We start from the raw sequence: 107,909 nt of genomic DNA on the forward strand, positions 1-107,909 counted from the left end.
GAAACTACCGGGCTTGTCACTGTGCACCAGCAGCCTCTTCATTCCATAACGCTTCCTCCTCTTTGTGACGTGTGCGATGACGAGACGGATGACGAGACGGATGACGAGGATATGTGATCTCCACCATGTGCGAGTCAAAAAGCAGCATGTGTGAATTGACCAGCCAAAATGAGCGAGGACGTCTGCGGAGCATTTAACGAGAAACGGCGCGAGCAGACGAAAGAATTATCAAGCTTTAGAAATTCTTCTCGTGGCTGAAGGTGCAGCATTAACTTAAGAATATCTTTTCTTCATTTGTTTATTGATCCTCTTAACTTTTTGCTCCGTCTAAGTTGCTTTCTCCCCTTCCCTGTTTTAGTCGTTGTTAATAATTGAAAAAAGAGGAAGGAAGGGCCCATGTGCAAGAAAGTCTTAGTCTTCTTCCCCTCATTATTGCCTGCACATGCATGCACGGAAGGACAGAAATTTGGTTTACGTCGGTGCTAATAGGACATCATACCACCCGTGGTGGCGGCGTGGTGGTTAAGCTTCGGTTCCTTTCAGGAGAGGTCTGAATTTGAATCCCTACGTCGTCTGTTTTGTTAGAAAGCAACCCACGACTTACCCCGAGCAGAAAGGGTGGTGATGACTTTCCTGCTCCTCCAGAATTTACTCCGCCGCTAAGCGACGCACGGAGATTCCTTGAATACCAAAAAAAAAAAAAAAAGATAGGACATCAAAAGACGAGAGGCGCGCCAAGTTATTTCGATGGCCGAGAGAAGAGAGTGTTCTTCTCGAGGGTTTTTTTTATTATTATTGTAATTATATCCAAGTGTTTTAACCAGCTTAAATTCTTGTGAATAGAATTTGTTTAATTCCTTAAATGGGATTTCTGGTATCAGAGCCTAGAGACACTCAGAGATGCCAGGATGGAAACGTTTCTAACCTAGCCAAGCTGCATTTCTTGAAGGATCCTACCAGGCTGGAGAAGAAGAGGGATTTTAGAAAGCCATGGAGAGATTTTAACAAAGCACACACTTTACTTCAGGGGACTCTGCCCAAAACATTACACCATCTTTGCCTTATATAGGCAATAAGAGGTCACAAAGACACACAGGGACCAAGCTCACGGGTCCGGGAACAACAGGGGCACCGAAAGGGAATTATTCGCACACTATGAATGCGCAGAATCGTACTGTGAACAGACATTCCCTAGCCTAGTGCTACAAGAAAAGTGAACAAAGTGATTTGCTATAGTGAAAATGTACGGACTTAACGGTCTGCGTCCGTCACGAGCATTGTAGCTACACACCGAGTCATCCGAGCTGCCTCCTAGGAGATGTGCTTCATACTTCTTCAAGGGCTTCAAGGTCTTCTGGTGAGAGGATCTGGTTCAATCTTCGTGATGAGGACGCTTGTTCATGAGCCCAATGTGATGCTTCTTCTTCAGCCCAGTTTGTATTTTCATCTTCCTGAAGGTTAGGAATTCTCGGCTGGGGCCAATTGGATGGCTCTGCATAGAAAGATGTGTCCATGCTTTGGAATTGTTCGTAGGGATCTTGGGACAGAGGTCCTCCAAAGCGTGCATAGGGGTCCTGAGTGGACTGGACGATGTCATCTTCGCTTGTCATTTCAGGCTCTTGGGACGATGAGGCTTGTCTGTATTGTTCGAGTGCTTCCTTAACTTCTGGTGCTAGGTCATAATGATACCACGTAGTGAGTGCATTATTCCATATTTCTTCGGGAATGGTCTTGTTTTCCTGGCACAGGATTCTTTGGAGTCCTCGATATTCACTTTCAGAGTCGAAATGGATCTAGGATAAGATCTGTAAATCCGAGCTTCTCGATTGTTCAAGCTAGGTTTATAGGATGTGGTTCCTATTTCTAGTGGTGCATCGAGAATACTGTCATTATTTCGCAGAAATTCCAAGGACGTCGAAAAACAGGATGGTGTGGACTTCGAGGTTTGGCGTTGTCGATCTCAGTTCTCTTTCTAAGTCCCGTTTCCAACATGTAGGAGGGTAGAACCAATTTAGAAATTCTAAAAGATTTCTATCACATTCCTTTCAACGTTTCTTCCGAGCAGAATATCCTTGTGAGGTTAGCAACGAATCTTCTAAGGTTGGGATTTCAAAGCTATCGATACTTATTGGTTAAGTACCATAATAACATTTTGAGCTGTTCAGGAAATCATCTTCCTTCCGCATAAGAGGATGAATGAATGGATAATTAATATTTAACCCGAAAGGATAAAGAATCGAACCTCCATTGAATCGAATAGGTCTCGTGTGGCATTGCCACATGAGGTTCTCCGGTGTTCTCAAAGAAGGCAGCTGCTTCGATTTGCTGAATAATCTCCTGGGGATATTTCCAGCTCTGCGAATCTTTGATGTTCTCAATCTTGTATTTTACTCCATGGTTGAGCATGTGGAAAGCAAGCCGTTTGATGTACATGTTGATCTCGGCTGGTGCCTTTGGCCTTGATAAGAAGTCAAAAGTACATTCTTCTTTCCAGAATATGCTTTGTTTCAAAGGAGTATTTTGAAAACCATTCAGCCCATCTAAGCAGCTTGGGAATTTGGAATCTGTTTTTGTTTAAACTTGGTCATCGAGGAAAGATACCATGTCTAATTCCACCGAAGTGGTGGCCGATGAGATGAAATTCAAATTTTTTGATTCCATTTTTTACGCTAGGATTTCTTTGAAAGTGGAGTGGTAATGCATTTCAGCTTGAGAAAACTTCCCACTTTTATGGGCACATAGGAGTCTCTTACCATCAATTTCTTCAAAAGAACAGCCGCCCAATATTCATCACTCGGCGCGCTTTGAGAATTCTCTTTCTGATGGTATTTGTAATGGTGGGAGATTCTACATAATCTCTTTGAGTTCAGCAACCGCTTTAGTCTCGAGCTTTTCCCAGGTGGGAATTTTTCTTTAGCATGGATTGCAAAGGAATCAGAAGCTTTGCGATATTTGGGACAAACACCCTGAGATAGTTAATTATCCCAAGGAATTGCTGGACTTGCTTTGTTGTGAAGTTATCCTGAGGAAACTTCAGTAATTCTTGGGCGATATGTGACCGGGTAGTATGTTCCTTTGTTAAGGTGCATACCAAGAAATTCACTTTCCGTCTGGGCAATATTCATTTTTCTTTGCGAAAGCATAATGCCATGCTTTCTTACGATTTCGCAAACCGCTCAAGGAGTTGGCAAAGACTGCTCATCAAGACCGTAGAGCAATATCGTCAATGTATACAAATTTGCACTTGCTAGAATTGGTTGGAAGATGCGGCACATGGCCTTTTGGAAAAGGGATGGTGCTACCTTTAGACCGAAAGGAAGAACTTTCCATTGGAAGTGCTGATTTGGAATACAGAATCCTGTTTTGGATCTGTCTTCAGGATGGATACCCAATTGCCAAAATCCGGCTTTGAGATCGAATTTGGAATAGATGTGGGCCTTGGTTAGACCACTAAAGAGTGAGTCTCTAGATGGTAAAGGGAACTTATCATCTTGGAGGAAAAGATTGAGAGGTTGATAGTTGATCACTAATCTCATTTTTCCTCTGTTTTGCTCGGCTCGCTTATTGACATAAAAGGCTTCACAAGCCCATTGTGAGTCGAAACTTCAATAAGGCCTTGTTGCAAAAGTTCCGAGCATTCCTTTGAGCTAAAACCAAATGTTCTGGTTTCATTCCCATGTGGCTCGCCTTGGTTGGATTTATGTCTTCATTTTTTTTTTAAAGGAAGACGAACAAAGAACTCGGGTTTTTCCATAAAGGATGAGAGCACTTTTGGGCAAATTCTGCATGGGATTCTCGAACAAGATTCTAACAACTTCTGCATAATCGGATCTAGCGTACTCATTTCAATGGAAAACAGCCTCCGAATATTAACAAACTCGAGAGAATTGATCTTTATATCTAAGACCTTTTCCGGAATGATGCGAAGTTGAGAGATTTGAGTCATGATGTCCCACCCAATTATCGATCTTTATTGGGAAGATTGGATCCAAAAATTTTGCAGTTATGGAACACTCATGGGAAGAACTGGACAAAGGACAGAGTGGTTCGACATTTGTGGAGAAAGTATCTCCCGACGCAGAATTGAAGTATCGTATGTAAGGAGTCTAGAATTCTTCAGTAGAACTTTTGTGTCTAGAATGGAACAACTTGCTCCCGTGTCAATAAGAGCAATGACGTTGATAGGTTTGGCAAACTTTGAGGTGAGGATTTTAACAGGGAAATGGGGACAAGAGTATGGCTTGAGAATATGTCGATTTGGCTCAAGATGTGGGAGATATGTGAAAAATATCTTCCGATTCTCCGAGTCGACTCGTGTCACTAGAAGTTTGGTAAAAAGGAATGGCACAAAGAGTTTGTTCATTGGTTCATCATCGCCAGAGAATAAGGATTCAATATCATCATTTTCAAGTGAAAACCCAGTTTCATTCTCTATTAGATGAATCTGACCTTTTTTTCGCCTGAGGACAATTTTTGGCAAAATGCCCTTTTTTGTTGCAGATGTAGCAACGACTTGACTTCTTATGGCCTGTGCGATCCTTTCTTTTGCGTAGGTATCTCCATTTCTTCTTTTTCCGGAAATGCTTGGAGCCATGCTTGGATTTTTTAATTGAGTATTTCTTGTAGTGCTTTTTCTTCCGGGAATACTGGCCACAAGTACCATCACAATCTTGTTTGGAACATTTGATCTTTAACTTCTGAGGGGAACAAGCTGCTTCAAGACGCTTGTCATCCTGTGATGTATGTTCGGACCATCCGACGCTTTTAAGCATAATTCTTCAAGACATAGATGGACTTCTTGCTGAATTTCTCCTGCAGGAACGTCTTGTATTCTTCTTTGCTTTCCGAAGAAAGATCTTTCAACCATCCGTGATAGCTCTTTGGGGATAGAAGTAAGGAAGACATGCTTTAAATTTGGATCTCGCTCCAATTTGGTAAAAGAGCTGAAGCATTAGTCGATAATGCTTATCAAGATGCTTTTTCCAAGGGAGCAGCATCTTCTTTCGAAAAATTCTCTTCTTTTTAGCTCTTTGAGATCTCCTGGGGTTCCCACAAAGACATGATATAAATAAATAAGGGCATGGCTGAAATTTGGTGACATTAGGAACGTGATTTGGTCTTGTTCCGTGAGTGACCGCCACCAGAATTTAAGACTCCTTCGTGAATCTTGTAACAAAGTTGTAAAGGACATCATTCATATCATGGTTGGTAATGGATTGTGTACTCAACCAAGTATGAAACTCTTCAAGTCTTTCTAGCCATTTTGGGTAAGGAATATCATCAATGGAGAAGAATTGTTTTGATGCCATAGACACATGTCCTGGTGGAATCGTTTCGTGGGATTACTTGTCCGTCCAAATTCGGATCAGCATAGTTTGATTCCATTTCATAGTCATAGTCCTGGAGGAGTGTCTCCCATAAATATTTGTGAGGTTGGTGGAACAATAGGGGAGAGTCATGGTGGTATGATCTCGAGAAGGATGGAAAAGAGGAAAGGGATGATGAGTCTGATGTAGTAGAAGAAGTTTGCTTGGCTAGCATAATCTGTTTTTCCGGGATAACGAATCAGCTCAGCCGTTGGATATTAGGATCAGTTTCTTGCTTACCCAAATCCTTCAAAAGGATTCTAGTGGATTTGATAACATCATCCGGTCTGGTTTGTCTCTTATGACAATTGAGCTTGATTCGTCTTTTGTTTCCTTTTTCCTTCGTGGGGCTTTGAGACGATTTCGTATTTCGCCATATCTGGTTCTCTTCCTGGAGGTATCTTCCGGAATATTGGCAAAAACAGATATTTGCGGTGGGGCAGTACGTACCCGCCCGAACAGAGGTGCTAGTGGATCAAAAGGTCTAAACCTTCCTTCTTCAAGAATCTGAATTTGCTTCTTGAGCTTCTCTATCTCTCGGTTTTGGACTTTCAAGATAGTGGTACCCAAGATGTTGTCCTGATTCCAAGGCATGAAGCCTTTTCTGGAACTCAGAAAGTATCTTCTTGGTACTCTCATCATATCGTCGGAGGTCTTGTTGTACGTTTCCGATTTTGGAATCAATAGCCTTGAAGGCATTGTTCTGTGCTAACAGAGTCTCTGATTGCCAATTTATGACGGCCTCAAGAAGAAAAGGTTTTTTTCTGTCTCCCATGTTCATCCACACGGTGGGAGTAGGAACTTTAGGAACATGGCGGTATCTCGCCATGAGGGTCAATAAACTCTTCCGTAGCAGGAACGAGAGTTTTGATCCTTCCTTGACAAGGGAGGAAAATCAGCTTGGAACATGGCTATTGAAGAAGTGGATGGTGCTTCCGATGGAACTTCAAGCGGGTAGGAATGTTTCTTAGCCCACTTAAGGATTGGCTTATAGAATGGAGAGAGAACTTGTTTTTTCCGAGGAGGAGATGGAGGTGGTGTTTTTGGTGGATCTGGTAAAGCTTGAGATATAGTACTGGGCTCTGGTGATGGAGGTGGTGCATAAGAAACCATGAATTGGTATTTATCACATTCACCAAGAGTATCAACGGAGGAATCTCCGTCCAAGTACCTTTGGAAAATTTTATCTTTTGGCCTTTTCCGTTGAGGTGGGGGTCTTTCAAAAGGATTTACCTCGTCGAGGGATTTTGTGCAGTAAGAGCACTGACAAAAAGGATCCCAAAAACAATGACCATAATTGTCTTTATAGTAATGAACAGGATGTCCATTACCATCAAAATGCTTGACATGCTTTTTTGGATCCTCGGCTCAAATAGACTGAGGGACACATGGTTCAATCATAAAGAGGGTTTGGAAGATAGAAGGACTTTCTTCTTTTCCTTGCCAAATTTGATGGAAACAGCTTCCATCTTTTTTCTTACGAACTCGAGTCCGTAGACTGGAAAGGTTTGTTATGCTGATGTAGCTTTTCGTAGTTGGTAATCCAAGTCTCGGAAGGAGCTTGGCCAACGTATCCTTTGGAATTTGTCTAGGAACATGGATACAGGATGCCTGATCATTCTGCATGGAGATGAACAAGGCGTCTTCATTACCATTGTTGAAGTTGAGGTCAAGTGCATGGTTCTGCACTCTATAAACCATCTGGTAATGTAGTGTTGCAGCTACAGAGTCAGCAGTTTGAGGGGCTCCAGTAAGTTGGACTTGGACTTTCATAAAAGAAAGTAACTGAGGATCCGAAAGAGCGATGTTGAAATTGGGATATAGTGTGACAAAGACTGTTCCTGCATTCAAAGTAGTTTGAACAGTACCGATGCAAGCATGCTGGTATTGCAAAGACCTGGTGTCTAGTAATGCTACTCTTGCCACCACTGGCAAACCTTTTCGACCGTGGAAAGTCAGAGCAAGACGTACAGCTCCATAATGGACATGAGTGTATCCTTGTTGAGCCCATTGTCTGGGAAATTCTGAGGGATCCGAGAGTAACAAAGTATTCCTTCTCAGTGGCAGGGATAGGATGCTGATCGAATTTTGAGGACTGGACGTACTCTTTTACTTGCTTTGGGGTTTGGTGAATAAGCTGAGGGATTAAATACTATAAGTTATTTGGATGTAATTTGGGATTAAAAAATACTGAGAGTGTGTTTGAATGCTCGAGTGATTGTCATCTTTGGTGTACACTTGTTTTTATAGTAAAACTTTGTATTACTCTCTCCATGGACATAGGTTTCAATATTCGGACTGAATTATATAATTTCAGTGTCCAATTCCCTTTTCTTCTTTTTGACTAATTTTATCCGATTCGTTTGTGTATATTTCGCAACAAGTTAATTATTATGGCTTGAGAACGATGCTAGTAAAGACAGATGTAGGAAAGGAATGTATCAATGAACCCTTGCGCAGCTCAACTTTGACTCATTCTTTCTTGATAATTTCATCATCGGCCGGTCTCTTGTCACGTACTCTCTACCGACCGTACTATTTGTTACTAAGACATGTTATTTTGGCACAAAATGGAATTGAGACCAGCCATAAATGGTTTCAAAACAAGTCGATTGAGCCTCATCTTCTATTGGCTAGAGTTCAAAAGATTGCAAGATGTAAGGCGTCACTCTACCAAAAGTGTAGGCCTTCCCAGGAAAATGTTTTATTGGCTATTGTATGGAGGCTTCCTTTTTCCATCTTCTTCCATAATTAGTCTCTTTGAAATGCTAGGTAATTTCCCTAAACTTATGTACCTCATCTGATAAATAACATTCACATATTTACACAAAATAAAAATAAAAAGACATGTTATTCCATTCAAGAATGAGAAATGATTGGTGATAATCTTTAATTTACTGTGAAAATAACCGTCTATTTTAAATTACAAAAAACAATAATAAATCATTATAAATTGTTGTGGGACCCACTTCTTCAAGAATTTGTGGCTTACAATAAGTCATTATTATTATAGTAGTCCAAAACTATTGTGTTAATAAAGCCATTTAGGAATTACTCTTGTATGAACAAAATTCGTTTAAATGAAAATTCCAAATTTTAAATTTGTGGTTTTTAAAGTGGAAATAGTATTGATATGCAAGTGCAAACCTATGTTTTCTATGCTTATCCCAAGTATCAATCCCTTAATGGAAGACGATTACACCCATTTAAAGTCCATTATAATCCCTCATTCAAGTGATGTGAAATAAAATTTTCATCCATATAACATTGTTCTCTAACTTAACGACATACACCTAAAAAATTCCTAACACTGGTCAATCGCTCCAATCCATGTGGATTACCGTATAAGATATTCTCCATATTTACTGGATGGGTCTTTACTTATGAAACACTCGAGAAAACCTCTTCCGTTTAATGTGGGACTAATGATGTCATAAAACTCCCCAATTAAAGTACGGACACTGACAAAAAAAAGTACGGACAAAAATCATATTGAAGAATGCCCTTGAAGCCGAAGAGTGAGGAGCCACATACGTGAAAGAAATGTCGGACATGAAGGTTGTGTGATCGTGATCTAGAAAAGATAAACTAACATATGAAATATCACTACCCAAATACAAAAACAATTTAAAGTTGATACTCAAGCAATCTGGAATAACATTTTGCCTTCTCTCCCCCCCGCCGCCCCCTCTCTCAATATGTACATGTATGTATGAATGTTTGCATGTACTCACGTACATATACATATACATATATATATATATATATATATATTATTGTGCAACTTTCTCATTCTATTGTTCTTTTCTCTCTTTTTTTGTCTTTGTTACTTGAGAAATTGTATTTTCGAGAAAATTTTCTTTTTTTACACAATTTCATTATTGAAAAATTGTTATGTCGATAATCATGGCTACATGATTTGTCAATTTAGTCATAAACATTTTAATATTTTGCCAATTTAGTCTTAAATCTTTCGATGATGTATGTATGATAGTTTTAGGACTAAATTAGCATAATGGCCACCACATAATAGGTTTAGGAATTTTTGGATAATAATGCCTGAACTTTCTCTAGAGATCGTCCACCATGATGTTGAAGGTAGTGGATATCCATTCCATAGATATGCATTAGATTGGGACGAGTCAGTTGGAGTATGAACATCAAATGGTGGATATGCACGAGTTCATACTTAATTCAACCTTTTACTTTCTCTGTCAATCAAAAGAGAACACATTTGTCCCTTACCCTCGAGAATCTCTTAATTTTCTAGGAAGAAAGAACATTAAGCAGTCCAAGGATGTGAAAGCATGTGTGCCAAACTTGATAATGTGCGTCGGACTTGATAACGTGGTCTTTGTCCTTTGAGAAAGTGACGTAGGAAAATTGCTTGTCTTCTTGTTTTGTCAGTTAAAAAAAAAAGGTCGGAAAATTGATTTTAGAGCATCTACGGCAATGCGTGTCGAATTCAGTGAGACATTAGATTTGTGCCGGATCCACATAATTAAAAGCACCCTCTCCATGCAACAAATTTTCCTCGGTCTATGCATATTCTCCATCAGATTTTAATGAATCGCACACCATTAAATCAACTTTCAAGATGAAAAATACAACCTAATAATTCTAAAGGTATAATTTACCATGACATATTAATAGTAGTCACTACTGATTAAGAACTTATCAACAATCTAAATATACACATTATAAAGATTATCATTATATTAATGAAATCTACTGAACTTTTGGACAGTTAATAAAATTAATTGAATGGTATCAATTAATGTATATGTGCAACTACCAATCTTATAGGTGCAATTATCAACAATGTTATATAAAAATCTACCAATTTTTTATCGTCTTGAAGTCATAACATACTATGTCGATGAATAATTCATCAGCATAAATCGATATCAAGGGCTCTTGGTCCCACATTGCCCCGGTATGATCTTACGAGCATGCTTGTTTGCATTTAAATAACAGTAAAAAGAATCTTTTCCCTTTACTTTCCGTCCAAAATTCATAAGATTATTTAAATTTCAAAGAATTATGCAAAAAATTATATGTGAGCCTACGTATTAACATTTTTTTGTTTCGTAATTGCATAAAATCATTTCATACTCCAAAAAAAATCACTGGGGTGAAGTTACTAGGAAGTATTTGTTTGCAAATTCTCCAACCCCGTCATGAATGATCAAACTTTTGACGAGGCAAGGATAAAAATTTAGTTTGGTATCTGAGAATAAATGGAGCTAAAAAATATGGCCTATGGATTTGGGCACTGAGGGTCGGAGATTCCCCCACGTAGGTTAATAGATGTTCTCAATTATGAATTAATTATATTGATGGTTGTAGGTTTATGAGTAAATCAACAAGGTTTGAAATCTAAAAAGAAAAAGTACAACTTTTCAAAACAACGTATGTGTCCTAGGTTTCAAGATTCGGGCTAAAGTCGTTAGTCTTTGTCTATTCGATTATTGTATGCCTCTATTTCTTTAAATTATTCAAACGATGATACAGTTGCATTCTTTACCAGATTCCATGCACGACAAATCTTCCATTCTTTTCAACAATAAATCTATATGTAAGAGGGAAAAAGGGAAGACAAAAGAAGAAAAAGAATATTTTGTCCTCTATATGGACAAAACTTATGGAGCAAACTTAACTTACAAATTTTATATTCTTCCTACAAATATTAATTTTATGACAGCTAATCTTGTCTAGTTTGGGCTATGATAATCAACAAACGAGGAAAAAAAGAAGAGGAAGATAAAGATGGATTCCTAGATTGTGAAAGCCTGCAAGCCACTTGCTTTAGGGGGAGACACTACGGACGTGCCTTTTTGCTTTTGGAGCGTCCCACTTATAATTAGACCCGTTAAACGGGTGGGTCGGATTGGGTTGGGTTTGGGTCGGGTCATAAATGGTCCGACCCAAATCGACCCATTTTAACCCGTTTATTGTAATGCAAAAATTTTGAACCATACCCAATCCGACCCATATCCAACCCATACCCGATCCATTTAACAAAACTTAATTTATTACATATATATATATATATATATATATATATTTTAAAATGGTATTGCTAAAATAATTTTATACAACACAAATTTAATGGATAATTTTTACAATTTTTAAAATAATTATTTTAAAAAATCGAAATTTAATTATTTTTTATTTTTTTAAAAATAAATTATTTTTTAGTTTTTATTTTTTTAAATACATTTTTAATTATTTTTATTTTTTAAATATAACTTTTCTTTTTCTTTTTCTTTTTTTCTTCTTCTTCTTCTTTGACCGGCCACCAACCACGACAACGGCCGGCAGCCGGCCACAGGTGAGCCTCAATGTCACGCCCCGATCCTCAAGCACGCACACATCCTTCTACCTAGTCGATTTTATAATGCGATATCCCAAGACAATGTATCGCCAACCCTTTCTTTTATTAAGCACATGCGTAAAGTTATAAATCCCCAGGCAGTAAATCGATGGGATAAAAAAGCAGGGCCATATTTTTCATATTGAAACTTATAACCAAACTTTTATACAAAACACAAGCCAGAGTACTTCACAACTATTCATAACTTTTTACTCTAACTCTATTCACATCAAAATGGAGTTCACAAAAGAAGATGGAATCTCAGTCCCTCCGGATCGTACTCAAGATCCCTCTCGGTATTATCTTCTTCATTTTAAAATCCTTCTCCTCAGGTTTCACCTCAAAGTTCTCCTCCTCAGATTCCTCCTCCTCAGCTCCTCATCGGGATCCTGAAATGTTGTCCAACAACCGGGATGAGACTATGTCTCAGCGAGTTCTACCCCACTAAGACTCAATTAGGAAACGAATACACTACTCAGTTGCTTAAGAACAGCACGAGTCAGAGGACTTACCTTGGCCTCAGATCCCATCTGCACATTAGCACAGATTAAATAGACACCCAAGCAATCATATCACAGATCGAAGCATCGGTCAAATCGACCTAGTCAATTACATGTCATCACAACCCACTCACGGTCATTTCCATTCAATTAGTCAATTCACAATATCATATCAAAGCAATGATCAATCGACTTAATCGATTACATGTCAGTTGGACCATTTCCCGGATCATTCTAGTCATTGCTATACAATCTCAACTGATAAAACCAATCATCGAGCCACGTGTATTCTCCTATGCAATATTTCTTATCACCGAGCCACGTGCATTCTCCAAGGTAATACATTAATTTACCGAGCCACATGCATTCTCTGAGGTGATGTAGAACCTACATTGATCCACTATACAAAATGCCCATTCTCCAAGATGACGTACTTGGTCATCGAGCTAGCATACTTCTCACATATTCCCTTTCATTTCCACAATTTCCACTAAAATTGGTAGTCTACCACCATGCCTCTACCACTGACAATCAACCCTCAATTGTCCAACGGTCAATTACTCAAATCAATTCAATTTGGGAATAATCCCCTAAAATCCACAATTTATTTAATTTAACACAACGTAGAACTCAATTAAATAAACGGACTGCACCATGACAATCAGCATGAAATTTTGGTCGCCAATTATCTCAGCATTAATTTCTGAAAAATAATTAATTAATTAATTAATTTCGAAAATTAATAATAAATATTAAAAAAATCAATTTAGCTCAAAATAAAGCCCAATTAAATAAACGGACTTCACCATGATCATTAGCATAAAATTCCAGTCACTGGCCATGCCATTGAATTTTCGGAAAATAATTAATTAATTAATTTAATTCCGAAAAATAATATTTAAATACCAAAATTTCCGCTTAGGCCCGAATTGTCAAATTGAAGCCTGATAAAGGGTTGGAAAAATCCCGAGCTACCCTCAATAAATAGTAGACCATGTCTACTTGCTAAATACACATTCAATTTGTCTAATTTGCATCACAATTAACTAATAAACACTAATCTAACCACTTAAACCTAATTAAATAAAACTAAACAACCATTAAGTATAATTAGTCCACTAAGCAAGGATTAGTGAGATTACTCACCAGAATCGCGCACAAATCGGACTAATCCGACGGGGACAGCGCGAGAAACAATGAACCCCAAAGCGGGACTTGGGTTCGAAGCCCGGAAACGGCCCAAAAGTGGGCTCAAAGGGGCTGGAAACCCACTCGTGGGTTCACTAGTTTTGGATGGCCGGAGCTAGTCCGGTGGCCAAAACGGCGAGGCGAGGCCGGCAAAGGGCGAGGGAAGCTCCGGCGGGTCTGAACGATGGCCGAGATGGTCGGGCAACCGCCGCCAGGGCTGAACAGGGGCTAGGCAGGGCGACCGAGCCGGACGACGCCGGGAGGCGTGAGGAGAGGGACGGACGACAGCTCGGTGGGGCGGCGCACGCGGCTGCTGCTCCGGCTTCCGTTTCTGCTGTCTTCGCTTCAGCTTCTGCTTCTGTTTCTGTTCGTTGGTTTGCACGGGCAGAGTGAGTATCGATCTCGAGAGAGAGAGAAGAAGAATATAAGAGTTTGACTAGTCGAAAAGAAAGAGAGAGAGAGAGAGAAGGCAAAGTGGAAAACGGCAAGTCACCGGGGGGGGGTTTCTCGCACGAGAGGGAGGGGAGAGGAGAGAAGAGAGGGAAAAAGAAAGGGAGAGAGAGAAAGAGAAAAATAAAAGAAAATAATAAAAATAATAAGATATTTATTTATTCTTATTAACATTATTATTTTCCATTTCTCTTTCACTTTTTAATTTCTTCCGGTCTTCAATTTTTCCTCTGATAATTTCTTTCTTGAAATTTCATACTCGTCAATAATTTGACGGACGATGAGACAGGATCCTAAAAAGGAATTGTGACACGCTCAAATATTCGATTCCCGAAACTAAATTAAATTTCATGGTTAGAATCAATTAAACGTGATTTTAGCCCAATCCAACTAATTAGGTAGCTTTTAGGGATTTTACCGCGGATACATCCCTTAACGGCTTCACCCAATAGGTTAGTTAACTCGTGAGTGATCAACTCAGAGAAAAAGGATCATAAGTACGTCGACGAAATGCCCATTTCATTTTATCAAAACGGGATTGAATTTCGGATGTCACACTCGAGCTCGCTCGGCTCGCCAACGTCGGGCGAGGCCTCGCCTTGCCGATCTAGCGAGCTCGAGGCTCGTCGACGTCAAGCGAGGCCTCCGCCTTGCCGGATCTGGTGAGCTCGAGGCTCGCCGACATCGGGCGAGCCTCAAGCCTCAAGCTCGCCAGCATCAGGCGAGCCTCAACTCTCGCCAGATCTAGCGAGCCTTGAGCTTGCCGACGTCGGGCGAGCTCGAGCGGGCATCGGCGGCCTCACTAAATCCGACGAGCTCGAGGCTCGCCCGGCCGGTCGCTGGAAGAAGAAAGAGAAAAAAAAAGAAAGAAAAATAAAAAATAATTATAATTTCGGTTTTAAAAAATTATAAAGTTAAAGAGAGATTGTGAGGTTTTGGTTTTGGGTGAAAATAAATGGGTTGATAAATGGGTCTTAAATGGGTGTAGAACTGACCCATTTAAGATCCATATATCCCACTCTCTTTAATTTTAAAACCCATTATAAGTGCTTTAGAAAATAAGGCTTGACCCATTTAAACATAAATGGGTCCATAAATGGATCAATAACCCATTTTATCACCCCTACTTATAATAACTCCAATTTGGCTTTGGCTTATATCATCCGCTTGACTGGGAAGGTTTTTTTTGTTTTCCATTTCTTTGGCTAAAGCACACTTTTTGGTGAACTTTTGTTACGAGTTCATGCTTAATCCACCATTAGTGGATAGATCAAGTAGTGAAAAGCCGGTATCCATATTCGGTCAAATCCGTCACTCATGGGTGTTGTTACGCCACTTTCCGTTGCTACTTTCGCAAAGGCAATACCACCATTAGATTCACCGGCCTAAAAAAAGTCCCGACCACAAAATTTCATTGTCGTCTGTCGCCACACGCGTCCTCACACTCCGCCACAAGCCGCCACGTCCCGGATTTAGAGAATATTGATCATTAGGACTAGAGAACAATATTGTTAAAAAAGACTACGAAAAGAATGAATTAATAAACATATGCATAGCAAGTAGTCTTTCGCTCATTCTTCTTGCACTCACCCTGAGAGAGAGAGAGAAAGAGAGATGGGTGCCAGAAACTCTTGACAAAGTTTGCATTCCCACTCTGTTAAGACTATTATATTTTTGTTTCTTCTTTCTTTGGTTGTTGATCAAGTGATGAATTTAGAGGAAATTAGTTATGAAGCTAGGGAACGAAATTAATTATAAAAAACTAAGGGAAGGAAAGTAACGAGACTTGATCGGTTTGAATTAACATGGAGAAGATTGTCCAAAGAGTCCTAAATCTATTACACTTTTGCCAATTTAATCATAAATCTTTCAATATTGCCAATTAAGTTCTAAACTTTTTGACAATTTGCCAATTGAGTCCATCCAGCTAATTTATACCAGAAAATGCTTACGTGAATATCCAGTTACAGCCGGCCGTCCTACATGGCCGGACCAATGCTAACGTGGACGCCAGACTTAAAAAATGGTGACTTTGTTTTGCTTAAAATTCCCCCAAATAAGAACCCTCAAAACCCAGTGTTGGCTCTAACCCTAATTTGCTCACCCACTCCAAAAATTAGAACCCCATAGCACTTGACTCCGAAAGTTTGCTCGACAACGGTGGACAACACTCGACGACAGCCATCAATGGCGCTCAACGATGCTAGGGAGGAACAGGGGATTTCCACAAGAAACTTCCGAGGAGACCCAATTCGACGCGAAGACTCAATCAAGACCCACTTCGTTCTCAAGATTCCATAGCAAACTTGATATTTTGTGGTCCCGATTTTCTCACACTGTCAACACTTAGCGAGCATGACAAAAAGGTATGTTTTGCGGTCCCGAATTAAATGTGTGAAGTACAATATGTTCAACTCATGGTGTCGGAGAGAAATATTTTTCAATGTTTTTTTATACTAGAGAGAGAAAACGATGGTGGGCGTTTAAGGTTGATTGGTTGTTGAATGTGAAAGGCTTCACATGACCAGTGCCTATGGGAACAAGGAAAGTACATGCGAATGGGAATTTTACAAAAACTTCCATTAGCTACCTCGCAAAAGGAGATGACTTTCTCGAATCCTTGTGGATGTAAACGAAAAAAGTGCATGTGAAATTTAAGTGAATGTGAATGATGCCTTGACGAGCAAATTCAAGAATTGTTTTAGAGTGATAAAAACTTGGTTGGTTGAATTGTGGTGGATCACAAACTTAGTTAATCATCGAAACATGCCTCCTTCATCGAGACATTCATAGGGTTTGATTTCATGAAATTTAGGAGCGAATATACAATTTTTATTTTGTTCTAATGTTGTAGTGGAAATTCAAAATTTGTTGAAGGTCCATTACGAGTATACTTTAGTTTGAAACTCCTTCTATCATTCGTACTAAAATATATGCTAAATTAAGTTTGAACCATCCAATTAAAACATATGCTAAATTAAGTTTGAGGCATAAGAGTGAAGCATAAGTTTGGGAGTAGAAATCAAGTGAGACATAAGAGTATCTCTCACTTTCTATGCAACCAGAGGAGGATCTAGAACCAATTACTTGATTACACTAATTGATCAATTAGTGCCCTTCTAGGACCTAAGGTAATCTAGAGTGATTTTAAACTCATTCACTAACATATGACGTGATCATGCGGGTATGCAAATATTAATAAGATACCCAATGATCAAAGTAGTAAATAAATTGCAAGAAAATGAATGGTACTTACCTCAAAGTAACATATGTATTGCAAGCTTAATTAGAAAAGATACATATTCAACTTATATATGATTTCTAATCAAAACACAATTTCAACCAAGTATTTTCAAGTTTCGCGACCTCCCTTCTTCTTTCTCGACACCCAATTACGCGCGGATGCCTACGGAGGCTAATGGCTCGCTAAGTGTGTTAGGTTTAGCCTAGACTCTCCTAAGCTCACGAATTCACAACTTATAGTCTGAGTTTTGACATGTATGTTAAATAGGAATTTTCATTAATCAATTTGTGGTGGATCAATTAGAAACCCAAACGAAATATTGGGAGAAATATTTCACTCTTGCATAATTAGGAAATTAGGATTTGGAACTTGATTATACTAGTTAATTATTAATGCATTTCCAGTATATAATCTTGTTTAAACCCTAAGGTTCTAATCTTGTTTAAACCCTAAGGCTTTTTGGATTTTCAAGGATTTTTCCATGCATATGTGGAGAAAAACATATCTTTGGTCTTTTTCTATTTTTTAACATAAAAAGTATTTTTCGGATTTTTTTTTTTTTGAAAATATATAAATCATTTGAATTTTTCTGATTTTTTGGGAAAATGTAAAATATTTTTGGATTTTTCTGATTTTTGAAAAATGAATTATTTTTATTATTAAAATATTTTTATATAATAATATATTATTAAAACCAAACCGAGTCGGATTCCTGCGTCCGATCCGGTCGAAGACGGCCCGGGCGCGTGGCCCAGACCTCGGGTTGGGCTGGCTTCCGCCAATGGGCCCAATCCAGCCGTGACCCTTAGCCATGAAGGAAATGAAAGATGAGGCCCAGCCCGCGAGTTAGGCCGAGAGCACAAGCCCAGCCCCTCTGCGGTTCAACGGCCGCGACGAACGACTTTGCCTGTCCTCGGCCCGCCGTCCGACTCCACCGACACCACACCGACCTACCCTGACCGACGACCCGACCTCGTCCAGCCTGCCAACGTCACCGACCATTGTCGCCGATCACTAAAGCTCCAGCCGCGACCACCAGTTCTCTCGGGCAAATCATCGAACCGCTTGGAGTTCGTTGGCTAAAAAGGGAACAAATCGAACCAATCGAGGCTCGAAATCACGTTGGGCTTCGAGGTGAGTAACCAGAGCCGACCGAAGCAGCCTGACAGAGCACAGTCGGAGCCGGAGATCGCGCGAGGTGGACGGCAAACAGCTTCGACGTGGTATATGCGAAACGAGGCGAGAATAGGGCCCTGCTTACCGAATCCAGATGCGGGTGGCGACGAGAACGACGCGAGCAGATGGCGTCATCGGTGGTGGAGCAGCGGAGGCGTCGGGCCAGGCGACCGGTGCTACACTCGGCGAGGGGGCTCACACTCGTGGCCCTCTCTCTCTCTCTCAGATCGAGAACCGAACCTCTCCACCCTCTCTCTAGAGTCAGATCTCGCTCACTCTCGACTCTGATCTCACTCGCCCTCAGGCTCTCCCCTGATGTCTCCTAGGGGAAATCCTTTAAGCTCGCTGCCTCCATCCTCTCTCCTTGTCCCTTTCCGGCCTTCCCCCGACGCCCTATTTATAGGCGAGGGGGGCCGGTCGACGGAGGCTTTGGCCGGCAGTCTTTAGTGCGCCGACCGACCTCCCCTCGTCGGCTGAACCGGTGTCAGCTCCCACCTTTTCCACGGAGGCCTGCTCGGTAATGATGGCGCGTTCCCTCAGCCACGAGAAAATATTCAGTGGTTCGCAACTGCCACGTCATCGTCCTACGTGGCGCGCGTAAATCTAGGTGGCTCCACTAAAATGTGGACACGTATCCGGTGACTTGGAGTGACTTGAAAAATAAAAAAAGTCGCTAGGTGCGGCTTATTTTCTCCTCTCTCTTCCGTCAGCCGACTGAAAAGGTCTGAGAAGACGCAATAATTAATGCTCGAATATAAGTTGCCGCTTAAAACTCTCTCTCCTCTTTTCAATTTTCAAGCCTTTCTTGGCCTTATCCTTCGTCGAGAAGAGAAACGATGACGCCTTCTCTCTATTTTCTCCAGCACGTCCATTCGCTTCCGCCTCCGCCTCCGTCTCTGCCTCCGCCTCCCCTCCCCTCCCCCTCCCTTCACCCAAAGCCACCGCCGGTCGCTGCTGTTGCTCAGATCTGCCTCTGGCACGTCGCCTCCTCCAAGAGCCCCGCTCGGTCGCAGCTGCTGGGTCCCGAGCCCCCTTCTCCTCCGCCGTCGCCTTTGGAACCTCATCGCGCCGATTTTTGGGAACCCTAGCGATGTTTACTATATGGCCGCACCATCTCTCTTAGCCTTGGCAAGTTCTGGGCCTCTGTCCGATTGCGTCCCTCCGACGAGCTCGTCATCACACCTCACCCCGTCCACGATCTCATCATCTGGGAACATTTCGGGTACCGGCGGCTGACGGCGTTGTTTGGGTGTTCTTCTTCCTCAACCGAGCTACAGAAAACCTCGAACATCGCAGTCGGTGAGGTCGAAGATCCGTCTTCGTCGAGTTCACTGCACCCAGAGTCCCTATAGAATTTGGATAGAAGAAGATGTCGACCGTGTACGTGTTGCAGCCGCGGACAAAGGGGAAGGTTCGTCTCCATGTGTTCGATCTGAGTTTTTGTTCGATTCTTCTGGAATGACGCTGAGAAGTTGTGGTTTGTGGATTTCTATTTTAGTGTGATTACCTCATAAATCTAGCTGCATTTTACTTTTTCGCGATCTGTTTTTTTTTTTTTTTTTTTTTTATTCTCTTCCTCATGCTTTGTTTTTGGAAATGTGGTTGGAAGTTGCGCTCTGATGAGTTGATGATTAATGTGAAAGCAACATTAAGATGAGCGACCAGGTTCCTTCTGCATTCGATTCCAATCTCCGATTTGCGTTTCTGCGCCTTCGCTACGTGGAAATGGCTGCCAAGGCTGAGCCAATTGCTCACCTGCCTGCAAAAATTAAGACGAGTGAATTGTGAATTGGGTCGAGATTGCTTATTCAATGCTCAAGAATGGATGGAGGAGTAGCTTCTTAGGGATTGGGTTTGTGTTCTATGGGTGATGTTTAGAGAGCCGTGGCGCAAAATGACAATGCTTAAGAAACTCTTGCATTCCGATTTATTTATTATCCAAAGATTATGAAGTTTTTAACGTATCTTCGGAGTGCACTCGCATTGAAAAGATGGTTAGATCTTTCATTTGGTCTGTGCTAAAGATAGATTCTGTTGTGAGAAGAGGAAATTTCGAATTGTTTTGTCAATTTGGTCTTTCGGCAACGAGAATATTGAAGGAGGGTGAAGTCATGTAGACTCGATCTCGTCAATATATTTGTCCTACTTAATCAAAAAAAAATTGGCTCTTTGCTTGTAATACTGAGGTTGCACAATAAGCTGGTCGAGCCCGTTGTCTACTCACAGTTAGGCTTTCAATGTAAAATACCTTTTCCACTTTGTTCTTGTTCGAATCTGGTGGTTGCCTTAGCTGGTGGATAAGATTGTATGACAATGGCTGTGGTGATGTATGTGATTATGTCCAACAAGTTTCAGTTTCTTCTATTACGTGGTCCGCATAAGCTGCCTGGTTCTTTTTTTACCCTGATTTCTGCTTTCTACTCGCAGTTCGAAATGGCAATCCTACTGGCTCCAACACAGGTCCCTTCTCTCTCTCTCTCTCCCTCTCTCTCTCTTTTTTTTGTTTTTTTAGCTCCAGCTTTATTTATATTTGTTGTGTCATAGCGAAATGGATGTTCTGCTTTTGTTGGCATTCTTCTTGTTCAATGTCATGGTGTAATTCATGCATTGGAGGAACATGTTCTGTTCTTTAGTTGAGCTCAGTGAATAAATTGAGTCACTTGATTGGTTTCCTCATCAGTGTATCAGAGGTAACACCCCAAATCATTTTCTGCTTCGGTACTAGTTTTATTGATGACATAGACTTGATAGATTGAATAAAAGATGTGGTGTTTTTGTGGACTCTTGATACGTGTACCCGCAGTGATTGAACTATAACTGGATGAGTTTACAAGATTCCTTATATGCCTTGTTTACATATTTTTCTGGTGGCCGTTTGATGCGAAACTGCTAATATGGCCAAATCTGACTAAATGTGGAAAGTCCAATTTTCAATGAGAATTGGATGCTTCTGCAGTGTGGCTTTATTCACGATTGTCCTTCTTTGGCATGTAGTTAATATTTCTGCAAAGAATTGTTTCACTTGGAAGTTTTTTATATGTGAATCCTTGTTATCTTGTAGGTGAATCCAATCAAGTATAACAGCATTTATTCATGTTTCACTACTCTATTGAGAGAGAAAGGCCCTTCTGCCTTATGGAGAGGTTGGGCTACCAAGTTCTTTGGATATGGTGCTCAAGGTGGGTGCAGATGGTCTCTACGAGTACTTCAAACAGGTTTACTCTGATGCCTTGGTCGGCAGCAACAGGAGCTTGATTTTTTTTTCTCAGCAGTGCTTCTGTGGAAGCATTTGCAAATGTGGCACTTTGCCCTTTTGAAGCCATTAAAATTCGGGTTCAAGTACAGTCCCACTTTGCATAAGGTTTGGTAGATGGCTTCCCTAAAGTGTATGCATCAAAAGGGCCTTCTAGGGTAATTTTTTGTGGCCTTAGTATGTTTGCTTGTGTTAGAGGTAGGAGGGACATTCTATTGCTTTTCTTGCTTTCAGATTTTACAGAGGACTTCTACCGCTTTGGTGTCAAAATCTTCCATGTAATCTTTTCATTCCTTCTTAGGCTATAGAGTTAGTCAGCTATCTCTTATTGAATATTGCATCTAAAATATGCTTAGATGAACGGAAGCTGTTCTATGGGAGAGCAGACCATTCTCTTTCTAAGTGATGTTAAAAACTTAATCCCCAATTTTGTTAGGAGGGAGAGCTGGTCTATAGGTGGTTGGTTTCACCCGCCTGGATCACTAAACCGCATAAAATGAAGGTTCTGTTCCAATCTGTCAACAATTATGGAATAGTTCTTTCTGATTTAATTCTCATAAACTTCAACATTTAACTATTCTCTGCACAATGACAAGTTGATGGTGTCTTGCAGGCCAACTAGTGGTGAAGTCTCAGCTGATCCACAGAGAGAGAATATAAAAGCCTGAGCTATGCCCAAACGATCGCACCGTTTTTCAGAGAGTGAGGTGGTGTCCACATCAAATAAGGAAATTACAGCCTTTTCGGCGTTCGATATGGTGGAATGTTACAATCATTGCAACTACTAAACAATTCCAAAAGACCATGAGATATGATGGCTGCCTTTTACGCCATTACATCTTGTGGTTTATAGCTCTAGTTCTAGATTTTTGCTCGACCATTGTTCTTGCTTTTAGCTCAAGGGAGTTTCTCTCCATCATGAATGACGAATTCTTGTTCTTGGCAACAATATATGGCTACTTGATAACTTCCAGGCGTCATGCTGCATATCTAGATTTTCATTTACTTGTAGGACGTACTTGCTCTCTGCGGAGACATGGAGCTTGGAGAGTTCTTTAAGGTTTACCTGGATTTTCATATACTTAGGAAAGTACCAAATATATTTTACTTCTAACCCAATGAGTACCAAATAGATTTTCATATTTTACTTGCTCTCTGCAGAAATAGAATCGACATTAGTTAATTTTCAGTTAGTTTTGTAAATCAGAACAATCTCGAATTTTTAATTCTTGTTAGAAAGAATATGGTGGTTCTTAATTCTCTCTCTTTTGTATTGTTGGAAGATAACTTGAAAATTTGTTATTCAAAAATCAAAAGGCTATGTTCAAGTTCTTTTTGGTCCTCAACTATAGAGTATCCGTGTCATACAAAATACACTGCTTGGAATTGGCATGATAATGTGGGTGAGAAGACCAAGCATTGTTCAACTCCAACAAGATGTTGGTTTATTTAATTATAAGTCTATTCATTTGGTCCTTTAAGCTCTCAATTCATCTGGTTAAATCTCATTACTAGTCTCCACCTTCAACCCGTTCCTTCCTTCGATTGGTCATCATAGTAAAACTCAATTTCGCTAGGTTTTTTTCTGTGCCTGGAGAGATAAAATCTGCACTCTCTAGTCTCAGAGTCCTGCAGTCTCAGAGTCCCGATACCTTGGATTAATATAAATCTATAAGAAATGATGCACAAACCAGATAAGCTATATGCCTGTTTTCCCTTTTGTCCTGCTGAAAGCCTGGCAGTTTTAACAATGGCTTTTGATGGTCGCTAGTACTGCTCATTATGCAAAAAAGTCATCACACTACAACCAGAAAACGAACTCTTATCGACATAAAAAATTTGTGATATTTGGACGATACAATACATATGATACGAGCTTTTAATCTCATACGGAAGAACCTTCTAAAAGCTTGGGCTCTAAAGTGTGGTCCTGTACACTGCTAAAATGAACAAATGAAATGACAGATTCACAAAAAAATTGACACCCAGGGGAGGTATAATATCTACGCATAGAAGTAGCTAAATGAATCTGCAGCATTTGCCGTGTCTCTGCAGAGTATTGATCAAGCTTCAGTCACAGAGCGAGGGGGCTCAAGATCTTTTTCTTTAAGGGCATTTCCTAGTAATCGCTGCATCTGTGAAGCAAATGTATTGTCCAATATCTGTAGTGTAGAAAGGAAAGTAAGAACATCGTAATAATGTCGAATAGCCCTTTCTTTAGAACACAGACAGAGTACATCATAGACATGTGATATGTACTAGACATTTGTTTGAGCAATTACACAGAAATTAAGAAAAAGTCTATGTTTTGTACTCAGTGAAAATTTTCCAGCCAGTTGTAAACTCAGCATCTGCACTCTTTCACAGATCTCAACCTCTCCATCTTCTTCCTTTGTTTCTTCCAGCATCCTTTTCAACCGTATACTACGGTTTTCTTGTATCTATACAAAAGCCTTAGTTTAGTATCTAATTGGAGCTTAAAGATTCTCAAATCAATTGTAGCCCTTCTAAAATTTTTGTCCTTCCGGATTTTACTTGTAATTAAATATGTAAGTAGAAAAGCTTGGAGCAGCAAACTTAGTGGAACCAAAAAATAGCTTCATCACGTTTAACAGTTTAAAGTTCTTTCCTCTGGATGTTATCTAGGCCAAGTCAAAGTTGATAGATACGAGAGTTCTTTGGATGACTTGACGTGTATCTCCTCAACTACTTCCATCTTCAGGGAAAGTAAGAGCCACTTACATTGCTGACAAGCTTTCCAACTATTGCTTGCAAGTAGTTCTTGTATTTTGTTCTCAGTAGAACTGTGATTCCATTCATTTGTTCTCCAAACAGTGACTTCTTATCTTCAGTCATGGGTAAATAGGATGCCCGACACTTCAACATGTCCCCTCTACAGTGTAGAACATCTAGTATTCTCTTTAAGGTGTTCAGGAATATCCCAAGCTGAAAAAAGAACAACATTCCAATCTCTCAGCCTAGTAGTGAAAGTAATCCCTTCCATCAGAAAAACTTGATTTAACAGTGACTACTACGTATATCTTGTATGCTTTTAAAAGTACTTGCCTGGCTGGGAACACAATATACTGCTGTTGACTGCTGTCTTGTCAGCTTCTAAACTTGCATATTCAACCTCTTTGGGATGCTGTCTTTAACGGAGTCAAGATGTCATTATATTGCTTCTCCAGTGCTTTTATAATTGCCCGCTCCATGTCTGCCATGGCCTTTAATGAAGTCAAAGAAACATCAGTTGATATGATGATCACGAGGTAGCATGCAAGTTGTTATTGCATTTTTATTTAGCTGAGATTTGCATTCATACCTGAGACTTGCTCTCAACTCCAGGACAGAAACAGTGCTTACATTTTCCAGAATGAGTACTGTGGCCAATGATTGATCACTACTCATACTTGGTAAGAGTAGTGGTTAATCATGCAAAATGGCAAACAATGCCACAATAGATGAAACAAAAACAAAGCATATTAAAAGCACAACCGTATATGCCGAAAGTTTCCCGTGTCCACATATCAATAACTAAATCCTTCAAAATAACATGATTATGCCCCAAAAGTTTCTTGCGCCCACATATTAAATGGGCACGCAGCTGGAGCTGCATGCTTCCTTGGCGCAGCTTCAATACCTGCATTACCGTCAGCTCCATAAATTAGCAAATACACCAAAAGAATTCCATCACCAAGCGCAAAAAATAACATTAACTCCAAGGACAATCAAATAAGAGCAAAACTCATTACCTTCTCTGAAACCACTCTTGAACCTGCGAGGTTCAGTTTTTCTTCAACAACTCTGCTGGTTGTTGTCCAGAGACGAAAAAATTTTACTCCTTCAGAGTTGAAATGTTGTCCATCTTTATTTGTTCTATGGAGCCCACATGGTCAGCACAATATATATAGATAAGTTAGTCGTATGACTAACGAGAAGAATAGCAAGTTGAACAACACCTTATAATAGAAAAATATAGAACTTGTTGACAGGAGCATGCACTACATTCTAATGACAAAATTCCCGACCGAAATTCGAGCTATTTATCCTTAAGAAAGAAAAATGGAAAAAATGAGTAGTTTACCCTCAATGACTTGTTTCCCTCCAACCCTTTAGCCAAAGCATTGGCCCCTAGTGCGCCACCATAGTTGTGGCTGAAAATACATCATCCATCAAAATCTTCAATGAAGCAAAACTAAAGCACGCCACTAGAAGCATATCAAAGATATGCCAACCATGGAAATGCAAGTTCACACATGCGAACCAAACTCAGGTGCATCTTTGTAGTAGAGACTAAGATTTGTTGATAAACTTAAACTAATGCAAATGAGACAACAAGAAATTTCAAAATGGATAGGTACAATTTTTTGGGGACCATCATTGGAAAGTTAACTTACTTTAGATGTAAATTTTGTATGGTATTATTCTTGAGCAATGCTCCTGCAAGACTTGTAAATCCCTAACACTAGCGAATAAATGAACAGTCGATAAACAGAATAGTCTAGCAAACTTTTGGTTCCTAACAAATAACAACTGGCTAAAAATCTTAGATGATAAAGTAAATGCATATAGAATAATCAATCATATTTTTGTTGAGTTCAAGAACTCGCAAGGTTGAGTTTTTCTTTCAACAACTCTGCAATAGTCTTAGCTCCCTCCACAAAAAAAGTATGAGGACATCTCCAACCTGTCACTATTTGGAAGGCTTAAACTTCATCCACAATTCAGTGCTTGGTAAACATGTTGCAGTCAAGACAAAAAATACCTCATCCCCAAATCAGTACTATTCAGTAGGAGCTTCTGGATAGCAGTATTATTCACCAATACATCGCATGGACTCTATCAACAAGAACATGTCACTAAAGAGCTGCTTCAAAAACAAGAAATTTCAAATCATAAGAGGCAAAGAAACACATGTACTAGAGCGCCGATGTGAACAACCGTGTTGTTATTTGCAAAAATAAGTGATAATCGAATAATGGAAACACTAAAAATTGATCCATCAGGCATGGTTTAACATTAAAACACACCAAAGTCGACAACTCTCATCAGGACATCTGAAAGATATACTGGTGGCTTACTCAAATTACATTATTGTAACCCGAACTCTCTGCCAGAAAAAATAATCCTTTACACAACCTCTTGACAATAGAAGGTGCAACGCCAAACCATAAACAACCACGTTCTAATCGGTTCCAATTAGGAAAAGCTTCTCATCATAGTCTAAAATCACCCCTACTCTCTTCCTCACAGCAAATCAACAATAACGTTAAAACTTTCATACCAAAAGTCACGACCACAAATACTCCGGCAGGAACGGCAAAGGACGCGACCTGCTTCACAGGAGCAACAACAGCCAGCAAAGAACTCTTCCCCTCGGCCTCCCGATAAGCTCTCCTGACTCCGGCTGGAATTAGAAGCCGAAGCAGCCAGTATCACCAAGCCTCCATACCTGAAAAATCTCCGTTTATTCCACGACAGAGGCCCCGTCCGCGCACGCAAAGCGCCGTGCGCGCGCAATAGCGGGAGCACAGCACGCTAAAGAACCCAAGCTCCGGCCCACGGCTTCGACCCGCAGCGTTAACTGCAGATGCCGCCAAACAATGAATCCGATAGGCGAGAGAGATGGAGGAAGTGGAGGCCATGGACATGTAGCCCGATTTACGTGTGCATCGAAGAGGTGCCCATCTTCATCTGCGTCGATAGGTCGAGGGGTGTTTCCGAATTTTCCCTGGATTTCTTGAATGATAGAGCCAAGGTCAGAGCCTCGTGTAATGGCTTGCTCTGTTGCTCAGCTTCAATGGGTGTGTGAAGTTTCCTAGTTTTCTTGTACCTGGATTGGAAAAGAACCAGAGAACAGCCGTACACACGATCAAGACCGGAGGTAGCGAGCTTGTTGCGCGTTTCCTCCTTCCTCATCATTTCCGATGCTGGGTCATATGCGGGCAGCTCGAAGACGCTCTTGTTGATGTTCCGACTGCTGGAAATGGCAAGATGCTGCAGAGAGAAGGGGGATAGAAGAGCGGCGGGATAGACGCCACCAGGTTCCCCAGAGATCAGCGCGAGCGCGGGTGGGAGAGAGGAGTGAGCTGACAAATCGTAGCCGCCGATGAGACTCCGGAGGTGACGGCGGAGGCAAAGGGCGCTCGAGACCCAGCAGCTGCAACCCAGCGGGGGTCTTCAGGGAGGCGACGTGCCAGAGGCAGATCTGAGCAGCACCTGCGGCCGACGGGGGCTTTGGGGAAGGGGGATCGGCGGGGGAGGCGGAGGTGGAGGTGGAGACAGTCGGGCGTGCCGGAGAAAGAGAGAGAAGGTATCTGCGTTTTTTCTGCTCGACTCGAGGAAGGAGAAGGCAAAAGGCACTCGAAAATTGAAAAGGAGAGAGGTTTTTGAGCGGCAACAGCATTAATTAATGCTTCTGCTGAGTCTCTTTTCAGCCGCAGCAGAGGAGAGAGAAAAATAAATCCTCCGACTTTTGACTTCTCTATTTTCCAGCTGGTCTAAATCCAAGGACACGCGTCGACCTGTTAGTGGAGCCATCTAGACTTGCGCGCGCCACGTAGGACGGTGACGTGGTGATTGGCAACCACTGAATATTTTCTCCTCAGCCACCGGCCAATCCTGTTCTGCCATCGTAGGGCGCGCGTGAGTGGCAGAGGAAGGAGAAGGAAGAAGAAAGAAGGGGGGCCGGGCCAAAGGGAATTGGCCTTGGGCCCGCGTGGAAAAGAAGGAGAAGAACAAGGGGCTGGGTGCGGAAGCCCAGCCCTTGTCCTGTGCGACCCCCTTTTTTTTTCTTTTTATAAGTATTAATTTTTAAACATTAATTTATCCGAAAATAGGGAAAATAAAAATAGAATATAAAACCTAATGGAAACTAAGACCTAGGCGATGCGAAAAATATTTTTGTTATGGTCAAATTGATCTCTAATTTTCTATGCAAATTAATCCTAAATACTTAGTCAAAATTTAGGTATCAACAGTTTTGCAATATAAGCTTACTCTAAATGCAATGAAGTTGAAAAATGATAATATTCAACTATGCATCCTAATTCTAATGACTAGCAATGATGAATATGCATTTTATCCAAGCATGACATACAATTTTATGAACCTAATTCTAAGAAAAGGGAACTTAGTTTATCCTAAAGCAATATTTTTGTATTTTAATTAGAAAATTCGAAATAAAGAAGTTACTTAATTTAAATGTGCGTTCTAATCTAAAATAGGCAATATTACTAGCAAAAATCAAATCAAATTCTATCTACTTTTAGAGATTTTGTTTTTACAAAAACAATCAAACAATGGATAAATATTGGATTAGATAATGCAATCCACAAAGATTATCTTATTTAAATTTAGAAAAAAAAAAACCAAATTATGATAATCAAGTGGTTATGAATATCAATGGAAGATTATCCGTTAGATTTGAAAATGGGTAAATCGACAGTCATATCCAAATTAGAAAGAAAATTTCCTTGGTGTGGTATCTTAGGATGCATTATCTAATAGAATGTCTAGCGGAATATATCAAATCTATTAAATATGAGAATCATACCTAATTCGAGAATTTACTTTTCAAATTTGAATGCAACACAATTAGACTAGGATCGCAACCGGGCTAGCCGCCAGGTCAATGAGCCCGGCACAGCCAAGAACTCGACTAAGGACCTGCAAAACAGAGACAAGACGCCTCGGGTCAGGACTGGACCGGACCGGACCGGACTGGACTGGTGCTGTCGTCGACCGGGGGTAGTGTGGCCGCGGCCTTGAAACGCTGGGAACCAGCTGGAGCTGCTCGCTGGAAGTTGCGACAGGAAGCTGCTGGACGTTAGGGATGCCGAGCACGTGTTGGGCAGAAGCAACTTCGGAAAGGACACCGGATCTGCAAACGCTGCCCGATCAACTTGAACTCGCTAATTGTTGGATATCTCGCCGGAGATGCTAGGTGGCTCGCCCTGCTGCAAACGCTGACCAGAAGACCACGTAGATCTGCTGGTGCAGTTATTGAACACTTGAGCACTCCTTGACGATTGTCGTGGGATTGGTAGCTTTGGCCACAACGAGGAGCAGCAACACCGTCGTGAGTTCACCCGGAAGGGAGCAACGTGTTGCTGGAGGTATCACGGCGAGGCCACCTTGTCGTCGGGGGTGGGGGAGGCGTGGCAATGGGTCACCGTCTCATGGCGACACGAACGGCCGCAAGCGAGCTGAAGCTCCGCTGCAGGGTGGCCGCGGGTGACGTCGCGAGAGGCTCGGCCACTCACGCGTCGTTTATCTGCACGTGCTCTGAGAATTGTAATTTTTGCCGAACTCTAAATTATGAGGCATAATATGCTATTAATAATGTAAACGTAAGTTCAACCATGGGCTTATTTTAGCCTTTATCAAGATAATGGGCTGAATTAGGCTCAAGACCTATTATAAATTAATTCCCACAGGCTGAAATTTAATTAAATTAAGCTCAATTTGGCCAGTCTTTCCCAAGTAATTTTCGGTCCCTAATCCCCCCGTGCTGGCCGTGGATCTCAATTGTGTCACTTTTGAGAAAGAATTCGTCGACCTCTAATTTGTGAGGCATGATGTTCTATTTGAAATGCAAACCATGGTTAATTTCAATATTATGGGCTTAACTTAAGCCTTATTAAAGTGATGGACTTAGATAACCTAAGGCCAATCCTAATTGGACTCCTAGTGGGCTGAATTGTGCTTAAATTAAGCCAATTAAGGCCCCTCTACCCTATGAATTTTAGCCACTACTTCCCCTAGGCTTAGCCGAATTTTGGTCCCCCGTGGGCAATGCAATTAATGAAAAATATAACCAAAAATTGAATGCACCTAAAATTATATATTATGTAATTTAATTATAATATTTTTGTTTAGGCATTAAAAATCAATCTCTAATTTTCTATATAATAAATGAATAAGCAGATTGTGAAATTTAGATATCAGCATTCTTCATATTTATGAATGGATCTTTACTCATAAAATATTCGATAAAAACATTCCCGTTTGACATGGGACTTATGATGTGATCAAACTCTCTCAATTAATGTACAGTGTTGGCACCTAATTTAAATTTAGTTTTTTTAGAAATTAAAAATAGAGCATTTGGTTCTGGAGAGAAATTTTGAATATTTCTTTTGAATAATAAAACATTTTATTGTTGAACAGATCTCCTCATTTCGAATTCAAAAGAATTCAACAGTCAGAGAGAAGAGGGCTTCGGTTTGTGGGAGAGGTAAAGAGGAAAAAGTCAAAGAAAAAGTGGCAGAGGTGATGTGACATTTACTGTTCACCATTTTCTTCCCACTGCCGGCTTAGCTTCTACCCTTCCTCTACCGGTTTTGGTTCTGCTCCGCCCTCTTCCGTGACGGCCGGCTCCGAGAGCCCGTCGCGCCTACCGCACCTCCACCCAGTGCCGGCAGCTGAGCCGCCAACCACCGCCGCTCCTCCAGCCGTCCGCCACACTCAGCGAGCACCTGCGCCACCCAACTCCGCCTACTTCTGCTCTGTCTCGCCGGAGCCAAGCCCGAGTTAGATCTGCTTGCCGTCTCCGACCCTGACGCCTGCTCCGCCTCACCGTGCGACGCCCGCAACCGACCCGCGACGACCCGACGTTTGCTCCTGCTTCCGGTCCGCTGCTTCCCTCTACCGAGACCGGACCTGAGCCAGATCTGCCCAACGTCTGCACTACACCGGCTCCGAGCTTCCCTGACGACCTCTGCTCTGTTCGTGATCCGCCCAGCCCCTCGCCGACGCTTGCTGAAGCCGCGTCGCTCCCGACTACAGCAGACTTTCACCCGACGCCCCGCTTCACTTGCAACGCCCATAGCAGCCGCTCACTGAACCGCCCGCCCTCTGCTGCTCCTGCACCAGCAACAGTTGCTGCTTTGCCGTTGCTGGTTCGGGCTTGTTGCCTCTCACCAGAGCTCCGACGACCGCGACACCTGCCCTCCGCTGTGCCTGCACCTTAGCCGCTCGCCACCACTGTTTTCCGGAGATCCTTTGATGGTTCCTGTTGCCAGAGTTACCGTCCAATTTTGTGTCAACTCGGTGGTTTCGTTAACCGGTTTTTATCACTTTTGTTACTGGACGAACCAATGTTGCTGTGAGTTTGACGTGGCTGATCTGATATTGTTTCTCTCCCGTCGTTCACACTCGGCCAAATTACACCCCCACGTCGAGACGTGATTTTTCCTTGGGGCTGTTCTCTATTTTCTCTTTGTGCAGGTGTTGTTTTTAGCAACAAAAAGCCGTGCCCTTGACTAGGTAATTCCTTTAGGCTAAATTCAGTTCAAATGTTCTGTTTCATAGTTTTTTATTCTAACTTGATTTGTTTTGATTTATTTTTATCATTATCCGATTAATGAATTTGTCATATTAAGTCATAATAATTAAAAATATTGAGCCGCGAGATGTCGGGTTAGATTTTTGATTATTTGGACTTTTCATGGAAAATTCATGAATTGCTTTGCATCATTGAGATAATATGTCATTGATTTACCTCGATATTAATTTTCTATAGGATATATATTTTGGTGCGTTATCGTTATTTGTTCATCACATATCATGCATCATATGTCATATCTAGGATTTAGGTATTTAGGTCCATAAACATTTCATGTTTAAAGCAATGCATTTTAATTTTTTAAGATTCATATAGAATTAGGATAATTTTCCTTTAATAAAGCTGTTGACACCTAAATTTTGGCGACCCGCTTAGTCATTTATTGCATTAAAAAATTAGAGGTTAATTTTATTCCGGAAAAAGTAGTTAATTGCATAGCATATAGTTTTAGGTGCATTTGTTTCTTAATTTGCATTTACATTGGGTCGGTGACAAATGGGTTTGATTTAGTAGTTCTAAGCTTTAATTTGGCGAGGTCGGACTAAGCCCACGAAGCAAGTAAATTGGCCCGAGCCCGTTTTCTTTTAATGACAAGAATTACCTAAATTGAGATTTGAAATAATATTACGGTGGATTCTTGGAATTTAAAAAATCGGGTTGCAATCTTATCTTTAGGTGATAAAATCAGGAGATGTGGAAAATAAAAGAAAAGTGATATTGCGTGCGAAAAGAAATCTTCGCGGATGCTGATTTGAAAAGGAAAATAAAACCCTAATCTTCAGCCTATAAAAAGGTTTTCGCGGAGGGTTTCGGAGAGAGGCCACTCACAATAGAATACACGGCCATTAGGGGGCTTCTTTCTTCGCTTTGTGGGAGGGGTTTTCTTTCTTTTTTTCATATTCAAAGGTCAATAGTCAAAAGACGGAGGGCCACAGAATCGATACAAACGACCACATTGAGGGGAGCGCAATAGAGAGAACAGGGAAGAAAAAGGTTGCTCGACCTTGAAGCCGACGCCCGTAGCCCACCATCCTCAGCCGTTGTTCCTCCGTTGATCGCTACTACTTCACGTCCAAACCGGCACTCACGCAACCCGACGCCACGAGCAGCCACGACGCTACCGCCAATCTTTGACCGAGTACACCGGGAGTCCCTTCGGCGTTCTGTTCTTGAATCCAGTCAGAGACTCGACGAATTCCAGCCACTACGCCTTTGGTCAAGTTCGCCTTTGTTTTGCAGGTCTTCTTCGACAGATTCGCCTACAAGGCAAACTTGAAGAGAGGGAACGCGTGCCTCCACTTCTCTGCAGCACCCAGGCATAAATCCATGCATGAAGAGAGAAAAGAAAAATCAGGGCATAGATGTTCCCAGTAAAAGAAGGGCGGTCAACTTTGAGGGGAATTGATTGTGTTTCACAAAATTGAAGATGTTGCAGTAGCTCCTCACGTCATCGCACTTCCAACAAGCTTGTATCTTTATTGTCATGATCGACTTTTCCATGGCGGGTGTTCAGCAAGGTTCCAGCCACGACTAGCCTTAGTCGTGCCTCATCAAGCAGCTGCAGGATTTCTCAAGGGACACCAATAACCCCATCGAGAATTCCATCCTCAGGTCACGCGTTCAAGTTCCAATCGATGCTGATCTCGGAGCCTTACCAAGTTACTACCTTGGTCTCTCCACCGCAACGTTTTCTTAAGTCAACGTTTGTCCAGCAGCTTCCGCGGTGATTGATTGCTTTTGCAGGCGAAACGATTACGCGGTATCCAATTCTCGGCTTTGCCTCGCATCGTCCCGCAAAGATTCCTCGACGAGCGGCCACGCAACCGTCCAGCACTTGCTGATTTTTGTACCACTATTGAGCCCGTCCCCAGATCGAGCCGGACGAATGAGTTTTTGTTTTGTTTTGTAGGTAATTGGTCAGCCCCTTGCTGTGCCGAATTCGCTGACCCGTTTGGCGAGCCTAAAGTTCACGATCAAAAGAATTACTAGAATCTCGATTGAATAATTCCAAGCGGTGAATTTATCTTCTTTCTTTTTTTGCATGTTGTCTAGATTGGACAATAACACGTGTGATTCTTTGTGATTTTACTTCATGCATGCAAAAGAATCTTCTTTGGCCAGATGAGCGCGAGCAGCTTGGGCGAGTGGCGATGTGCAAATCTCAGTGAAGAAAAATAGCCACACTATCTTTGGCCGCCATCCTCGCAACGTCATTATAGGCCATGCCATGAGCAGCCGCGAAAGTCCAGCCATGCCTTGCTGTCCTAGTCCGTGAGCCATCCATCGTCGCCACCAACCATACCACCGTGAAGCATCGTCGCCATGCATATAACGCTTGCCGCCGTTCACCGTCAAGGAGCCGGTTGCGATCCCGGTCCAATTGTGCTTGGTCCAAATTTGGAAAGAATATCTTTGAATTAGGTAAGACTCTTGATCAATTTGATTTTCATATATCTCGTTGCGTAATTCGTAATATCGCAATCTTTCTTTGAATGTTTGATCAATATTGCCATATCCAAGAGATCTCTTGATCTCTCGAATTAGGAAATTTTCCTAATTTTACAACGTGCATACGATTGATGGTCCGATTTCACGCTCGAAATACGACTCGCAATCGCACGGAAAATCGCCAATCCGATCTCACGCTCGAGATACGATTCGCGATTTCATTTGAAATTGGCCAATCCGATCTCATGCGCGAGATACGATACGTCAATTTATTTCCCAAAATTAAATGGACATGGATGATATCTTGCTTGATTTGGTGCTGCGCTGTTTTTGATGCATTTATTTGTTCGCTCCCGTAAAAGGAAAAAATAGAAAAAAAAACATTTGAGTTAGATTAGGTTCATGTTAGAATTACTTATTTTAGGATTATTTTGCATGTTTAGAATAGGAAATTTATTTATTTCAACTTCCTTAAATAAAAATCCAAAAAGATGCATTCATTTAAGATGTCAGTTTTATATTAGGATAGATTGCATGCTTATTAAGAAAATAAAAAAATCATGTGCACGTCATATAGCGTTAGGGTCACGAAATGCACGTCATTTAGTGATTGTTGCTAGGTTCATTTAATTAGAAATTGCCCGTCATTAGAATTAAGTCATTAGGTTAATTTAGATTGCACAGTTAATCATTGCATTTCTTTAGAAATTATTTTACTCATGTCATACAACTTAGGTCATATTGCCATGTCATATCATCTTAGATTAGTAGCATGCATTGCATGATTATCATTAAATAAGTGAAAACAAAAAAGAGAAATTGCATGTTAATTAGAAATCATATTTAGGATTGTTGATGTGAATTCTAAACTAACAACGCAGATGCTTTCGTTGCTACGAGGTAAGTCCTGCAATTTATTCATTGCTTTCTTGGGTGTTAAATTAGTGGTTTGTGCACCTACATGGTCACCTCACATGTTAAGGAATTAAAATCAATTCAAGTTGCTTGCCAAACAATTTTTTTCAAAATAAAAGATAAAGGTACCGAAAGGGCATTAGAGAAATCTAGTGTAACCAAGTCCCCGTACCCATAATCTCTGATTCGTATGAGTAAAGTAAATCTCCCATTACTTTACTTGGGTTTCTAATCGACCCACCAAAAATATATTAGTGGCGACTCCTAATTGAAAATCAATTGCATGTTAAGAACTCGAATCTAAGTCGCGAATTGGTATGGGCTTAAGAGAGCCCGAGTTAAGTTTAGGCTTAACAATCCATTAGCCAAACCCTAGGTGGTTCACACTCCCAAAAAATTGGTCGCGACAAAAACAAAGACAAAAAAGAACAAAAAATGTTATTTAGGTTATATAGATTTCATAATATGCACACCATATAATCTCATTTATGTCATCATTGTTTAGTGTAGGTTGCATATATGTAATAACAAAATTATTAAAAAATCATAAAAGAACATGCATATAAAATTACCACGTCATACATATCATATAGCACATGCATATTTAGAGTTATGTAAATTAGATTGCACACATATTGTAATGATTTAAATTATGTCACATGAATTGCATCTCATATGTCATTAAGGTAAAACTCATGCATATCAAATTTAGATTAAGATTGCATATAATTAACATTCTTTTTAAAAAGAAAAAGAAAAATTAGGTGTCATGTCATTTAGAAATCATGTTTAAGGCATGCATTTTGATTAGCATTTTCGTAAGTTTTTCTTTAGAGAGTGGACCTTAATCAATTTGTAGTTTATAATTTCTTACAATTTATCACTTCAGTTGATTGAATGTTATTTCATTGATTGTGCACCCGCATGACCACCATTTGCATGTTAGTAGCTTAAGTTAAAACTAATCAACATTGCCTGCAAAATATTTTTGAAATTAAAATAAAAATGTACCGAAAGGGCGTTAGACTAATCTAGCGTAACCATGTCCCAAGACCTACTGAATCTTTGGTTCGCAAAAGTAAAGTATTCTCCCATACTTTACTTGGGTTTCTAACTAACCCTCATTGGTTAGTGGCGACTCCAAATTGAGTATAATTGCATGTTTAAATAAATTAATTTCTTAACATCAAGTCGCAATTTGTAGGACTTGGGAAGGTCAATGCCAAGTCTTTGGACTTAGTAATCCATTAACCTTCTTTAAGTAATTCACCTTCGGGAAAGTCGCGACAGCTTGGCGACTCCGCTGGGGAGAGTTAAAACTCATAGTGGACATAGGCCTGTTTCTTTTTTCTTTTTTTTTAAATATTTTGTTTGGCAGCATGGAAACAAGGTACGCTCTTAACATGAAGTGTTAAATGTTTTTACATAAAGGAGTTATAAGGGGAGTAGTGCTTGTTGACTCTTTGTTTTGTAGGAAGGTGTTAGGATTGAATGTTTTTCTTATATATTAAAGTGTTGCTTGCATTATAAATTGTTGTGCATGATTTTCAAATTGTTTTAGCACTACACATTACACACACAACCTGCCGTCGGACCTGGACCGCATTTAAGGATTCTAGGATGGTGTTGAGAAATGGATCAACCTTGAACGCGAGACCGCGATGTAGAGGTTGCCTTTCTCAACCCTGAAATTTTCTTTGGCGTCAAAACGTTTATCCTTGTTCATGAAAGTGCGTGACCATGGGATTTTCTTTTGACTGAGCCAAAGTTAAGAGGAACCGACATTTGTACGCGAGACTGCGACTAGTCGGCCCATCCTCTTAGCTTTAACTTGCTAAGCCTTGTAATTTAGGTGTTAAGCCTCACATCTCATGCGCCTATCTATGTGGTTGCCATTTTTTCCTTTGTGAAGTAAGTATTCTTACCTTATATTATGCAATCTATTTATTTTATCACACTTTCTTTTGGTCCATGACAAAAGGCCAATAGTAGGTCTTAATCTATCTCTGAGTTGGTTCGATAAAACAAGAAGCTTCGAAAGACTGTGATCTCCCAATTGTATATGGAAAAGAGTCGCTAGATTTAGGATTTTAATTCTGGTTTTAGGGTGTTATTCCAATTTCTTAGATTGATGTTTTAGGAATTTAGTTTCCTAGGGAGTTATTTTAACGTTTTAAGTTGATGTCTTTGGAATTTGATTTCACTTAATAAAATAAACGATTGACCGTTGTCATGGATCAATCTCATGTGTTATCATGCTTACTGTATTTTTTTTTTTTTACATTGATAGGTAACAATACAGCTCACCCAAGATCGCCAATCCGTACCCGTTCTAGAGCAACAATGGCTGATAACACCGAACAAACGCGTGTTGCTGAACAAGCTCGCATTGCTGCCCTCGAATTGGAGATGAAGTAAGTCCTGAATGTTCTTGAGCAACTATCTAAACAAATCGATTCTCTCCCAGCAAACACTGCCCCATCAGCTCCACAAGTTGAAGTGGTGTTACCACAACATACTCCCATGGCTGATCCAAGAGATAAAGGCAAGAATACGATCGCAGTTGGGCCATCTACCTCTAATGATCCCTCCAAGGTTAAAATTACTGACGCGCCTCAAATTGTTGTCGATGAGGAGATACAAGTGATACAGTCAGCTATACCGAAGACTGAGTAAGAAAAACGCTTGGCGAAAATTGAGGAGAAACTTAAGCAGCTGCAGGGTGCATTTAGCCAAGACCCAACTGATTTGTCCCATTATGCGAAGATCAAGATACCAAAGAAGTTCAAAATGCCAGATTTTGAAAAGTATGATGGCACCTCTTGCCCGAAAATCCATTTGCAGACTTATGTGGTTAGGATGACCCCATATGTTGATAACATACCCTTGATGATTTAGCAATTTTAAGCAAGCCTGACAGGACCGGCACTACAGTGGTACATTATGAAGAAAATTAATCTCCTAGAGACTTTGGAGGATTTGACATATGCCTTCTTCAAACAATATAAGTATAATATTGATGTCACCCCATCTCGAGAAGATTTACTTCGCACTAAGAAGAAGATGACGGAATTTTTCAAGGCATATGTCACGAGATGGAGGACCGTAACTGCTCAGATTACTCCGGAGCCGACAGAAAATGAGCTGATGGATTTGTTCATGAAGACACTCCCGCCTGAATATCGAAATAATGCTGGGATCGACTGCCGAGTCGTTCAATCAGCTAATCCCTGTCGACGAGCGAATTGAAGTAGCATTGCGTGATGGATGGGCGTCTAATCAAACCAGCTCGTATGGGAGAGTCTCAACCAAGAAGGATAAGGAACCTATGGTGGAGGTTAATGCAGCTTATGTTTAATCACATCGCCCTACCCCGAACACCCATCAGGGAGGAGCACAACCATTTTTTGGCGAGCAGAAAAACTCTTACAGGTGTCAATTTACGCCACTTCCTAAGCCCTTGTCCAAGATCTTGCCGACCCTTTAGAAGAAAGGATTACTTGCTGAGGAGCCTAAGCGATCTAATCCCGAGCGTTTCCCCAACTATGATCCGTCCAAGACATGTGCTTATCATATGGGGGAGGCAGGGCATCTGGTTGACGATTGTTATACGCTGCAACACAAAATCCAAAATCTTTTGGATGCCAAGGTTGTCTCATTCGGCGATGCACAGCCGAACATCCAGAATAACCCACTCCCTGACCACCCAAAAGCTGTGAATGTCATTTTCAGTTTTGATACTAAGCCCACCATGTTTCAGATGATGCATGAGAAAGCAGAAGTGATGGACACCTTGGGGCAACCAAGTGGCAAATTCGATTACTATGTAAAGTATTCGGCTCCTCCCGGCTCCTCCCAGCTCCTACTTCAACCCACGGGATATCATCCCAGATGGATGGGGTGGCATAGATGATTCCGCACCTCCAAAGATTGAGAGCTCTGATGACACACTCGAAGGAATGACTGAATTGTTTGAAGATAATTTAGTGTTTGCCATCAACAAAGATCGAGAGTAGGAGAATTTTAATTATTTGCACACTCCTCGGCGCAGGAGTCTTTATCGCTTTCCGTATTTGCATATTTTCATTTTCAATTCTAGGATTTTCCTCATTTCAATAATGTAATTTGTTTTTCATTCAATAAAATACATGGAGAATTTTCGTGTTTTAAGGGTATGTTGAAGTACACTAAATTAGCCCTGTGATGAAATCCTACTCAAAAGAAAATGGCAATGAGCTAATTCTGAAGGCTGGGCTTCTTCATGTTCCCTTGAAATTTTTTTTCAAAATAAAATAATTTTCCAGCATGCATCTAATTTACCCTGTTTGTTTCATTTAATTATCTGCTTTATGTTTCAGGTGCAGCCCTGCACACATTTAAGGAACCTCTATGAGCTCCCTTACAAAGAGAGGGGCAAGACACAGACACTTAACAGCTTTGACTTTATGATAGAGCATGGCCTTTTTATCATTTCAGAATGTTTTCACATGATGTGTAATTCACCAATTCCACTTGAAATTTATCAAAATGGATAATTCAATGAAGGATGTTGAGTTACTTGAACATGCTAAATGATGCTAAATGAAGCGTGAAAGACAAGCCTTATCCCATACACAGTCCCTTGTCTATACATTGTGAGGTGAGTATGGAAACATTTTGTGTTTCAAGGTGAAGAGTTTTCTTGCAAGAAGTACGACAACTAAAATGACGAGGGGCAGTTCATTTCTCTATTGGTGAACCCTTGTTTAACCCTTCTTTGAGCCTAAATACTTGAAGAATTTCTTTCATACTACCCCTGTCAAGGACCACCTCACATCGGGGCAAATGGAGGTAAGTCGACATTGAAGGAGAGTGAATCTGGATAGAAATTTTCTTGCTCTCACTTGCATCAATCTTCAAGTTGTGCTATTACATTGAATTCATGTGGTAATTTAAGTACCTTAGGATGATGAAGAGCATTTCTTTCTCAATCTTCAAGCTTATTTAGGTCCATAAACATTTCATGTTTGAAGCAATGCATTTTAATTTTTTAAGATTCATAAGGAATTAGGATAATTTTCCTTTAATAAAACAAAGACAAAAAAGAACAAAAAATGTTATTTAGGTTATATAGATTTCATAATATGCACACCATATAATCTCATTTATGTCATCATTGTTTAGTGTAGGTTGCATATATGTAATAAAAAAAATTATTAAAAAATCATAAAAGAACATGCATATAGAATTACCACGTCATACATATCATATAGCACATGCATATTTAGAGTTATGTAAATTAGATTGCACACATATTGTAATGATTTAAATTATGTCACATGAATTGCATCTCATATGTCATTAAGGTAAAACTCATGCATATCAAATTTAGATTAAGATTGCATATAATTAACATTCTTTTTTAAAAAGAAAAAGAAAAATTAGGTGTCATGTCATTTAGAAATCATGTTTAAGGCATGCATTTTGATTAACATTTTCGTAAGTTTTTCTTTAGAGAGTGGACCTTAATCAATTTGTAGTTTATAATTTCTTACAATTTATCACTTCAGTTGATTGAATGTTATTTCATTGATTGTGCATCCGCATGACCACCATTTGCATGTTAGTAGCTTAAGTTAAAATTAATCAACATTGCCTGCAAAATATTTTTGAAATTAAAATAAAAACGTACTGAAAGGGCGTTAGACTAATCTAGCGTAACCATGTCCCCAGACCTACTGAATCTCTGGTTCGCAAAAGTAAAGTATTCTCCCACACTTTACTTGGGTTTCTAACCAACCCTCATTGGTTAGTGGCGGCTCCAAATTGAGTATAATTGCATGTTTAAATAGATTAATTTCTTAACATCAAGTCGCAATTGGTAAGACTTGAGGAGGGTCCGTGCCAAGTCTTTGGACTTAGTAATCTATTAACCTTCTTTAAGTAATTCACTTTCAGGAAGGTCGCAACATAGGGACAAAAACCATAATGAAAAATGGGCTTGAAACTGAAGAATGAGGAGCCACATATGTGAAAGAAATGTGGGGCATGAAGGTCGTGAAATCGTAATCTAGAAAAGATAAACTAACAGATGAAATATCACTACCCATATAATATATATTCTTTTTTTCTTGTTCTTTTTTTTGTATTGTTACTTACGAAATTGTATTTTTGAGTAACTTTTTTTTTTTTTACAAAATATCATTATTGAAATGTTGTCATGTCAGTAATCATGGCTGCATGATTAATATGTTAAAGATGAAATTTGCATGATTCCACAAGATAAAAAGGCGAAAAAAACTTCATTATACATATTGTTGTAACGATCTTGAACTTCTAAGGAAATTATTCAAAAAGTCTTAAATCTATTGTATGGAGGTCAATTCAGTCATAGATCTTTCAATTATGCTAATTTAGTCTTAAATATTTTGATACTTTGCCAATTTAGTCATAAACATTTTGATGATTTGCCGATATAGTCCTTCTGCTAAATATTTGTATAAAAAGTTTATGACTAAACTGGCAAATTTTCGAAAGATTTAGGACAAAGTAGACACAAAGAAATTTTTAGGACTAAATTGGTAAATCATCAACAAATTTAGAACTAAATTGACACAATAATTATCACACAATAGGTTTAGAGCTTTTTGAACCATTATCCGTAACCTTCTCTAGATAACGTCCATCATGATGTTGCAAGTAGTGGATATGCAATGCATTGGAACATGACGTCGGGCTCTGAACATCAAATAGTGGATATGCGCGAGTTCAAACTTAATTTAACCTTTTTTACTTTCTCAATAAAAAGAGAACTCATAGGTGCTTTAACCTCGAGAATCATCTCTCATTTGATTAGGAAGAAAGAAGATTAAGCAGTCCAAGCATGTGCATCAACTTGATAATGTGGCCTTTGTCATTGGAGAAAGAGGCATAGGGAAATTGCTTGCCTTCTTGTTTTGTAATTTGCGCCCAAAAAAAAAAAGGCCGGAAAATTGATTTAGATCATCTACGGCAATGCGTGTCAAATTAAGTGAGGCGTTAGATATGTGTTGGATGCGCATAATTGAAAGCGCGCTCTCCATGCATCAAATTTTCCTCGTCTATGCATAATATCCATTAAATTTCAATGAATCACACTCCATTAAATCAACTTTCATGGTGAAAAGCACAACCTAATAATTTGAAAGGTATAATTTACCACGACGTATAAATAGTAGTTAGTATTGATCAAGAACTTATCAGCCATCTAAATTTATACATTATAAAGATTATCATCATATTAATGAAATTTACCGAACTTTTGGGATAGTTACTAAATTTTTTCGATTGCATCAACTAATGTATATGTGCAATTACCAATGTTATATAGAAATCTACCGATCTTTTATAATCTCGAAGTCATAATATACAATGTCGATGAGCATAAATCGAAATCAATGGCTATTGGTCCCGCACAATATTTACAAACGTGAAACTTACTACCCCGATGTGAACTTACGGTCATGTCGCAATAAGGTGAACTATAAGGTACTAACTTTGTTTGAACTTTTTTCAACTCAGTTTCAGAAGCATGCATGCTTGTTTGGATCAAACTTTTAACGGGGACAGGGATATAAACCTAGTTTGGTATCCGAAAATCAATGGCGTTAAAAGACATGGCCTATGGATCTGGGCACGGATGGTCGGAGATTCCCGCACATGGGTCAATAGATGTCCTCATTATGAATTAATTATCTCGATGGTTGTAGGTCTCGAGTAAATCAACCGGGTTTGAAATTTGAAAAAGATTAGAAAAAAACACACGCACTCAACTTGCCAAAGCAATGTATGCGTCCTAGGTTTCGAGATTCGGGCTAAAATTGTTAGTCATTATTCAAATGATGATACACTTGCATTCTTTACCAGATTCCATGCACAACGAATCTTCCAATTTTTTTTTAACAATAAGTCTATATAAAAAGAGGAAAAAAGGTGAGACAGAAGAAGAAAAATAATATTTTTCCCTCTGTATGGACAAAGCTAATCTTATCTAGTTTGGATTATAAGAAGCCACTTGCCTTGGGGGACGGGGGAGGGACGTGCCTTTTTGGAGCGTGCCGCTTATAATTACTCCACTTGACAGGGAAGGTTTTTTTTCTCCCCCCATTTCATTGGCTAAAGCACACTTGTTGGTAAACTTTTATCGCGAGTTCATACTTAATCCACAAGTTGTTAAACCAAATCAAGTCTGATCTATCTTAAGTTCATACTTAATCCTCTACTAGTGGATAGATCAAATAGCAAAAGGCCAGTACCCGTGTTTGGTCAAACCTGCCGCTCTTGAGTGCCGTTATGTCACTTTATATTGCTTCTTTCACAAAACTGACACCACCATTAGATTCACCGGTCTCAAAAGAGTAAGACCCTGAAATTTCACGGCAATGGTGCTAAACCTGCACTCTCATTCATCTCCTGCTTCGTGCAAAAACAAAGCAGTTTATCATCTCCTGCCTTTTAGGAAGTAAGGGCAACTATCTCCGGTGAACAAATAGGCTCTTTTCGCTCTCTACAATTGGGTTTCAACTTGGCTATGAACCAGCTTATAGAAGGATTCCTTAGACTACAAGACCTTGAAATTTCATTGTCATACTCACTCTCACTCTGCCACATCTTGGACTTACTGACCCCGACAACAATCAGTGCTATTCCGACACTTTGGGATTATCAACATGAAATGCCATAAATTATAACATATAACTAAAAACTGTACCAAGCAACCTTAAAGCGACGACCTTCACTTTCAACGATGAATGTACGACATATATAATTAGCGTGAGAACACATATTATGCCAAGATAACCAACAGTCAAAAGACAATCTATAGTTCAAGAAAAACACGTGGTCCGACCTCAACTAAGACAGTGAGCCGATTAATACTCTTCCAAACATATCCTCGATAAATTTAAGTGGTGAAAGAGTAGTTGGTGGGTCGGGTCAAATCTAACTGAAGTTCTCCGGGTGGATCGAATACGAACTCTTCCTTGACATATTATTTTCGACTTCCTTCCAAGCCGTTGAAATGTCGTTACGCGAATACGGTACGGTCACGTGAAGTGGAAGTCCAATTGAATACAAGTCTTCTCTCACCGCCTTTTCTCTTCCGCTCTCCTCGTTCCCTGCTTCATTTTTACGTGCCATGTACTTGCATCTAGGCCAAAACAAAGCCCAGAAAAAGAATAATTACAATAATAAAGCACGTGCCATATTTTCCTTCCCCCTCTACCTATATGAAAACCACTAGACCAGCTCTCCGAAACCCCACCATACCCAAGTCTCATTAACCATTGTCTAAAGCAATAGTTGTCTACACCATTCTTTTTTTCAAGAACACACCAGAAACGATCATCGCCACCATCATCATGTCGAATCCACAGCTTCTTCAATCCCCATCTGCCTCCCCATCCTTGGTCCCATTAAGCAAGCCACCTAGCCAAGGCAACGGTGGGATCACAGTTTTACCAGTATAGTCTGCGCCTATGCTCCAAAAGAACCCCAGAGGCGCTGAAGCAGGTCTTGCATCAAGTAAGATTGAAGCGGTTGCCAGCCCGAGCGCCATGGAGAACCCATTGTCAGTTAAAGCGGTAGTGACCGTGAAACCCAGCACTAGTGGCTTGTTATCGAAAATGGGGATAAGTGGAGGGCTCGATAAGATTACTGATCTGGTGGGGAAAACGCTCCTCTTGGAGCTTGTTAGTACAGAGCTTGACCCCAGTAAGTACTGAGCATTTCGTTTTAAACTTGAATACAACTTGTAACAAAAAGCAGGGGGAGAAATAGGATGACTTTGATGGAAACGTAGTCTTCTACTTTTTGAAAATTTTGCGATGTTCACAATTTGACTTTTATTTGAAGTGAAACATTCGAAGTTTTTCAAGGTCAAAAATAGCCATATTATACGAATTTGTACCAAAATTTTAAAACTAAATGCCTATTATTAGGTTTGGAGAAAAAGTTACAGAAGTACAGAAGTTGTTATTGACTTGCAATAAACAAGGATGTTTGATAGTTTTACTTATCAACCATTCCCTAAATAAATTCTCCATGTACGTAGGTTTAAGTTAGAGATCATGATCTTTGCCAGAAAAAGATATTTGCAAGTACTGCAAAGGATATATGTACAAAATGCAAAATAAAATTGACAACTGCATGGTTTTTGCCCATATTTATCATATTTGAATATAGTCCTGAACTTCATTTACAGAGACGGGACGAGAGAAGGGGACAATCAAAGGGTACGCGTACAAGAAGGGCCACAACAAGGACGAGGTGACGTACGAGTGCGAGTTCGAAGTTGGAGAGGAGTTCGGGGAGGTCGGGGCGATCTTCGTGGAGAATGAGCACCACAAGGAGATGTACCTCAAGGACATCGTCCTCAATGGATTCGTGGGCGGTCCTCTTAACATCACATGCATCTCATGGGTTCACTCCAAGTACGATAACCCACAAAAGAGGGTTTTCTTCACCAATAAGGTTAGATCATAAAGATAGCTACGTAGCTTCCTATCTCGGGTTTTTCTCATCGAGACCTTCTAGGATTATAACTCGAACATATAGTGTATATATGTGTGTGTTACTTGGAAATTAGGGTTTTTGGACACATATGTATTTTATTTTATTTTTTACGTATTTTATTTTATTTTTACACTTGAAGGCACTTGAAAGGAGAGAATAATTAAAATAAAATGTAAAATATTTATTAATAAATAAATAAAAAACCGTAGAGTCTTCTTCACTCAGTTAGTTATGTATCACGAAATGCAAGTTTTCTCGAGGACAAACATAGTACCGCTTCTAGTTCTAGGTATGAATTTTGAGGACTACCTAGATAGATTTAATTTGGGGCTTGATGGCTTTTGCTGCGCACTATTGCGAGGCAGTGCTATTTACCGACGGAAACGCCGAGCGGGCTAAGGAGACCGAGAGAGGAGGAGCTGGCAATCCTGCGAGGGAACGGCCAAGGCGAGAGAAAATCGTATGAGAGGATATACGATTACGATGTGTACAATGACCTCGGGAATCCGGACAGCGACGCGGAGAAGAAGAGGCCCGTGCTCGGTGGCAAAGAGCTTCCATACCCTAGACGATGCCGGACTGGGCGCCCTCAGTGCGAGACCGGTGAGTCGAGAAATTATTTGTTACCAAAAAAAAATAGATTATTGAATTAATTTCTTTCTTAGCGGGAGATGCCCTCCAAAATTAAGTCCAAAGGTAGAGTGCATAGAAAAAAGACCATGAAAACGAGAGGGCATAAAAATTGGAAGAGATATTTGTAAAGTATAAGAGTAGAAAGGGGATCGTATAAAATCAGCCATATCCAGGCATAAAATTGTATAGCAATTGGGAAATGGAACGTCTGTATCTTTCTCTCGTAAAATTGTAGTCACAGAAACATCAGCCATTCATAATTTCGTATCCTTTTTGCATGCTTTTTGTATATATCATCATATTCTTATTACAAGCTCAGTATCATGTTAAACATGCACATATACTATCATGTAGATCCACAATCGGAATTGAGAAGCGGGAGCATATACGTGCCTCGAGACGAACAGTTCTCGACGATAAAGCAAATGACATTCTCGGCGAAGACGGTATACTCGGTAGTGCATGCGCTGGTGCCGTCGCTAGAGACGGCAATGGTCGACGCAGACCTGGGGTTCCCCTACTTCAGCGCCATCGACAAGCTCTTCAACGAAGGCGTCAACTTGCCCCCATTGCAGAAGCAAGGGTTCCTCAAGGACCTCTTCCCTCGGCTCGTCAAAACCGTCACCGATGCCTACCAAGCTGTCCTCCGCTTCGAAACCCCTGAAACCATGAACCGTAAATAAATTACTAGTCAATCACAGGACAAAACTTTATGTATTATTTATGATGTATGGCGGAGATATTTATACATCTCCAAGATTTCTTATCTATAATGATTAGCCCTATTGTTGCATCCTGCAGGAAACAGATTCTTTTGGTTTACTGACGAAGAATTTTCTCGCCAAACCCTAGCAGGAATTAACCCTATGCAATCCAGTTGATCACGGTAATTAATTATATGTATCAATACACATTTCAACTATTTAATTTCCTAAGACACAATTAATATAGTTCGGTGATGGTTAATTTCCCTTGAAGACATTACTTGATATCACCATGTTGGGTACATCCTTTCCATATATAAGTGGTATTAAAATGTGTACTCAGGAATGGCCTTTGAGGAGCGATCTCGACCCTAAAATCTATGGATCGCTCGAATCGGCCATCACGACAGACATCATCGAAAGGGAAATCAAAGGTTTCATGACAGTCGACGAGGTACACGGATACTCCATCGATGAAGTATCACCTAATACAACCTATCTGCACTCTAGGTTTAGGTGATACTTCATCGAAAGGGAAATCAAACATGCAAATTGTACCCCAATTAATGAAATTTGACCTGAACCCGACCTTTCCGGTTTGGTTCAATTTGATTTTGTGCAGGCCATAAAGCAAAGGAAGCTGTTCATGCTGGATTACCACGACCTGTTCCTACCGTACGTGAACAAAGTGAGGCAACTCAAGGGGACAACCCTATACGGGTCGAGGACGCTCTTCTTCTTGACCCCAGACGAGACATTGAAACTCCTTGCAATCGAGCTCACGCGGCCGCCGACCGACGACGGGAAACCACAATGGAAGCAGGTGTTCACCCCGTCGTGCCACTCCACTGGCATGTGGCTTTGGCGGCTCGCCAAGGCCCATGTCCTTGCCCACGACTCTGGATACCACCAACTCGTCAGCCACTGGTAACAAAAAGCCGATCATTACGTTCGACGAACAAAAAAATCATAGATTAGTTACATTGAAGTATAATAATAACGAAGTAGGCCAATGACTTCTCAACAAGAGAGAAGAATATATTTTTAAAAATTATCCATGATAAGTAGGATATATATGCACATATATATGCACTGTGAGATCTGAGTGTGTAGGTAATTTCTTAATTGTTCCTTACAATGAAATGATTTGCATGAAAAACATGATATTATTTCAAGACGTATCTATTTCCATAAATGCTATTTTGTAATTGACATTTATCAAATTTCGACTGTAACAGGTTACGGACTCATTGTGTCACGGAACCATACATAATAGCAGCGAACCGGCAGTTGAGCGCAATGCACCCGATCTACAAGTTGTTGCACCCGCACTTCCGGTACACGATGGAGATCAATGCTCTGGCTCGTGAGTATCTCGTCAACGGCGATGGCATCATCGAGAGCTCCTTCTCTCCCGGCAAGTACTCCATGGAGCTCTGCGCCGTCGCCTATGACAAGCTGTGGCAATTCGACTCGCAAGGCTTGCCCAATGACCTGATTAGCAGGTATTGCGCATCGGCCGCATACCTCCTTTTACCTATTTTTAACGCATGGAGTGTTTAGAGCAAATTTAGTTTGATAGAACTGAATCTTTACTCGTGCCATCGCTTTTCTAATCGTGTCGATTCGTGCCAGGGGGTTGGCAGTGGAGGACCCGACGGCACCGCATGGCCTCAAGCTAGCGATCGAGGACTACCCCTTCGCCAACGACGGCCTCCTCTTGTGGGACGCCATTAAGGAGTGGGTCACCGACTACGTCAATCACTACTACCCCGACCCGAGCCACATTGCGTCGGACAAGGAGCTCCAATCCTGGTGGACCGAGATCCGGACCGTCGGCCACGGCGACAAGAAAGACTCCCCAGGGTGGCCCGACCTCAAGACCCCATCCGACCTCATCCACATTATCACCACCATAGTCTGGGTCGCCTCTGGCCACCACGCTGCCGTCAACTTCGGCCAGTACACCTACGGCGGCTACTTCCCGAACCGGCCCACCATCGCCAGAACCAAGATGCCCGTCGCGGACCCGACAGAAGAAGAGCTCAAGATCTTCTGGAACAAGCCCGAGGTCACGCTCCTCACGTGCTTCCCATCGCCGATACAGGCGACCAAGGTGATGGCAATCCTCGACGTGTTGTCGAACCACTCGCCGGATGAGGAGTACCTAGGACAAGATCCAGAACCAGCGTGGAAGGAGGAGCCGGCGATAAACGCGGCCTTCAAGAGGTTCCATGGGAGGCTGAAGGAGCTTGACGGCGTCATCGATGCCAGGAACAACGACCAAAGGTTTAAGAATCGGAACGGAGCTGGGATCGTGCCGTATGAGCTCTTGAAGCCTTTCTCCGAGCCCGGTGTGACCGGCAAGGGAGTTCCATACAGCATTTCCATTTGAGAAAATGACATGTCGCTAAGGTGGGGATGGTGTTTGCTGATAGAAACACCTTTCTTTTTTATTTTGTAGAATAAGAGGAGCGTGGTGTATGCCGATGATAATGTGATCATCCTAATCTATGGACAACATCTTTTTCTTTTAATGTCATGATCTAATTCGTCGTGTTGCCAATATCTATAGAATTATGATTAAATGATTAATTTCAGTTTTAGTCCTCTATTAATTGCCAAAAAAATTAAAATTAAAAAGTGAGGATATACACAAAAGGTTATCTTCAGTACATCTATGTTGTTCATAAATACCATATTCCACTACCGTTACATCCTAATGCAGAATTCAATAACTTGGGTAAATGGTCAGTTCAATAGATTTGCTAAACATGCTTCTCAGCCACAAGTGAGACGAGGACCAAACCAACAGCAATTCCAATTAATCGACTTCAACGGCTAATTGATCTTCTCAACAATTATCCAATGGCTAGTTTAGAAATTGATCCTCTTGAAAAATGTCCAACAGGAAGATTGGATGTGGAGGAGTATTAAGATGAAGTCAAGGCACCAAAGAAAGTAGGGGATTCACATTTTATATTTGTCTTCTGAGAGCTTTCAAATTGTAATATTTTGAGAAGTATTGACAGTGCTATAATTTGTACTTCGGTATGAGATAACAAGATCTATTAGCTTGGGTATAAATAAAATTAGCATCGAGGAAAAGTGCCTAAGTATAAGTAGCACATTCAACTGTTACTTCAAATAGATTTATAGTGGAATACAAACAATAGGCTATTAGTATAAAAGAATGGACATAAACTTACAACAAGCTGAATTACTATAATCTCCATGTGCATTGTTCTCTATCTCTCCGTTCAAATTCACCCGTTGCCTGATATAAGCATTACACCATATTGCTTAATATAAAGCAGCTTGTGCTTATATCTTGATTGTCATAATTCCGAAAATATTTGTCGAGTTTCTTCAAATCACCCCCTTCTATAGGTGCTACTGTTAGTTAATGTCACACGTAAGTCTGGCTAACATGTGCCGTTAGATCAAGCCGATTGCACGTGGGGCTAATCTCGTCGTGAAGTAGGCTCATATACTTCAAATCATGTGGCATAGTCGATATTAACATAGAAAATATTTACAATTTTTCGACAACCTAGGTGAGGGCGACCTTTGCTAGCCATCCTTGAGGCCTGGCGATGGTCAGTGGAGGGAAAAAGGAAAAAAAATAAAAATAAAATTCAGAAAAATAAAATAATTGTAGAAGCTATCTACATTGACGTTGGCCATATCACATAGGATGGCCAGCACTGACTAGACCATCACATCAACCATTTTCAATCAAAATTAGCTAATAATTAAATTGGAAAATTATTGATAGATTTAAGACTAAATTGGTATAATTAAAATGTTTAAAACTAAATTGATAAATTCTTGAAACAATTAAGGACTAAATTTGCCAAATTGAAAGGTAGAATTAAATTGGCATGAGCGCAATAAATTTAGGACTTTTTTGGTGATTTTCTCCTCAAATCAGACAAGTCGTCTATAACCCACCCTTCCATTTTTACATTTAGAATTCTCAAGCCTAAACATTTCTTCTCTCATCTCTCTTGAACCCTTACTCACTTAAGTATCGTAAGGCCCTATTGAGTAAAATCCTAGCGAACTTCCTTGTTTTGGGTGCGCAAAGATCCAACCGAAAGGGAGATCAATCTAGTTTCAAGCCGACATATGTATTGAAAATATCCCTCCGACTATGGAGGGCTACGAAATCCTCTTCTTCTTCTTCTTTTTGGCTAGAATTCTTAAAAACAATTAGTATAACGTAAATCTATAACTCGTGTTCTTTCTCTTTATTTCAGATAAAGTGAGAATATAGCATTTTTAGCTCAAGGCTTGAGTAGGCCGTGTTTATTGAGAAAGCTTTTGAACCAAGTGGCGGAGAGCTTTGGGTATCTTCTGAGCCCATTCTTGTAATCCACGTAGTTGATGCCGAACCGGACGGTGTACCCGTCGGTCCACTCAAAATTGTCTAGCAACGACCATGCAAAATACCCTTTCACGTTCACACCATCCCTATATAACAAAGAACCAAAAAATCACGTCAAGAAAATAGGAGATTTCATGCGGAGGCAGAATTCTATTGTTCTATGCTGAAAAAGCAAAAAAAGAAAAAAAAATCTATAGATTTTGTTGTTGTGCCAGTAAATCCCGATTGGTGTTAATAAGTGTCAACAAATTGTTGGTGAACAAATGACCTCTGACTCTTGTTGGTAATTCACCAACGCCTTTATGAAAATTGCCATTTTTTGTATAATTAGTAAGTTAGCAACTTTTATATTGACTTAAACAACTTTTATTTGCATAATTTGTTAATGCTTTGACACTTTGAATTAACGAAATCCAATATGAAATTTTTTGCCTAAATTAAAGTGACTTACCAACTTTTATCTAGCCAAATTACCAACTAATTTTTTTTTACCAACTCCAAAAGTGTAATTATCTTTTAAGATTTGAACTATTCCATTACTTTACCACTTTCATTTACCTTGATTAAAAGTGATTACACTTTCTAACTTTTTTCATAGATTACCAACCTAAATTAGCGTACTCGCCAACTTCTTCCCTGAATTTACCATCCAATATCGAGATAATTATCAATTCTCATTTGAGTTACTTATCGATGTTTATTGGGTTATTCAACTCCAACCTTGCTAACCACTGGGATTTATCCCAATGGCCACCCTTTCCACATGAGAAGAGAGAGATGGGGAGTTCAAATCCTCACCTTCTTGGAGATGTTGAGGTGAGTACAATTTAGTTTCAGGTATGGATTTTGACTCCCATGCTTTGTAAGGAGGCAAACTTAAAAGTTTTAGAGTTAGAATAGAGCAGGACCGACCAAAAAAAAAAAAAAAAAAATCCAACCTTGCTTATTATTTGCTAACATTTTATTTTCATTCATTAGCAATGCACTAACTTACCAACTTTATTTAGAAATTACCAAAATAACAATCAACTTATCTATTGTTCCTCCATTAAGTTTTCTACTAGTTTTAAGTTACCAACTTTATTGACTAGCTTGGATCATAGTGACATATCAAGAAGTTCTAATAAACTCTTGTTTGAATTAATTACAGGCATTTATGTGGCTTTTTTCAAAAAAAAAAAATTAGCAAGTTAGACACTCAGCAACTCTTTTTGAAAATTACCGGCTTGGAAAAAAAAATCATTTTTTTCAGAAATGGGAGAGTAGAATCGTCTATGAGAGAGAGAGAGAGAGATACGCACTTGATTGCTCTTAAGACATAGGAAAGATGACGATAATAATAATCTATTCTCATGTTGTCGACTAGCTGTTGCTCAAGAGGCAGCGTTTCATTATTGAACTCATCAATGCCTGCACGCATGCAAAAGAATATCAAACATGCGAAAATATCTAAATAAGAATCTTATCGGACTAAAGAGACATGCATGATAAATTTTAAAAATTCATAATAGATTTCCCTTTTATTACAAGGAATCCAAGTAACTTGTTTGAATGGCATATACGAAAATATTTGAAACTAGCAAACTATATAGATCTGCTACATAATAGATAAAAGCATTTACAAAAATAATAACAAGATTATATATGTGCATTACTCTTAGGGTGGCTATTTCCACAACTTTTTTCTAACTAAATGTACATTTTATGGGTCGTTTTTTTCCTTTTTGAAGGAAGGAGTAAATTATTCTCTTCAAAAGGAATTGAAGTAAAACAAGATAAGAAAGTAGCAATTCACGAATGATAATTACCTGAAAATTATATTGTTAGATATCAAAACATGCCATTCACCATTAAAAAAAAAAGTAAAAAATACATGCTTAACTGAAGTTGAAGATTAATTTGGTCAGTCAACTTAAAAAGCATGTGTTTTAGTCAAAATGGTGTGGAAATAGCCACACCCCTTAACTTTGTATCCTGTTTGTGAAAATGTTACCATTTTCCGTGATGTAAATGAGAGGGTCGCTGTATTTCTTCTTCACGTACAGCAAAAGACTTCGTATTCCTTTGGGATACACGTATAACCAATTCGAGGCAGCCTGTCCATTCCATTAAAAGAAGTATCAGATTTATTCACCTCTAGTTTCAAGTATATGGATTTCATCAACTAGAAAATAAACTATTAAAAAAAAAATTGGCCCTTAATATCGCTTGCAAGTTACACAGCTAAACCAGTGGATGCTCATTTTCATGTCATGAAGTACATAGCAAAAAATAGGGAAATTCCTACTACAACGGACGCTCACCTTTGGACCAATCGGGATGCCATTCCTCTCAGCTACAACAAATAAGACTAACTCATAAGGTGAAGAAAGAAGAAATTGTTCATTAAACTTAATCAATGATCGATAATGGAACTCGTTGAAATTAATTACAATTGTAATCTTACTTGTAAGGTTGGCACGGGAATCTGTTAAGTAGCTCGGACTCGGGCCCATCAAGTGCGGAGAGTCGGCGATGTAGTTTGCAGTGTAATAGTTCAATCCGAGAAAATCGATCGAGCCTTTCAACATGGCCGATTGCTCCGGCGAGAACTTGGGAAGTCTCTCTCCAACAAGAGAGCGCATCGAATGTGGATAGTCTCCATGAGTTAAAGGATCCATGTACCTGGTGAACCAATTAACAGAAGAGTTAATTTCTGCTTTACATACTATTCATGAATCACGATGCATCTAAAGAATCTATGTAATTAGCCCATGAAAATAACTTTCGATTCTTGAAATTGATTTAAGGACATTTCCTTAGCTCAGTCTATTTACTAAACAGATGGTGATTGATCGTACTAATTCAATTAACTCCCTGCCTTATCCCGAAATGCATTATTTTTTTCATCGTACTAATCAGAATTTAGATTTTTTATTTGCGGATTAGGAAAAGAGTGCCATTTGGGTATAATTAGGGCCCATAATGGAAGCTTAATGACCCTCAGAAAAAAGAGAGAAAAAAACTGGGGACGAAGCATCTAGATATAAATAAAACCACTACTAATCGATTTGAACAATCATAAATATTGGAAAAGTGAACAAATATAAAAAATTCAAAAAAGGGCACACTTACCATCCAAGCATGAAATCCAGGGCTCTTGATGTAGCATTTTTGTCGCGTTTGGCATCTGAGTAAGGCACCATCCATTGAGACACTAGCGTTATCCCTATCTTCCCCTTTTGCGATTCCTGCGTATATCCAACTTTTTCGATTATAACATTTCTTGGTAAGGATGTACAAAAACAAAGTTAGATAATTTTCTAGAAATTAACTGACCAAATTTTAGATAGCTATCGATAAATTCTTTTATGACAAGAAAACTCATTATTAGTAGGCACATTAGCAAATTTAGTTATCTCACGTGTTTCTCTATCAAAATGAAGATGTTATTCAAATAATAATCACGCCGTGTACGTTATATAATCAAGTTCCAAAAAACTCGGTTCACAAGTAAATCAACAAACGGTCATTTGATATTGAAGCACAACTCACACACGAAGCATCACGTGAAGAATTCATCCGTAGACATCCAAATTTGCAGCAACATGTGTACATAATTACTCAAAATTGATAGATTATAAGATAAATTTTAGAAACGATGCATATGAACGATAGGGACAGACAATGGAAACGCGACAACAAGACACGATCCTTAACCCTAAAGCAACAACTACATATATGTTAAAAGGGTTTTTGACCGCTCACCTGATACTTGTGCCTATACAACTTCACAGCCGTGGCATGAGCAAGAAGCTGGTTATGAGACACCAAATATGGCTCAACCCCAGAATCACCGCCCGTGCAATTCATCCTTTGCCACTCGGAGCATCGACCAGGTGCGGTAAGTCCAATGGCGTAGCCTCCCACACTATAACTGAATGGCTCATTCAGTGTTATCCAATGCTTCACTCTATCCCCAAACTCCTTAAAGCACACACCCACATAATCTTGGAAGTCATCCCTAATTTCAAATATCAAATTAACCCAAGTACTCGTACCTCTGAAAGATTTATCCAGTTATGTGCAATAGTAATATTATGTAACATGTTAATATGGTATCATTCAAAACTAATCAATTGCTCGTCTTACAATCTATGCCTTTGTTATCGAATGTAATGAATTAAAAAGAAAAACCAATTGCATCATACTATCACATTAACACGTTGCATGACATAGACATAATCCAATCTAATTTGAGCAACTCACACGATGCGAGGACTCAAGAAACCACCGTACTCGTCTTCCAAGGTTTGGGGAAGGTCCCAGTGGAATAACGTCACAAAGGGTTGAATTCCTACATCAACATCAGAAGTTAACCATCCTAAGATCAAATAGGTGTGTGAAATTAACTTGAGAGATAATATAGGAGATCAAGCAAATACCTTGTGCTAGTAACTCATTAATAAGGTTGTTGTAGTAGTTGATACCTTCCATGTTCACACCCCCACTCATTTTTCCTTCTGAAAGTTGCCTCAATGACATTTTAGTGAGTATACCATTTACATTGTCTTATTAACTTGGGAAACAAATGATAATGTAATCCAAAGCCATCCAGATGGCTATCGCATTTTACAATAATTTTTAAAACGTCATTGATGGGTCCATTAATTTACACGAGAGAGCAAATTGAACATAAATAAAAATTGAAAGGGATAAAAGTTAATCCAGCTTACTTGGTAAAATTCTAGACCACGAGATGGAGAATCTGTAAGCATCTAAGCCCATTCCCTTCATGATTCCAACGTCTTCCTGCATCACGCTAATTTTTACAATCAATAAAACATAATTAATTGCCCTTAATAACCCTTTTTTGCTCTTACATTTGAATTGATGTGACAAGAAAAAAAGGGGCATTCCTTTTACAAGTAACATTTAGTCAAATTAGAAATTAGTGCAAAAAAGAGTGACCTTGTACCGGTGGTACGAGTCAACCGCAACATCTCCATTGCTTCCATCTGCTATTTTGCCTGCCATTTTTTATACCAAACAATATAGATTGGATAAGAGAAAGAATGTGATGTAAAAGATTGATACACAGATCTTTCTTCTTCTTTTTTGTCAATTGTTTACTTAGCAGAAGTCTATTATAGATGAGGCAATGTAAGCACGAGATGTGTTATTCCCCACAAATTATAGACTTTAATCAAATCATATCTATTGTTCATTGTGATCTCAAATATCCCACAACTTTCCAAAAGAGTTTTGATTTATTTGCAAAAAGGCGAAGAAATCGATTTCTCATTCCACGCCATTTGATTCAAGAAAGAAAGAATGAACTAATGCCCCATTTAAGTATCTCAATTGAACTACTGATAAATGGAATTTTACATAGAAATAGTATTCTTTCTTATTTCAATGATCCTCGAAAGAGAAGAAAGAGTTCCGGAATTGCTAAATTATGTTGCATTTGGTGTTAGTATTTATAAGCCGACGCTAGAATTGTAAAATACTACATTTCTTGTGATTTGGGAATATTTATAATCTCTTACGGACTAGAATTGAATATATATCAAGAAAACATAGCAAGATGGAATGAAAATCATTTATGCTAATTATGTCCCAATTGGTGCCACTTGCCTAAAACAACAAACCATGCTACTTATTTTCGAAAATTATAATGAGAAGTCGCATGAATATCGAAATCTTATACACACGATGCAGATTAAGGCACAATCAGAATGTAGAGATTTTATGACACCATTCCTAATTTATAGTCTCTAGCATTAATCTCGTATATAAGATTACAGGCCCATGCCTGTCCTAATTGTTAACTTATCTGCATTAGTATCTCAAATATGTATGTGTGTGTGCGTGTGTGTGTGTGTGTGTGTGTGTATGTATATAGATGTGTGTGTGTGTGCGTGTGTGTGTGTGTGTGTGTATGTATATACATGTGTGTGTGTGCGTGTGTGTGTGTGTTTGGGTAAGTCAGTATATAATTATTAAAATGTCATGGTCCATACAATTTTTGTCAACATGAAAGGGAAGACATCGACGTGCGTACGGCGAGGCCGCGAGGGGACTCAAATGGTTCAGCATTTCTCAACACCTTATCCTAACACCTTGTATATTTTGATCCAATCCATTATAAAACAAGACATGTGGGGACAAACCCAACCACAGTTCTATGGAATTTAAATTCGGACACAAGATAAGATTTTCTAATAAAAAAACAATTGCCTTGCCGTAAAAATCGATGTCTATAAATTTTAATCCTTGTTAATTGGACAATTATATTGCACACATGAAAAAAGAGATCTGACAATATTTATCAGTGATAAAATGCATCACTGTTTGTATGTGTGGAGGGGAGGATATTAATGTAAGCCAGCTCACAAGAAAATAAATTAAAAAAGAAATGCAAATATAAATACATAAACACACGATCGGTTTTATTTTCTTGTTATTGAAATAGTAATTTGTTTATTAACAACCCAAAAAAAAAAACACTTATTCCCCAGGAAAAATAAAGAAAAGTGGTCCTTTCTATGGTTGTTGAGAGAAGATATCATTATGCACAAAATAGATACCAAGTTGCAAAACGTCCAAAAAGATCATTATAAAGGAATATATATTGTTTTATCTCTCTCTCTCTCTCTCTCCACATTGATAATTAATTCATCCAGAAAGGATGGTTCACCTAAGACTGCTGTCTGCATTGAAACTGAAGAGCGCACATCCTCCACCACCAAGAAAAGAAGGGGGAGAAATCAACAGAAAAATTTCCAGACCAAAAGAAAGACTCCCACCAACTCATTTCACTTTCTCCTCCTCCTCAAGAACGAGAGAGATGGAAATAAAAAATAAAAATAAAATAAAAATAAAAAAACTCTTCACAATTCGTTCACGACGATATCAAGGTCTAAACTCGTTCATGATACCAACAATTTCCTAATATGTACGATTAGTTCTGTTCACCATGTCATTCATATAAAAAATAACTCACTAGACGAGGGTATCGAATGTTGAGAGAGAGAGAGAGAGAGAGAGAGAGAGTCACCCGGATATTTGTGAGTGTAAGTGTCCCATATACTTGGCCCTCTACCACCTTCATTTGCCGCACCTTCATACTGAACAAGAACCAGAGGCCGAGCAAGAGCATCAAAAAATCACCGCCAAAGTCGGATTTTTCACCTCTCCCCTCAGGGAGAAGAAATTTGGGATGTAAAGGAATGGTATGTAAATGAGCTGAACCTGATAAGAGGCTGAGGCAGTGCCGAAGAGGAAACCAGCTGGGAAGCTGCTTCTGTTGAGCAAAGCAGTGTCGTACATGGGTGTTGCAGTAGCTCCGCTCTTGATAAGTGAGCTCAACACCACCAGCACCACGAAGCTTGTTAGGAGCATATGCCCTTGAAAACCCATTATAGCTTTCTTTTGTTCAAGCTTGCTTTGTGTCCGTTTACGTACATGTGTCTGAGAGAGAGAGAGAGAGAGAGAGCTGGGCTCTAAGGGGACGCACCAACCCTATTCTCATGTCCTTACATTGATATAGGACTGCCTATTTTCTCAAGACTGAGTCTCGTGAATCAAAGTCCCCAATTAATATCATTTAAGAGGAATTTTTTTCATGTGTATAAAGAGATGCTCATTTATTATCGTCAAAATCACACTTAATTTCATGAAAATTGAATGTTCTTTCTGGGGAAAAATACACCGCCTGTAACTAGGTTAAGCCTTAATTAAATATCTTCAGTCATGTTTTGACAACTAATCAGCCAAATTTTAAATATTAAGGATCCGATCAAACGAACATGAAAATGCTTAGAATTTATATTACATTTATCTAAAACTAGTTAAAACGATTAGACCATTTTTTATCTGTTTTTCACTAGATGAATTACATCAACTCTCCTTTGGCTGCTCTTGGTACCTCCCTTTTCAATTCCTGCGTACGATGTACCCAAGTCTTGGTCTTTTCTTTTACTCTGCGTACGATGTACCCAAGTCACGGTCCTTTTTTTTTTCTTTTTTCTTTTTTTTTCTTTTTTTTGTTACCTTGGTAGTATTCCTTTTCAAAACCGGAAATCATCGACCTTAATGCTGACGAAGCTGCACTTGGAAGCACAATATCCGCCGGAAGAAAAGATTCCCTAGGTCAAGATACAGACTTTCTCCGGTTGTCTTATATGAAGACGGCAGTAGATTAGAGTTGAATGGAAAGGAGCCAAAAAGACGGCGATGTTATCATATGCGTGAGGACCAGAGCGAGTCACGAAGGCGAAGTTTCAATTAATATTCATGGCATATGCCTTTGGTCCTTACAACTTGTCCTCCTCTGGACGGCAATGAAGTCCAATGCATCAACTCAGCCACGAACACATGCATGCGTTCTCGGGCAGAAAGGTTAGGGAAAACAAAGGGACGACGATGGGTCCGATTGGCCCGGGTTTCCTTGAACGTGGTGAGTAGTTCGGGCAGTACATAATACCCGACTTGAGGGCACCGACCCCTTAAAAATAAGAAGAGAAATGTGATACGAATCGTTATCTTATGGAACAAAAAATAATGATATTATTGCATTTTTTCTTTCTGCATTTGAATAAGTTTAGCGCTTTAGCATAGGTAAGGTAATAACTCTACCTCGGTTGGCACGTACCTCACCCAAAAGATTTTTGAGTTTAGAATTTGTTTTGATGTGGTCCCTCAAAAGATAACGTTCGATTTGACCACCAAGAAATCCAGGCCAAGCCAGAACACATTTTCTTTTCTTTTTTTAAACTTTTTCAATGTCGTGCTAGGCAATATATCTTTAGTCAGATATTTAATAAGTCGTGTCTCTAACCTCGTTAAACAAGCCATATCTTCCATATCGAAAGTAAGGGACTCGAGACAATTTAATCTCTTAATACTGAACCAAAAAATCATAACAAGCAAGGATTGAATCCAATATCTATGTTTTTTGAGATGCAAAGTTTCAATTGCCTTAATGGCTCGACTAATTTCTTGCAATAACAGTGTAACCTAATTTTTACCTACATGCTATGTCATTTGGATGAATAGCGTTTGAGTGTACATACATAATTGCGACGATTAAAGAATAGAAGGGAAAGGAAAAAAATGTCGCATAGCATTGAGCAAACGGAATTTGTAAAAACTCAAGTAAATATTTCTTTTTTTCCTCAAACTTCTTCCCCTTGCTGACTCAAGTTAGCCTTTTCTACTTGCTTTGTTGACTCATTTCTGTTCTTACTTTGTTTCTTTGGTCTCAAGGACATTTTAAGAATTTGAAAGTCCAAGATTTTTCTTTATGAGAAACGCCTCTGCTTCGCTCTTCAATGCAGGTCCTCTTTTAAGGCAAAGATTATTTAAATTGAACAGAATTAGCATGATTTCAGTCACTATGCATTCTCCAATTTATGAAAAACCCATTGCATAGCAAAGTGTATAAACACCAACTATATTACAAGATGCACATCTAACACCGCAAGAATAACAGGCATTAGGAAAATGGATCTTATCAAGGTCTGACAAAATACACAACCATATTTCACATGTTATGTCAGTAGATCGAGCTTACTATGCTTATCCATTTAGAAAAAGAGCTTATCGCACATAAAGTACAGGTAACCCACGTGTTGTGGTATAATGAACGGTTTTATCCATTCTACTTCAACGCTAAATATTAAGTTATCAGAAGATAAAATGTACATCTTGAGGAGCTTGAGAGCTTCAACAAGATTAAGTCAGTCACACGGAGCCTGAATGAGATCATAGACAACCAAAAGAATATGAACAAGCCAATTTAATTTACTTCCCATTGCTGGTGCCGAAAAAGTTCCAGGGATGATTAAATTCCAGGATAAAGTTTTTCCTTAACTTCTAGGTGGCATACTTGGCCGGTCAAACCCCACGCTTAGCTGGTTTTAGCACAAATGGATTGGCTCAAAATAATAGGTGTAAGTAATGGTAGTTGGAACCTTCAGCAGAAAATATGAGCATGATGATGCAGATGACAGCAATAGTAGACCAAAATGCTATGAGTTGAGATGAGAAGGTTCTAATGAATCTTACTTTGCTTGTACCTTAAGAATAATATTACACTCCTACCACAGTTCAAAGTACTGTCTTGGATGCAATTGAACAACAGAGAAAACATTAAAATTGGCAGATTCATCAGCTGAAATGTTAGCCTGACTTTCCAATCCGAGAAGCGGCAGACTAACTATGAATACTTTGCATAGAAAAAGAGCAACTTGTTTAGCTAGTCAAAAAATGCAAAGTTTTGAGCGACACATTGTGTATGTAATGGAACAATGAGTTCCTGCATGTAATATATTAAGCAAATCAATGTACACTAACCACTGATTGTGAACTTTAATGACAGATCATAAAAAAGAAAAGTACAACAAGTTGAGAGGGAATGGAACTAAAGCGGTGGCAGTCAGAACAACCATCACAAAGAATTTGTAGTCAGAAGTGGAAGGATTAAGGTAGATAAAACCTGGCAACTCTCAAAGAGAGCATCTGACGTAGTACCCGAGCACAAGAGAGATCGGGCATCAAAAACTACAATATCCGCAATGAGAAATCTCTGTTCACATGTTCTCCCAAAGTTCACTAACATTAAGACCGGGAAGACTAATAACTGAGCAAATAAGAAACATGAGTTTATCCAACTAGTTATGGAGCAAGAGCATCTCCCCTTTCTAGAATTTGGACATATTGGATGGGACATGGATAAGAAAAATTAGATGCGTCCAATATAGTTATGTTATATAAGAAGTGCTTGAGCAGTACCAAGCTGAACTACAAAAATCAACAGAACTAGACATAGAATACGTCAATGCACCATTGTCAAAGCAAAAGCTATAACACATTAGCAATTATCCTGACAACAATTACTAGACACGGGCGAAGGTTCCAATTTAAAAAGGCAAATCTCCCAAGACTTACTTCCAGTAGTATAGGGTAATCACAGATGCAGTATTTGAAAACCTTCATGAGACTGCTCAAGTAAGCAAATAGAAGATTATCAGAACCATATGTCAAAGACCCATAAGTCTGATTACGATTGTCCTATTCCAAGGCCACCAGATCGCCCCAACATAAAGAAGAAAAATTTTCATAATACGATCATAGAGGACAAAGGTTGGGAAAAATGTTAAATGGCATTAACAGAAATAACATGTCCAGGATAATTAGTTTCATAAGCACTTACCAAAATCAAATAGGATCAAAGATGCGGAATCACCAACGAGCAAAACAGAAAATAAAAGAGAACATGAAATAAAATTCCCTTAAGGCCTCACTTCCTATTTCATTTTTCACCAGGTACTGGAAAGAGGAGGATGCATCAAACGCCACATGCAGGTTCATTTGCATTCGACACCCGCTTCAGCAGCCCGACGAGGCTTGCTTTTCCTTCTGCTGCCATTGTGCCGAAACCCATTGGACTTGGCTGAGTCCTCCACATTTGATCTGGCTCCGACACCATTTTCCTCTTTCGTGATATCTGATTTCTCTTTTGACAGCGAAGTTCGTCTCCTCTTCTTCCCATTCTCTGCTGCAACAGGACTTGTTGTTCCCTTACTTACAATACTGTCTTTTCCATTCTCTCCATCTTCCCCATCTACTTTTTTAACATCTTCCTCATCAACTTCATCTTTGAAAAGCTTTTGTGGCCTTCCCCTTCTCTTCTGTGCTGGAATTTTCTCTTCCTCACCACTTCCAGGATCCTCATGACTGCTAGAAGCTGATCTCTTTCCCTTTCCTCTGCCTCTACCCATAATTCAAAGACTCCAATCAAGGAATTTCATGGGGACACAGGATGTTTCTGCCAGACAAAAAGCTTAACCACATTAAAGTCAAATCAAGAATATGAGGATATTTCTTCTGAGGCCTTCGCCCACATTGCAGATTCATATCACTGCTTTGGATGATCGAATTTACCATAAACTACGACCACAGAAGGCATTCACTTCCTACCAGAGTTACTGAGTGTGGCAATAAGATCTTCATTTAGAGTTAGATAAACAAGCACTGCACCGTTATTTCACAAAAATCTTCAGTTAAATTTTATGGTGTGATTAGATGATTCAAGTGTGTATTTGCCTTCTCAGCTCATTGATACCACCAAGCCCAATTAATCCTATTAGCAATCAAATAAAAGCATAGAGAAAAGAATTGCAAAGGCAACACACCACCGTACAAAATCAACGCTAAACTAGAATGTTCATTCTAGATCCATAAGATAGGCAGCCTCATCACTCAAACAAACATCCACGGAAATCATCTTCGATTCAAGGAACTCGATGCTTAAGGAAATTCTCAAACTCAATTAAGCAAGTGCCCATAAATGAAAAATACGGCTAAGGGCAAAGCAAGAAAGAAATTGAACTCTTTAAAACAAGAAACAAAAGTCAAAACAAGACATGCAACTGAAGATCCACAAGAGGGCAGATTCGCTCCATAACAGCAAAGCTAATGCAGCTGAAGAATCCTCCAAAATCAGACAACTACAGCTACAAACACATATACATCATCCCAAAAAAAAAAAAAAAAAAAAAAAAGTCCACCAAAACAGAAACATATAACAAGACGAAGCTCGTCTTCACACCGAATTCACACCACACATACATAAACGGGAACGGAACTAACCCGATACGAGACAAGACTCGCCACCCTCTTTCGGATGCGACCCATCATTCCAGGACGCCAAAGCAAGCAACTTTAGCGAAAAGGAAGAAAACCCAGATGAAGTTTCTCGGCCGGGGTGAATTAGCAGGTAGGATGAGAACCAAGAGAAGGAAATACTATCGCCCAAGACCGTGTTTTGAAGACGATATTGGTGTTGAGAGATTCAAAGAGACAGCAGTACGATGGCGAGGGATGCAGAGAGAGAGAGAGAGAGAGAGAGAGAGATTGCTCTGAGTTGAGAGGGGTTGGAGAGGGGAGGAGAAGAGAAGAGGAGAAGAGAGAGGAGAGAGATATTTTTGGTGATTGGCTGAGTGTCTGCTGATCTTGCTGAGGCCCTTCTACTCTACTACACATCACACAGTACACTGCCTGTGCGCAACTTCCTCCTTTTTTCCCTGCGCGTGAGAAGATAAATTGAAAAGGAAAAGGGGAGAAAGCCAAGGAGAGGCCATCTTCGTATTTGCACTTCCCTAAGATATGGAAAAATGTCGCACAAAGGTCGGTCCAATAATCCTGAGGTTGAAAGCTTGAAGGTTGGGAAAACATAACGGTGAAAATAAGAAAAGCAGCAAAAATTATGGGGCCAGATCTCTCCGTAGGTTTTCCGGAGCTTTGTCGCTTCAATATATAGGGCAGTTATATCCACGACATTTTTCTGTATTAATATAATGGTTTGGATGTTTATAGATGATACATACCGCTCTTTCGATATAATCCACAATATTTTGTAGGTTTTTACGATCTCTCGAGATACCAGATCGTTTCACCGTGATAATACGCAACACCTGAATGACTAGGGTTTATTCGTTCACAAAATGATGCCTATCAAACCCTTGATGAACGATGCCATTGGAGAGGATCATTTAGCCCCAGCGAAATTTTTTTGAAAAAAATCAATACTTCAGAATTACTCTTACTTCATCTTAGCGATTATGATCCCACCATAACTTTCGGACATCATAAGTTCGAACAACAGATTTTTCAAGGCCTAAACATTAACAGAACGCGCCCTCAGATATTACATTCTCAAGAAGTACAACCAATAAATCAGAGAGAAGGAAATGAGACTAGTTTTTCTTTCCAGGTTTTTCAGGCAAAAGTTATTATTTGGGTAAGTATATCCTACCACTTCATACATATTCACCGGATGCAAATTAAAAAATTTGTAAAGGTACTCTCTTATGGTGAAAACTAAGACCAGAACCAGACATTGGCATGTGACGTGAGAAAACTTATTTCATTCCCTTGTTTCATATCCTTCAAAATTCCTCCTTTTTTTTGGGAAAATACTATTAAAACCAAAATTTCTTTTGCCCCATAACCAGCTCTTAAATTACAATCCGCGAGCTAGTGTTAACACAATTTGCACTCAATTCTCATTGCAGACCAAAGGATGATAAAAAGTGTCATTGCTTCTTGAAACCATCAAGATAGAGCGCCATAGCAAACCAATAATTACATAACCCACAATTTGCACTCAATTCTCAATCACTGACCTGATCCATCACTCCAAATGCCAATGCATTGGCGACAAAAATTGGCTGAATAGATAAGCTCCGACCAAGATCCTAAAAGGTAACCCTAACACGACTCCAGCTTTCAAGTTCGATTCTATGTACATACGAGGAAGCTCCCCTCCTTTACCTTCGAATGAGAAATGGATATCACCAGGTCAGAGATACAGATTGAGATGAATTCTCACACAAAAGTTCTTGAGCAAACATAAGTAAATGCTTCTCTCATCTTCATTACTTGCTGTTGGCAGACCGATCCTTATCTTTCCTTTGTCCACCAAGAATACGTGAAATCTGCAAGCCTCTGCTGAAGGCTTGGTTGAAGAGCATACGGGTCTGGAATTCTGAGACAAATGGAAACCAAGCCAGGAATGCAACTGGAGTGAATAGAAGTAAACCCATGATAATCTCAAAACCACGGGCAAGAGTCCGAACTGATCCCCAAATTCCAGCTTTGACGACGAGAGGTTTGCACGCTTGTGCAATCTGGAACAAGATAAGCGTTAAGTCATTAATCACTATGGTCCATTAAATAATTTGGTGGAAGGAAACAACAGGATAAAAATTAAAAAATAATAATGAAAGAAGCTTCAACATGTGATGAAATGCAAATGCAATGCCCCTTTCTTAATGTCAACCAAGAAAATCACCATGTAACAATGACAAGCATTCATACTTTCACCTCATTAAGAACCAAACAAAAAAAAAAAATTATCCAGTGGACATATACTCCAGAAAAATAAGGGCAAGAGAGTTGTGTCACTAACCAAAAGCATTCCCCATCCAGTCGGCATGAAAGCAAGAACGCAAACAATTATGTCTCGAATTGTCATGTGTGGGAGTGCAATCAACGTCACCAAAATGGAGACAAAAGTCAAGAATATCAGTCCCTTGATCAGCCGGAAGACAAGCTGGAAATCTGCACTGAATTTTCGTCTACCAACAGAAATAGTCTGCAAAATGCAAACAAGAACGTTATACAGCAGGCATTTGTTCACTCGGCATCTAGTTTCCTAAACGAAACAAGTTATTTCTTCAAACTACCCAGACGACTCACATCTCTAAGTGGCTCTAGAATATAAAGGGAATCGTTAGAATAGCGTCAGAAATTAACAGCATCTAGGAGGACAATTAAAAGTGGCCAACCAACAAAAACTAGATTGCCGAGTTCAGAAAGGAAGCATGAAATTGTTCTCGATGGTGTTCATGTCGGTTGAAAGACAAGTACATGGAGCTGGTCAACCATTTTGAAACTTTCGGCCAATGATGGTGATGATGATGATGATGATAGTATAAGTTGGAGTTTAAGATAGAAGCAGGGTATTTGATGGTCTAATTGATGATGGCAAATAGCTCAAACTTTTTGGTTCATTATAGCAAAGCTCATAAAAGTTAAAATACAGAATTGTATATGACTTGTTATGCTGGACGAAATTTTGGAAGACAGATCATGTATCCTCACCTTCATCACAAACAATATAAGGAAGATCACAAGCCACGATATGCCATACACCTGCAATTGTGTCAAAGAGAGATAAACAGAGGAAGAAATAGGAACGGACAAACTATACTATGGACAAAGAAGGAAGAGGAACAAAAGAATTATATACCAGGACACTTCTCGTATGTGTGATGCTCAAGTGATACACAAGCCCATACTGATATATGAAAAATCGCAGTGCCAATAGAATCTCAGCTATGATACCACGTTTTCCAGAATGACGCAGATGCTCCTGTTCCTCCTCCCACCATGACTCCCAACTTTTTTCTGGAGGTACACCTATTCCACCTCGGTTGCCTATCCATTTATTCCAATCTGTCCAATCATCTACAATCTTTTGCCACTCGAAACCAGAAGGATTAAATAGGAATGGAGCAAAAAGCCAAGTCCCAACCATGAACCACATGGATATTGTGATCAGGATATAAGCAACAGCGCCCCTATATGATTGACCAAAGATTTCATACACAAGCAGCAATACCATTAACTCAAATCCTTTAACAAAATGACTGCGGGAGTACATTCTATAATTGTCTGCAAACTTGGCATGGAACACAACAAAACCACGACCAGTAGCTCTGTATTTTGCGCCTCCGTGGAGTAAAGTTCTTCCATAATAGTGCGTCTTTGTTCCAAGAGAAAATGTGAAAAATACAGGGGCAAGTTGCAATTGCATCAGCACAAAATCACTAAGTGCAGTTCTAAATCCCCTCTCCAATCCTATTTCCATCAACATAGGCAGTGCCATCAAAAATCCAATTTGGACAAATGATTGGGAGGCAAGAGCCACCTGGAGAGGCTTATTGTCCCTAATTCCAGGCTGAGCACTCAATTCCTTTTCAAGCCCACTAAGAACTAAATAAAGACGGCCATAAAGGAAGACATATACTGTAAGCACGGTAATCTGCCACAAAGAAATAGTAAGACAGTTCAGAATTGGGAGATCCATACAAAAAAAATACGACCATGGGAAGGAAAACGCCAACTCACCAGAGTACTGAAATAAAAGCCAATGGTGGTGAAGTAACATGATAACATTCTGAAGAAATCAAAACGATGTCCAAGTCGGTATATATCTCTACTCAAAGTCTGCTCCCCATTTCCATTGGCTATTTTAGCCTCGAACATGGATATCTGGTTTAGACCCACGTCCCTCCCTTTTCCCACTTGTATATACTCATGATGAGTTACATTGCCTTCACGAAGTGTAGAATTGAAGCCTGCAAGAGAAAATTCAAAAATATAATTATCCACATAAGCTAAAGCCAATTAATTATAATAGGCAAATTTGAAGACCCCGTACCAGCAAATATGTCTTCACTCAAATTGATAACCTTTGAAGCCTTGCTGACACCACCTCTAGTAAGGTGAAACAGCCGATCGAAGACATCAGGATGACCATAATGGAAACGAACCCTACATGACGAGCAACAAATGAGCAAATGAGATTCATGAGTTATTCAAGTTTATGACATATGATACATAGAGTAATCATAAGATTACTAAAATTGATGTTCTTACAAAGTCATGTGACAAAGTCCAAATGGAGAATTAATCAAGTATAATGCATTCAAGTGCCATTTGAAATTTTTTTGAACCAAAACAGAGTTTGCTTGCATCATTTTACAAAATCAATCTTCGTTCCTCAAAATCCTCACAGACACAAAGAAAAAAACAGCCTCATCAAACAGGCAATCATAAAGGGAAATTCGTGACATTGTTCCCCCTAACAAATCCGTACAAAAACTCATTGAAGCTAATTATCTTTTGCACTAATCAAGTAAGATATATCAAGCGTCATTTGAACTTCCTTGGGCCAAACATCCAACAATAGTTTGGTAACATCATTTTACAAAATCAATTCTTCATTTCTCAGCATCAAAACTCATGAAGGTAATTATCTTTTGCACTAATCTTAATGAGGTCTTAAATCTTACACTTGCTAATTGAACGCAAGCCATTCAATGATGCTTTCAGTTTACTTGAACAGGAACAAATTTCACCTTATGACCTATCTTTCATTGACTCGAGGGGGACCCGATTTCTGTTTGCACCACAAGTTTGAATCAAATAATTAAAAGTTGCATGACTTTGGCATCTTCGGGTTCATGTACATCCAAATAGAATTCAATGCACTCCACCATCCACATCCCCAAGAGAATTAAGAATCGTCAATAAAGCACAGAAATCCCAATTTCCCCCACTACCAACCCCAAAAAAACCCAACTTGTAATGACAGACTCCGAATCCATCAGGCGCAATGTACATTCAAATCTTTGAAAAGTTACAAATAGAAATAACTCACTTCAAGGGGTTGGCCAACAGTCTTTGGCCAATAGTAACAAAACTAGTCTCCTGATTTGACATGAACCAAGCTAGAGATGAAACACTGCAGCAAATTGTAGACAACATTAAGCACTGCATTATAGTACTTATTATCAAGACCACCCAAGTAAGACATTGCAATTTCAGCAAAGCACACCTTCCAGTGAAAATATGCTCCCGAAGTCCAAGAATTGTCGGATTCCTCACACCATCATCCTTTTTGAGAAATTCTTGCAGCAAATTCCTCATTTTCAGTGCTTCTTCCATGTAGTTATCCTAAGAAAAAAGGAAGATATGAAGTGATGCAGGGAATGCGGAATAGTTTTCTTAGTTTTCCTTCTTTTCTTTTTTTTGAAATATATAACACGCATGATACCTGGTTCATATCGATTGTTTGCAAGCCTTCTCCACGTGTAAATATAATGGCATGATTCTGATTTTCAGGTTTTCCTTCACCCAATATAGCATTTCCGGGAAGCTTTATCCTATATATAACCTGCCCCACACATAATTGTCTAAGTATTTTTTTAATCTTCTAGCCAACAATGTAAGCAGCATAAAAATCTAGTACAGCGCCAAAATGGCAACAAATGGTCAGTCATCCAGAAGCAACGCCCAAATACTGATGTTTTTAGAAGCAAGTGTAGGACATCTACAATAAGAAGAATCTAACTACACTAAAGCACTCTTATCATAGCAGGCTTGCAATCCTTTAATGTAGCCCAGTTCACAATTAGCAGAGGTGTCCAACCCACAGGGCATGGTATTAATCCCCAGATTAGAATCCTCCTTACCATTTTTTCCCAGCTGACTACATTTCATTTTCTTTTCATTTCTTTGTTGTCTCTATTTCATTTTCTTTCTTTCAGATGCAAGAATTAAACTTTATTATGCAAGAATTAAACTTTATTTGCATACTTTTTATTTATTTGTCATATATTCGAATTTTCTTTTATTGTCCTCCCGGTTTTTCCATTCAATACAACAAGCACTTTCATCTCTGTATTAGGACAATGTGACACATGAAAATTAAACAAAATAGAAGATCAATTCAAGTTGCGACACTTTCTATATCATATCATCAGTCAAAACTTTACTTATAGAATCTAATATATTAGCAGCTGAGTTTACCTTGGTCCTTTTTATTGCATTAAATGCAAAGTTTCAGCTATTTGAACATTTTTTAGATACTCATCAATCTATAACAAGCGGTAGGAATGCTACTTGGAAAGCATGGCAGATTATAAGTTCCTAAGAATAGCATGGAACAAAATAGAAGCAAGAGTAGTCTCAAGATTGCGTCTGCAGTTTGTCTTATCCATGCTCAGGTCGAGCTATCTTCACCTGATCCAAGTTCTGAACAGGCTCTGAAGGGTCAATCGACTTTGGCAAAGCAGCCTTCACTAGAGTTGAATAGTAAGCCTTCGAGTTAATCCTACCCCCATCCTTGCTAGGTTCTTCGACCTCATCAATAAAAGCCACACGGACTGATGGGTACCTGCAAAATGAGCACAAATAGAAATTGGCTACCAACAAGTCAAAGATGAAAGACTTACGAAAAATGCACACGTACGTGGTCATGAGCCTCAAAATATCATGTGCACTTTGATGCCCCGATCTTTTGTCAATACCATATTGCTGACATGAGACCACATATGCGAACTTCATGTCAGCTACTGCTTGACATTGGGCCCACAGTGACCGATCACCTCTCTCTGTGTTTAGCTCTACAGCCTTATAACCTTCCATTAAATCTGCACATTTGCAATATTCAAACAACCATAATTCATTTTCTCACATCAGAATACGTATGCCAACATGCATAAGAAGCATCAACTATGCAAGAATAGACACTTGAAAAGCCAGCTAATTACTACATAAGTCTCTAGCAACTCATAAACTTCCACAAAGATCATCATCACAAGAGCACACACCTTCATCTTTGGCCATATCAAGAAAAGCCTGAAGCTCCAAAGCTTTCCGGTAATACATCATACCTCTTACTGTCATCAGTAGCATATTTTAATCAATCCAGTGACAAGAAATACATGCAGAGAGAATATGACAAATGCACAAGTGAATCTTTCCTCTTCTCTTTTATTTTATTTTTTGATAAATTTCCATTTATCATCATTATGGCCTATCTAGAAAGTTGAAACTGTTTAGCCTTAAACCAAGATGTGCAAAAAGATCTCTACAGCTGTTGGAACTATTCTTTTTATAAACATAGAACTATTCTAACAATTAAGCTCATAAACTTAGTCAACTGGTCCCAGGTTGGAGAGTCATCCTGCAGTTGGGTTCAAAAGAAGGAAATAAAAGAAAAGAGATAATTATAGTCATTTAATTCGATTGGTAGAAAATGCAAAAATCAGGTTAGACCTGTAACATTTTAAAATGCAGTAAGCAAAGTATAAATGCTCCGATGCCACAAGATAGATACAAGCCATGAGTTTCTTTGTTTTCACCATTTGATGGTTAGGGAATTTTCCTATTCATTGTTATATTTCATTTTTTGTTCCTCTGTGTGTGTACGTGCACGCGCGCGGAGAGAGAGAGAGAGAGAGACCAGTTTTAGTTAAGGTCTGGCCTCTATATGATGCCCAAAGACGAAGGTTTTCCTCAAGTTCATCAGTTTCTTTGAGTTCGTCTTCATTTGTACATCCCATCCGCTCAAGAAAATTGGTCCATTCATCTGCAAAAATTGGTGACAGATCTCAGAAAAAGAAGAAAACATCCCAAAAGTAATATGTAAATAGCATGAGCAGAATTGACCTGGAAAAATTTTCTGCAAGTAAAAGAGGATTGAAACACCATCTTCATTTTGCGATTCCAAGTCCTTCAGCGAGAAGAGAACATCTTCCGTGTAGTAAGGAGTCAAAACGCTGACATTGATGATTACATTAAAAACAATGAGAAAGCACATTCAATTGATGACGCAGAAAAGACATGCGCTCTAAGGGCTACATTACAGATGACTTTTATCCAAAATTCAAGCTTGCTTGTCTCCTACAAATATGAAAAATACAAAATACTGCAACAGCATAAAGTTCCCATATCGCTACTTTTAACAATTAAGAACATGGTTAATTCATAAAAGGAGGAAAGAAATAAGCCTCCAATGCATTAAAATTTACATAGCAAAATAAAATTTTAAGAAAAGAAATCCATAGGAGGACCAAGCACACTCATACACACTGCACAATTTCCTGGATTCTGAAGCCATTTGATTACGCAAAAGAGTAAAAAGATGATATCACATACAATTGATAACTTTTTTATGCACCTGTCATTTAAAGGCGTCACCAGACATAAATGAGTTGTGTACAGATTTTCAATCTCAAGTCCAATCTGCAGTAAAGCACTAGCTGATATTTGACAATTGAAAAGAAAACTACTTGAAACACCAATGAGGGAAAGTAATCGTTTTTCTCATTCACCAAGCTAAATTCAGTAAAGGAACCATAATCTCCAAGAGATGCTTTTCAACTTTATAAAATGGAACAAAAATCTAGAAATTGTGGCTCATGCTTGCATTGGGGCCTTTGGCATTGGAATGAAGAAATAGCTTCAAGAGGCTTTAGTTAGTGCTCAAAAATAGGAATGGCATTTGGGACGGGCCGGAGCAGGGGTTGCATCCTCCATCCCCATCCCTACTCCATGCCCTGTACAAAGCAAGTTTATGTACCCCATCCTCAACCAGTGAGCGGATTCCTCCACAACCTACGGGGTTTAGATTTTTCTATCCAATAAAATATTCTCTCAATAGCAAAGCAAATAACGAAAAAAGAAAAACAAAAAAGGGGGTATATTGGAAGCCTCCACAAATGAAATAGGAAACAATTAAAAAACAAATAAATAAGATTACCATAACTCAATCAATTCATTTAAGGAAACTAGGACTAGTTTGTAAAATGAAGAATTGCAGAGTGTGGTGGGGCTGACCAAACCCATCCTTGGCCTGCCCCACACCGCACGCAGGGCATGAAGAAACTTTGCCCCATGCCCAAACCAAAACCCATAGATTCCGAGTTCTGTTCAACCCATTTGGGGCAGGGCAGGGTGGACGGCCAGGGGGAAATTGCCATTCCTATTCCAAAAGATGACAATATTGCATTGACATCCATGTAACAGCGAGATAATGCAGTTGTTCTTGTAATTACAGAAAGTGCCAGTTTAGGTTACCTCTTTTGTGATTTTTGAATAGCACTAGCATGCATAAATTCACTAGAATTCTCTGTCATTGACAGCACTATCTATTCCAAAAGATGACAATATTGCATTGACATCCATGTAACAGCGAGATAATGCAGTTGTTCTTGTAATTACAGAAATTGCCAGTTTAGGTTACCTCTTTTGTGATTTTTGAATAGTACTAGCATGCATAAATTCACTAGAATTCTCTGTGTCATTGACAGCACTATCTACCTTTAATTTTCTTAGTTTCAACCTCCTTAAAGGCTGGTCCAATATTCATATAGAAGCCACACATGTAACTCATACAGAAACGTTAAATCTTCAAATATAAAACTTATTTTGCTGCAACCTTATTAAAAAAAGAAATCATTAACTATGGAAAAAGGCCTTACGAAAAGGAAAGCATATTGCGAACTTTAGGAGCAGCTGGCATTTCCATAAACAATGAATTGGAAAAGAAGGAAATGCGCCTTCTGGCCTCCAAGTTGGAAGGTACATCCATGGCCGATTCCTTTGTGGTAAGCAATAAATCAAGCCGCTTAATCTGCAAATAGAATAAGTAATAATACAGGTTACAGCAAGGTAGAAAATTCACAAATACACACAATTTCCTGCAAAATAAGGGGCACCTTCTCCTTCCAAGCTTCTGTTTGTCGTTCAATAGGAAATTTAATAGCCCCTTCAGATGCGAACAGTTGGTGTTGCTGGCTGTCAAGTGGAGTAATTCCATCATTCCCGGATCCACCATGGATTGAGTCAATTGGACTGCATGAAATAGCAAACTATGATCCACCATGGATTAAGTCGTCAGGATGAAACACGTTCAACATTGCACCTAGATGCCAGACCTTGTATACTCTTCCATCATGTCTCGTGTGACAACTTCAAGCATATCTTGGAAGAGAATCACAACTTTATCCCTGTCCTCTGGATTATTGAGTAACTGCAAATAAACAAAATTAAAACAAGAAAATGATTATTAGATAGTCAACCCTAAATTAAGCATAAAATTAGAAAAATACAAACACAATATAATCTTTACCAGACATTTGATGAGCTCAACAAATTTGTTATACAGGCTTGGAAGAGCACTCATCCTGAGTTCCCTGTCCCTTATCAGAGTGTTTTCTCGTATATGTTTGTCAACTTGAGAGAAGATATCTTCAATAACCCTGGGACCCCAAATTGGAGACCAAACAGGGCACATTAGAACCAGTAGGCTTTGGTAATCTTACAGAGATTTATCGAACAGTTGAGGACAAAAGTTGCAAAGTAGACTTACCGTTTCTCGCGCTGTCCTTGAACCAAAACCATGATGATGTTTCTAAACTGAGCATAGCATTCACGAATAGCACAAGACATATAGGTGTCAGAATCAATTCTCTTTCTGAGCTCCCGGTCATTACCATTGCTGTCTTTAGCCATGTCTAGTGCTATAGGTATCTGTATAATATGTAAAGCAGATGTTAGGGACGGGAACTTGAATATATAATAAGATATGAGTGAACCAACCTTGCTGGCTAGTAAAAATGGAGGCCATTGGATAATGTCTTCTAGTTCACGATCAGCCCAATATGGAACAAGCAGAAGGTTCTTCTCCCTGGAAAAGCAACAGGAAGCAATTAAAAATTAATTACTACAAAGTAAAATGGTAGAAAATAATCTGTTGCTAGAAGAGATTGCAGTGGAGTCCAGCAGAAAACAATAGAGAAGATAATAATAATAAGAAAGATATCCTAAGCACCAAAAGACCTATTGCTAATAAGATCTTCTTCTCTGAAGCTGTCAATTATTGTGTTCCATAATTGAGCAAATCTTGCTTCGACTTTCTCTTTGTTATTCGGGTCCTGTCAGCAAAGCCAGATAAACAACGTGAGTACTACTAATGAATTCTCTCAATAACTAAAATGAGGTCAAATATATGGAATGTAAAGAAAGCATGCTGAATTGCAGAACCTTACCTTAGCATCATAATTTCGTGAGAAGAATCCTCTTTTCTTCCGCTCAGTCTTCTCGTCCGGAATTAAACAGGCATTGAAAACATGTGGCAAAGTTTCGAAACGAGATCTAAGCATTCCCAATGTCCGTATCTGGAGATTTCAAGTAACAAGGAAATGAAAGACAGAAGGATATTTAAGAATTTCTCGGCAATATACCAACTGGCATTGAAAACATGTGGCAAAGTTTCGAAACGAGATCTAAGCATTCCCAATGTCCGTATCTGGAGATTTCAAGTAACAAGGAAATGAAAGACAGAAGGATATTTAAGAATTTCTCGGCAATATACCAACTGCAACTTAAAAAGGAAAAAGATGAGAATGCTGATTAAGAGGACTCCTGTTTACGCCTCAGACAACTCTATTTGGACGTATTTGTGAAGGTAACTGGACATATGCATACTAGGGTACAAGGTAATCAAGAAACATGCAGATCCAGAAATGTCAAATGAAGACAAAGGATGAAACGCAAAAAGACAAAAACTACATCAGTCCATTGTTTGCAGTACATCATCAGTATCCACAATCCAAGTTCCTAACAGTGCACACTGTACGATATACAGATTAAGCAGCAAATTCCTAGACGAAGACGACATCTCTTAGTATAATCTGTAGAAATAGCAAATAGCTTGACACAAGCTAACAAGCCTGTTGCGAAGCTAGAAATATGATCTCCACAAGCAATTATGCCATATAATTTACTAAAATTTAACCAACATAGTAGTTCATAAAACAGTGATCACAAAACAAATAATGTCTAACCACCAGCTACAAGCTACCAAGTCTGCCAACATATGTTGTTAGTCATAATTTTAACAAATCAACTGAATTAAGGAAAACTTTGCACTCATTCGTGCTGATGACATTTAAATTGCTGCTGTTACAGTAGAGAAAATTGTTCTTTCTGTTGTCCTCAGTCATACTAAGGATGGTGCACTGACATTGAAAATGCACGTATCCGAGCCATTGAAAAATCAAGGTCGCTGCTAGTAGTTCCTCTGAAAACTGTTCTTTACAGGTTTAAAAAAAAAAGCTTCAAACTTCTTATAATGACTTTATTGCAATGCCCATAAATAAATAAATAAAAGATAAATAATACAAACATGAGCAAACTCATAAGAACCACTATTTGACATTTTCTACTCACCTCTCCAAGCCGACGAAACGCACCGTAAATTCCTCCAAATAAAGTGGAGAATATGGCATACCATATCTGAGTATCCATAAAGTAGACCTAAGAGAAAAGAACTATATCAAAAAGCAGTAGACACATAAGCAGAACCAGAATCACAACAGTATACCCAAAGGAAAAAGATAGTATAGCCTGGTACCAAGATAACAGGGGCCCACACAGCAATCACAACACCAATATTGTTTTTCGCTGCAAAGTTAAAAAGCATATCTAAATACAGATTCTCAGGGCTTGATAAAGTATTTACACAACAATAAAATATTCAGCTTTATCACCTTGTGGAAAGAATTCGTGCCACTGGAAATTAGTTACATGAGCACTCATTATAGCTTTTGTAGGACCCACCAAAGGCTTTATCTGCAACTCATTTAAAAAGGGAAAAACATGCTTATCAGGAATCCAAACAAATGGCAGCCATTAAAATAAGTCATTATTATCTTCTTGAGTGCCCAGGCAACAAGAGTGTCAAGAATTCATTACATCTTCTGCAAGCTACATATAACACCATCAACTAGCTCCAAAGAATTTATCACAGGGTTCATTGCAAGAAAACATTTCCCGAGTACTTTGTTGCCCTTGATATAACTTGCTAAGTACCACAGGAGTTCAAAGACAGACCGACATTTCACATACCTCTATGTAATAACTGAATGCCAACTTCGTAATTATTAGAAGAACCCAAAACAATGTGTACCTGACACAATGGTGCCATATATTAAATGTCGGACTTTGGCAAAAAAAGGTAGGTGTAAAGTGTACGTCTTTCAAGAAAGAAATCTTACTTGAAGAGAGAGAATGTGCTTTCATGCATTCCCCTCCCAACATAGAGCCGAGGCTGCAATTCATGAGGTAACCATTACAGCCAGACATCCATAGATAACAAATTGGACTATACTTAATCCTTCATATGCACAAAGCAACTAAATTCTTGTTTCAGCATTTAATCACAAAAAAACAAGAAGGACAACCATATGCATACCTGTGACCACCACATCATGAGCGTCACAATCTTGTAATGCGAACTCTCTAGGTATCGACGGACCGAAGGGAAGAGAAACAACAATGCAGCAAGCATATTTGGAGAGAGGTAAACCACAACAGCCAAGATAAACAAGGATGGTGACTTTGAGCCATTGCCGAACCAGCTTTTGATGGTTTGAGCGAATCCAGGAGGATTTTCCCAAGTATAAGCATATGTTACTGGCAGAATAATAACCCAAGAAGCAGCCGAAACAACCTTCAAGATATATCTTAGCTTCACAAAATAAGACATGCTCTGTTGTGCTTTCCAGCTTAGAATTACATCAAGCACAGCTGCATCAGAAAAGCAAAAATTTTATGCTTCCATGTTAATATCCTGGAAGAATTTTGAGTATAATAAAACTCCATCCTATAAGCACTTAAAAGGACTTACACGAGGAGAGCCTCCCTTAACCAAAAAAGATTTTGAAAAAAGAAGAAGAAGAACAACAACAACAAAGAAAATCAGCAGTTGTCTACTTTCATAGATGAACTTGTAAAAGACTCTGAGAAAGACAACAAAGATAGAGGCTCCACTTAGATCTAGAAATGTCTCTAAGAAAATTGAATTTTGTGTAGAAGAAGCAAATTCTTCCCTCCTCATCACCAGTTCACATTTCTTTTCCTCAAATGCACAGGAAAATTCCCCACGTTAATCACACTTAACTAATCTAGGCTATTCTGCCACTTTTTTCAATTCTCCAAAAAGCCGGTGCAGTTATAAACAAGCATACATTAGATGTTCACATAAGCAGCAAAGCTTTGGCTCACAAAACACTGGTAATAGCTCCAATATTCGGTCTCAATCTCAGTTAATATGCACTCCTGATCATTTCATGATCTAAATTCTTTTATTTAAATCGTAAAAGAGCCACATGCTCTTAATACACTAACAAAGATTCTCCTAACACATGGTTTCACTTGTTTTTCTATTTGGTAATGCTTGTCAATTGCAAAACATGCACCAAAGACCGTGTCTAGTCTTGCTTTAGAATTGTAGGCACAATGAGATACAGATGATTATGTGCAAACAAAGTTGAAGCAGCCTCGGAAAGGAAGAACAACGGAATTGACACCAGCAAGGTTAAGCTCTAATACCTTGTCCTAGCTTCAGTATCGCAGCGGTTATAAAAATAGACAACACTTTCTTAAAAACATCCGGAGTAAAGACAGCAGTTGGATCCCCAGAGCCATTCCAAGCAACGATTATCATTGCCTAAAACAAGATCAGAGCCAACTTCAGTATTGCTTGAACATAGCAATTTCATATAGAGAAAATTCAAGTGTACCGAGCTTTAATAAAGCATTAACAAGAACCTGTAAGCATAGAATAAAGAAGCTCCACATCCGATCAAAGCTTCTGAAAATGTGCCAGAAAGACCGTATCTCAACAAAATTCACCTTCCCAACCCATTGATCTCGATGTGGAGGCTTTGAGTCCTAAATATATGAACACAAGACAATGAAGATTAGCGCATGTGCATCCAACTTGATCATCATAGATTCACTAAATGAAAAAAAAAAAAAAAAAATAGCAATCCTCACTCCCTCACTAGGCATGCAATTTGGCTAACACACAGAGGATTGAGGCGGCAACCCCCCATAAATAAATATATAAAAATAGGCAAGTTGACAAATAAGCCCTTCAGAAGCCAAAGTTAACAGGCTGCTCGTTGAACAAGAGGCCCTGAAACAATCACTTTCTATTTCAATTTATATTTTCAAATACAATAGAAATTCTTTAAAAATGATCCTACATAAATGTTTCTACACATTCTAGTAGTATTAAATATAGAGATTTGACTAATAAGATTTACAAGTACAACTGTAAGCTATTAAAGTACACATAATTTTTGACCAATAAAAAAAGTATACACAATTTCTTGATTATGGAAAAAAGATGCATGATTTTATCATAGTTCCATGAAACTTGACTTTCCTTCAGTACTACAAGTACATTATCATAGCTTTTGGACAAGGTGCTGATAACATGTGGCTCGATATCAAGGATGGATCACTATGTTAAAGTGGGGAGTGCATGGGGCAGGGAAATAAAAGTGCAGAACGTAGGGATGGGATGACTTCAAAAGAAAATTTCCCATTGGTGTGGGCAAACAGCCGCAAACCTCACCATAGAATGATAACTGTTGTGGAGATGCTGCATTGAAAGGCATGTTAGAAAATTTCCCGTTGTTCATTTGTTTATCTTAGAAGCAAACAAGCATGCTAAAGTGGCTGATAGCAGGAAGGCTAGCAATAAACAAATGGTTTAACAGATTGACTTTATAAGTCAGGCTCAAGACAGGGAGTTAGAAGCTTTATTTTAATTTCTTTGAGCTGCTGTACATGATGACGATAGACATGGGAAAGGATGATCACCATTGAGATATTGTTCTAGCTCCTACTTGGATCTCACTTCTACAGAAGCTACACAACAGAACATGCTTTTCCCAAGGAAGTTGATTTGGAAACTAAAGGTCATTTGAAGACTTCATTTTTCTCCTAGGAAACTGCCTAGAGAGCGGGGATTTAATCTAACTTTCGATGACCTTCAAAATAAAGGAAAACTATTGGCGAATGGTGAATCAGATGCTTCCTACACCTGAAAGATGGAGTCTGAACCACTAATTGTTGCATCATAGTTGTAACAAACAGATTTGGACTATATACTTCACGAATTAGGAGTGCAGGGGGTACTTCAAAATCAGAGAAAGAAGAACTTTGGCCTCAGGAGACTATCAATTTATGCACAGGAAGGAAAGAAAAAAGTTGTCAAGATGGTTCGTCCTTCTCTCTTGGTTTATTAGGAAGTACTAAAGAAACAAGAGGACGCTTAGATTTTAGAGATTAAAGGCTTTACACTCACCTTAAGCATGGTGGGAAAATTCAATTTCCTATCTATAAATCGTTGAAGATGATAGAACCAGTATCTTCATAATTTTCGTAAGTGGGTGGCTTCCCTTAGGAAGTTGTTTTGTACAGAAGTGGAGACCTATGGTACCCTTGAAAAAATTGTAGTCATCCTTCAAAACGTGGGTGCTTCAAGATCCTTGATTGTGTGTTTATTGTGACATACAGTATGTTGTAATATAAAAATACACACATGGCAAATGACATAACAAGCACGAGATTCACTCAAAAACAGATTTTGCTTTTAAGCAACCAAAAAAAGACATGCAACAAACGAAGATATATATCTACCTCAGATTTCTCAAACGGTTGCCGCTCAGCGGGAAGGTGAAAAAAACCAGCATTTGTACGCATTGGCCAACCCAACCGGAAACATTCAGCGGACCTGTCAGAAGATAGGAAGTTAATATCCCTCCAAAGTGAAAGGAAAAGCTAGTGAAAAAATGTGAATTACCAAAAGTATTCATTTAAATCATCATAGTTCCTCCATTGAGAATGCTTTGATCTTCCGCGCTTACTCCTTTCCGCTTCCTAATTAGGAATTAAGTAGCATAAAAAAACCCAAAGAATGAAGAGACAAGGAAAAACCAACATTAATATATATATATATATATTGCAAAGTACCTTTGCAATCACTTGATATATAGGAGTAACAACTTTCGTCAAAAAGGCCTCGTCTTCACCTCCATAAGCAGGCTTTACATTTTCTCCAGTCATGGGACTGACATTACCAGCTAGCATGCCATACAGTTCGAAAGCCATCTACATGAAGCACGAGCTAATATTAAATAAAGCCTCCTAACAAGGACAGAAGACAATTAACAGAATGTAGATGCTCCAACATTGGTACAGTGTCAGCTTCTGTTAAAATTATTTCACTTTCCAAGCACCAACATAATCCACTATGAACGTGTCACCACTTAAGCATGTCATCCCTATATCAAGACAAATTAAGATTCAGAAATTCTTTCCAGGATCTATGCTGAAACACTTGAGATTTACAAAAGAATTATAAGAAAATTTGCAGAAACCTAAGGAACGCTAATATAAGTTCTGCCACGGCCCATAACACAAAACAATTGCATGTTTTCATCAAAATAGGACAAAATCCTCCACATCTGATATACAGAGGCACAAAGTATTGAGTACAAACCCCAACCCCCCAAAACCAGGGGGACCCAAAAAAAAAAATAAAAATTAATTAGCTTTCATGAAACCTTAAAGCAGATCGACCATTAGACATCAGCAAGCAGGAAGAAAGCAGGAACGGATAGATCAACAATAACCTTAAAAAGCATGAACAGATTATTAACAGCACAAACCATGAGAACGTACATGATGATAAATATAGCAAAGGCATTCAGGCATGAATCTCAGATTTGCTGCTTCGCCCCAAATAAGAAGATATAGACCCATGTAGAGAAGTTTACGCTGCTGCACCTCCTGCTGGATCGTCGGTAACCTGCATATTAGAAACCAAGGTTGCACATGAAGAAAGGCATTATTGATCAGGAACTGAGAATAGATGTGTACACTAATAGTGCAAATCAAGAATAAATAAAAAAGACCATTCCATCAATATACTTTATGACCAGTCCATTATCTAAAACTAATCGATGATAGTGGCTGGCTTCCGCACAATCCACGCAGTCAAGCAAGTGTAAGGATGCAAGAAAATTTTTCTTCTTTTCTGGTCCTCTTAACTCGTACCCTCATGTTTTGATTTTGTCAACCTTTTCTTCACATCTAGTTCTCTAGCTTCCTCAATTTGTGCAATACGCTCCTTTCACAAACACGGTTAAAATGCAGCTAATGTGGAAATTCAGTAAACATGTGCTAATGCAGTGCATCAGCAATACAACGAAATATGAGAAATGAAAAGGAGAACATAAGAGAGAGTGAAGGGGCGGACATCGCCTCTGCCAAATACCAGCAACAGCCAGAGTGGTGAGATTAATTGAACTGCTACAGAACTCAGACTATGGCTATCGTTTCTTTAATCACCTCAACAATTTGGACCTAAGCCATGAATCTCTATGGCCATCATTTAAATTGCAAAGGAGGGGCTTGGACCCTTGCCATTGATCAAGGTCCAGCAAAACCCCATTAACCCCTTACAGCTTTCATTTCTGTTGTACGTTTTTTTTTAATCAAACAACTTGAAATAATGATTCCAAAACTATTATAGAATACCATTGAAAATGAGTTTCCTTTGCCCCTTTTAACACATCTCCTCTCGTATGAGTTGTACATAAGTCATCCACATATGCTTTTCAACTCTTTCATTCTATCACTATTAAAAGGCTCTCTGATGGTAAATTATTATTCAACTCCGTCGCCTCAAAGGCTCTATGATGATTCATTCTTATTCAATAGCATAACCTCAAGTTATGTTCTCTAGTTCTGTTGAAAACTATCATCTCTACAAATTAGATGCTAATTTTTAATTCCGCAGCTTTTTTTGTTTTTATTAAATATATTAAAGTTTCTCTGAACATGCTTTCTCTTCTTCTCATCAAGTTTGAGTCAGGTCCTGCATCTTATCGAAAATTACCACAATTTCTTGTTAATTTAAGTTTACATTATACTGTTCGTTATTTAAATTGAATGCAATAAATCTCCTTAGTAATATAGATGTAGATTTCAAAGATAAGTTCAATTTCTTTTCCTGTCCATGTAAGCATCGCATGTAGCCCAAATTGCCACACATGTCCGCATACACATGCAACAGCTGATCGTCCAAATTCAAGAAGTTACACTCGATTTAAAAGCAAAGAAGCTGGAGGATGAAATTTAAGAAACAACGCAACATGACCAAAATTGGACTTTAGCCCTTAGTATTGTCCCCGCAAAATAAGTTATAATCTCATCTTTGCCTAGAAGAAATACCTAACAAGTGTAGTTTCCTACCAAAGTGTTAATAGCTCAATAAAACCACCATACTAGCCAGATAAAGTAGCAGAAGAAGCATTACCAAAGACTGCTCTTCCTATCCAAGAACTTGCACCATTTTTTATAGTTCTTGAAAAGTTTCTTCATCACTTCTGTGAGTGCCTGATCATCCAACTAACCAGAAGATAAACAAGCATGTCAGCATACTAAAATTCCAAAGGCCATAATCAAGATCATGTACACAAATACTATTAGTCAAAACAAGAAGGATGTACAAGTACTTTGTCTAAGATTGGACGACAAATTAATGTTATTACAATCCATGATTCATGCAGCTTATGCTCGAAGTTACATATCATATAGGAGAGAACTCTGTCCACAAAGGGACAACAGTGAAATGTTCTGACAGCCCATGAAGAATGCAGCTTATGCTAGTCAGATAACAATTGGATATAAAGTGGGAAATAGATAGAATACAAACAGGAAAAGGTCTGCAGAATCATCAAAAAAAAAAAAAAAAAAAAAACAGCATCATCAACAGCCTCAGATCTCATTAAAGACTATCATGCTGCCGCTCATGCTCAAAATTGCAAATTGATTGGACAGAGTGGATAACAAACAGCAGAACCAGAGTAACAAAGAAAACATCAATAGCCTCAGCTAGCAGAACTCACCGTATTAGACTGAATCCTCAATGAGATAGAATGACAAGAATTGCAATTGTTTGTGGAAATAATTACATTGCCTCCAATATTGCAAGGAAGTAAGAGAAATTGTCATCCCAAGCCATGGAAACAGGAACACAGTATGGTCTCTCTCAAAGAGGAACAGAATATGATCTCTCTCAATGCCAAAGACAGTAGAGATGTCTAAATGGTGTCCACACTCCTTTCTACTAAATAAGAAGGATTCTTCATGTACCACAGAATCAGGCAAAACTTTATGGGATAAATGGATTTGCCATAGTTCAAAGCTCACCAACATAAGAAAGGCTTACTCGTTGTAAAAAGATAAAAGAATATAAGCAAGCATAACAGTAACAGTGAAGCCCACAAAGAGCTGACTGTGCGACAGTAGCCAAGAAAAAGTTCAATAAAGTGTGAGGTGCTGAAACCAAGCCCACTCAACAAGAGGATTCTTGCTGGAAGGATAGGCAGTTAACAGGTGTTCCACGAATTGGTCACGTCACTTACTTCTCCAGACAACATAATAGCAAATACGCAAATGATCGAAACTCTGCCTCAAACCAATATGACAACAATTCAGCAAAAAGACACCAGATACTGTAGCAATTTACATGCAGAAGGACAACATAGATGCATCTTCTAGAATTAACTGAATGCAAGACACCTTGGGTGGCTGGTTGGGGTTTGGAAATCTCCGAATGTGCACATTTGCAAGCAATAAGATCAAATGTTCCCTTTGGTTTGCCACATTATCCTTCTGTAAATAGTCAGTCCAAGGAACCAGAATTAGTCTCAATGCAACTGCTTATCAGCTACGAAATACAATGAGAAATGAAAGAAAACTAATAGAAGAGTAAATGGAAGAAGTTGCTTAGTCCACATACCTGAAATCCAAACATTGCCTGAAGCCAATCAAGAATGTCATAGTCCTTCTTCTTGTAATCCTTTGGCCATGGAAGGCCCCTCGTGTTTCGAAGTGCCACAACAGCAGCTATGATCTACCAAAATATATATACACATATCACATATGGCAAGAATTTCACGTACTGCTAAAAGTAAGGCCGCATCATAAGATCAATGTATGGAAGGGGAAGCAACCTCAGGATATTTCATGATCGCCTGATTTGCACTATCAGGATCCAGAGGAAGAATGTTGTAAGGAACGTAAATCTGTGTTTTTTCTTCTACTTTAAACTGAGCCTCCAAAATCTGTACAAACATAAATGCGAACAGATATTACTCACAGACATATTCTATGTAAAAGAAACAAGATTCTTTTTACTAAGTGGAATTGGCTAATACAGCTCGTTGCACATGCTGTCAGATAAGAGAAAGTTTGGATAATATTGCAAACGTCTCATTCTAATCAGCAAAACTCCCATCAGACAAGATATTTATCATGTAATAGTTCCAGAAATGTGCAAAGCTTTACCTCCTTATCAACTTCCATGGATTGCGTCATATTAACAGCTTTCAACACCTCAAAAAGTACATTAGCAGTTTGGTAAGCCTTGGTAAGCTGAGCACTGCATTTGAGACCATGTTAACTGCTGAAAACTAGGAAGGTAATTGCAAAATTTCCCAACACATCATGTAAAATAACTCTGTGGACATACCGATCAGCTTTATCAGCAGCATTTTGCAAAGCTTGAATGTATTTTTTATAATAATGCTGATAAAAACTTTGCATTTCACGTGCATCACTTTTTTTAACCCTTCCCTTTAAGGTTGGATCATTTTCCTGGAAATCAACAGAAACATTACAAAATTCCATTAGAAAAGAAGGTACCTTCAAAAGGACTGAACAAGGAAATAAAAAACAGAAAAGATCACAAAGAAGTGTAACTCTTAAGACTTAAATACATATATAGTTTCTCCACATGTTTTTTTTTTTTCCACAGAGAAGAAGAAACATAAGCAAGTGGAGAATTACAGAGTCCTAGCTCTAAATGATTGACCTCCCCAGTTGTAAGTATCAATCAGTATAACACCTTAGACCGAAAAAGCTTATTGAAAGCCACTGAAAGGAATCAAATCACTTAAAAAAGTTATACAAGAATAGGCATGTGTTTTTCCAAACAGAACACTGCGTCCATAGGGAAAAAAGGGGTAATTGCACCTAATGGAGAAACAGTGCTTACCCTTTCAAGACGCTGAAGGAGAGCAGTCTTAAATTGACGAACACCACGTCCACTAGAAGTGGGATCCAACCTATGAGCCTTCTCAAAAGCATAAAATCGGCCTACATCATAAGAGCCAACAAGCTTTAATATGTGAATTAACATGATGCATCAAAAATAGATTTAATTACCTCAAAGAACAGTATTAAACTGCGAAAGAGAGATGGAAGTAACAATGAAATCAAAGCATGTAAGCATGTAAGCTTGCTTATGCTTCAAATGAAAAAATTCAATATGTTTTGAGGTGTTATATATAAACATTATTCACTGGAAGACAATCTATAATGGCCTAGAAGTGGGATCCAACCTATGAGCCTTCGCAAAAGCATAAAATCGGCCTACATCATAAGAGCCAACAAGCTTTAATATGTGAATTAACATGATGCATCAAAAATAGATTTAATTACCTCAAAGAACAGTATTAAACTGCGAAAGAGAGATGGAAGTAACAATGAAATCAAAGCATGTAAGCATGTAAGCTTGCTTATGCTTCAAATGAAAAAATTCAATATGTTTTGAGGTGTTATATATAAACATTATTCACTGGAAGACAATCTATAATGGCCTAGAAGTGGGATCCAACCTATGAGCCTTCGCAAAAGCATAAAATCGGCCTACATCATAAGAGCCAACAAGCTTTAATATGTGAATTAACATGATGCATCAAAAATAGATTTAATTACCTCAAAGAACAGTATTAAACTGCGAAAGAGAGATGGAAGTAACAATGAAATCAAAGCATGTAAGCATGTAAGCTTGCTTATGCTTCAAATGAAAAAATTCAATATGTTTTGAGGTGTTATATATAAACATTATTCACTGGAAGACAATCTATAATGGCCTAGAAGTGGGATCCAACCTATGAGCCTTCGCAAAAGCATAAAATCGGCCTACATCATAAGAGCCAACAAGCTTTAATATGTGAATTAACATGATGCATCAAAAATAGATTTAATTACCTCAAAGAACAGTATTAAACTGCGAAAGAGAGATGGAAGTAACAATGAAATCAAAGCATGTAAGCATGTAAGCTTGCTTATGCTTCAAATGAAAAAATTCAATATGTTTTGAGGTGTTATATATAAACATTATTCACTGGAAGACAATCTATAATGGCAATAAAAGTCGGATCCCAAATGCCAACACCCTTCCTACAGTCAAAAATTAGAGCAACAGCCAAAAACCACTACTCCAAACTCACATTGATCAACCAGAAAATCAAGAACATCTTTGACATGTACAAACTTAGCATCTTACATGTGTTAGACAAACTAGAAATAGCTAGACATACTCAAAAAGTAAGAGTGATCTGAATATGAATAGTCTGCACAATTACAGCATGACAATCGGAAAGTAAAATTATGTGTGATCCAAGGTAGTTGGCAGGATGCCATTTTATTTTTATTTTTATTTTTTTTGAAGTTCTTCACTCTTAAAGAAGGTTAAACAACCACTTTTTGAGTTTTAAGTTCCCTATATACAACAAAACCAATTAAATAATTCTCTATAATAAAGAAACAACAGAGATGAATCATCTTTTCTTTGATTGGCAACAACATATCTTCAGGCCATTTCCTGAAAAGTTATATGTAGCAGCTAAAAGACCATGATAAAACCAGACACACATCATGTAATAAGAAGAACCTTGAACATCTTAGAACTCCGCTAACTTACACCTTACATTAGTCAAGCAGGTAAAACTGGCACTAATCAAGTTTTAAATTCCCTTTATGACACAAAACATTTAATTCTCTGGAACAAAGAAACAACAGATGTGAATTATCTTGTCTTTGATTGACAACAGCATATCTTCAGGCTGTTTCCGAAAACTTAGAGTAGCAGCACAAAAACCACCATGACACTAAAAGGCACATATAGTAATCAGAAAAATCATGAACATCCTTGACCGTAACTAACTTAGCATCTTACATCAGTTAGATTGTCCAAATATAGCTAAGCATACCCAAAACAGGATGGTTGTTATGGAATCATCTGCTGTAACATAAACTTAAAATGTATCTTCAGGGTGTCTCACGAGTAATTTGTGAGAAGTAGCTGCTGCAAACACCAATCATTGGTTCTCCACTTATATTTAGGACAAGTTCACCATAACAACAAAATTTAGCTATGGAACCACGCAAGAATGATTAAAATAGGCATGTTTAGTTCTGCAGTAGCAGAACTACCTCGGGATCCAATATTACCATAATAGAATTATCTGTCAGTCCATTAGCGAACAGTGGAGGGTGCAGTGCGAGGATGGAAATTTCGTTTGCTTGCAAGAACCAAATTTTCCATAAGTTGAGGATTAAAGTGCATCTCAAATTCGCCATGAGTACACAGACCCAGTTATCTTAAAGATATATCAAGAAAGCATATCCACACAAAACCAGCAGTCTCACGCAAATTAACCAAAAGAGTGCACTCTGGCTTGGACAGAAAGCCGCATGAGCTAACATATTAATAAGCAACAAAACAAGCACAAAATTGGAAACAAAAGGAAAACCCGACACGCAAAAGCCAGAAACTCACATACACTGAGCTGCAAACGGTAGAGAATATATATATATATATTGAAGTTAAAAGGCAGTATCCACTCACAGAGATAAGCCACTCTGGGGTTGCTGCTCTCGACTTCATTAGCCACACGCAGAATCGGCGCGATCTCCACCAGCGAAGACGGCACAACCTCACTGTCGAAGCTGGACTCTCCGAGGGCGCCGGCGGTCTGAGTCCGAACGAGCCGCCGCGCGGGCGGCTGCGTTGGCTGGTCGGCCCCTCCTCGCGAGGTCGACATTTTCCTCCCCCGAAGCCCCTAAAGCACCTCTTTTCCCAGGAGAACAAAGAAAACAAAACAAACCCAAGTTCAGTCAGGCCCCGCCCTCTCGCATCTCAGTCCCAGAAAAGGAAATTTACCCCAAAGGGAACAGTACACCCATCAACTGATCAAATCAAGAAAAGCAAGAAAGGGAAACCAAAACCTACTCAGCTGCAGGTAAGTGAGAGAGAGAGAGATGAGCACCACCACCACCTACCAGTTAAGAGAACAGGAGAAATGGCGATTCCGAAGCCGAAACCGGAACCATGCGAGGCCCGAAGCTCCGATCGCCGAGCTCCCACGGCGCGAGCTCCCCCCGCTACTTCTCTAGCTACCCAAGAAAACCCACCACCACGAAACCCACGAAAGATCCAACTGGGTTCCGCCAAGATCAGCTGCGAAAAGCCCCTCCGAGCACGAGAGAGTGAGGTAGAGATGGACAAAGACACAGAGAGAGAGAGAGAGAGAGAGAGAGAGATGCTGATTTAAGCTACTTAGAAGAGAAGAAAGCGAAGGTGTGCGTGCGGTACCGAGAGGTAGAGATAGAAAGAGAGTGACTCGAAACACAGAGAGAGAGAGAGAGAGAGAAAAGAGACTAAACAAAGACGCAACAAGGACCCGGGTCTTTACCGTAATTTCGGTCCCGTACCCCTCGAATTTACCGTGCATGCCACCGTGGCCAGTGTGCCCCACCCATCCTCTCCCCGTCACCCCAAAATGACCCTCACTGGGGCCGGTATTTTCGAGCATCGAACTTACCCGTCGATAAAATATGCCTCCCGTCTTCCAAAGATTCGAATTCGAATTTTAAATCTCATGCTTTCGCCCCTACCCGAGAATAATGCATAGAGCATGAATGTTCGCTCGATTGCGGTCGCTCCCATCTCAGATGTTCCGGACAACAATAGTTGGAAAATAAAATAATTTCAAATGCTAAATACTCTATAGTTGCCAGTTGAATTGAATATATATTTATATTCCTTGTGCATGTGGAGAACCCTGGGGTCGAGTCCAAAAAAATCTAGCTAACGCATGGCATTTTCGTAATAAGTACGGAACGTGCGCGGGCTTATCCGGTAGTCCGGCCGAAAATTCAAAAAGCAAAAGACGCAAAGCTCTAGGGAGTAAAAAGCAGCACCGTCAAAAAGTAGCCGTTCCGGGTCGAAATTACCGTTCTGCCCTCGCACGGGATCCCTCGATCCCCGCGATGGCTCGGGAGCGCCTGATGGGGCGAGCTCGATACCGTGGATCCGCGGCCGTCGATTATGGGCCGAAGCTTGGGGCGGGGGCAGTTTCGGGATTTCAGGGAGCGGGCAGGGGCGGGGAGGGCATTTCGCGTGGCTGCTAACGTGGGATGAGGAGATAAATGTCGGCTTGCTTTGTCCGGCCCCGAACCGGGCTTTGTCTTCTTTCGGGAGCGAAAGGACGGAGATGCCCTCGACAAGAACCGACGTCGACTAAAGTCGGGGAACCTCATGTTTACGTGGAGGACTATCTTTCGTGACGTGTCGACGGCGGATTGGACGTCCGTCCTTTCGCAAAGCTAGGATTCTCCTCTCCTCTCTGCTAAGTCTCTTTTTTTATCCCTTTTTTTAGAATTTACAATTTGTTCTTTTTCCTTCTCCTTTATTGGGGTGGTGGTGATCGAGTGACGAATTTAAAAAAAAAAAAGGTAATTAATTATTTAATTAAGAGGAGGGAATGACAATAATTATCAATGACTAGGAAAGGAATGTACTAATATAAACGCATGCACAGTGGGCAGTGCTTTAAATTCTTTCTTCTTTTTAAAATTTTATTAATCGAAACGTCTCGAGAGAGAAGGGGAAGTGGGTGGGGGGAAGCGAGAAAAATTGGCGCAGGTAAAAGGTTTGAAATGGGATCACCGGAAAAATGGTCTTGGGATAACCGCATTGAGATTAGGAAGGAAAAAAGAAAGCAAGGGCCAGATTCAGTCCGGAAAAGGAGAATCGAATATTGCTGTAGAAAAAACTATTCAGTTTTCTTGTTTGATTCCTGAGTTTGAAACCATTTGAAAAGAAAAATGACATGAAATATTTCCGTACTTTAGTTTAATATATAATGTTGGTTCAATATGTAATGTTGTTCATGACTTTGATTTGTTTAATGTAATTCATAAATTTTTAGTTTATATTCAATTTACTTCCTAAACTATGTTGAAATGACACGAGTGAAATAACTATGTGGAATATTTATCAATAATTTGAAAACTGTGTCAGACAAGTTAAAAATTCATAAATAATAGATGTTGAGCCAAAAATTATAGATCATGTTGCATAAGTTAAAAATTCAAAGACAACATCGCACGTTGAATTAAAATTCATGAATCATTTATGTTATTATTCCTCATTTTGAAACACGCTATTAGAATACCATAAAATTTGTTTTTCAATGAACAAAATCCCGATCCAATTGGACCAATCCATAGAGCCAAAGCCCCAGGTCAGGGTCCCGATGACCTGGTTGAAAACCTTGATGGCTGATCATAGTTCGGAGGAGCTTTAAGACCAAGGCTGGACGTAGGACCCCTAAACTTGACTTCAAATCACCTGGAAAAGACAAGATTGGTTTGTATATCTTGGATCCTAGTTTGATCAATGGCATTCGGGGTCCAAGCGTTAAGATCCGTAGGTCCACGAGATCGAATGTCCCTAACGTGGAAATGAACTTTCAATGAGGGCATCTTATACAGAATCTAGTGGTCCATATTAATAAAAGGAGATTCAATCATTTATAGGAAATTTCATGGTCCCCCAACTGTTTCTAAGGGATGGGTCTTGCATCTAGCATGGACTATTGGAGAAGTAGGGAAAATTCAAGGTCCATTGGATGTTTTGGAAAGCGAAACCAGTTATCAACAAAGACAGATTATTGATCGAAGTTTATTGACGTTAAAGAAAAGTTACAATTGCAAAAATGTTTAAACTTACATTTGATTACTAGTAGTCACAATGGGTAAGGAGAACTACCAAATTACACTCGGTAAAGGAGAGTTATGATCCATTAGGTAATTCATTAACCATAGGACTCAAGAAAGTTCCTAGTAAGTTCAGTGAATTACTATTTTTGTAGAATATTATAAATCATAAGACTGACATAACTAATGCTGACAAAATGCCCATTAAGTGAAGTCATGAAAAATAAGTAATAGGTAAGTTACTAACAAAGAGAAAATAACGAATGTCAAATAAAAGTTACGATCAATTAGTGGTGCGATAACTATGCAAGGAAGAAATTTACTACTAATTCAATAGATAGTCATCTCTCTCTATTTATTTTTCTTTTCTTTTTTTTGGAATATTGTGAATCACATTCGGTAAATAAATGTTACCAGAGATACATAACATGTGAGTTACATGTAATGAGGAAAATTACAAATGTCAAAGGAAAGTTAAGATCAATTGGCTAGTCTTTTAAATATACGAGAAGGAAGTTTACTATCGACTTAGATAAATGACTATTTTTAATGAAATATTATGAAATATTGCGATCACAGGATCCGATAAACTCACAACCACAAAAGGGAAATTATATCCTCTACAAGAAAAAAGTTGAAAGCAGAAAAGTAAATTCCATTAAAACAAATAGTGATGGAAGGTGACAAGTCAATTCCATTAAAGAGGATAGGATACAAATCCTATATTTTTTTATGGAAATCGTAAGTTAGGCGGGCATATCATTATAAATGAACCTATATGTTCGTAAGTGAAGATGGTGAAAATATCTCAACACTATTCCTTAATTTATTTATTATTTATTATTTATTTTATTTTTCCTCTTTTTTTATATTATTTTCATTATTATTTCTTTTTCCCTTTCATCATTCTTTAATAAAAATTTATCAAATAGTAAACCGTACTAACATATTTAAAATACAAAAATACCTAAAATATATAATAAATATAAATATTTAATTTATAGATTGAATGTTTATTATAAAATAGAATTAAAATTGAATATATAAATTAAAATAAGATTAATTAATTTTTTATTTTTATTTTTATTTTCTTAAATTAGAATTCAAATATTATTTATATTGAAATATAATTTCAATTTTGTTAATTTAATAAATTTTTTATTCAAGAAAAATAACTTTCCTATTATGGACATTAGAAATCCTATTCACCTTTATCCCACCTCCCCCACGATAATTTTATCCTGCCTATATCCCTTATATCACTTTATCCTATCCCGAGTGAGCACCAAACGTAGGATTGGATAAATTATATCCTATCTCGAATTTTATCCTGATTAAAAAAAACCTAATATCATTCCAAGAAATTTACAGAGCACATGCCAAAGTTACGAAAGTTACGAGACTTCATAAGGAAAGTAACACGAAGTGTCGCAAATGAGTTTACCTCGAAACTCGCAAGTTTAAGGAAGGTCGCTACTTAAAAATCACGGGAGCTTAAGACCATGGAAATCTTTGACATGACAGGCAACGATCCATAATCATAAATTGCCGCACATCAAATTTCCTAATCATTCCGATCAAATAAAAAGAATTCTTAATCACGTTATATTTACGCAAGCTTCTTGTTAGAATGCGAAAGAATTGCCACGTCTTGGGGGGGTTCTTACGTTGACATCGTTCCTTCTTCTTTTGTTTTTTTCTTTATATAGATAACTTGTCGGCAATTCACAATACTTTTATGGAGTCATCGGTTCTTTTTCGAGTTTGCAAGTTACCGAATTTTGTACTGACTTGGAAACTTTTATTTGTATAATTTAGTAACTCTTGAATTCATTGACTCTTATATTAAGTACCAACCTTAAAATGACTTAAGATTTTTTTTTATTAGAAATGATTTTTTCCGATTCTATTTTAAAAAAAATATTCGAGTAAAAACGCTAGTAATCAAAATTTATATTCATGGCCTGAAATAAAAATGTGTTTGAAGATTCATAAATTCATTTATTTCTTTTAATTTTTTAATATTTTTATCATATTTTTCTTAATTTTATCGTTTATCTTTTTCTCTTCTTCCTCCTCCTTCTTTGTAGCCGGTCATCGGCCATCGCCAGGCTAGGGCGATTGGTTGGACGAGGTCCGGCGAGCTCGCCGGTGGCCAGGTGACGCTCATCATGGCTATGTGGCAGGCTCGACCTCTCCTTGGCTAGGTGAGGTTGACCCACGACAAGCCTCGGCGTGGCTCGGCATCATTGGGAACGACGGCGCTCCAACGAAATCGCCAGCCAAAAGTAAAAGAAGAAAGGGGAAGAGAAGAACAAGAAAAAAAAAAAATAAGAATTCTCAAAATTGTTTTCGAGAATAAAATGTTACTTTTTTTTTATTATTTGATTATATTTCAAATTTATTTCAAAAAATAAATGGGAACAAATATTTTATCAAATGAGTTTATTTCTTTTTTTTTTTTAAATAAAAGAACAAATTTGTTCCCCATAAGGTTACCAAATAGAGCCTTATTATTTTTTATAGATAAATTACCAAATAGTTTTAACTTTTAAGTTGCCAACTTTCATTTGAATAATCTACCAACATTACCTTTTATTGTTCAATTAATCCTTTTTATTTCCATTGAGCTACTAACCTTTATTTACATTGGTTAATAACCCATTGCATTTACAAGCCCTTTTAAGAGATTAATAACCTAAATTATGTGACTCAACATTTTTCTCCCATTAAATTACCATACAATACTAGATTACCAACTCTCATTTAAATTACAAACCGATGCTCACTTGCTATTTCAATCTATCGATATTTCATTCCATCTAATCATTTTTATTTGCACTTCTTAGTAACATCATAATTTACCAATATTAGTTAGAGTGATGTGCCAACTCTATCTGATTAAATTATAAGCTAATTTTTGGTGTATCGGCTTCCATTTTAGTTACTTACCAGCTTGATTTCTTTAAATTATTCTCTTTTCTTTTTATTAAAGAACTTTTGTTTAAATCAACTTTTATCTAATTAATTTATCAATCAATTCTAAGTTACCAACTCTTATTTGAAATTGTTGTCAACAATTTTTTTTTTTTATTGATTTACCAACTTTTTGATTGGGTTACTTAAAAAAAAGTTAGAAAGTCGTTCTAATAAATGTTAGTGATTCCATATGACAGTTTATAAATATACTATTGAAGAGAAAGGTAAACAAAAATCGGTAAGGATAAAAGAATTCCTTTTCTTATATGGCTAAAACAATTTGGTGATTTGAAAATATCAAATAAACGTTAATAACTAATTCAACACGAAATTAGTTGGTAACTTGATCGTAAAACAAGGTTGGTAAGCATAACAAATAAATGTGGGAGCCCAGTAATAAAGTTGGTAAAATAAAAAAAAAAGAAATCAAATGAATATTTATAAGTAATCAAGCTATTTATAACTTAATCTAATAAAAATTGATAAGTCACTAAAAAAAGAATGGTAAGAAAGGTAAAATAAAATTTTAGGATAAGATAGGATAAGTTCTCTTTAGAAGTTGCCGATTTTACAAACTCAAATAAGACAAAAAAAATAAAAATTCTAGTAAGAATTAGTAAAAGAATCGAAGCATACTTGGTAATCACTCGGAGGTTGATAATTTATAAAAATAAGTGAATAAATATATGAAATCGGTAATCAGGGTGAACAAAAGTGGTAACTCAATAGAAAAGTAGGTAAATCTAAGGGCGTGTTTGTTTGAGCACACAAATTTTCCACGAATTAGTTTTCCTGCACTTTCACATATTTATTTTGCTGAAAATGACAAATCATAAGTATAATCAAATAAAATATGCATGCTTAAAGTTAGGATAATGAATTCTCTAACTCAAAAAGAGAAAAACATTTTCAGGAGAGGGTCTTTCCAGAAAACATCTTTATTTTCCATGAAATTTTCTCTAAAGTAGACACATTCTAAGAAAAAAAAATAAATGTAGGTAAAGAAATGAGAATGAATAATTCAAAACTAATTGGTAATTAATTGAATTAAAAAATTGATAAGTTACACAAATAAAGATGAGTATTTTGATAAGTAGTTGGTCAATTTAAGCCATTGGTCAGATTTATCAAAATGTCCATCTAGCCTATGCCTGCTTGTCTTGTTTACACCTCTAGCCATGCCATACCCATGATCAAGTCCTTGCTATGCTTAAGGGGTGATTTGTTCCAAGTAGAGGTGAACATAGTTTCATGATAAAATCTAGAACTTGACTAATGAGAACCTCCTTTTTTTAGATTTCAAAATATACAAGATAGATTTTAGATTCTAATAATTGGGAACCTATTTTGACAGTAAATTCCAAATTATAGGTTAATGAAACTATGAACTTGGAATCTATAACTTAAAATAAGTTTTTGTAATTTTTTTAGTCCATATCTTTGTGCGATCTTGCGGTGCACTCGATGATGAGTTTATAATATGAAATCACTAATCTAATTCCATTTTATAATTAAGACTTTTATTTTGTTAATGTTTTATATTTTTCGCCCATACAAACATAAATTATGATTTTCAGTAAATTTTTAACTAGCATATTTTACATTTTAGATAGTTGTTATTAAATATTAAACTAATTTTGACAAATTAGGGCCCGCAATCGTTTTCTCCTAATTAATAATGCAAAAATGGAATTTGAATATTCCCAGAGATTTATCATTACCCATTTTACATTTGAAATTGGCCTCGGAACCATTTCATATTCCAAAAAATGAACAACTTATTCTAATCACTTGAACCTAGATTTTTCTCCTAGGTTTTGAGATAAAAAATTTCCCATTTGAAACCGCATTTTACGTTTGGGTTCACTTTAGTAGTTGCGTGGGCACAAACTTAGCATGAACCCGAATTCAACAAATCGGGCCCTCGGATCACCAGTGGTTAACTGCTCGGTATTTCGAGGACCCGATCCGGACACGTGTCCTCCTGCGCGCGAGGTGGAGCCAGGTCAAAGTTTGACCCGGCGCAGGCCCCCGTCAAGCTTCCATTTGGTGCGCCCAACGCAGCCGAGCCACCACCGTCTCCCGCCGGCTGGCGAGGCGCGAGGAGCTCTTCCGTCCGGGGCCGGCGACGGGGACAGACAGCTAAAGCTAAAGCACCAAACCCCGCCATTAAAGAAATCGAAAGAGGCAAAAAAAAAAAAAAAAAAAAAAAAACCGCCTTCTCCAACGTCGCTCTCGCCACGCCACGCCATGCCACCTGCTTCCGCCATGCAAACGTCGCGGGACCAAGACGAGGTCGCCGCCGTGCCCTTTGTCGGCTTCCCGGTGTCGTCGTCGTCCTCCTCCTACTCCGCTCCGCCACCTCGGATTGTCGCCTCCTGTCCACCTCCTCTGCCTCATTCCTTCCGTTTGTTCTCTTCTCCTTGTCTCTCTCGCTCCGTCCGCCGTACAAAAGGAGCCTTCCAATGGCCTCCGAGCGATCGGCATCTCCATCATTTTCTTCGCTTCTCGTGTCGGGACTCCTCGGCGGGTCTTTTCGCTCCCCTGTCCTCCTCGTCCTGGGAAATTCCGTCGGTGTGCGTACCGAGGGTCGTCGCTAGCTGGCGTTGGAATTGGCGGAGCGGGCGTGGATAGAGGCGGAATGAAGGGAAGGAGATCCTAGGTATGATCCTCGACCATCTAATCCAGAATAAGGTTCGAAGTCGATAGAGAGGTTCTGCGGAGGAGATGGTGTTTTTTTTTTTTTTGGTTCTTTTTAGTAAGATTTGTTCTCCTGCAACGGCTTTCGATTCAGGAGGTTGTTTCAGAGCAGGAAAGAGAAGCGTCAGGGCACTCGTTTTTTTCGTTCCGGTACAATTTATCGACATTTTCTGGAATCTTAGCAGTGATAGAAGATTGGAACGTTTCGTCGGGAGATCACGATGCTTGCGTTTAATAAATGCTTGGCTATGGGGACTGATGAGTTTTGTGCTGCTGGCAGCAAAGGCCTCTAGCCCTTGATTAAGGGCAACGAGCGAAGATTGACGGTGCTGCTAGCGGCAGATGTTTGGTGATGGTGGAGGCGATTCAAGTTTGTGGCCGTGGTTGCGGAGATAATGGTAAGTTAAGCAACCTTCATGTGAGAAATCTAGTGTAGTTTACTTCCCATCATGACTTGAAAGCATGATTTATTGAGTAGCTATTGAGAGATGTGATAAGTAATTACTCTGATATCTTTGTTTGAGGTATTGACTATATCGGTTTGCCAAAGAAAGTCATGGGATGAGGGCAAGTGCTTTTAAATTGACAAATGAGGACCTTAATCATCCCTTAAGAGTTTCTGTTAGTTTGCCACATGAGATTATATAAGGGTTTGAGGGCTTTGAATTTGATATCTTTCATTTTATTTCTTCTTTGTTTTTGAAATCAGGAATGAATATATTCTTTGCTTTGTATTAATTCCTTTCATGATTTGTCAGAACCACGGGGGAGCAAATTTCTGTTTTTAACACAGATGGCGTCATCGTTAGAGGAGCTTCTAGCCAAGGAAGGCTTTAGAGGAAGAGGAAGAAGATCAATGACAAGGTCAAGAACTGTCGGTTCAGATGCCATCACCGCGCCTGTTTACCCTTTACACGGTCGACACAGTTCGGATTCTTCATATGGAAATAGAAACAAGACAGAGAGGACTAGGTCCGATGCATCAAGATACAGTTTCAGAGGTAAACTATCAGGAGGCGATAGTATCAAGGCTCCAAGGTCAAGAGATGGTCCAATAATTAGAGAGAGAGTGGATGGGGGATCAAGAGAAGAGACTTCTCAGAAAACTGAACATTCTCCTGATCTACTGGAGGATAGAAGATCTGTTGCCAGTTCTTCAGATTATAAGCCAGGAAAAGAGATTGTTGACAATGATTTGGACAGTAGTGACAGGATAAAGGATACCTACCTTAATGAAGTGCGGAGGATGGACAAGTTTCCTGATGGGGGTGGCCAAAGCCGACAATACAGAGAGACCTTAAGAAAGGAAGTGAAGCTGGATATGAAGCACGGTAGCAGTTCAAAGATGCATCTACCTGGGCGGACTCGGCCCGAAAATTTCAATGAAAAGTCTAATGGAAGCTCATATAATGGTAAAAGCTTCGAGGACATTCAGAATCCAAAGCATTTTCGTGCAACACTCCCTGAGTTTGTACCTGCGCTTGATGAAGTAGCTGTCCAAGCCACAATCTCCATTTTAACTGGATATAGCAAGCATTATTTAAAGGACAGGGGTTTTCGTGCAACCCTTCACAACAATTGCTTCTCCTGTCTTGATTCCATTGCGCCAGAACAATATCCTAATAATGAGAACAAGGTCATTGCCAATCTAAAGCAAGCAATTGATACGGTAGAAAAAGCTGCAGAGGAGTGTGCAACTACAAAGGATTTGAAAAGAGCTTTGTTGCAGTTCAGCGTTGTTACTGGCTTGAATTCCAATGACTTAAAGGATGGTTTCACTTGTGGGATCCCAAATTATCATTTGTCAGCTTGTGCTCACCTGTATTTAAGTGTGATATATAAGCTACAGAAGAAAGATCGAGCTTCAGCAAAGCATCTTTTGCAAGTTTTTTCTGATTCACCTTTCCAAGCTCGGACCACATTGCTACCTGAACTATGGGAAAATCTGTTCTATCCTCATCTTTCGCATTTGAAGCGCTGGCATAGTCAGGAAGCTGATTCTCTTGAGGATAATTCAAACAAGGAAAGGAGATTGAAGCTTCTTGACAAAGTCTGTAATGAAATTCTTGATTCAGGTACCTATCAGTTTGCAGTTTATTACAAGGATTGGCTCACGGAAGGCTTTGAAGCTCCATCTATTCCCTCCCTCAATATTCCTTCATTATCCATTCAGGAGTTCCAGTTTAATGGTTCACTTGGCCATTCTGCCGAGCTACATAAAGTGGTTGGGCCTTTTTATGCTCAGCCAATGGTAAGTAGGAAACTGTATGAAGATGTATTCGGCAGCTCAAATAAACCTAGACTGGATGATGCTGAAGCTGAAGTAGACAACTGTCAAAGTTCTGTAAGCTCTGGTAGCTCTAGTATTGAAGTCAAACAGACATTAACATGCTCCTCTGAGACATTAAAACATACGGATCAATGTACTGTGGAAAGTTACACCCAGAACCCACAAGATAAAGCACTTGTAAGTTGTAGTCTTCTTCATTTTTTAAGCATATGCAAAATACTATCCACGTCACTCGGTGGTCTCTTCCAGTGTACATTGAGTTCATTCTTTACCAGCAATGAAAGGGTTATCCTTACGATTTAAAAGGCAAATGAGAGGTAGGCTTTGTGTTGAGCTTCTGATAATTGTGTTGCCAGATTTGATTCATACTGACTCTGAAGAGTTGGTTATTTCATTAACGCACTGGAAGTTGCATTACCTGAAACAGTGACACTTGCTTCCATATTTCACTGTTTATGCTCATCCACAGGCTTATATGTATGTAGGAAGATGGACTTCCTCTGATAGTTGGGGAAGGAAGGGGCTCAAGAGAAGTTAGCTCTTCACTAGCAGAAGCCAATGATGATGAAGGCAGCAATTCTGGCAGAAGCCAAAAAATTGGGGATGGTGCTCAACAAATTCAGTATTCCTCCACTTATGTGAGTCCATTTTTCGAACCTCAACAAGCTCTGTCCATCTCCTGTTGACTGCTCTTTTATTCCTTCTGATTGCTTAGAATCTGGGACTTGTTATTCCTTCTTTTACCGTTTCAGAGTACTGTCAATGTTTAATTTCCAATGATCATAACAAGTTGACTCTTGTTCCTCTGCAGACAATCCGAGTGAAGTTTCCCTTAGAAGGTAAGTGATGGAAAACTGCTGTAGATGGATTGAGTGGTTCAATCATGATGACTAACGTTATTTTGTATATTTCCACTTGTAGATAGTGGAAGTCAAGAAAGCTTTCAAGAACAGTCCTTCTCAAGCATTTTGAAGCACTTCATTTGTCCACTTACGGGAAAGTTGTTTGAAGACCCAGTGACCCTGGAGACTGGTCAAACATATGAACGAGTGGCAATCAGCAAATGGTTTGACCAGGGGAATAGAACTTGTCCAATGACCGGAAAAACATTGGAATGCTTAAGTTTGCCACTTACAAATATCATCATAAAGCGTGTAATTCATAGTTGGACATCTGAATGCTGCAAAGATCATGACGCTTTTGCCTTGCAAACAGTGGTCAAAAGCGAAGGGCACAAGGTTGAGCACAAAGATACTGGAGCTATCTCTAAGTTGGAGCAACTGCTTATAACTTCTGATAAAGCAGCACGAACTGCAAATGCTGGGCAGCTTATATCTCTAGGAGGTCTGGAATATCTCATTCAGAGGTTTGGATCAGGACCAACAGAAGAGAGAATGATTCTTCTTGAACTCATCTTGTGTTGTATTGAAGCTGATGCAAGTTGCAGGAACCAGATAGCAGAAGGCATAAGTAGTAAATTCCTTCTTGATTTGCTGCACAGCAAGCAGATCCAAGTGAGAAGAAATGCAGTGTGCTTGCTGATTCAAATTATTTGTCTGAACAGGTATGAAGAATATATGTCATACTAATAAATTGCTTAGGGCATATTTTTGTTACATCCAGCATTAGCATCTGCATGCACACGTGGCAAGTACTAAGAAGTGGTGCCATTAGATAATATAGTCTTTTTGTAATTTTTCCTCAAGTCAAGTGGATAAGTCGTGTGGGTAAGTGGGGTGTGGAAAGTGTGGCTTAAAGAATAACTGCTCATTGAATGTGAAATGAGGCCAAACTTTAATTTATGATTTGAAACTTTGTGGTTCTTGCTTAAGAGTAAATCACAAAGTTTTTGCATTAAATGAGGTGAAATTTCTGAAAAATGGATCTTCTACTTGACGGCCTCTCTCCCAAAATAAAAAAAGGAAGAATCTTTAATATTGTTGTGGCAATATGATAGAAATCTTGAATGACCGCGGTGCTAATACAATTGTGGGATTAGCACTTCTGCAAGGCATTCTAAATCTGTCACTTTAATCTTCAGAAAGAAGTATAATCAGATTGACAAGGAGGTAAAGAATGAGAATTCAAAAGAAAGATGAAGCATGCTGGTCATGTGGCTCTGGTTTGAGGGTATCATGTCTAACCTTGATTACATAGATTGGCAAAGATGATGTCAAAATGACATGGCCTTTGTGATTTAATGGCCTATAATAACTTGCTTCCTTTAACAACATGATTTTACGATTTCAGTGACCTATGGGCAAGTTATGATGGCCCTTTAAGTTTTGGTACCCGAAACATGAAATAATGGCTTTAAGGACTGTTATGAGAACTTTATCTATCGGTTGAGAGGGCATTTGGCGTTTGTGTTGTATAGGTGTGACTGTGAGGCAAGTGTTGTAATATATGCTCTTTAATGCTACAATACCTTGAAATTGGGTGAGACAGCTTGTTAAAAAATGCTGCTATAAGTTGCTGGAGTTTTGAAGGTGCTGTAGCTGTGAGGAATTTGCCAAACTCTCCATGATAGTTACAACACTAATTGCCACAGTTGTAGTTGCTGTGGTATAACTTTATCAAACGAGCACATCGCAGAATTTCTTGCCAGCGACTGCGATTGTAAAAGTTGGTACTTCAGTTTTTATATGTTGTTTGACAAATAGTTCATGGCTGCAAGAACCCTGCAGCTGCAGTTTCTCATGGAAGCTTCTAGCAGGAAGCTTTTTCACCCAGCTTCAAGGGTGTTGTATTATTTTATTTTGCCAAAGATACATGTTACAACACACAACAGGCATGACTATGACGTGACAAGGTTACAGCATAGCTATAGCCAAAAAGACTGAAAGTACAAGATATAAAATACCTGGATGTCTTTTTATAATATATTATGTGTATCTCAGGTACCTTGGTCTCACCTGATTATGTCGGGAGTGTGGTTTTGGTTTTGAGGAAGTAACTTAAACATAATGAGAACCTGTGGTAGCAGATTGAACCTAAGCTATTCTACATTGTTTTGGCATGATACTTAGCATTTTTGTTTGAAATAACAGGAGGAAGGATGTTGTATCTTTCTTGGGTAACCTACTCAATGAAGAGATGGTCAACGCAATGCATGTTCTGCTTTTGTATCTACAAAGTGCTCCAGATGTTGAAAAACCTTTGGTTGCCTTACTTCTGCTGCACTTTGATCTACTGGTATACTTTCTTGAATATTCATTTTGTAGTATTTGGGATTTTATTGGTTTTTGAATTTGATATTTGTGACTTATCTTCTGCCCATTCCTGAATCTGAGTTGCATCCATAAGGTATGCCTCAGTGAGTACGATGAAATTTTATGGTGATTAACTCAGTATAAGAATTTGAAGATGCAGTGTGAATTTGCAGATTTAATGAAGCCTACCGTTATTTTTTGGTTATCCATTCCAGAAAATTATGGCTAAAATAACACGTTGGTACAGGCTGAACCTCGGAAGTACAGTATATACAGAGAAGAGGCTGTAGATGCAATTTCCTTGGCTCTTGATCTGAGCTTAAATGATGAAAATGTTCAAGAAAGTTGCTGCAAAGCACTTTTGATTTTTGGGGGACACTTCTCATTTTCTCAAATGGTTTCTCCAGAGGATTGGATTTTAAAGCAAGAAGGATGCAGTGAAACCTACAAAGCAATCACTTGTGACAATGAACAATATGGGTTTCTCGCTGACGATACTTGTTCATTTGTATGACTGACTCTATTATTTTCTTCTTATCATACTTTTGGCTTAATTATACCTAAAGTTTTGTGAACTGGAAAGTATCTGTGTGCAATTGAGAATTTAGGGCTATTCATGGAGATTCTTGTTCATCTTCAAGTTGTCATGAAGTATATTGCAAGTGGGACCAATGAAAAATGGTGAAAGTTTAACAGTCTCAAACGATAGCAAGAATTTAAGAATGGAGAACTCTTGGAGGACTTAATTTTATTAGTAAGCCAGAGTCTAAGGGAAGAGAGAATTTTATGGTTCATTATCTCACAGATGCTCTCGTTTTACTCCATTTGTTTCTTGAAACTTCAGTTATACAAGAAGAGCAGCATATTTGCTTCAGAAGTCAATTATGTTATGTAACATCCTTTGCAAACAGTTAGTTCGATCTCGAATGATTTACTGCTTGCCCAGCTAGTCTGTAATATCAAGTCAGCAAGCTGATTGCAAATCTATAATCTTAACTCTGAGATTTTAAAGACCTTTTCTGTGTTGTATATCTATGTACATGTGAATCATTGCTTGAAGAACTTATCTAGGGTTGATTTTACAGGAAAATGAAGATTTGGCTCATCGAGAGTGGCTGAATAACTTGTTAGGATCACTTCTGGGCAGTAGAAGGAGATCATTTATAGATGCTCTCTTGAAATGTTTGAGATCAAGGGACTCAAATATGGTTCGAGCGTGTCTTATCACTGTGGCATGGTTGAGTTCTGCTCTTTCTTCACTAGGCAATGCTGAACACCAGCTTTCAGTCTTTTCAGCACTTGTGCCTCAGCTGAAAGAGAAACTGGAAAGTGGTGAAAAAGTGGAACACAAGATTCTTGCTTCATTTTCTCTTCTCAATTTCTGCAAAATTCCAGGTTGGTTGCTTCCATGCAAGCAATTGCACTTCCAATTAATTTGAGAAAAGAGATTGTGTCTGCTTTTAGAGTCCTCAAATCTGCACTACTGCCTTCGAGAAACTTAGGCCCTGTTTGTTTAAATCTGTTTCTGTTCCTCGGAACACAAATTTTTGTTCTTTTGTTCCGGGAAACAAAAAAAGAACAAAAACACGGTTGTTTACACTTTTGTTCCCGGGAACAAAAAATCTATATTTTTGTTACCGGGAACAGATTTGAAATAGAAATAAGAAGTAGAAAAAACTTGTTTCTTATTTTCGGGAACAATTCCGAGAAACACTTTTTTTTTTTTTTTCTCATTTTTCTTCTTTTCTCTTCTCCTTTTTCTTTGGTTGGTCGCCTTCTCGGCCATGGCCGGCGATTGGCCGTCGAGGGCCAGCGACCTCGTTAGCCCCCAATGAGGCTCGGCCTTGCCTTGGCTGGGTGAGCTCGAGCTCGCCCAACGAGGCTGCCGCCCCTCGTCGGCCGGTTGTCGGCCATGGCCGAGGCCAGTGATTGGCCAAAATGAAGAAAAAGAAAAAAGAAAATAAAAAATATTAAAAATTTAAAAGAAACAAAAAAATTATACAAGTTTGTCAAACGTGTTTATGTTCTTTTTCTATTTCAGGAACATAAATTTTGTACAGTTACCAAGCACGTTCTTTTGTTCAAAAATTGTTCTCCGGAATATAAATAATTTTTTCTATTTCTATTCCCTGGAACAATTTTTGAACAGAAATATTACCAAACGCGCCCTTATTAACCAGGCGATTTTGATGCACTTTGTTTGTCAACCTGAATATAATTGTTTGATCTGTGGTCCATGAGTCATATTGCAACCGTTCTGTGTCAACAAACTGCTCTAGAATTTCTTGTAAAAACTCCTGCATTTTGAGCTTCTTTATGCCCGCCATCCACACCCTCAATGCTCTTTTGTTTTCTTTGGTACTGTGAAATCCAAATTTTCACTTCTCGACATTGCCCATTGATTGGCATTCATGTTCATTGCAAAAAAGCTGATGCTAATGACTTTATAATAGAGTAATCAAAGGAGGATATCTTCTAATAGTTGAGGTAGGAGTAATGCTACAAAACTATAGTAGCAGGGGAAAAGTTTCCATTCTGCATGAAATGACAGCTAGAATTAACAACTTATGTTTTCTGTATCAGAATGCAGGGTCCTACTGTTGACAATGTCTGAAGAGATGACATCTCCTCTTAGGAGCATTGCTGATGTTTCAGGGACAGCGAAACAGCTATATGCCCTCATTTGTGGGGATGATATTTGATGTAATGTCTAAAGACAAGAGTTACTCTGTAAGAATTACATCTTTTGTGAGTATTATCTAGCTTTTGGTTACGTCTACAAAATCTTTTGAGCATCCTTTAGTTTAGGAGGGTACATAACTCTTTTGGTTCATATCTTTCAGTCTGCAAAGCTGATGAAGAAAGGTATAAGAAAGTGTTGCTGAGACCATGGAATAGTGGGGGTTAGGCCACTAAATTAGTTGCATCTTGTGAATTCTAGAGTGAGTACAGTGTTCTACTGTAATTTTGTCTTCAAGTTTTTTTAATAATTTGCGCGGGAGAACATTCAGTTTGATATGTTCTAGCCCTCACGGTTTCTTGAAGGATAAGCATATTGGAGAAATGCAAGTCTTGAGATTTCTGTTTGGTTGTTTTTCAGTTTCTGTTATCTCTTTATTATTCAGGCAATTTGCGATCATTTTAGTTTCATCTTTGGTTGGTATTGGTCATAGTTCTCCCATTAAAAGAACACAGTATGAGGGGAACTAAAACTAATTTGTTGATTGCCCTTCAATAAAATGTATTTTGGTGGCAGATGGTTATGCATTGACAATGGGTTGGTCGACAGATCACTCATTTTAGGCGCATTTACAGCTCCTATTCATAAAGTATCGTTCGTCATTTTTGAACAGGCATGTTCTGTAAAGCTTGTTGCTTAAAAACTTTGGAGTGGTAAATGCAATTGAAGGCGGATAGTTTGGTGATCCTTAGACTTTTTGCCTTATCAGTTTGGTTGTCCATCTGATGTGGAATGGACAAATATAAGGTCAAAATATGTAACAGTTACTTATCGATGAAACTTTATTAATGTGAGATTAGGAAGTATTAAGATAAGTAGATCGATGTATCTACCAAATTCTTATGGCTTAATTACTAATCAGTTTATGACCAGAAGTGAAAAAGCGACTCATGTCGACCTAAAATAATCTCAAGAATGCAGCCATGGTAATCCACTCTCTTTTACTCTCTATATTGGATTCTCTTTTACACTCTATATGGGATTCAAACCTAAGTTAAACTGCAAAACGTTCCGGGTGTTTTATCTTATCAATGATACTAGACATAGATGTAAGTACTTGCATCAAGCTTTAAGTACAATGAATAAACTATTGCGTTTCTTTCTTAATGAGAAGGAGGGGAAGTGTTTAACTTGAAGCAAAAATAGAATCCTAACCCCTGTGAAGCTGATTAAGCTTAGCTCCCGAGAACATATCTAGCAATATTTAAACAAAATCTTACTCCTTTCTTTTATTAGTCCCTCAAAAAGGGTGCTTTTAATAATCGTTTTGTTCCCAATAATAATTTATGATAAAAAATATTTTTTTTGATTTTTTCCCAAAACAATTTTTAAATATTTTAATGCGTCCGGTAATTATCCAAAATTTTTATTTCCGGAGTAAAATTAAGTTTGGTACCATTATCAAAATTTCTAATTCAAATCATTTTTTTTAATTTTTTAAAAATATATTACTTTTTTTCTTCTTTTCTTTCTCTTTTTCTTCAAGCTATGGCTAGTCGCCGGCCTCCGAATGATTGATGACTGGCCAAATGAGGGTGACGACATCACTGGAGCATCACTGGCTGCCGGTGAGGCCATTCCTCATTGACCGAGCCTCATCGACAGCTCGATGAGGCTTG

At 38.8% G+C, this 107,909-nt stretch overlaps 6 protein-coding genes and 2 long non-coding RNA genes across 19 annotated transcripts; 3 read left to right on the plus strand and 5 right to left on the minus strand.

Moving 5' to 3' along the window:
- The first annotated feature begins 18,850 nt into the window (after nt 1-18,850).
- Nucleotides 18,851-22,540, plus strand: LOC104437608. Of its 5 annotated transcripts, none has more exons than XR_005546848.1 (5): nt 18,851-19,711; nt 20,728-20,760; nt 21,362-21,711; nt 21,990-22,055; nt 22,167-22,540. XR_005546848.1 is itself a non-coding variant. In XM_010050592.3 (3 exons), the coding sequence occupies exons 1-3, from the start codon at nt 20,608-20,610 to the stop codon at nt 22,211-22,213; spliced, it is 318 nt and encodes a 105-aa protein (XP_010048894.2). In that variant the 5' UTR covers nt 19,718-20,607; the 3' UTR covers nt 22,214-22,540. The 5 variants fall into 5 exon arrangements, 1 of the variants encoding a protein (XP_010048894.2); XR_005546850.1 differs by having other exon boundaries at nt 21,362-21,479; XR_005546847.1 differs by having other exon boundaries at nt 21,362-22,055.
- An 823-nt stretch (nt 22,541-23,363) lies between these two features.
- LOC108955670 lies at nt 23,364-24,496 on the minus strand. The gene is made up of 2 exons (XR_005546812.1): nt 24,296-24,496; nt 23,364-23,715 (listed from the first exon to the last, which is right to left on the minus strand). It is a non-coding gene; the product is annotated as an uncharacterized LOC108955670 (long non-coding RNA).
- Nucleotides 24,497-24,623: 127 nt separating this feature from the next.
- Nucleotides 24,624-27,929, minus strand: LOC104421565. 4 transcript variants are annotated; one of them, XR_005546810.1, is made up of 4 exons: nt 26,319-27,929; nt 25,638-25,707; nt 25,306-25,429; nt 24,624-25,193 (listed from the first exon to the last, which is right to left on the minus strand). It is a non-coding gene; the product is annotated as an uncharacterized LOC104421565 (long non-coding RNA). The 4 variants fall into 4 exon arrangements; XR_005546811.1 differs by having other exon boundaries at nt 24,624-24,777; nt 24,876-25,193; nt 25,638-27,929; XR_005546809.1 differs by having other exon boundaries at nt 25,306-25,707.
- A 16,829-nt stretch (nt 27,930-44,758) lies between these two features.
- Nucleotides 44,759-49,545, plus strand: LOC104423499 (linoleate 13S-lipoxygenase 2-1, chloroplastic). Its single transcript, XM_039302788.1, has 9 exons — nt 44,759-44,993; nt 45,484-45,752; nt 46,160-46,397; nt 46,782-47,102; nt 47,229-47,295; nt 47,453-47,585; nt 47,754-48,058; nt 48,370-48,636; nt 48,767-49,545. The coding sequence occupies exons 1-9, from the start codon at nt 44,759-44,761 to the stop codon at nt 49,524-49,526; spliced, it is 2,595 nt and encodes an 864-aa protein (XP_039158722.1). The 3' UTR covers nt 49,527-49,545.
- Nucleotides 49,546-51,245: 1,700 nt separating this feature from the next.
- Nucleotides 51,246-59,038, minus strand: LOC104421567 (beta-glucosidase 24). Its single transcript, XM_010033557.3, has 13 exons — nt 58,758-59,038; nt 58,564-58,633; nt 56,472-56,530; nt 56,237-56,312; nt 55,946-56,023; nt 55,770-55,857; nt 55,269-55,524; nt 54,636-54,751; nt 53,968-54,185; nt 53,825-53,856; nt 53,515-53,617; nt 52,823-52,931; nt 51,246-51,607 (listed from the first exon to the last, which is right to left on the minus strand). The coding sequence occupies exons 1-13, from the start codon at nt 58,923-58,925 to the stop codon at nt 51,421-51,423; spliced, it is 1,560 nt and encodes a 519-aa protein (XP_010031859.1). The 5' UTR covers nt 58,926-59,038; the 3' UTR covers nt 51,246-51,420.
- A 3,479-nt stretch (nt 59,039-62,517) lies between these two features.
- Nucleotides 62,518-64,566, minus strand: LOC104421568. The gene is made up of 2 exons (XM_018863543.2): nt 64,161-64,566; nt 62,518-63,336 (listed from the first exon to the last, which is right to left on the minus strand). Exon 2 carries the CDS (start codon nt 63,287-63,289, stop codon nt 62,876-62,878), a length of 414 nt encoding a protein of 137 aa, XP_018719088.2. The 5' UTR covers nt 63,290-63,336; nt 64,161-64,566; the 3' UTR covers nt 62,518-62,875.
- Nucleotides 64,567-65,552: 986 nt separating this feature from the next.
- LOC104421570 (callose synthase 3) lies at nt 65,553-89,961 on the minus strand. The gene is made up of 43 exons (XM_039303242.1): nt 89,649-89,961; nt 89,215-89,439; nt 86,575-86,675; nt 86,050-86,174; nt 85,866-85,959; nt 85,532-85,642; nt 85,318-85,431; nt 85,098-85,190; nt 83,830-83,921; nt 82,191-82,317; nt 81,480-81,617; nt 81,310-81,386; nt 81,147-81,240; nt 79,263-79,385; nt 79,044-79,161; nt 77,905-78,239; nt 77,708-77,760; nt 77,559-77,619; nt 77,201-77,282; nt 77,065-77,114; nt 76,881-76,967; nt 75,698-75,826; nt 75,489-75,583; nt 75,249-75,336; nt 75,019-75,179; nt 74,779-74,908; nt 74,585-74,679; nt 74,366-74,501; nt 74,129-74,280; nt 72,315-72,424; nt 72,109-72,234; nt 71,474-71,542; nt 71,113-71,293; nt 70,884-71,037; nt 69,916-70,035; nt 69,697-69,815; nt 69,520-69,603; nt 68,518-68,630; nt 68,205-68,434; nt 67,324-68,118; nt 67,176-67,226; nt 66,481-66,666; nt 65,553-66,199 (listed from the first exon to the last, which is right to left on the minus strand). Exons 2-43 carry the CDS (start codon nt 89,408-89,410, stop codon nt 65,948-65,950), a joined length of 5,847 nt encoding a protein of 1,948 aa, XP_039159176.1. The 5' UTR covers nt 89,411-89,439; nt 89,649-89,961; the 3' UTR covers nt 65,553-65,947.
- A 7,692-nt stretch (nt 89,962-97,653) lies between these two features.
- On the plus strand, nt 97,654-106,649 carry LOC104421571 (putative E3 ubiquitin-protein ligase LIN-1). Of its 5 annotated transcripts, none has more exons than XM_010033564.3 (11): nt 97,654-98,010; nt 98,329-98,446; nt 98,807-100,515; nt 100,824-100,976; nt 101,150-101,177; nt 101,260-101,902; nt 103,389-103,533; nt 103,798-104,058; nt 104,636-104,945; nt 106,134-106,298; nt 106,394-106,649. In XM_010033564.3, exons 2-10 carry the CDS (start codon nt 98,401-98,403, stop codon nt 106,250-106,252), a joined length of 3,414 nt encoding a protein of 1,137 aa, XP_010031866.2. In that variant the 5' UTR covers nt 97,654-98,010; nt 98,329-98,400; the 3' UTR covers nt 106,253-106,298; nt 106,394-106,649. The 5 variants fall into 5 exon arrangements, with proteins under 5 accessions (XP_010031866.2, XP_010031867.2, XP_010031864.2 ...); XM_010033565.3 differs by having other exon boundaries at nt 106,134-106,280; XM_010033562.3 differs by having other exon boundaries at nt 98,234-98,446; nt 106,134-106,649.
- Nucleotides 106,650-107,909: the final 1,260 nt, after the last annotated feature.

The sequence above is a fragment of the Eucalyptus grandis genome, chromosome 10 (assembly GCF_016545825.1).
Source record: "Eucalyptus grandis isolate ANBG69807.140 chromosome 10, ASM1654582v1, whole genome shotgun sequence".
Lineage (NCBI taxonomy): Eukaryota > Viridiplantae > Streptophyta > Magnoliopsida > Myrtales > Myrtaceae > Eucalyptus > Eucalyptus grandis.

Excerpts from the sequence above, each read along its gene's own strand:
- LOC104437608 (XM_010050592.3), top strand. The coding sequence starts at position 20,608 with ATGACAATGGCTGTGGTGATGTATGTGATTATGTCCAACAAGTTTCAG. Across the intron at positions 20,761-21,361 it reads TCCTACTGGCTCCAACACAG|GTGAATCCAATCAAGTATAA; the intron begins GTCCCTTCTCTC and ends GTTATCTTGTAG. Across the intron at positions 21,480-22,166 it reads CTTTGGATATGGTGCTCAAG|GCCAACTAGTGGTGAAGTCT; the intron begins GTGGGTGCAGAT and ends GGTGTCTTGCAG.
- LOC104421567 (XM_010033557.3), bottom strand. The coding sequence starts at position 58,925 with ATGGGTTTTCAAGGGCATATGCTCCTAACAAGCTTCGTGGTGCTGGTG. Across the intron at positions 56,024-56,236 it reads GTGGTCTAGAATTTTACCAA|AAGGAAAAATGAGTGGGGGT; the intron begins GTAAGCTGGATT and ends GGCAACTTTCAG. Across the intron at positions 53,857-53,967 it reads TTCCCGTGCCAACCTTACAA|CTGAGAGGAATGGCATCCCG; the intron begins GTAAGATTACAA and ends TATTTGTTGTAG.
- LOC104421571 (XM_010033562.3), top strand. The coding sequence starts at position 98,401 with ATGGTGGAGGCGATTCAAGTTTGTGGCCGTGGTTGCGGAGATAATG. Across the intron at positions 101,178-101,259 it reads AGTGAAGTTTCCCTTAGAAG|ATAGTGGAAGTCAAGAAAGC; the intron begins GTAAGTGATGGA and ends TTCCACTTGTAG. Across the intron at positions 104,059-104,635 it reads CTGACGATACTTGTTCATTT|GAAAATGAAGATTTGGCTCA; the intron begins GTATGACTGACT and ends TTGATTTTACAG.
- LOC104423499 (XM_039302788.1), top strand. The coding sequence starts at position 44,759 with ATGCTCCAAAAGAACCCCAGAGGCGCTGAAGCAGGTCTTGCATCAAGT. Across the intron at positions 47,296-47,452 it reads CTAGCAGGAATTAACCCTAT|TGGTATTAAAATGTGTACTC; the intron begins GCAATCCAGTTG and ends TCCATATATAAG. Across the intron at positions 48,637-48,766 it reads CCCAATGACCTGATTAGCAG|GGGGTTGGCAGTGGAGGACC; the intron begins GTATTGCGCATC and ends GATTCGTGCCAG.
- LOC104421570 (XM_039303242.1), bottom strand. The coding sequence starts at position 89,410 with ATGTCGACCTCGCGAGGAGGGGCCGACCAGCCAACGCAGCCGCCCGCG. Across the intron at positions 74,281-74,365 it reads CAGAAGCTTGGAAGGAGAAG|ATTAAGCGGCTTGATTTATT; the intron begins GTGCCCCTTATT and ends TTCTATTTGCAG. Across the intron at positions 68,435-68,517 it reads GAGTGAAGACATATTTGCTG|GCTTCAATTCTACACTTCGT; the intron begins GTACGGGGTCTT and ends TTTCTCTTGCAG.
- LOC104421568 (XM_018863543.2), bottom strand. The coding sequence starts at position 63,289 with ATGGGTAGAGGCAGAGGAAAGGGAAAGAGATCAGCTTCTAGCAGTCAT.